Below are 133430 nucleotides of genomic sequence, written 5' to 3' on the forward strand. Positions count from 1 at the left end.
ATAAACCCCCTTTTATAAAAGACAATCCATTTCTAGTGTTTTGCATTCCAACAGCAGTAGCAAACTGGAACACCCCCCCTACATTTTATCTGAACCTCTGTAAGAGCACGCTGCTTTCTATCTTTTATCGTTAACTAATTGCATAAAGCAGTATCTCCCGGCTGGAGAACTTGCAGCTCCAGCTCCATGCAGGGTACACTCATTCCCCACCTAAACCCCAGTCAATATTAGTTGAATAAATGAATAAGTGAATGTATTTATTTTGAAGCATTTTCTCTTACTTCTGAGAAAACAACATGAACAACTAAAAATGTTTTTGTCATTCAACAACACACTATGTTTTTATATGACTTTTCCTTCATCGCAAATTCTGTGTTCTAATTAATTTTTCAGGCAGGCAGGTGAAGAGATTAAAGGATAGAGAGTTGGCTACAAGAACTTTTAGTTTCTAGAATATTCCTGGGGTCTGGCCTTCTTCAAACACAAATACAGTTCACTTTTGAGCCAGTCCTTCAAACTTTAAACCATTCTGCCTTCCCCTGGAAAGTTTTGCTCCTTCTGGAACATTCCATGTGGGCTTTCAGAAGAGGACTGGACTTCAGCACTGTGTGAATCTTCTATTTTTAGGCATTTAAAGAGCTTATGTGATCTCTATGGCTGAAAGATTCCAGCAACATGAGGCAGACTTCTAGACGGAAGTTTAAAGTAAGAGTACATGAATATTTATTCACACTTAAATATCTGGAGCATTGTATTTTTTATATTGCCATTACACATTTTAAATAAATTTTATTTTTAAAAAAGCATGTGAAAATGTATTTACAATAACGTATGTACTCATAGTACAGGAAGTGATGTAACTGACATATCAATAGCTTAGTACATTTAATTTTCAACTTATATAACCAAAAATTCCCAGTGGGCACTCAGGACACTGGGTCTTCTCTTTCAAAAACACAGCTGTTGTTTTCAGAAAATAGTAGATTAACAGAATTTTCAGGAAGACTGTTGACACAAATTAATTTTCAGTTGGCCTCCCATAAAATGCACTGGGCACATGCACCTATTTCCACTTTATTTTGCAACATGCAGCTTGTAAAGGATGGTGCTGGAGGTTTCCCTCCCAATCCCAAATACCTATAATATCAACATAGACACTTTGAAGATGGAACATTTGCTTTTATTCCTGGGTTTGAGGTGAAATCAGAATAGCAGTGACCTCAAAGGAGAAGTCAACATGGAAGATTTATATCTGTGAGTCATCTCTGTGGAGGTGCCTTTGAAGCCACAAAGCGGATGGAACCTCCAAGGGAGGCAGTGCAGGGAAGCAAGTATAAAGGACCAAAGATGAATCTTACAGTAAGCCCACAGGTTTGCAGAAGGAAAAAAATTAGCCAAGGATACTAGGAAAGATTTTAAACTCACATGAAATAGGCAAAGGAATGTCCACCTTTCAAGACAGAGGAAGAGGCCAACAGGGTCATGTGTACAGGTTGGGGACTCTCATAGCTGGATTTGGACATTGGGAATGGGAACGTGATGTCTGAAAAGGTGTTTCCGTTAATGTGGCAAAGACAAAAGCTGAATCTGATGAGTTAAGCACCTGACTAGGAAGTGAAAAAAAAAAAAGAGATTTCCCAAACACCAACTGGCACCAAAATAAAAGAAATATAGAAGCTGCAAGAGAACATCATCAAAGGATAATAGTTTCAGAACAGAGAAGACTTTTGGAATATTTTAAATCAAGCAGGAAGAGCCTGGTAAGGATCTGAAGATTCTAGGGAAAAGGGGGAAACATTAAGACAACTACCCAGAGGAGGTGAGAAGGGATAGGGTCAGGGAAGGAGGTGAGAGGGGATGGGGACATGGTTGGAGGTGAGAAGGATGTGGTCAGGGATGGAGATGAGAAGGGATGGGGTCAGGGATGGAGGTGAGAATGGATAGATGGGGTCAGGGATGCAGCTGAGAAGGAATGGGGTCAGGGATGGAGGTGAGAAGGGATGGGCTCAGGGATGGAGATGAGAAGGAATGGCATCAGGGATGGAGGTGAGAATGGATAGATAGAGTCAGGGATGGGGGCAGGCAAAGTTATACTTAGAAGGATGGGGGAGACCAATGTATGTGATGATGTAGTTGCTTTGACGTGAGAAAGAGTAAAGGAAGGTGTTCCTTCTTCAATTTTCTCAGCAAAACAGGAGGCATTGTTATGTGAAGCACTGTGGCCTAACAAAGCACTGTGGCCTAAAAGCTGAAGGCTTGGAACAGCCATTGAAGGAAACATACTTGGGTCAAAACAGATGCATTAAGTTAAATGCTCAATAGTAGATAGAGCCCTGTTGATGGACCAACCCATTGGAGAGGGCTGTGACTTGCCCCAGGCATTCTCTCTAACTTTGGGAGCAGAAGGGAAGGAAATGGGTGATGCATGGCCAGAGACCAGTCTGGCACAGGCCAAGGGCAAGACGGAACCTAGCATATCACCAAGCGTTACCCATTGTAGTGCCGTGCTTGAAGCTGAATGGAATAAGAAGATGGCTTCAACGTGGAAGATGTTCCCACTTGCCTAATGTTATAGAAAACATATTTTACGTGGCTGCCTCCATATCTGCTCGTCTTCTTTGAAATAGTTTCTTGACCTCCTTCCTACCTTCTTGGCTGTCCTTCTGATGTGCTCAAATGACAGCCCCCTACAAAATTCTCTTATCATGATATTTGTCACATCTATTTCAATCTTTGTAATTTTTTTTCCTGTCTTCTATTCCAAACTGTGAACTCAGTGGAGGCATGAACTGTATTTGTTTTCCTCTGAATCCCTGGGCCTGGCACACTGAACTCAAAATATACTGGAGTCACTGAATGAATAATTTGTCATTTATTCATTTGGCAATTCAGAAAGTGTCTTCATCTGAATGAAGTGAAGGTCATAGGACCTTAGAAATTATCTAGTCCAATTTCTTCATTTGACAGAGAAACCATAGGTCCTCGATATCAGTGTTTTTTGCTTGTTTTCTTTTTAATCCAGACTACCAGTAATAAATCACTCTTGTTCTGTGTCTCTTTTTGTTCTAATTAGGTGTTGTTTCATTCAGAATTCAGTACAGATCAACATGAATCTAAAGATCCAGCAGGAACTCAGGACTGGAAGTGGGAATTCCTGAATGCTAGAAATGCTACTTGAAAAGGGAAAAGGTCCCTGAGCCAAAATGAAAAAAAAACAAACAAGATAATGATCAAAGTATGTGCACAAGGTTTGATGGTTTATTTGGTTTGCTTGGATTATTTTGAATGACCCAGATAAGAAGACAATATAGCTATGGGATATCAGAATTCCCAGACAAAAATGGACAAAGGGTATGAGACATTCCCACATACTGACAGTTTTTTTGGAGCTCAAGATTGAATAGTATAAATTTGCTGTTCTATACAGTAGTTTGTGTTATTTTAATATTATTTTCCCAGGTCGCTACTCCATTTACATATCATGTTATGTCATTCAAAAATTCCGACAAATAAGCAATGCGGTTAAAATCATGTTTTCTTTTCTACAGCCACAATTCCATTTCCCCTCATAAACTAAACACACCGATATGTTGTTTGTTTTCAGATGTCATTCTCTTCCTAATTTTTAAGAAAAATGTCTCATGAATGCAAACTCTTTTGTCCCCTACTTGCTATTTAAAACTGACTAAAATAAATATTTGAAGCTACATTTCTAAGTATTTGCCTAGCTGTGTCACTTTATTTTCTGCTGCCTTAGCTGGATCATGGTCTTTTCATGTGAAGAATCTTTCCATCTTTTTATAGCAAGGTTGTTTGTATATATTCTGGGTAGCTTAGAAGAAAGGAAAAATTAACCCATATTTTCATTGATTCCGTTTAGCCAAGAAGTAAATTTAAAGGCATGAATCTTGTCTCCAATACACCTGTGAGGATACATGATTCAATTAAATATCTGATGTTCCATCTGAGCTGCTCATCCCAATTCCCAGTGGCCCTGTGTCTCAGCACAGCTGCCCGGCTCTGAGGGGATGCTTGGATAGGTTTTTCTGCCCAAACACCCCCTTCCCCAGCCTCAAGTAGTGAATCACTGAAAAGTCAAGTAGAGGAAGATACAGCACTTACGCAGGTGGGTAGAGAACTTTCAGCCCACGACCCTTCATTTTTATTTTGGGAATGTAAAACTTCTATTTGAAGAACCTCAAAGATGACCCATTCAGATGCCTTCCTTTTTCAGATGAGGGAGGGGATCGGAACCTAGAGCTGGTGACCTTGCTCAAAGCCCCAGTAAGCCAAAGATTATGACTCATTACCATGAGCTCTTCTGATGGCATTGAGATTTATCGCCTCTACTTGCAACATACTTCTCAATCTTGTTCAATTACTCATTTAGTAACTCCCCTGATTTATAAATGCCCATGGAAAAGAAAGCATTGTCCAGGCAACAAGATAGAGTCAGAGCGAACAATATGACTTCTGGAGGTGTGGCCTGGCCCTTCTCTAAAGTCTTTCACATAACCTTGGGAAAAATCACTCAGTTGCACTCTGCCTCAGTTTCCCCATCTGAGAAGCGAATTTCTCCGTTCCTCTACATTTACTCTAAAAAGCCTGCTAATTACAGCACACACGGTCAACAGAAAATACTATGAATTTCAACTGCATCCAAAGCCCTTAAATCTAACACTGGTGTGGGATTCCAGCCTTACAGATATCAGTCTTTGGTTAACACAGGAAAATCAGATGGTGAATCCCTTTTACAGTAAAAAGAGATGAATGTAACTAGCCTTCACTTTCAGCTTCAACTAAGTTGCTGCGGGACACCAGAGGAGAGAGAAAAGTGGTGTTTATCTGAAGCAAAAACATCAAAATAGATGCTCAACATGGATACTCTTAATTTATGTGTTTATGTTTCCAACTAGGAGAGTAAGTGATGGGTACTGCGTTGGAGCATTTTCCTTTGCTCTTAAATAAGGGAGAAGCAACAGCGGCTCACAGTGCTTAGCAATCCTCCTGCCTCTGCATTGTGGGAGCTCACAACTGGGACAAGACTTCAGTGCTCCAAGTGCTCCCCTGCGGGCTGATCCTCCCAACTCCAGGGCTGTCTGCCCAGCTGGGACACAGAGACTAGTCAGGCCCCCATGGAGCCTGCCCAGGCCCTGGCTAGCCCTGGCTCATGCTCCTTCTCTTTCTCTAGTTCTAAAATATAAAAGCATCCTTCAGCAGTTTGGGCTGGTAGTCTTCACACATCTGCACAAAAACAGCCAGCTGCATTTGGGAAGTGGACAGCTCAATATAAGCCTGGGTGTCTGCTGCCAGCTACAGCTGATGAGACCAAGAGAAAGATAGAGACTCCGAAGGAGGACTTTGAAGTCACCCAGTGTTAACTTCCTCTCCAGAAGCTGTCTGGGTCCGACAGGCACATGTGGATGTCATTTTGTTGCTCAGATGTCTCCCATGGGAGGATCAACAAGATAAACAATTTTCTTAACTCTGATTTCTCCCCAAGTGCTAAATACGCGTTCACATTCCATACAAGAGCCCTCTGGCTGCCTTCCCGACAGTCCCAAGCCTCTCTTACATGCCGTAGCCAACACAAAGCCTTTAGATCTGTCCCACGTCAAAATAGTGTGTTTCTCTGACCAAAATCTTTACTTCTGTCCTGTTTGGCTCCAGTGCCTCCCCTGCATCAATCTGCTTCCTGTGATTGGGCTTTAGGCACCTCGGGGGTCCCGAGGAGACCAGCAAAGCAAAAAGCTAAAAAGGAGGCATTGGGCCATCATTAGCAAGCTCATCGCCCTTTGATAACATGAACAGGCTTTCCAGAGGATGTTCATAATGAGAAGGGTGACATTTCTTGACTTTTCAAGCCCCCCCTGACTTAAAACTTTTTCTTACAGGGCTAGATTTTTTTCAACTTCTGAACCTAAAGCCCCTCATACATGCTGAGATGTGAGAAGTCGTTTTGGACTTTGTAAGCCGAGAATGTGCAAGTTGATCCTCTAGTTAGGCTGATAGACCCAGGGTCTGCAGGTTCTACCTCCCCCACACACACCCTACCACCCCACCATGCCAGCACTGCTCCAGCGTGATTTACCACCTCCTGAAGGACCAGAAAAAGTCCAGGAATCATTGACAAAGGCGGAAGAGGTCCAAGTAAAAGATTCATCATCCAACTGGTCAATTCTCCAGCACCAAGTCGGGCCAGGGGAAAAAATATCCACGTGGGGTTGTCCGGCTTGTTGAAAGCACGTGGCTTATTGGAATTAAGAGGAGAATGTCACTGGCAAAGTCAAGATATCGGTGTCTGGGACACAGATTTTCTATTTTCAATAAATTTTTAAATATGCAAATGATTATCACAGTGTAGGAAATCTTCTCCAAAGAAAAGGACTTAATTGTTTACAGTAATCAAATCTATGTGCTATTTGCCAGACCTGTGTTCTGGGCTCAGAGATTCCCTTGAGGCAGAGCTCGGCCACCCAGCTGGAAAATGAGGCCATACTAAAAGGAGAGATTCTTATGCATTAGTATAAGGCAAAAAGCAGAATGCTCACACTTGGCCATTTCCACAGAATAACAAATTTTATGACAACCTCCCTTCTGGAAAAGGTCACCTTATGGAAGGCTGCGAGATGGGCAAGACAGTTGGTGCAAGAATCGACTTTCTTGATTGTAGCTATGACTCTTCTCCCCCTGATGTTACCATCTGTCTCTACTATAGATAAGGAGGAGGGAAGGCAGGAAGAGGAAGGAGAAGGAAATAACACTTTCACCCCAGCTTCCTTCCCCTACCCTTTGTTCAAGCAGACATAAGACCTACACTCCACCGGGGGTAGGTTATGGAGGGCAGCTAATTGCCAAGAGATGAGGCACATCCAAGCAACAAGATGAGCTGCACTACAGTATCCCCAAAGACCATTTCCCTGTTGTGCACACTTATCATTAAGGTCATTCGTTTCAGAGTCCCTTGGGTCCTCCCAGGCCAAACGTCATCTCTGTGTCAAAAGGATGAGGTGCCAGGTAATCTTTATACTCGCCGTCAATCAGTTTGGCGGCGTTGTTCCTAGCAAACCAGCAGTCTACCTGCTCTTCCCCATTGTAGATCTTCCTTTGCTTCCAGACCACTGGGACTCGGTGCCCCTTCACCCTTAGGATGGTCTCAGGCCGCTTCCCTGCCTGAGGGGATGGAGGATCTGGAAGGTTCCTGCTGGGACCCACGGGCTCCTCTGTGAGTTTAGCGTCCTGGTTCAGGAACTGACCTGGGAGGACAGGAAAAGCGTCAGCTATACGTCAAACGCAGACAACATCGTTTTGAAATCTGACTTCTGTCTGGGTGGATGGTGACTGGGGAATGTATGTGTCCCTTCCAGAGGAAGGAAGGAAGGAATTGTATCAGTGGCGGGAGGGTTTTTAATTGACCACAATCTAAGGTTGGACTCTCCCAGCAGGCATTCACACATTTTCCAGGATCAATGCTACAGCACATGTTTTTTTTTTTTTTTGGGGGGGGGGGACTGTAGAAGGGAGAGCTAAGGTTTTATTCCTAGTGACCTGCCACTTCCAGAAGTTGCTAGATGCTAAAACTGGCAAGCTGCCAAACTCACAAATAGAGATAAGCTCAGTCTCCCTCTGAGTTGAGAAGACAAAACGGGGGCAGGAAACCAGGGGAAAAGGGTCGGGTCTTCTCCTTTCCTCCTTAGTTTAGGTTGCCCTTCTCTCCATCCATTTAGTGGACATGCACTGGGGTGGGACATGGAAGCAGTCAGTGCAGTTCACCCCCATTACTCAGACTCAGGATCCTGCAGGTCAAGTGAGGGCAACGCTAAGACCAAAGGAACACAGATCTGCATCTGTGCAAGGGAGCTCGCGTTTGGCAGTCCTACTCTGCATAAAGGCTCCCAGCTCAAGTGCCAGGAAATCCTGCCTTCTAAACTGAGCCCTGGCAACAGCTCGCTCTTTACTTTTGGGCACGGGGCCCGCCTGAAGTTGCACACTGAAGACAGAAAGCCAGCCAGGGTGGACAGCCTGCCGCTCACAGCACGTGGCTGGCTTCTGAGGAAGGAACACAATTCTCAGGCTTGGTGCTGGCTCTGCACTGCCCTTTATTTGTGTCTTCTTGCTGAGAGGTAAGGGGCCAGGCACTAAGACACCAGGATGATTACTCTCCCATAATGCTTTGATTGCTTTCCCAGAATGCTAGTGAGAACCTGGCTTATAAAGCCCCATTTCTATTCTCAAAAGTCATCAGAAGGCAAGAAATCGACCGACTTTCATAACATACCAAAAAAAAAAAAAAGAAATGACCACATTCTTACTGAATTTTCCAACCGAGCTAACGATTGGCACCATCAGCTTCCCTTTGGATGGTTTCACACTGGCCTCTAAGCCCAGTGTGGATAAGGCGGGGGGCAGCTGCTTACCCAACAGCCCGTGGCAGTTGCTGGAAAGTCCTTTGCTGTTGGAGATGTAGAAGCCCAAGTGGTTTCGCTGGTAGGGCGCAGGCTTTCTGTAGAGATGAATGAGGATGACAAAGGCGATGGAGCCCTGGATGGTGACAGTGATGTTGGCGTTGGCAGACACTGATACCTCCAGCCCCCGGCTTCCCACAACCACACTCTGATTGCAAGGGAGAACCAGCCTGTCCCTGCCGTCCAAGATGACTCTGTGGGGGGTGATCTCGAGATAGGATCTCTCTGGTTGATTGACGAGGATGGTGATAGTGCGGAAGTAGGTGCGCTGTTTCTTGTGACCATTTGGGGGAGCCGGGGCCCCAATTAACTCTCCATTCACGGTCACACCTCAAAGGCAGAGGGGAAGAGAGCATCGTTAGAAAAGCTACCTCCTGCTCCCCTTCCACGTTAAAGGCATCTAATCAGAATTTCCTTCCTCTCCTGGGTTTATCTTTGCATCTTTATCACCTGGAAAACAGCCTGACTCACACATAGAGGCCATTCTGTGCTTAGAGAATGAGCAAATGAATGAAGTCGTTAGTCCATCTGTCTCCTTGTTTGACCACTACCTTGAAAGGAGAAGGGTGATGATGTGCATGGAAGGCAGGGCATCATAAAAGGGGATTTTGTCTGTTTACTTTCATTCCAGTGTCTGACTATCACGATATAAAGGCTTGTATGTCCCCGACATGTACTTTATCTCTACCAGTTGCCACTGATCCTACTTGGAGATCTTGTGACGCCATTCAGCAGTGTGATAAAATGCAATGATCTGGATTTTTTGAGTCCCCAGATTCAAGCTCTCCCACTTATACTAGATGTGCATCTCTGGGACAAGTCACTTTTAAAAACTGAGCCTCAATGTCCTCATCTGTAAAATGGGGGACTACAATTCCTACCTAACAAAATTACAGTGAGGATCACAGGAGGTGATGTATGTATGTGAAAGCTGTAATTGCCCAACAAATGTAATGCCTTTCTTTTTTCATTCACCGTCATCAGTGCAGCTGTAGCTTTTCTAGACTTGAGCAAGGCCTGTGAACCAAGCCCCTAGAAGTCCATGCAGTCCTGCTGAGCAGCAAACAGATGGCAGACAGCTCCACATGGGATTTGGGACTGAATTGGGTGATGCGTGTTAAATGTGCTTTGTTCTCAGAGGCAATCTGCAATAGTAAAATACTACTCTATAATTAACTCTTGTTTTCTCTACTTTGGGGATAATCTTCCCAATAAATCATGAATAGCAAATTCTTAGACATCCCAGGGGAAAACTGTCATCACTGGGGCAAAGGGTCAGGGGAAAAGGAGAAATCAGAGCAAGGAAAAGGCTCTGCGCATCTTTGGAATAAAGATACCACCGTGAGAACAGCCCCTAGAAGGCGGGCACTTTCGGAGGAATACAATTTACTTTTGAGAAGCAAGCAAATGTTCATCTCTGAGGCTAATAGCCCTGGTAAGAGAAAAAGGTGGGAAAGGAAGCCCGAGATCAAACATTAAATGATTACATCCCACTTGTTGACCAGCTGCGGGGTGCTCTGTAACCAAACTTTCCAAGATGTCCATTTTCTCAGAGCTGAGAAATACAGTTCATTATTCATGGTAAGAGCTGAGAAATACAGTTCATTATTCATGGTAGTAGTATTCTATAAATCACCTCAAATACTGAATCAGTGAATACTGAACCACTGCTTTTAGGGGAGATACAGGGTTAGGTTCCTGTGAACTTCTGGTACAAACGATTTTGTCAACCAGTCAGGATAGAACCTTGTTTTATGTGTTTCTGCTTCAAAACATCTTAATGAATATATACTGCCACTTCAATGACACTGAACTCACAGCCAACAGAACTAAACCTCATGCTTGAATGAAGCTCATCGAACACCTGTTTTCTCCGTAATCACATCGCAGCCTTCTCAGGTTTAGGAACGCTAGATGGCACTTCAGCACTACGCTCAGGGACCATTTTAAACTGTGAAATCGCCCACAAAAACATAAAAATATGAGAAACGTGGCACTAAATATTTTGTGAAAAGGGCACACTTACAACATGAGAGGTGAAATAAGACCTCAGCTGAGAAGGTGCACATCGGGTGACTCAAATTTTTCTCCACGAAAGCACAGCAAAGCATTGATTTGGGGGCTACCAAGACATTTTAGCAAGTAGGTGAATTCACAATATGGAATTCACAAATAATGAGGCTCGACTGTACAGAATGCCCACTCTAATGCTGTCCTCCCAAAGCCGGGCTTGCGTGGCTGTCCACATGGCTGTCACTGAGGCACTGTCATGTGCACTTTAGCAAGAAATGCTTTTTATATACTAATCCCTTTTACCCAGTCCCTCCATGGACTCAAGGGATCAGAGCCCGTTTCACATAGGTGTGTACTGCACACAGAGCTGTGTAATTAACATCTGGGGGTTATGTCTAAATCATCGACAAACAGATAACTGTTTAGAGCCCTAGCATTTCCCTACCATTACAGCTTTTGAAAATGGAAAGACATAATAATAAATAGTAGATTTCTATAGCACTTGGGAGTTTACAAAACAAACTTCATATCCAATTTGTGCCAGTTTGGATGTATTATGTCCCCCAAAATGCCATGTTCTTTAATGCAATCTTGAGGGGGCAGATGTATTAGTGTTGATTATGTTGGAACCTATTGATTGAGTGTTTCCATGGAGATATGACTCAATCAGCTGTGGGAGAGACCTTTGATTAGATAATTTCCCTGGAGGTGTTACCCCACCATTCAGGGTGGGTCTTAATAAATCACTGGAGTCCTATTAAAGAGTTCACAGACAGAAGGCACTCAGAGCAGCTGAGAAAGACATTTTAGAGATGGCTGTTGAAAGCAGACTTTTGCTGATGCTTTGGAGACACTAATCCAGAGTTTGCTCTGAGAAGCTAAGCCTAGAGACATTTTGGAGAACACCATTTTGAAATGCAACCCAGGAACAACAGATGCCAGCCACATGCCTTCCCAGCTAACAGAGGTTTTCCAGATGCCAGAAGCCTTCTCCAGTGAAGGTATACTCATGATATACCTTGGTTTGGACACTTTTATGGCTGTAGGACTGTAAAATTGTAACTTAATAAATCCCCTTTATAAAAGCCGATCCATTTCTGGTATTTTGCATAATGGCAGCATTAGCAAACTGGAACAGTCTTCTGAGGTAGGCAGAGAAAGGATCATTATCTCCTTTTTGCAAGGGAAGCAAAAGAAGCCCTCAAATTGTGTGCCCAAGGCCGCACAACTAGCTAAGTCACAGAGCAGGGATTCAAACATGTGTCTTTTTGACTCCAAGCCCAGAAAATGGTCCACTTCCTTTAACTAATCATCAGCCATACTCATTGAACATTTGTGACATATCCCCTTATACAACTGGACATTCACCTTCAGGACAGAGGGCATATATGCACGGCCTTGCCCGGTGCCCGCCTGCCACTACGGAGGGTAGAAGAACTTACCAGAATGCATGTGGTCAGAGATCAGCCTGAGGATGTCCCCGGGTTGCCCATCAATGTTAAAGCAGATAGTGAGTTTGCTCAAGGGAAAATCCACAACAAAATGGGGATCTCCATCAGCTGCCAGAGCAGGGAAAAAAAAAAAAAAAAAAGAGGGAAAAAAGAAAGACATTGATGGGGAGCCTTTCATGTGTAATAACTCTTTTATATTCTCTAATGAATTATATTCAATCCTGGCAGCGATACCATATGGAGAGTATCCTCAATTTATAAATGAGGAAGATGACGGGAAGGTGACGTCACTCATCGAAGTTAACCGGATAGTATGTGGTAAAGTACTCTAAATTCAAATATAATGCTCCTTTCACCACAACTCAGCTAAATATAGACAACTAAGCCTTGATAGGTAAAAGGGGCATGAAAAGGAAAGAAGTACTGCCATATGCTCTCAGTTTTTCCTGAGGCCACATCCTTCCCTTTCAATCTGCACGTCCCCCATATCATTTACTTTCTCCTCAACTGCCCAAGAAAAGTGATTTGAATGAGGACCCTTCCTTTTCTTCGACATGAGTGCCAGGGTACCTCTCTTTGGTACCAGCTGTATGCAGTCCTTGCAGGAGATCCTAATAGCCAAACCCCATTCAGGGCTGCTGACAACTGAAGCAAAAATGTCAACAGGGGATCAACTAAAGATGACATGGAAATCTTTCCTTGGGGTCCCCCGATGTTACTGCTCTCCAATTTTTGTCCATAGATGAGACCAAGAAGTTTGCTGGGCCCCTTGTTCCTTGTCCATTTTCCTCCTTTTCACCTCTGTTAAAGATGAACAGCCTTGCCTCTTATTGTGCAGACAAAATATTTCCAGAGAGTCTATATTAATTCTCCTTACTTATTAGATTGGAGATTTGGTTTCCCTCTAGTGTATATACCATATACACATTTCTCCAAACAGCTCTCCAATTTATGTGTGCATGTATGTGTAGTGGATGTGTTGGTGGGAGGTGTGGGGTCAGGAGGAGCTCAGTCCTTCCAAATTGCAAGAAACTCAGTATCTTCGGTGCGAATGCTGAGAACCCCTTTGAAAGAACCTGGCCAATCTCACTGTGAAGTGCTTTGATCATCCTGTGAAAAGCAACATATAGAAAAATACAAGGTGTTGGTCTTTTGCAGATGGGAAAAAATGATACTCATATTTCTGGCACTCTTGGTATGAATCTAGGATATCCTACAGTTCTCCGAGAGTATGCATCACTTCTATGCAAATATTCCAAATCCCTTTCTAAAGAAAGATGGTGCTTCATCCAAAAGGGGGTGGGGGTGGGTTTGAAAGTCGGTACATCCGTGCAGCAGCAAGAGGGTTTTTTAACATTCCATGAAGCACGTGTGTGTTCCAAGGAACTACATTCTGTCCATCGGAGGTGTGTGTTTTCTACCCCCATAGCTCCTAGCTTTAACAAGTTCATAAAGCCAGAGTACATCAGCAGAGAGACAATAAAAAGCATTTACAAAGAAAAGATGGGTACATTTTAGGAACAAAACTTAGCCCTTGTGTGGTTCCATCTGGATTTTTATTATAATCCCAGGAAGTTGGCAAGAGGAAATTTTATGACATTTTTATCTGTTCTCCCTTCTAAAGCCAAGGATTAAAAAAGAAAGAAAACCAAAAATCCCTGCATATCACAGACATTTGTAATACTAGAGGCTGCAAGCTCGCAGGCCTCAGAGCTCTACATTGAATGGCCTTTAAGCTCTATAGTTATCAGAATGCACCTCTGCCATCCGTCTACTCCTTTATTAAGGCCCTGCCAGGGTTCCTTGGGGCTGTGTAATTTCCTCAGTGTTTACATAATGGCTTAATGGTGGTCCTGGTGTTAAGTGTTTGCCTCAAGCTGTTGACTTAGGCGAAATAAATATGAGTCCCAAGGCCACGTTCTATGAATGGGTATGTTGACTGCTTCCAGGAATTCCTGGTCACCCACTTTCTAAACATCCCTTACTCTGAATCCCACTATAGCAAACTAGAACAGATGGCATTCTTCGTCTTTACCTGATGTTTTAGAGATTTTAATTCTTGGGTTGTATGGTTTCTTGAGAGCAGGTTCTGGAAAGGAGAAGGAAGACAACAATCATTATTTATTAAAGGGGATGAAGTGAGTGGTACAGAGAGCAGAGGGTTAAGACAAGTAAAATGCAATTTTCAAATATTTGGTAGCAATTTAAAGAATCCCTCAAAAGGAAAGTCTTAAAATCACTGTAGGTCTTAAAAGAGGGAACTTGGCCTCACCAGACACGAGGAAAGGCATAAAATGTAGAAGTGTAATTATTTCCTTCTTTTATAAATTAGGTAATATTCTATTTTTCTGTGATTTCTATGCACGTAATAGGCGGAAATACTCTATTGTACTTAAGATATATGTACCACCCAGTGTCTACAGCTAGGAGTGGAAGCATAATTCATAAATACCAGGCAAAAATAAATATTCAATGAAAGAACAGCTGAAAAGTAAAGTAATTTCTGTAAAGACAATTCATAAACTTGCTTCAAATTGCTTGCACTAACAAAAACATGCACCTTTTCACTGATTTTTGTTCCACACAGAAATGAAAAATCAAAAGTATCCAAATGTTTGTTTGTTTGTTTGTTTGTTTAGGTATCTAAATGTCCTGCCCTCCACCCTCTTCTCAACACTGGTGCCTGGTCAGTACGATGTCGGTGGATTGCAGAAGGATTGCAAAAGAGAAGGGATTTCTCTGTTTAGATGGTTGTTTGGAGCAGCCTGGGTGAGTAAAAAGTAAAAATAAAAAATCTTCAGAGCTTTAAAAGGTTCATCCTGAGAACCAACTGACACAGCAGGAAAACCTTATCTCAAAAAGACTCCTTTGAGAAATCTGTTAATTATTTCCTCATTTGTTTTCCTGACCCTCTAGGTCTTGTATCACTTGAGTTTGATCTCTCCAGAAGCTACTGAGATTTGAGTTGTGGGCACATAATAAATGTGTCATTCAAAAAGCTATTGTTCCTGGAGGTGGCAAAGATCTTGTTACAGTGAAGTAATAGCATCATGCAAGTAACTTGCGGTTAATCAGAACTAAAATTGCACTACTTTTGCCAAGATAAACTCCAGTCTTTCTAAAGCGGCCACACATTGCTTTAAAACATTATCAGGCTCTGAACTTTTCAAAAAATTTTTAGTACTCTCTCATCATGACCCAAGCACTTTATTTTAATCCTTGCAACAGCTCTCCAGGGACGTTAGTATTATCTCTATTTTACCAACTAGGGAAAGGAAGCTCAGAGAGGTTTATAAACCTGCTCCAGGCCTCACAGTGAATCAGAGGAGCATCTGTGAACTGAACCTCAGCTCTGTCTGGATCCAAACTTCACACTCTCTCCACCACATCCAGGTGCTTCTCAGACTGTAGAGTGAAAGGAATAAGTGAGACAGCATTTGCTAGGTGCCTGTTAGGGACTGGATTAACCTCAGCTCTCTCTCCTTCAGAGACGTAAACTTAACAGGAACCTAGTAAAAACATTACACATAAAAAACATGCTATGCTCCACAGGCAGATATTATTGGAATGTGATCCTCTACTTTGGTTTAACTGCTTTTCCACTCTCTTGTTCTTGTCTTTATGCACTTCTCACATTGAAATGGTAGCAAGACTTCTGGTCAACCAAGATGGTAGCATAAGATGCTCCAGGGTACCATCCCCAACAGAATCTTTGAACAACTAGTAAAAAGTGGCAGTGCCATGTTCCTCAAAACTCCAGAAAACAGTTAAGGGGTTGCAGCAACTGAGCAAGTGCCAAATCAAGAAAACACAGCTTTGAAAAAGTAAAAGCTACCAAAAGTTGGTTCTTCAAAAAGATCAACAAATCTTTAGCTAGAATGACAAAGAAAAAACCTCCCAACAATGAAAAGTCCAGGACCAGATAGCTTCACAGGGGAATTTTACCAAACATTCTAAGAATTAACACCAATTCTTCCCAAACACTTCCTGAAAATTAAAAAGAAGGGAAAATTTTCTACCTCACTCTCATGAGGCCAGCATCACCCTCATATCAAAGCCAGATAAAGATGCCAAAAGAAATGAAAATTACAGACCAATATCCCTTATGAATATAGATGCAAAAATCCTCAAGAAAATTCTAGCAACCTGAATCCAACAGCACATTAAAAGATTATATATCATGAACAAGACGGATTTATCCCAGGTATGCAAGGTTGGTTCAACATAAGAAAACCAGTTAACGTAATGCACCACATTAATAAAATGGAGAAAAACCACGAATGTCTAAATTGATACAAAAAAAGGCATTTAACAAAATGTAGTTCCCCTTCTTGATATAAACACTTAGAAAACTAGGAATAGAAGGAAACTTCCACAACATGATAAAGGGCACATATGAAAAACCACAACTAACATCATACTCAATGGTTAAAGACTAAAATCTTTCTCTCTAAGATCAGGAATAAGACAAGGATGCCCACTGTCACAGCTGTTATTCAACATTGTAATGGAAGTTCTAGCCAGAGCAATTAAGCAAGAAAAAGAAATAAAAGGCATCCAAACAGGAAGAAATAAAGCTTTCCATATTTACAGATAACATGATCCTATATATAGAAAACCTTGAAAATCCACAACAAAGCTAAGAAACAAATTCAGCAAAATAGTGGTGTACAAGATCAAAACGCAAAAATCAGTAGTGTTTCCATATATGAGTAATGAACAATCTAACAAAGAAATCAAGAAAAAAATTCCATTTATAATAGAAAATAAAGGAATCAAATATCTAAAAATCAAATAAATTTGAGCAAGATATAAAGGACTTGTGCAAAGAAAACCACAAAGTATTGCTAAAAGAAATCACAGATGACCTAAATAAGTGGAAGGACATTCCATGTTCATGGATTGGAAGACTAAATGTTGTTAAAATGTCAATTCTACCCAAAGTGATTCACAAATACAATACAATCACAATCAAAATTCTAACAGCCTTCTTCGCAAAAATGGAAAAGCCAATCATCAAATTTACATGGAAGTATAAGTGGCTTCTAGTACCAAAACCATCTTGAAAAAGAAGAACAAAGTTGGAGGACTCACACTTCCCAATTTCAAAACTTATTACAAAACTACGGTAATCAAAACAGTATGGTACTGGCACAAGGGCAGACATATACACCAATGGATTCAATTAGAGTTTAGAAATAAACCCTCACCTGTGTGGTCAGTTGATTTTTGACAAGGATGCCAAGTCTACTCAATGTGGAAAGACTAGTGTCTTCAACAAATGGCACTGGGAAAACTGGATATCCATATGCAAACAAAATAAGGTGGATCCCTACCTCATACCATACAAAAAAAATAACTCAAAATGGATCAAAGACTTAAATATAAAGAACCAAAACCATAAAACACCTGAAAGAAAACAAAGGGAGGCATCTTCAGGACCTGTGTTAAGCAATGGTTTCTTAAACTTTACAAACCAAAAGCACGAGCAGCAAAATAAAAAACAGATAAACAGACTTCATTAAAATTAAAAAATTTTTGTTCATCCAAGGACTTCATCACGAAAGTAAAAAGAAAATGGGAGAAAATACTGGAAATCACATATCCAATAAGGGTTTAATATCAAGAATCTATAAAGAAATCCTACAACTCAACAACAAAAAGAAAAACAACCCGATTTTTAAAATGGCCAAAAGACTTGAAAAGACATTTCTCCAAAGAAGATATACAAATGTCCAATAAGCACACAAAAAGATGCGTAACCTAATTAGTCATTAGGGAAATGCAAATCAAAACGACATGAGATACCATTTCGCAACTACTAAAATGGCTACTATCTAAAAAATAAATGAATAAAATAAACAGAAAATAAAAAGTATTGGAGAGGATGTGGAGAAACAGACACAATCAATCATTTTTGGTGGGAATGCAAAATGATGCAGCCACTGTGGAAAATACTTGAGTGGCTCCTCAGAAGGTTAAGTATAGAATTGCCATATGACCCAGCAAGCAATCCCATTTGTAGGTATATATCCAAAAGAATTGAAAGCAGGGACTTGAACAGGTATTTGCACACCAATGTTCATAGAGGCATTATTCACAATTGCCAAAAGATGGAAGCAACCCAAGTGTCCATCAACAAATAAATGGATAAACAAAATGTGGTCTATATACAACGGACTATTATTCAGTCCTAAAACAGGAATGAAGTTTTGACACATGTGACGACATGGATGAACCTTGAAGATCACGTTGGGTGAAAGAAGCCAGAGAGAAAAGGACAAATATTGCATGATCTCACTGACATGAAATAATTAGAATAAGCAAATCTATAGAGTCAGAAACTAGAATACAGGTTACCAGTAGTGGGGGTTGCGGTAGAGAATGGAGATATATATAGAGTTTCTATTTGGGGTGATGGAAGTGGATGGCTGTTGTAATGGATGTTGGTGATGGTAGCACACATAGCGAATGTAACTAACAGCACTGAATTATATATTTGAATATGGTTAAAGGGGGGAAATATAGGTTGTATATATGTTACCCGCATAAAAATTAACAATTAAAAACAAAAACAAAAAACAAAGGCTTGTGCAACACAGTGACCTACTGTAAATGATGGACTATAGTTAATAGCACAATTATAAAAAATGTTCTTTCATTAATTGTATCTATTGTATCACGCTAATGCAAGGTGGTAATAATGGAATGGTATATGGGAATTCTGTATTTCATGCATGATTTTTCTGTAAGACTACAACTTCTCTAATAAAATTTTTAAAAAAAAATTTTTAAAAGAACATAGGATTGGACAATACTTAGCAGTGAATCCTAATGTACACTACGAACTATAGTTAGTAATATAATTGTATTGTTTCATCAATTATAAAAGGGTACTATCATAATACAAAGTGTTAACATCAGGGAAAACTATGTGAGGGCGGGGGGCTTGGTATATGGGAACTCTATATTCTGCATGATTTTTCTGTAAACCTAACTTTTCTAATTAATTAATTAAGTAATTAAAAATGGCACCAAGACTGATAATGACACAGCTTAGACTGAGCGATAGGTACAACATAAAGGAAAAGTGTTCTCAAGAATCCAGGTCTTGGTTCTCAGGACAATAAAATCAAACATATATATAAAATAAGCATAACTCATAACTCTTAAAAATAAAAATATGGAAGTTCACACAAAAATGAGCGTTTGTTTGTTGGTTTTTTCCCGCCCATGCCTCCTAAAGTCCTTGGTGTATGTTAGGCTCAGAATTCACTGACAATTTATTGATGCACTGACTTCACTGTGTAACATACCTGAGCCAAATGTCACTTCTTATGATTTCCCTACAGAGTCTCCAGTTTGTAACAATACAAATACAACACTCTAATCCACCCTCTGAAGACCACGAGCTGCATTAGGGTTATGGTTTATAAAAATTGCAATGACAAACAATGAAAGAGACCACCGATGAAGAAACCTTGGCATTAGAAGGAATCACAGCTGACATTTGAGGTCCGACGCCCCTCCCTTTGCCACCCCTGGAGCCTCATTACCTGACTGCACGCTGGCCCCTTGCAGGTTCTGTATCACTGTTTCGGGACCTGTGGCGGCAGACATGCCATAGCTGTCTTCTAGTCCCTCTGTCGGAACAGCTGGTTTCTTCAACTTCATGGAGGTGAATGGGGTGAGGAAGTGGTAGTTCACTGCCAGACTCTGGGCCTTCTGCCTCAGTTGCTCCTTCTCCCTCTCATCACCACTCTGCAGCCAGGAGCTCAGCAGCTCCTTCACGGTGAGATAGCTCCAGAGACGCTCAATGTGGTTTGGGTCATCCTCACCAACCCCCTTGGACCTCGTGCTTCCGGCAACATCATTCCCCACCTTCTGGGGCTCCACGGGCACATCTGTCTTCAGCACGACAAATTTCTTACTATTGCTGGCTGTGACTTCGACGTGCAGTTGATCCATGGTCCTGTCCACCAGCTTCCCAGCAATGATGATCTCCGAGCCATTGAAGTAGTTGGGGAACAGCGTTTTGGTGGCGTGCTCCACCAAGTCGCGTGGATAATTGATGCGGATATCTGAAAGGAGAGGGGTCCTGATCTCGTCGTAGAATCTGGAGTGGGAGACCAGAAAGAGACAGAGAGAATCAGTGCCACACTCTGGCTGCAGGAAATTAGGGACTCTTGGAGTGGTAGATGGAATTCTAGAACTGATCAAGCCCAATATTTGACCCAGCACAGCCTTCCTGGTTGGAGGTCACTCAGCAGTAGCATGAACACCCCTGATGAGAGCTCATTATCCCACAGGGCTTTCTAGTCTCTCTTCCAACTACTCCAATGATGAACAACCACCTCCTTAGAGTGCATAAAAATCTTCCTCCCAGAAATTTCCACCCCTTGAGCTCAGTTTTGCCTCTGGAGCAACAGAGAATTGGTCTAACTCATCTTCAACAAGACGACCATTTAAATGCTTAAAAATACCCCCATGTGTTCCTTAAAGACTTTCATGCAGACTAATTGAGCCCCAGATTCATGAACTCTTCTTCATGCAATACAATTTCAAGATTCCCTAAACACCCTTGGTAACTTTCCTTTGTACACACCTAAGTTTTTCAAAGAGCCTCCTAAAACATTTTTCTTAGAACCAAACACATATTCTAAATATGCTCTAATCAGCATATTACACGAGAACTCTGACCTTGACTTTGACACTAGGTGTTTGTATAATGCTCAGCATTTGCTTGCATTCGATTTTCTCACAGTTATGTTACCTGGTTTCATCTTACCGAGTAAGGAGACAATTAGAACTCCCTTTCCAAAGGTCTAGAGAGCCTAGGCTGTGGAGGGACACTTCCATCTCAGCCACTGCATACTGCATGCTGTATGTCTTGTGGCATATGACAACCTCTCTGAACTGCAGTTTCTTTACCTATGAAATGGGGATGTTTACAGTATCTTTTTTGGCTTACTACTAGTTGTTCCCCCACTGTGGCCAAATGTGGCCACATGGCTATGTTCTCACCAGTGGAATATGCATAGAAGTGATATGCAACACTTGCCTAAAAGAAAATGGCTTGCCCTGTCTTTCTTTTCTTTCCCTATCCCTTGGGCTGGAAGATAGCAGCAATAGTGACCTAATTTCAATCTTGAAGTTAAGGACAACACCTTAGGGGGTGCAGGGCAGTAAAATGAAAGGAACCTGAATCTCTGAGTGACTTCCTGGGGCAGAATCTACCCTGTCCAAACTCTTAAAGGAAAGAGAATTATCTATCTTATTTCAGCCTTTGTATTTTGTCATCTTTGTTAGAGAAGCTTAGTCTCTACCCTAATACACACTCTTCCCGGGATTTTTGTGAGGATCACATAATATATGCATGTAGAAATGCCTGGTATAATGTGAGTTCTTAATAAATGCTGGCATTTACAGTATTTTAGTAGCATGACAGCAAAGCTGATTTGTTTCAGTGTAATTGCTCACTGAATGCCTTATAGAATCTCAACTCTGTTATACAATGCATTAGATTCTACCTTTTTAAATATAGTTTTGAAAACGGAGGAAGCAGATTTGTGATTTCATTTAGATCTCTGATTAAAATGCTAGGAGAACATTCTATACTCCTTCAGCATCAAATCTCCCTGGCAACGCGAGACATGACTCCCGGGGATGAGCCTGGACCCAGCATCATGGGACTGAGAAAACCTTCTTGACCAAAAAGGGGAAGAGAAATGAAACAGAATAAGTTTTCAGTGGCTGAGAGATTTGAAATGGAGTCAAAAGGTCACTCTGGAGGGCATTCTTATGCACTATATGGACAAACTTTTTTAGTTTTTAGTGCATTGGAATAACTTCAAGGAAATACCTGAAACTCTCAAATTGCAACCCAGTAGCCTTGATTCTTGAAGACGATTGCATAACTATGTAGCTTACATGGGGTGATAGTGTGATCGTCAAAACCTTGTGGCTCACATTCCCTTTACCAGTGTATGGACAGATGAATATAAACATGGAGACAAAAACTAAAAGAAAAATAGGGTGGGACAGGGGGATGGGATGTTTTGGGTGTTCTTTTTTACTTTTATTTTTATTCTTTTTTTTTTTTTTGGAGTAAGGAAAATGTTCAAAAATTGATTGTGGTGATGAATGCACAACTATATGATGGTACTATGAACAACTGATTTTACACTGTGGATGATTGTAGGGTATGTGAATATATCTCAGTAAAACTGAATTTAAAAAAAAATGCAGGAAAAAATGGCAACTAGCCCCATACAGACAGCCTATCTTTATTGCCCATCACTAGAGATGTCCAATTAGATTTATCATAAATGAATGTTCTTTGATTATGGCTATTAAACATCTGTAAATCTACCTACACCTCACTTTTCCTTTTAGGGTAAATACCACACAGCAGACTGAAGCACAGGATGTGGAACTCAGAGTCAACTCTTCCTTGAATCAACAGCAAAGTCAGCCAACATGGCAGGCAGCGTGCTGTCTGAGGGAAGGCACTACACCGGGGCAGAACACCTGAGTTCTAGTTGTGTCTCCACTTCTAGATAAAATTATGATCGTTGATAAGTCATTTAACCAATTTTCAACATGGAAGAAAGACTGCCTGTGGCAGGGGCCAGTCTGAGCGCAGCCTGCCATCTTCCCCAGGGACCCACAAACAAACCCTGTGCTTGGGACTGTGGGACCTGGCTCCCAGGACAGGATGAAGCTTGGGAGCTGACTCCATTCTTGGGAATTACTTGAGGTAAAACACTCCACTCCCCTACAGAGAGTGGCCTTCCACCACATTCCTTCCCCTTGTCCCCTTTTGCCCAAAGGATGTATGGACATTTGCTGGAGACAGTCTGGCTTAAGGTATATACATCTTATGGCTCCCAGATCACACCTTCCTCCTCCCTGGCTAGTAGACCTGTTTGTGGCGAAGAGGGAACAGAGTCCCTCCACTACCACACGAGCACAAGGCCTGCAAAGACCTTCTACCTGTGTGGACTGCAGGTTGAGACCCACTGGCCATGGAGAACCAACGCCCAACATAAAGCTGACCTCCTTGCTTTGTCTCTTCCCCATGTGAGGAAATGTTCCTTACAATGCTCGTGTGAGATGTGCTCTGGTTGGCGACCCCATCACCTGTAAACCGTGGAGTGGGCTGGCCCCTAGGTCTGCTGCTTCTGGTGGCAGGCGTAGCCAGCCTCCTGGCTTCCCTCCAAGCAGTGAGACCCCACCCTGGGAGGGGGTACTGGTGTCTCTCCTGATTGATAGTTTGGTGCAGCCAAGCAGAGTGCCGACATCACCTCTCCACCCCCCCTCCCAGGGTGCAATAAGAGTAAATTTACCATAACGTACTTTGAAATGTCAAGAAGACAATTACAGGGATAAGGGCTAACTAATATGCGGTAGACACCCTGCCAACATTTTACATAATGTTTTCTCATGAAATTCCAACAGCTGACTATAATCCTCATTTTATAGATGAGGAAACTGAGGCACAGGTAGTTTTAAAAACCTGTGCCTGAAGTCACAAACCCAGACCAAAATTTGAACCCAGGTCTCCTTGGTTTCAAAACACATTATGAGGTCTCCCCATGTAATGAGTTATGATAACTTTGAACAGACTCAAAGTTAAGGTGCAGAAAACCACATCATTTCTAAGTTTCTCATCGAATCCAGCCTTCAAACCCCTCCAGAGAGCCTTTCATTGTCCTGAGAAGACGGACAGACAGACCCAATGAGCTGGGAGCCCGCATCCTCCTCCTCGAGAACACGCCGGGTGAGGCCACAGTTCTCCAGGGACAATTTCTCCAGCAACTTGAAGTCCACGTCATTGCCAATGCCAATGGTGAAGATGCAGAGGCGACCTCGGGCGGCCTCCCTGGTGTTGTTGAGGATCTTGACAGTGTGGGTTTCCCCCACGGTGGGCTTCCCATCCGTCAGGAAGACAATGAGGGACACACTCCGGTCTTCAACGTCGTTGCGGGCCACGTACTCATTGAGCAGCCTGATGGCCCTCTGGAGGGCTCCATTGATGTCTGTGCCTGTAGGACACGAACAGAGGACAGCTCAAGACCGCTCTCAGCTTCCCAACTTGAATCCACATTCATATCTGCAGTTAACTCTCAATCACTCAAGCATGAACAGGAGGGAGGCAGGTGGGGAAAGAAGTCATCTGCCCAAAGGGGGTGATTTCAGGTCATATGGCCTGTGCAGAAGCTCGGTAAGCATTGCTAAATGAATATACAGTCGATCCTCGTTATTGGCTGTAGTTATGTTCTATAAAGTCACCGCGAACACTGAATTAGCAAATGCTCACCCATCCCTCCCAGGGAGATAACAGATTAAGTACCTGTGATGCCCTGGTCACAACATTCACCAACCATTCAATACACAACCTTGTTTTATGTGTGTTTCTGTTTAAAGACACCTTATTTGATATATGCTCTTCATTCACTAGCATTGAACTCACGACAATCAGCACTAAAACTGAGGTCTTTCTCCGTAAGGCACATCACAGCCTTCTTGCACTTAGGAATACTAGACAGCACTTCAGCACTACACTTGGGGCTATTTTCATCGGCAAAATCATCCATAAAAAGTATAAAAATGCGAAAAATGTGGCAATGGATATGCTGCAAAGAGGACACTTGTTTACAGTAGGAGAGCCAAAATGATAAAGCACAGTACCACCTCTATTTGACCTCAACTGGAAATGTACCTGTTGGGCAATTCAAAATTTTTGCCGCTCTGTGCATGTCCACAAATGACCTTGAAAGCACAGTAAATACTGATTTGGGGGATCACAAATACATTTTAGCAAGTAAGCAAACTCACAAACACAGAAACAGCAAATAATGAGAAACTGACTGTAAAGGATAGCAATTGCCCCACAATAAAAAGCCTTCTCCTGGAGATGTGCAATGGTTCCTTAGCTCACATGTCTTCAGTACTGATACTTTAGCATTAGTGATTTCTACATCCTGTTCTGGGAATAAGTTTTGAAAAGAGCAGGAGGCTCCTGGGGATAGAAATTTGGAGGGAGAACATGAGGGAAGGAAGGAGGTTTCCGGATAAGCTAAGAATCTCATCCAACCACTGATGCTGTCCCCCATCACCAAGTAAAATGGAGAGTCACTGCAGTCTTGAATGCCTATTTCCTTTTTCTGTCTGCAGTGATTTTTTTAATAGCTCTATTCAGATAAAATTTACCTACCAAAAAATTCACCCACTGTAAGCAGACAAACCCATAATATTCAGTTGTGCAACCATCACCACCATCCACTTTTAAAACATTTCTCTTACTCTGACTGGAGTGATTTTCATCCACCTTCAAAATTTGTCATGTTTGAGTGAATGAAATAATTCTCCCATTGCTTCAAGTCCTCCAGAATTTCTAGCTAAAAAATATAAACCTGTCTGCGGCAAACTTATTCATAATTCTTTCTAAGATGCACAAAGAATCCAAACCTAGGGAAAGTTATGGTTGAAACAGAATTTAACATTTCTTTGGGGCTCATTGATTTCCCTTGCTGAATGCCCAGTCTAATTTCATTTTGCCTCTGGATGTGTGGGCATGACTGATGGGCAAGTGTTTATTTTCTTTCTAATCCAGCCCCTAACTATAGTACCAACTCTCTAACTCCACTTTAAAGCCAAGGAGAGCCAGGCAAAGGAGTGGGTTTATCTTTTCTAATATCATACAGTCACCACAAGCACAGCAGGGCTTGGAATCAGATCCATGTAAAGCCACAGAATCTCTCATCCACTTAGCAACAGTGAGGAGCTCTCTCCACAGCGAGGATCCTACAGAGGTGCCTCGACCATCCCACAAAGAACTCATGCAGTATCGTCAAAGGACCCAAGTGCAACCACAAAAGGGTCTACTCAGGTGGGTAAAAATAATGAGCGCATCAGACACTTAAAGGGGAATTGCCATGTACCAGGCACCATTCTAAGCGCTTTAAATCTATCAGCTCATTTAATCTTCACAACTCCATTATTATCCCCATTTTACAGATGAGGACACTGAGGCACCCAGGAGTTAAGTGATTAGGAAACAGTGGGGGTGGATTCAAACCTAGACAGCCTGTCTTCGGCATCTCTGACCCTGACCACAATGTCACATTGCTTAGAGAGAAACCAATAAGGTTTCTAAGGTTTGGATTTCAAAAGGAACATAATACTTACCTGCTCTTTTCTAAAGCTGTTTATCCTCTACACACACATAAACACACATCATTCTAACAGAAAGTAGTAATTAAAATGACTTCAATTTGGCAAATGCTAATTGTCAGGAATTACAACGATGCTAGGAACTAGAAGGCATAAAAAGACAAAGAGGAATCTCTTCCCCCAAGGGCTAGACTTGACAATGTGCTGTCACAGCTCATCACCGTAATATTGAATCTAATCTATTTCTCCCTTCAACCAATAACACAGTTGCTAGAACACATTGTATCGGAGACTGATAGAAATCCCATTGTAAATCAAAGTTCAGTCCAAGCACAATCAAGGTCCAAATGAAGTTTCTTTGGGAATTCAAGGGCTTTGTCTTGGATAGGAAATAATGAATATTTGAAAGACGAAAAATTCCAGATGGAAAAAGATTAAACTGAGTGTTCTATGTGCTTCCAGATAACCAAAACACAAACTGTCTGAGACAACAACTGCAGAAGATGGTTGTTCTGTAAAGGGTCTTGAGAAAGAAGATGAGGTGTGGGGGCAAGTTCAGTTCTGTTAAACATTCCTGTATCAGCACCACTCATGCCCACAGCGCTGGTGATGGAGATGACAGCAAGATTAAGATCCAGTTCCTGAGCTGAAGGAACTTGCATCCAGGGCAGCTGGGTAACGTCCTGTCCTGATTCTCTAATCTTAGAATTCTTTACAACCTATCCCCCCATCTCTTAGCATTCTGCACACTTACCTGGGTACCATACCCAGTATCCTTTCCATCACATTTTATACCCACAGCACTCCCAGTCCACCCGGGATTCAGGCTTTGCCAGCAATGCTGTATTCCCAACACGAGGACTAACTGTTCAGCAAGCCCATTCCATCTGCAGCTTCTTAAGGTGATAATATCCGCGCACACAAAACAGTAAAGCATCCACTTGGCATTAATTCTCCACCCAAAAACCATTTACGAAAACTGCTTCATTGTTCAGGATCCGTGAGATAAAGCCAGGAACATCTCCAAGAACATATCGGGTATTTCCCCCCATAACTTACCTGACCATCTTTGGGAACTGGAACAGGAGAATAGACAGATTTGGTGTTCAGAGAAACACAAGCTTCTGGGAAAGCCCTCACTTGTTATCTCCTTTCCTGTAGCCAGCGTCAGCTTTCAAATCTTCATCTCTTGGTGGGAAATGAGCCACTAGCCTATTATCCCGTCAAACAGAGAAGAGAAGGCATCGTTTCTTACCTCCGGTGGGCGACATATGGTGAATGTAGACTTTGCCGTCCCTGACGCTGTCGGGAGTGGCTGACACCAAGTGGTCCTTCCATACCTTGATCCGGTTGGAAAATCCAATGATGCTGAAATGATCCTGGGGTTGGAGGTCATGGAGAATGGTGAAGAGGGCATCCTTGGTCTAGGCAAACAGAAAACCGAAACCAGACACATCAATCACAGTGCTCCACCTGGCTTGGAAACTGAACACCAGGGAAAATCTCAGGATTAAAATTCAGTGCCGACTATGTAATGGGCACTGGGATAAATGTCAAGGAACCTGTCACCTGGATGGAAAAGCAGCATAAGCATGTTACAATTGTATACAGGACATACATTTAATAACCGAAATGACACATCCTCCTACATCCCTCTACGTGAGCAGGCCTCCATGTCTCCATGTGTCGTTATCTTGACCTAGGATATCTTCCCCAATGTCCCATCCCCGATTTTCACCTGACAACCCTCTAGTCATTCAAGACCCAGCTACAAGTGATGTACTGTCTATTTGAAACTTTTTTCTTACTTCTCCAAAGAGGGCTGATCGTTCCCTCCATTAGGATAGCTCTGTCCCCAATACACTCATCAAGTGCATATCACATAGCAGTGGTGATCTGTTTAGTCTCTTTTCCTTACTAGACTGTGAGCTCTCTGTGGGAAGACCTCATTCATCGTCCTATCACCCGGGGCACAGCAGAACTCCCGATGTGCAGGAGGTGCTAGACACGAGTCGGGTGAACGAATGAATGAATGGTTAATGAATCAAAGAATTAAAGGTACAAACAATAAACAACAGAGGAATTTAAAAGAAAACAAGATGACTTTGGGCTGCGGTGGCCTGAGAAGGCTTCATAGAAAAAGCAGCATTTGACTAGGAGCCTTAAAGGATTTGGATCACTGGAAAGAATGGGAAGGGCTTTTTGGAAAGAAGCAGAGAAGTGAGCCGGATTGAGCAAAGCCAAGAGGTGATCCAGGTGAGTTCAGGGGATGCTGCCTGGATATGAAGTGTGCATTTAAGGAAGACATGCCCTGTGGAAAGAAGAAAGAAACCACCCAAAACCAAGACAAAAAAAAAAAAACAACTGTTGAAGCGTGGACAAGAGTTTTTATAACCACCACCAGATATCGTAAGAAAGCACCACCCTCTCTAAACATCAGTGTTGTTAGACATTTGGAAAGGGATTTGGGCTATAGGTCCCGGGGCTCTCTCGATATTCCTATAACCATTACACCTGGTCCCTTCCTTCCAGGGGTGAAGAACTCAGGCTTCGGAGCCGCCTGTCTGGGTTTGAACCTGGTTTCATCACTTTCTACATGTGTGGTTCTGGGCAAGCAGCTTACCTCCCTGTGCCTCGGTTACCAAGTCTGTAAAACCAAGACCGTGCTAGTACCTTCCCCACCAAGTTGCGTGAGGCTTAAATGAGTTCCTATATGAAAAGTGCTCAGAACAGCTCCAGGCATTCAGCAAATGTGAAATACCTGCTTGCGATTATTTGCCAGCCGAGGGAGGCAGCAGAGCTGAGGATAAATGGCTCAGTGTGGAGAAGTGATGTCCAGAGTGAGGTCTGCTCAGAAACTACACGATTACTCTGAAACTATTCTGTGGGTTTATTTTCCAGATCTTATGACTAATTGCCTTTGCCTTAAACCACAGATTCAGAGATTATCAGACTTTTACTCTCTACCTCCCAGCTCTCGACTCGTGTGACATAGCCACTGCCTTCTGATTTTGGTCCCGTTAGAATTTTCCTACTTCCTCCTGCTTTAGTCTCACCTTTCAATCCTGGAAACAGTTGCTTACGCTCCCATCCCATCAAGCAATCCTTGAATTTCACAGGCAACTCCAAATCCACTTTAGAAAACTATTCTGGGCGTGCCTACGTGTAAATCCATATGTTCAATCTTTTACTGCACAGTTTAGTAAACCTGAACAAACGTTAGCCTAACATGATCCTTACTGAACCAACCGAATCAACAGCAGCTGTGCCTCAACTTCCCCCTGATCCTGGGTTGAGAAAGCAGTGGAGTTTAATGATGTCATTAAAACATAATGATAATGAAGATAATGTCGGTGCTAGTATTTCCTCAGAGACTTCTCCCCAGGTTTTATGCTAAAGGCTGGTGCTTTTTATAGAGAGGGAACTGACAACGTAAATATTAATACTAGTATTTCTATTTTACAGTTGAGGCACCTGAAGCAAAGAGGGGTTAAGCCTCATGCATGCCCACAGGAGGCTGAATTACAACCCAGGACATCTGATTCCACCGCCAACACACCAACAAAACTGAAATCCACAGCCCCAGGGGGCTGGGGCTGAGAGTGCTCTGTGCTATACAACCCTTATTTGAAGCTCATTTTGGGATTCCGTCCAGGTCCCTGCATGTGGATGGGCTCTGTTTGTGTCTTTCACTTCATTTCTGGCAGCAATTAATGGATTCATCTCCTATAACATCCTCGCAGAAAGCGCTGCATGAATTCTGCATCCACCCAGGGATGAAAATGAGAAGCATACTTCATTAAATTCATCTGCTCACCCTACAAAGGATTGTACCCCTTGTCCCTGTCTTCCCCATCACCCCCACCCAGTTCTCCTGGGAGAAAAGCTTGACAATGGAAGTGCTCATTTCCCTCCATCCGTCTAGAAAACCCTCCTCCGTTCTCTCTCCTCTCTTCCTGGCTCCAGGCATTCCTCCTCCCCTCCCATCACACTCGGGTTTTGCAGACTACAGACTCGCTGGCAGCAGAAATCTTCTGTCCTCTCCCAACCCCAACTCCCGCCTCCTAGGAAATGTGTCTAAGTTCTTCCAAAAACAAACAGAATCTACACCCGAAATTTGTCAGAATGATCCAGAAGACATTTTAAAGTACATTTCACCAAGTCAGCCATTCTCCCCGTCTGTTTACATGCATACAACATAAAACTCTCCATGCGGGCCACTTTCAAGCAGACAGTTCCATGGTGTTAATTGCATTGACTTTATGCTATCATCACCAGCATCCACCACCAAAACTTTTCCATCACCTCACAAAGAAGCTCTGCACCCACTAAGCAATAACTCCCCATCCCTAATCCCAGCCCCTGATAATTTCAGATCTACTTTCTGACTACGATTTTGCTTGTTCTAGTTATTTCGTACAAGTAAAATCAAACAATTATCTGTTCTTTTTTGTTTGGCTTATTTCACTCAACATGATGTCTGCAAGCTACAGCATATATCAGAACACCATTCCTTTTTATGTTTGCATAGTATTCCATTGTGTATATATATATATATATATATATATATATATATATATATATAACATAACCCATTTTGTTTATCCATTCATCTACTGAGGGACACTTGAATGATATCTACCTTTGGCCTTTGAGAATAATTTTCCTATGAACATTGGTGTACAAGTATTTGTTTGAGTCCTTGCTTTCCATACTTTTGGGTAGATATCCAGAAGTGAGACCACCAGGTCATATGGTAATTCTGCTTAATTTTTTGAGGACCTCTTTCCACAGCATCATTACATCGCCACCAACAAGGTATGAGGGTTATTTCCCCCATCCCTTCTACAGTGGTTTGGAGCTATATGTGCCCCAGAAAAACATGTTCTTAAACTTAATCCATTCTGGTGTGTATGAACCCATGGTAAACAGGACCTTTCGATGAGGTTACTACAGTTAAGGTGCAGCCCAACTCAATCAGGATGTGTCTTTAAGCAGAATGAAATTCAGACAGACAGAGGGAAAACCACAGGAAGTAAAAGCTGAAAGTCAACAGAACTTGGAAGAGAAGGCAGAGGACAGCAGAGGCCGCCATATGCATTTCCATGTGACAGAGGAGCCCAGGACCAAGGATTGCCAGCAGCCAGCCGCAGAACACCAGTCTTTGGGAAGAAAGCATTGCTTTGATGATGCCTTGATTTGGACTTTTCCCTAGCCTCAAAACCATGAGCCAATAAATTCCCATTGTTTAAACCAACTCATTGCATGGTATTTGCTTGAGCAGCTAAGAAAACTAAAATAACCTCCTTCTTGAAACTCTTCTTGCCTCTGGCTTCCTTGGCACTAGCCTGGGTCTCCTCCTCCCTGACTTTGCTGATGCCGCCTTTCCGGCCGGCCCTTAGATGTGAGAGTCACGTGGCAGTTTCCTCAGTCTTCATATTATGCCTCCCACACGCCACACCTTCCTAGGTGAGTTTATCCATTCCCATAGCTCCAGCTACTGATTCATGTGCTGCAAGCTTCCAGACTTATCTCTGGAGCTGACTTCTCTCATTACATCCAGACCAACCTGCCAAAGATTTCTCCCTGCATGTGCCCCAGGTATCTCAGACTCAGCATGTTAAAAATGTGAACCTTATCCTTTTACCCAAACTTGTTTCTCCTCTGCCTCTCTCTAACCCAGAGAATGGTACCATCAGCCACCCAATGAATGGTCCAGTCAGAAACTGGATCAAGTTGAATCTTTTCTCCCACACCTCCCTCACCCACTTACGTCAGTTACCAAATCCTGGCAGTTCTGTCTCCTTTCGCAAATCCCCCCACCTTTCTCAACATCTCTGTGATCATAACTGGGGCTAGAGCCCTCTGCTCCAGATTGGCAATAGGTTTTTTTCCTTCTTTTTTTTTTTTAATACAAAAATAATATCATTCATAAAAAAAAAAAAAAATCAGGGAAAAAAACCACATAGGAATCACATAACCTCACCCACATAGAGACAAGCACTGTTAAATTGTGTCCCTTCAGAAATTTCTCGATGCATGGTGAATAATTTTAAATCAAATAGATCATATAATATGTATGTATATATTTACAGTGCTATTAAAAGTTTTTATTTACTATATTATGTACAGTTTTCATGTCAACAGATAAGTGTATGCCACATAATTTTACTGGCAGCCCCATATTCTACTGTATGCATACACTTAATATTTTGAATATTTAAATATCACTGCTATGAAGCTCATCATTCACAGATCTCCACACCCACTATTATTTTCTTAGGATAAGTTTCCAGATATGGAATTAGCATGACAAAGGGCTCCTAATCTACCTTTCTTGCTTATTTCCCACTATTCTCACCTTCAGTATAAACTCTATTTTAGTTTCCTCATTGCTGAAGTAAATACCATGCAATGGATTGGCTTAAACAATGGGAATTTATTGGCTGGTGGTTTTGAGGCTAGAAGTCCAAATCGAGACATCTGCAAGATGATGCTTTCTCCCTGAAGACAGTGGTGTTCTGGGGCTGGCTGCTGGTGATCCTTGGTCCTGGGCTCCTCTGTCACATGGCAATGGACATGGCGGCCTCTCCTGGCCTCTCCCTTCTCTTTGACGTTCTGTTGACTTTCAGCTTCTGGTGGCTCTTTCTGTGGCTTTATTCTCTCTCTGTGACCTTCCCTATGAGGACTTCAGTAATAAGGTTAAGACCCATCTTGGGCCACACCTTATCTGACGTAACCTCAACTAAAGGATTAAGTATACGGACATGTTTTTCTTGGGCACATGGCTGCAAACCACCACAAACTCTAAGATCCAATTTCCCCATACACCCAGCTTTCCTAAACATACCCTGCTTTATCATGACTTTGTACCTCAGTGCAAACTGGCCCCCACCTCCCCTCTTCTTTTCTATCATTAAACTACAGTTCATGTTTCGAGACCCACCTCACACATCCACTCCTTGGTGACACCATTCCTGCAGCACTTACTATGCATGGCTACTTTGGCATTGACATTGCATAAGGTAAATGTCTCAGCATTGTATTAGCACTGTCCGTTCAAGCCCTTTCCCACCTCAGGACCTTTGCACATGCTGTTTGATTTGCACGCAATGCTCTTCCTCATCGTTTTCACTACTGCTGGTTCCTTCTCATCTTTAGTCTTGGGCTTAAACACTATCTCCTCTGCCCTCCCTTACCCACTCACCCCCATACCACTGTTCTCTCACACATGACCCCGTTCTTTTCCTTCATGATGCTCATAAAGAGCATACAATCATGTATTTGTACACTGACCTATCTGCCCAACTCTTATGCTTCTGAGCACAGGAACTTCTTCTATTTTGTTTACTGCTCTATATTAATACCCAGCAGTGCCTGGTCCATAGTAGATGCTGGATAAATGTTTTCTGAATAAATGAATGGTGAAGGAAATGTCTATCTGTCACCCTGGATAGGCTGTTCCTTGAAGCAGCTAATCCCTTGTTTTTTCACACAGTGCAGGCTTTGAGAAAATATCTGTCAAATTAGGAGAGAAAGAAAAAGAGTCAGAAAGAGATGGATGCAAAGAATTCTACTGCATGAATGCAAAGGAAGTGAGAACCTTCCTTGAGAACCTAAGACATAATACTGAGAAGGATGATGTGCAGGTAGGCAACAAAGAGCCAGCTGGCAGATAAAGTAGTAATAAATACATCTGATAATAACAATAAGCAGATGTGGGCAGGGTCCTGAAGTGTTGATGTTTATGACATTAGCAGGAAGCTGGCAACAGCCTGGCTCTTCACCCTTCCCTCCATGCAGGGCCCACAGGTCCCCAGTGTGTGCCTTGGAAAGGCTTGGAGAGGGGGTTCTTATCAAAGACGGCTGTTTGTTTTGCAGCTGGCATCCTTAGGGATCCTTAAATAGCATGCAAAACATCTCAAGATGGGCCAGCCCACCTCCTTTGCTGAAAAATCCCCCCCTCCCCATCATGATGGATATTCTGCTGGAGGAATAGCTGTTTGAGCCTCTCCACCCGCCCACCCCTTTGCTCAGCAACTACAGTCTTCTATGACCTTGTAAGGCCACAGCTGCAAGGTCTCCTCACATGCCGTGGGCCGCTGGGCTCACAGGCACTATGTTTCCAGTTGCATTTGGACCTTCTGGCTGGTTTCCCACCCCTCATTCCAGAAGGCCTGAGCAGAAGCTGCCACCTGCAGACCCCGCTGACCAGTAACCCTTGACTTGCTATTACCTTCTCCTTGGAGAGGCTGACGAGCCTGATAACCCTGCATTCTGAGAAGGGCTAAAGAGGGAAGGGGGAAGGTAGTGTCCAGAAGAAGGCTGAAGGTGAGTGGGCTTAGTGGATATTTCTGTACCTTGGGCTTACATGCTAAAGATGAACAGAAAACTAGTCCGACTTTTTCCAGAGAACAGGGAAAATACATTCCAGAAAGACCAGAGGAAGCCCGGAAAGGCACAGGAGGTAATCCAAGCTTGTCTAAAGACCTAACTACTCTGAAGACAAAGGGACATCACAGGAGTGGGTGGGGCAGATCCCTGGAAGGTTCTCCGCAAACCTGAGGTTGTATGTCTCTAAATAACAACAGCTGCTGCCACTGCCAGGGCACCCGCCACCTCCCCCCACAGGGCCTTCCCAAATAATTGGACCCAAATGTTAAGACACTGGGCATCCCAGGCCACCACAGCCTTAGCGCGTCTTCCCATTTGTCCCAAGCTCCACCCACTGTGGAATGGTGTCTAGAGACAAGTAACCCCGAAACACAGTAGTTGGAATAATGGTGCAGTGAACTTAACTTGCTAAGAAGGGACCACAGGAAACTGTCAAAATGTCATCCTTGGAGGTCTTTTAAAAACAGACATTTAAAATTCTCCATATTGCATACAGCTGCCATGGAGATGGATAGAATTGGGGGTCAGGGTTTGACGGGTGAGGATGGCTGACTGGCTGACATTGCAAAGTTACATTAGCCGTTTGGGACTACGAGAATAGCTTCCAGCAAGTCATCCCCTTCATTCATCCGGAAGGTCAGGGACAAGGACAAGGGCTTATTTGGGGTGAAAACAAAGAATGCAGATGCTCAGGCCACCGTGTCCAACTCGTAGCAGTAAGTCAGTTGGAGAGGAGTTAGTACGTCTTGGGAAGGGTGGGCAATGGTGAAGGGGCCAGAAAACCAAGCCCCTGGGCTGAGGGAAAGAAAATTACGGAGCACATGAGGGGCCTGGCTAAGGAGGAAAAGGGGATTCTTAAAGAGGTCGGCTACCAAGAGGCCTGTGAGTTTCCCCTGGGGGACATGTGCCAGTTCCTGAAACCACCAGTGCCTGGAGGACGGGCCGTCATGTTCTCCACGGTGATGCCAGAGGGCAATCTGCAAACACTGGACTGCATCCACAATCAGGGGAGATCTGAAACAAACCCAAGACTGGGTCTGGACTGAAGGAAGATTAGAAGGCACACCAAGAGCATTTAGAAATGAAAAGGATCTATTTCTTACTACTCCAGAACTGAAGATGTACTCTGGTCTGCAGAGAGAACTTCGCTAAGATTCCTTCTCATTCTACCTGTTTAGAATCACAAAGGATGATGATTATTCTTTGCTTAAAACTATTTTATGGTGATGAATTCTTCTTCTATGTATGTTCCTTGGGTTTAAAAAAAATAAAAAAAAAAAGAGGTGTTTCCTTTAAAAACAATGTCTTAGACTCCTGGGGAGGAATCTGGACCTGGCATCGTGGGATGGAGAATGTCTTCTTGACCAAAACGGGGATGTAAAAGGAAATGAAATAAGTTTCAGTGGCAGAGAGATTCTAAAAGGAGCTGAGAGGTCACTCTGGTGGGCACTCTTACGCACAATATAGACAACTCTTTTTAGGTTCTAATGAATTGGAATAGCTAGCAGTAAATACCTGAAACTTTTAAACTACAACCCAGAACCCTCGACTTGTGAAGACGAAGACGATTGTAAAACAATGTAGCTTATGAGGGGTGACAATGTGATTGGGAAAGCCATATGGACCACACTCCCCTTTGTCCAGTGTACAGATGGATGAGTAGAAAAATGCGGGCAAAGAAAAAAAAAAGGGCACCCAGTGTTCTTTTTTACTTTAACTGTTCTTTTTTACTTTAATTTTTATTCTTATTATTTTTGTGTGTGTAGTAATGAAAATGTTCAAAAATTAATGTTGGTGATGAATGCACAACTACATAATGGTACTGTGAACAATTGGTTGTATGCTTTGTATAACTGCATGGTATGTGAATATCTCAAAATAAAATTGAAATTAAAAAAATAAATAAATAAAAACAATGTTTTAGAAACGAATTCCAGCTCTACCTTGGGCTTTTTATTAAGTCAATCATTTAAGCTCTGTCGATTTAAATTCTTTCAGGAACAAGGTGGGATATAAATAAATAAAAATGAACTCTCCCTTTCAGATTCTCCACCTGTCCAGTATGGTTGGCAATGGCCCCTCTTGCTCTGATGAATCTTCAGGAAAGAAAAACATATTGTCTCCTCTTACGGGGTCTGTAGAAAAGAACAGAGTGGGCCCCTGGAGAGCTAGGCTCCCCATTTCCCTTCTCCACTCACTCTGCCCTTCCCTTAGGGTCATCACCAGGGAAAGGGGTCTCCAAGGGGCAGCTCTGCCCTGTGCTCTTTGTCCCCTGCTGTAAGCTGCACTGGGCACGAGGGAAGGACCGTTCCTTTTCTTTATTCCCCTCTTCCCTATAAAACAAAGCCCATAAAGCAGCAGGCTTTTGGCCTAACCCCTAAAGGGGTAAGTGCTCCACTGTGGTAACTGCCAGGGGTGGATGGCTACCAAACATCTCATGAGTAAAGGGGTGCTATAGAATAAGGGCCTCAGGACAAGACCTCAGCAGAGCCCAAGAAAATCCCAGCTTCCTGCCCACTACTTCCTGGGGCACCCATTGATGCAGATTTTCTCAAATATTTCTGTGTCTGCATCAACCAGTCTCGATGGGAACAAACTCTGACACAAAAGGCTTTTGTACCACAAACCCTGGGTTGTTGGGTTGTTGTCAAGGGGAGCCATGACATCATAGATGAAACCTAAGTTCAGAGGTATTCGTATTCGCCATTTCCGTGTTGTCAGCACAGAGACAGTCCTGTTCTCCCAAGCAATCTTATGACGAGCCTCATTCTAAAATGTTTACCAAGGAGTTTTACATTTTCTCTTCATTGTGCCACACGGTGCTTTTCAAATGAGCCCAAGAGAGAAATCTTGTAGACTGAACAGCTTAAAATAATCCAGAAAAAAACAAACAAACAAACAAAAAAACTAAGACCTTCTAAAAGTTTGATTTGAGGCATGGGAGAGAATCATGATCAGCAAATATATGCCATGAAACAATCCTAAGTTTCCCAGAGAAAAATATTAGAAAATGGATTATGCCCAATAGAAAACTTGGCCACAAGTCAGCCTTCAACCTTTTGGAGATGGGCAAGATAACAGACACCACGTGGGAGCACATCTACATTGACCTCTTGTCAGGCCCTGATGCCACCAGGTGGGAAGTCCCCAAAGCCCAGGACACCCTGCCCTGGGTGGGAGTATGGCACTGTGGTCATTTGACTTGAAGGGAAAGGCAAAAATGGTCTGTGACTTCATCAAAGTTTGCGGCTACAGAGCCCCACTACCACCTTAAACTCCCTATAGCAGTCTGCAGTGAGGAGAACGGAGACGACCGCCATCGCAGCATCTGTCTGTCACCCCTCACTACATGCCAACTGACACCCATACAATGCACAGCCCAAGTCCCCTTTGGGTCAAGTTCACAGCTAAACTGGTAGAGCCAGGCTTTGCCAGCAGATGTCGCTAGTCCCTGGATATCAACCATGCTTCAGTGTGGTATTGAAAAACCACCAAAACTTATTCTATAAGAGGAAGCATAAACTTATATTGACATTCTGCAGGTCTTTCAATGATTTCAAGGAAAGTTTTCTGAAATCTTCCCTTGACTGTCGCACCAAATAGTCATACCTTTTGTAATCCCAACTCTAAGAGCAAGCAAAGAAATTGAATGAGAAAGATCATTTCTCTATAATATAGTCATGTCTATGTTGTTGTTACATTTAAAAAAAATCTTGATTTTTGACTTCAAAGAAGAAACCAAAGCATTTGAAAATATGTTATTCTACTGACTATAGTATAAACATATTTCAAGAAGTGGTGGAAACTCATAAAGGAAATTAATGATAGAGCAATGTGTCCGTCCCTCTTGTCACCCCTCTGCCATCAATGTCCTCTGAAAGGAATCAGATTATACAATGTAAGTCAAAACTATAATATAAGAAACATAAAGTATCCCAAAACAGTATCTCCATCAAACCTGAGGAATCTTGTTGAAAGGAGCTAAAACTATTTTTCCACTAGCCAGCATGTTCTTTTTGGAAAAACACCAGAAACAAATAAGCTTTCTTTATATAAATAGAAAATTTGAAATAGAAGTCATCACTTCCAATATTTTAAAACTGTTTAGTGACTGCTAAATAGCAACTTGAAATTTCACCTAGAAGTAAATGTAGAAAACACTGTTTCTTTGGTCTCTACATTTAAGTGTTCATATTATGAAAAACATATTATATTGAAAAAAATCATAGTGTTACCCTATTTAAGAATAATACTATTTTGAGCTATTGTAATTTCATTTAATGCTTGAATTCTTATTTCAAATGCTTTTTCAAGGCCTTACTTGTGCTAGGCAATGCTGCAACTCTGATTCTAGTATCTATTTACATATATGTTTAAGCAATCAAATATGTAAAACTGTTATTTCTTCATAGCAAGATAAAAACACCCTTTTGGTGAAGGTTCAGATCTAAATATAAGTATTATGTCAGGGCTGGTACTAAAACAGAATGATTATGTTAAAGACTAAATTTTGGCTAAATTCAGCCTTAACTAAAAAAGAGAAAGTCTGAATAGGTTTACAACATTTTTTGCAATGCAAACATAAATTTCACAAGTCCTTGTGTTTGATAACATTATTGTAACTTAAGAAGCAAGCTATCTTTCATCTTAATCCTCTGGCTAATGTCAAGCTTAGTCATATAATGTTTTGACTTTGCCGTGACAAATGTTTCAAACATTTACCTAAGAGTATCTTTATACAACATTTTTCTAAAAAGCTCACAATACTTTGCCCATAATATTTCTTTAATTCTTTGACATTAGGCATATCCATTTTTTCATACTTGATGTGTAAGTCACTCAAGGCTTAAAATAAATTTTTTTTTGGTTTTTTTTTTTTTTTACTTCTCTTCATGTGGAAGGCTAGTAACTTACCAGGATTTACCTTCACTGTCAATCCCAAAAGTTTAACTGAATATCGCCTTATCACCTCTTTGTGTTGGCTCCATGAGGTCACCTCAGGTACGGCTTCCCGTTTTAACAGGAAGTAAATAAGAAGAGTCAAGCAAGAGCAGTTCACCTCAGTTTGTGGCTTTCCTCTGTAATTGGTGTTCTTTGTCTATTGTTCTGATGCTGCTACTGACTAAAATGATTGAATTTTGGTCCCCAATGCCTGGTCTAAATTCTGAAGCTTATATCAGCCCTCTGCATGTTTGGATTCTGGAGTCCTGCCAGTTTCACTCTAAGGATTATTTTACTGTCTGACTCTCTGACTGCCCTTTGGCCCCTTTAACTTGCCTTTAAGTATGAGTTCTCATGATTCCTGCTTCCCTGGCTTCAATCCATCTTATCCCACTCTCTGAAAACTCTCAGGGATGTGCTTTGACAAATGTCAAGGACACAAAACACAGAAAGATATGGGGAGGCTGTGAAAAACCCATGCTGAAATGCAAAATAGCAGAAAACTGTATAAGAAATAAGCAGAATCACAAATGTAGATTATGTATGTGAAGAAATATTTAGATGAAGTAGAGTCACCCTCCACTATAAGGCAAGGAGAGTGACGATATCCCTAAGTCTCCTTCCATTTGCCTATACTCTTAAAGTCACCATGAGATTAGAAAAGGAGACTTTTGTTGCAAGAGGGAAGACATGGACTTAATTGTTGGGGCTTGGGGAGGGAGCCTTTGGTTAATACATTTTTCCTGAGTTCCTTATTTGCACTCTATCTCTTTGGGTTCTGGAGCTCTAGCCAGGCCAGAGGAGTTGTTTAGACATATGCAAAAGGAGGGCTCATTGAAACCTTACCTCTCTTCCTACATTGACCAGCTCAGCTACCTGAGGAGGGAAAGCAAAAAGACAGCAGAGCAAAACTGTGCCCTCTAATAAAGGTTATACATTGGCTGAGGTTCCAGAAGTGCTGAATGTCTCTGCAATCTGGGTGGAGGGATATGAACGGTTCTACTATCTCTGACCACCTCCTGGTTCTTTTTCCTTCTAGGTATTTTCTTTAAGTCCAAACTATCCTGACTCTCTTCTGATTATCTCTCAGTACTCAGGCTGCAGCAAACCAGAAACAAGACCAATCTTTCCTCTTGGATTGCACCTTGTTCACCTTTGGCCTTTATCAGGAACATATCATCAGGAGTTTGATCACAGAGGTCTATAGTTTTTCTGCAGTTTCCAAGTTCCTGAGCTTTGTCCTCTTTCCTCTAAAACAATGGCTCTCAAACTTTGCATTCATCAGACTGACCTGCAGGGCCCCATCCCCCGAGTTCTGATTCTGTAGGTCTGGGTGGGTCTTGAGAATCTGTGTTTCATCCCAGATGATGGGGTGCTGCCTGCTGGGGACCATGCTTTGGAAGCCACTTCTCTTAGAAGACTGTAGTCTATTTTTCCTTTGCTTCATGCCCAGAGCTGGCCAACTCCTTCAGCTCCCCTTACAATATTGCTTTTTTTGTTTTACAGAGAAGCCTGCGCAAAATGATTTCTGTCCAAATTCAAGTAGGAAATAATGGATGATTCCAGATAACCTTATCTGGGCCAAGAAAGTAAAATTTTGATTGAGCTATCCTTAATGCTTGAGTGCTTTCTTCAACGATAACCATATTAGCCAACATTCCACTCTTAGAATTCATCTTTTCACACTTGGAATCCAGCCAGCCACAGTGGAAACTGCCACTTAAGTGAAATGGTAATTGTGAAAGAGTCATGAAGTAACATAAATAATATAAATCTTTTCAAAGATCACATTGAACTAAAGCAGATGTGCAACACTATTATAAAGATTTAATAACAGAAGGGTATAAGGGAAAAAATGTTCCTATTGCAAACTATGGACCAGAGTTAATGGTAATATTTTAATACTCTTTCATCAACAGTAATAAATGTACCACACCAATATTACAGGTCAATAATGGGGGGGTGGGGGATAAGGGGTATGGGAAAATTGGGATTTTCTTATTTTATTTCTTTTCTGGAGTAATGAAAAGTTTCTAAATTTGATCATGGGACTATATGCATGCACAACCATGTGATGACACTGTGAGCTAGTGATTGCATGCTTTGGATGGTTTCTATGCTGTGTGAATATATCTCAATAAAATTGCATTAAAAATAATAACAAAAAGATCATATCGGCCAATAATTGATCACAATAGCTGTCATCATCCCAATGCCACCTTGTTTAACACGTGTATGGACCACACACCTATGTGTGCTAGAAAAGATTTCTATTCAGTTAAAGCAAAAGGTCATTCACAACACAATCACCTTTCCAACAGACTGTGACGCCACTAAATCTACCGTTTTTTGCTGCTAGTGCGGGAAGTTTTTAACTGTTGTTTTTTTTATTATTAATATTTTGAACTTATCCTCATCCCCACAAATCTTACTAACCCATTTTTCTAGCCACTCTTGCAGGATTAGCAATTGATGTCATTTGTCAAATTGCTGCAACTTGCACAGTGACCACAAACATCAAGCAAAAGTTGGAAGTTTCAGAGAACTGAAAAAAGATACTGTCTAAAAGAGTGACAGTGAGAGCTTCCACTCCTTTCACCCCAAGAGACAGGGGCCTGCCCGAGGAGGTTCTTGGAGACCCAGAATGCCAAACTCCAAGTGTCTGTCAAGGGGGGGCACAGTTTCATTCTCACGGACATTCATTTGCCAGCACCAGACAAAAGAAGAGTTTGCCAAACAAAATCCTAATCACAGCTGTGCTGAGAACCTGTCTGGGAGTTTGCCTCTGTCATCCCTGCCTCTCTCTTGAAGATACAGACTTACTCCTTAAAAACCCTACTTAAAAACCCAGCATCAGCCTCTGCCTTATTATTCTTCCCACTTTACCCCAGCACTGGGCCTTGTGCTCCAGCCTCTGGGAAAGACACAGGAATTGCCTCTGGAGGCCTGGCAAGTGACCACCCAAATTTTCACGAACACCTCCACTGACAGGGAATACCATCGCCCAAGGCAGACTGTCCACTGCTGGGCAGCACTTGCATTTCTAGAAGGGGCTTTTTTTGTTGAATTGAATCCCTGTCAATGAAATTTCTCTCCATTGATTCTAGAATCATTTATTACATGCACACCACTCCGCCCCATCTCCTCCTGAATTTGCAGTGCCCACAGCTCCATCCTTGGCCCTCTGCTCTTTCTCTCTCTAGACCCCTTCCTGGAATGAATATCATGCATTCTTCAGCTATTGCTTCTGTTTAGCTGTTTCTCTAGTTCACATCTACAGACGTGACTTCCCCTCCCAAGCTTTCTACGTGCATCACTCTCCAAATGATATACACTACCTTCTGGACATCCTTATCTTCTCACTGTCATTTCGAACTTAATTTACTGAAAACCCAAAATATAGTATTTTTTTCTCTCAGATCAGCTTTTCATCTAGAATTCCGTACTTCTATCCACAGTTCCAAAATCTTAAGAGTCTTTCTGTCTACTCTCTTGCTCCTCTATATCCAGTTAATTGCCAAGTCATTGGTTTTTCCTTAACAGCCCCTTAATTCTCCCTTCTCCCTTATCCCCAGTCAACACACCGGCTCACTCCCTTTTGTGGAGCATATATCTGTCAATATTCCAGCCAGGCTCTCTGTCTCTCATTGTTTCTGGTTCCTATTTGTCCTACCCACAAAATTCCTGAAGCACCATTTTAATCACATACCTCCTTCTGCTTAACCCCCATCAGCCACCAAATATATTCTGTACTCCTTAGGCTGGTGTAAACAGCTACAGCCCACCTCTCAGTTTAGCTGCAGCTGTAGTGGGCAATTCTGTGAAGCTTAGACCCACCTCATGCTGGCAGAGTCTCATTCAATTATCTCCTTCTCTGAAAATTCAGCATTCATTATGTCCCACTCCACCCTTAAAGAAAACAACACCTCCTTTGTGCAAAGACTGAACTGTATATATAGCTTACATATAGCTCCACTCTATGTAGCACTTTGCCTATAATTTTTACATGACTTCCTCTTCTCATCTGGGCTTCTTGAGAGGAAAGGCTCTATCTTATTTATCTTAATATCCCCTACACCCAGCACCTCTCCCACAGCATAAAATCAATGTTTGTTTCATTCTTGGAGAATATGAAGTCCCGTGCCAAGGCCAAGAGGGAAACCTGAGGGGGAGTTGGGTATCACAAACAAGAAAGGGGAAACAACCGGCATGGGTAGCTCCTGGGAATCTTGCTCAGTTACAATTTCAATCGGCTGACCAAAGGTAGGTTATCCCAGGAATAACAAAGTTCTCTGACACTCCGATAAACACATCCACATTTGCTATCTTATTTAAGTTTCTTTAACTTATAGTGTTTATCTCATTGCTACTTACAGCAATAGTTTCCTTTAAGCCCCATCCAACCCTTTACAGAAAAAATTTGCTAACCCTTACTCAAGACTAAAGTGCAAAAGTAGGAAACCAGAAAGGGGGCAGTGAGGCTTTTCTGTTATTTAATGGGTCCTGCTTTCAGATGCTCTCCACAAGGCCTGCGACCACAATGGGTAACGCAGGAGTGCTAAAAGCTCGGTATTGTTAATTTTTTCTTCATAAGATAGCCACACATTCAAAGATCCTCCAAATTTTTTAGACATGCGCTCCTTTGCATAAATCTTAAATGCCTGAACAAAAAAAAATTTTTAATCAGTGTCTCCAATTTATTCCAAAAATGTGTATATTTTCACTGTTGGGGAGTGATTTTTTTCCTTCTTGAAACTAAATATCTGAGTTTTCACTGGCAGCCTAGGGGAAAAATATTTTGCTTTCTGTCTGCCATTTACTACCTCATATTCTGAGTCGGAGTCCAAGAAACACCAGTTTTCCCCACTGTCTTCTGTTAACAGTCTCAAGTCCCAAATCTCTATTTTGCCCCATAGTTCCGAAACATGGATCTGCTGGTGGTGATATTTTGCCAAGAGCAGTTTAGAAGATGAGCATAAATACTCTCAGCTGAAATGACCCCTAGACACAGGCCAATTAGTCATTGCTCTAGACCAGGGGTCAGCCAATGAGGGCCCAGGGCCAAACCCAGCCTGCTGCTCGTTTGTATAAATAAAGTTTTATTGGAACACAGCCACATCCGTTTCTTTACGTATTGTCAATAGCTGCTTTTGTGCTACAACAGCAGAATTGAGTTGATTTGTTACAACAGAGACCATCCAGTCTGCAAAGCTGAAGATATTTATTATTTGTCTCTTTACAGAAAAAAAAATTTGCTGACCCCTGTTCTAGACTGAAGAATACAAAACTGGGAAAACAGAAAGGGAGCAGCCGAGCTCTTCTTTAATTTGCTGGGGTCATGCTTTCAGATGCTTACAAGACCTGTGACCTGGATAGGAGTATATAGTCAATTTTTTTTAAAGACAGCCACTTACTGTCTACATAATTCAGAGACCCTCCCAATACTTTGGGCGTGATCTCATCTGGTCCTTCCAGCCTTCTGCCCTGCCTGGCATTTTTCCAGGCAGCCCAGTGAGCCTCCAACTGTCTCCTTTGATCCTCATCACTTAAGAGCTACTTTGTCCATTTCCTAGTGTCTTTCCAGAATCTTCCCTTTCAAAATGTGGGAGGTCCAGGTGTTCTTGAAGAGGATGGCTAGAATGTCATGCACCACTAGACATCACTGGACCTCCAAGCCCGCCTCCTTCTCTCTCTGCACCTCTGCCAACCCCACGCTTATATTCAGCCTGTCCAATCCAAATCATAAAAGAGAAAGAAGCCTGCATCCCTTTACATGCCAGGCACATCCTTAAATAATAACATACTACTAGTTTATTCTTATGGACCAGCGCACAATGGCTCTGCTGATTTTTCCCAACATCGAGCTGCTGGTTGAAGCCTCCTATGGCAGGGGACACCTGTGTAGACTCACTGGAAGCGGGCAGCCCCCCACATCACACCACCTGGCACGGGAACAGGAGGAGCCTGAACGCCTGAGAGGGGCTCTAACGTTATGGTGACGAGTGGAGGCTTTAGAGTGAGGTAGACCTGGGTTTGCACCTTAACTCTTCTACTTATATCTTCATGTGTTTCACCACTCTCACATCACACATCACCTTCCAGCCCACTGCTTTCTCATTTATAAAATGGGGGTGTCATGTCTACTTCATTGGATTCCTGAAAGAGTAAATGAAAATTGTATGTATAACACTTGGCGTGTTCTTGGCGTGTACTGATCACAAATGGTAGCCACTGTGCCTTAAAAAATGCTGGCTGCATTTAATGTTGATGTTCTGGTATGTCTTTCAACAAAAGATTGTTACTTATTGGGTTGGGTACTGTGCCAGAAGCTGGGAATATATATGAAAATGATCAAAACCAAAACAGTCCCCAAGCCCATGGAGCTTACAGACAATCAGCCTCTCAGGTTACATATAAAATATCCAAATGACTCTTGGGAGCCCAATTTTGGATAGTGGCACAGACAATGATGTCCTGGAGGATAAAGTAAAGCAGTGAGTGAAGCCCTCTGACCCAGCAGTTCCCACTACCCCTCATTTTAATTTCAGAATTTCAGACCAGAAATATTATGCTGGTTCTTTACCATCGTTGACTACCGTAAATGGAGGAAGGAAGCCAACCTTCCAAAACTATATGGGAAATCAACTTGGCATGGGTATAGAATGACACAGATAATGGGAATGAGGATGAAAAACATCTGCTCAATGACACATCAGTCACTGCTTGCTTGCCAAGGAGGGTCCCTTAGCCAAACTCCTTAATATGACAAAAGCAGTAGATCTAACTTCACAGTTAGGGAAAGGAAAAGAAGAAAGTGTGGGCATTGGTCAAGGAAAAAAGTATTTAATAGACTGCACATTATCTTCAGTCTTTCCCAGGGCATACGTATTTGCTAGTGCCAATGCTTTAATTATAAAACTAACAACTAAGGAAAAAAGAAAAGCTCTATCCAAATTGCAATTTTATTTTTCCCTTTTGTTGCTCTTCTCAGTGAGACATTTTAGTAGCTTAGACTGAGAGGCAGAAATCTTGCCTGACCCAGCACCAAAGCGATCCCTCAAGACATGAACTTGCAGATGCATGTGGGAGAGAAAACTGAGCCACGCCAGGTTGCCAGCAACTGCAGGAGATTCTGTAGCTGTTCCCGAGCTGGCTAAGTCCTGGCAGCGAAACTCACATTCCTGCTGTGTTTAGGACAAGGACCAGAAAATGCCAGATGTGTACAGCTTCAAGCAACCCTGGATCCAGGAGCCTTCCCTCCCTTGCTGGGATATATCTCAGGGTTGAGTGATCTTTACGATTCCTAAGCAATCATTTGTTCAAGCAATTATAAAACACCAACTATACGCCCTCCATTGTGTTAAGTGCAGTGAAGTATTCCAGGCCCTTTAAAGATGACAAGAGCCAAGATTATCCAGAACTGAAGTAAATGATTCCTAATAGAGACAAGCAGACCTATGACAAATGTCTGAGGGTGCCAACTCTGTGGATCCAATATGAAAGTTCTATGCTTGGGCGTAACTGTCTTCTTCACCTGTGGACGTGACATTTTATAGGAGACTCCGGAAGGGGCCAGCTAAGCTTCTCCCCCAGGGTTGTGGCCTGAGAGGAGCTGAAAGCTGCTGAAACAGTCGGCAGTTTTCAAAACCACTCAAGGCAGCGCTGGGCAGTGGAAATTGCTCAGAGGCATCTGACAATGTTTGGCTGATCTAGGGTAGTTCTCCTGGAAGGAGGCCATGCTGGAGCTTATAAGCCAGCAACACGCAGGCCAAGCTTTCAGTGACTAGCAAGGAATGGGATTTTACCATCCAGGAATGAAGGAAGAGGAGAAATTAACAAATGGCGTGACATCTGTCATTACGTGCTCTTGCACATCTCAAGGAAATCCCTGTCTTCTGAAATGCAGCCTTCTCCACTGGGTCTTGAAGTATAAAACTGCACTGGCCTTGTATCCATCTGCCCTCCCATCATTTGTACACGACGGTACGGCCACACCACACCATTACCCGCACGGAGGCACCACAACACTCTATTTGATTGACGGGCTTCAGGATCAGACCTGGGTTCGAAGCCTGGCCCTGCCATTTGCTAACTGAGTTACCAACCTTTGCAAAACCTCAGCTTCTCCATCAGTAAAGGGGGGTAAGGACCAAATTTTTCTAAGGATTAAATATCCTCCTATTAAATAATGCATGAATTTCCTCTAGCATCAAGCCTACCATATTGAAAATGCCCCATGCTAATAAAAGGTGAATCCAGAATTTTATATTTTTAAGAAGTCCCCGAATGATTTTATGATGGAAGTTAAGTTTAGGAGACCCTGATTTAGTTGATGCGTTCTCTCTGCACAATTTGGAGCAGGATTTATTTTTCTGGGAGTTATTAGAGTAAGAAGATACTTGATAGTTCTCCTGTCAAAAGTGAAAGAAGATCCTTGTGCCTTGGGATGGACTGGGTTTGAGGTTAAACCCTGAAGAGACTCAAGCAGCTGAAGACAAAGGTCCTTCAAGCTGCTGTAGCTTTTGGGTGACTAACGGCCTTTGAATGCAGATGCAATAGAACCGATAGTACATTTTACCACTTCGGTGCTTCTTCATACTTATTACGAAGTAATTTAAATATATAATTTTGTTTGAGTTCTACAAATGCATACCATAGAAATTCATTGTCATAAACAATTTACATGATTCTAAGGTTTAAAATATGAAGATAAAAGTGGCATTTCTTTTAATTTGCATTTTTAAAATTACTAGTATGTTTGATAATCTTATTAAACCTTTTTGTTTTTATTTTCTTTGTAAATTGTTTCACATCCTTTGTCCATCTTCTGTTACAGGATTACATTTTATTGATTTGGAACAGCCCTTCATGTATTAAAGATAAACTCCACCTTTTTGTTTTGCACAGAGTTTTCCATTTTTGTTTATTTTTGTGTTTTTATTTACAACGAAAGTTTAAAAACTTTTATGTAGCTAAAGTTATTGATCTTTTCCTTTGCAATTACTTTCATTGTTTATACTCATAGAAAGTCTTTACTCACGTCACAACTAGTTAAATATGCATTCATATGTTCTTACATATTTTGGGATGTGGTTCATTGATTACTTTTAATGGCTTAACCCACTTGAAATTCTTACCTTAGTAACAGTTTTAAATGTTATAATTTGGTACAGTCTTTCTTGAAAATGTTTTTGGAATGTGTATTCAAAACCAAAGATTAGTTGGTATTCTTTGATCCAATAATTCTACTTCTAAGAATTTATCTTAGGAAAATGTTTGGCCTTGTGGTCAATGATTTCTACATGAAGAAAGGCATCCCAATGTTTTTTGTAATAAAGAAAAATGGAAATAACTTAAGTTTCTCATGAGTGGGGAGTAAGTACTTTATGGCTGCCAAGTCCTATATGATAACTAGTAGTTACAAGTGGCTATTTAAGTTTAAATTAATTAAAATTAAATAAAATTAAAAATTCAGTTCCTCAGTTGCATTAGCCACATTTCAACTGCTCAATAACCAAATGCGACTAGTGGCTGCTGCATTGGATGGTGCAGAGAAGAGCATTTCCATTCTCATAGAAAGTTCTATTGGATAGTGCTGCTCTGGAGCCATTAAAATCAAGTTTTTAAAGAGTGTTTAATAACATAAGATTTTTTTCAATCACAATGTCTACCATACAACCAAAGATAATTATTCATACAAGGAGAAAAGACAAGAAATGAGAAAGCCAGTCCCATAGGATCTCTATGCTTGGAATTTCCAAAGACAGACTTTAAAACAACTGTGTTTACAGTGCTTGAGAAAATTAAAAATATATTATTATAAACTTTGTAAAATAACAGGAAGTTCTAAAAAATGACATAGAAAAAGTGACATTGACAAGGAACCAAACAGAAATTCCAGAACTAAAAAAAATACAATATCTGAAATAACTCAATGTATGAGTCTAAGCAGATTAGATATACCTGAAAAGAGAATTTCTGAACTGGAAGATCGGTGTGGAATGAATCATGGAAAGGCAAAAGTTGGAATATATGGAAATGAGAATAGGAGACATAGAGGAAATGAAGAAAAGATCTAACACGGGAATCCCAGAAGGAAAAGTTAGCAGAAGCAATTTCAGTGATAACAGCTAAGGAATTTTCCATTAATCCATAAATTCATGAAGCCCTAGTAGGACCTCAAGCAGAACAAATAAAAAGAAATCCAAACCTAGAACCATCATATTAAAACTACAGAAAACTAAAGACAGGAAAATCTTAAAAGCAATAAAAAATTACCTTCAGAGGAACAGCAGTTAAAATTCTATTGACTTTTCCACTGCAACAAATGGAGCCAGAAGACTGTGAAATGTATGCTTAATATACTGCGGGGGTGAGGGGGTGGATAACGGCCAACCAGTAAAACTATTCTTAAAGAATGAAAGTGAAATAAATCATTTTCAGACAAACAAAAACTTTGAAAATTCTTCACTAGAAGACTCATTTTTTTTTTTTTTTTAAAAAAAGGATGCTAACAGTGCTCGAGGCAAAAGAAAAGTAATCCCAGATGGAAGGTCAGAGATGCAGGAAAGAAGGAAAAGCAATAAAAATGGAGAAATTGCCAGACTGACCTCTGTACAAAGATGTGCTGGTAGAGAACTAAAGAAGCTGGTTTACGGGGTGAGGTTCTCTTCCCCCTGTGTTAGAAATCATATATAGCTAGACTCTGAAAGAAAATCGTTCACCCTTATCCTCACATCACATCTTGGCATATATTTTTGCTATTTTAGGGTGGAGAAAACCCAAATGCCATGAAGAAAAGCTAGACAGATTGTACTACATGATATTTAAAATAGAAACAGCCAAAGAAACCATTTTCAAAAAGTAGACTGAGTGAGAACATTTGCTATCATTTATCAGTTAGGATCAGGTTTGAATGCATGTGGGATAGGAACTGGTTATGGAAATTGGTGGGACTATTGGGCCCTTATAAGTTTTTAGATACTGTTTGACTCATTAAACCACACACACACACACACACACACACACACATTATTAACTGATATAAGTAGATATCGGATTAAAAAAGAAAAGCTGAGAAATAGGGTGGGAAAGGAGAATGATTTGGGTGTTCTTTTTTCACTATTTTTTTTTTCATTCTTATTATCACTTTTTCTGGTACAAGGAAGCTGTTAAAAAAATGGATCAGGGTGATCAATGAACAACTATGTGATGGTAGTGTGATCAGTTGATTGTATATTTTGGATGACTGTATGGTGTGTGAATAAATCTTAAAAAAAACTTAACCAATTAAAAAACATTTTTGGCAAAAAAAAAAAAAAAAGAAAGAAAAGCTGAGAGATCTAAGTTTTTGATGTAAGTAGAGATAATAGTCGGTCTGGCAACTAGTACCTCTTCTGTTTTCCATTAAGTGAACTGGCAATATATTATAAATGCAAATTTGTGATATTTACCGTACCAGGGTAAGATCAGGAATAGCGTTTCCTGGTGAGTCATAAGAAAAATGCAAATAAATGTATTTTCAAGATAATTTCATTTCTCAGCATAGATCGGATATCCCGTTAATGTCCCACACAGCTCTTAGTCCTAAGGCTAGATCAAGAGGCCGCAAGGATTCTATTTCACTGGTCTTGGAGGGCATCATCACTGAACAAAAACGCTGCACCACCAAGGGTGATTTTGTATGCCCCTCTCAGTGCATTCCTGTCTTGCCCACGTCATCCACTCTGCCAGTCCCCTTTGCTTAAAGATGTTTCCATAGTGTGTCCTTCTGCCCTCTTCAACCACCATGCTGAAAGGATAGTTTAAGTCAATGGCTTATAGGAATCAGTTCTGGAATGTTCTCAGTATGCAGGAACAGCTGGATGGTAAAGCTGAATAATATTTGGCATCAATTCCATTTTGCTCACAAAGATCACTGCCCCAGGCTGCAGCGAGAGAGGAAAACATGGGCAATTGGCACCCACTCACCTGCCGGAGTTTGGCTCCTACCATGGAGGCACTGCTGTCAAGCACAAATACCACATTCTTGGGTAAAGGAGGAAGGTCTTTAGGGGCAAAGTAGTGCACAAAATAGCCATTCAGAACCTGGTGGAGGGAAAGGAAAATAAGAATGGTAGTACCCAGAATAGGGAAGAAAAGGAAATAAAATGGACTGTCTATGGAACATCTAAAAGTCAAAGACAGCATGGAACAGAGTCAGATTCCATAACCCAGAGCAAAATTATCTATGATCTTGATCCTCCCAAGAAAACTCATTGCTAATTTAGCCTTTCCTTAAAGTTTGAAAATGTCTGCTAATTCCATTTTAATTATTTTTCAACCCCTTTTGGCCCTTGCTACTTAAGAATCCTGCCTCCCACATTATCTATTTTTTACCAGTCTTCTTATGGGTTGAGACAACAAGGTCGTCAACATTCTGAACACACATTACCACATTTCAATATTCCCACCCTGTCTTTGGAGCAATAAAACCTAAAGGGAAATGAGCCACAGAGCAGTCTCTTTTAACTAAAAGTGAAAAGCAACTAAAATTCTAACTTCACCTAAAACACTGCAGGGGAAATTGTATCATTGATTTCATTTGCTCTCCAGGTTATTGAAGCAGGAAATAGATACCCTCTGCCTCCAGCAAGGGAAAACCATCAGTCTCTTTGGAGACATGTTTTAGGTTTCAACAAATTGAAGAACCAGAAAGCTCTCTCCCTCAGTTAAGCATTAGGATCCCTAGTTCTGAATTTGACTAACCAAGCAATCAACATGAAGCTGTAAGAGTGAAAACCCATTACCTGGATGTCTCCAATGCTCTGTTCCCTATTGACGTCATATCTAATGATGAAATCTCCCAAAATGCCATTCTGGGCAATCTTGGCTTGTTGTACCACGCTAGGCTTAAAAACAACTTTGGCAAAAGTTTCATTTTGGTTGATAACAGTAGAGGGAGGAGGGCCAGAATCATCTGCAAACAAGATATAAACACAATTAATAACTGAATATAGAATTATTTTTCTGAAAGGAAATAAGGATTGTTTTGCACGGACAGGTTTAGACTCTATTTGACTTCAGGTTCATATTCCACGTGAATGCCTTAGACTAGTACTGATAATGCATCACAAACGAAAGAGATACATTATGGAAGTTTCATCTTCATGCCTCCTTTTTAACCCTTCCTTATGAACATTCTTAAAACACAACAAAGCAGAGCAAAGAGCAAAACAAACTCCCATGTACCCATCACCTAACTTCAACAATTATCAACACTTTGCTAATCTTTTTATTTGGTTTCATCTATCCTCTGACCATTTTTTGCTGGAGCATTTTAACACAAATCCCAGATATCATATTTCACCTATAAATACTTCATATTTATCTCTAACTATGAGAACATTTTTATAACACATATAACCACAAAACCATTATCACAAATAACAAAATCAACACTCAATGCCTTCATATCATCTAGTACACAATCTGTATTTAAATTCCCCCGATTCTCTAAAACCTGTCTTGTTATAGGTGGTTTGTTCAAATCAGGTTCAAAACAAGGTCTGCCATTATATTTGGGTGATACGTCTCTTCAGTCCCTCTGAATCTCCAACAGTGCCTCTCCTTATTTCAAATGCTACATATTTGTTATAAAAACCTGGTCATTTGTCCTGTGGAACTTCTCACATTCTGGATTTCAAGACTGTTTCCCCCTGGTGTCCTTTAAATTGTTTCTCTGTTCCAGTGGCTCCAAACTCGGCTCACATTGCAACATCTGGGGAAGCTATAAAAAGACTGATGAGCAGGCCAAAATATTCTCAATTCACTGGTCTGGGTCACAGCCTGAGCACTGGGGTGTTAAAAACTCCCCACATGATTCTAAAGTGCAGTCAAGGCTGAGAAACACTGCTCAACCCCATGTTTCCTTGTGTTCTGGTATTTAGAGCAAGAGGTGCAATTCGATTAGGGTTTGATGTTTTTGGTAAGGATTCTTCTTAGGTGGTTCTGGATAATATCTAAACCATCCCATAATATCTACTTGTCTACTTGTAGAGCAGGTAAGATTGAAAGTGGGAGCCCGTGTTGTCAGCCCAATCACCCATTATAGTTTTCCATCAACCTGTTGCAATAACCTAGATCCACCATTTCATCAGGGTTGCAAAACAGTTATTTCTAAGTCTATTTTCTGTCCATATAGAATTATCATATAAAAAAAACCTTTCCCACATATGTATGGTTGCCCTTACATATTGTTTGTCCAGAAAGTTTGTATCTCCCTTTAAAAAACATTTCCCAAAGCATTCTCCCAGCCACGGGCCTTAGGATATAAATTAGAATTACTGAAAGATAAACAGATTACATATGATTTATGAAAAATTCATGAATGACAGTTTAAACGGAGCATCTTAGTTTTAACCCCTGACCTTCGTTTCCTATTACATCATCCAGAGAATTATCCAACTGACTACCCATTTTTATAAATCCAAACATCATAATGGCTATATACTTAGCAATAGAAATTCCCATTTTTGAGTTCTGCATGTATCATAGAGAATATGAAAATAAAAATAAGTATTCTTAATTATCAGTATATGTGGAAGCTTTTATTCAGATAGTGAATCAAAGTCAGTCTTAATACTCCTGCAAAGCATCTGATTATCATTTTAAACCTTTTTACTCAGAGGCTGACAAGCAATTTACCATCTCCAGTTAGCAGAATAAAAAAAGGAAATGAGGCATAAATGGCCACAGTAATTTGTACTTAATAAACTTCCTTCTGCTAAGGGCTTATTAGACACTAAAGTCAAAGGAAGTTCAAATGTTTCCTTCAACAGAACAAACAATTATTTTTCAGAGACAATTCAGATGTAACCCTAACAAGAACCACAGGGTAGAAAGATTCTTCTATTCTTTGCACTTGTCAAGGGCAGGAATTTGAGGATTGATCAGAGAGCTAGCAAACGGGGAAGTTTAATTCTTGCAGAAAGACAGCTGTGTTAAAGATAAGTGCTTCCACCAGATCCGGTCATCTGAAAGAGGAGTTGGGAATATCAAGAAGGCACATTGACCAGTTCATCAGCATGGTTGAAGATGCTTTAGAAACACAAGCTGGAAGGAAGAAGAAAAGGCTAAAAACGGAAAGGTCCTTGAAATAAAAGAAAACTGCACATTCTCTGGAATCAGTCTCTCATCGATGATTACTGGTAAAGCATCAAGAAAGAGGCAAGATGATATGTAAGCTAAGAATTCAGGATTGGGAGTCAGAAGCACCTGCATTCAAATACTGGCTCTCCCTCTTACCGGTAGTGAAACCTTGGGCAAGTTAAGAAGCCTCAGTTATATCATCTGTAAAATGGATTAGTTATAGGAATGACAGACAATGATAGATAGTGGCTCACCCTACTGAAAATATTAAGGGATGTAATGGACTTAGCACTATTTTTGGTCTGTGACGAGCAGTCATATTAGCTAATATGTACAAAATAGAAGAAGGGCAAGGGAAGCCAATGAAAAACTATAGAATACGTCAACCTTGACATACTACATGGCAATAAAAGAGAGAACTACTGCTACATAAAACAACATGGTAGAATCTCATGGTTATGTTTAGTGGAAAGCATCAGATACAAAAGAGCATCTTCTCTCTGCTTCCAATTACATTAAATTCAAAAGCAAGCATGACTTAACCACGGTAATTGGAGCAGAATAGCAGCCACCTTTGGGGATTGAGGTGCTGATTGGGAAAAAGCAGGAAGAAAACTTTTGGGGTTGTGAAATATTCTATGCCTTGATCTGGCAAGTAGTTGTAAGGGGATGTACATACGTCAAAATGCGTCAAGCTGTACCCCCAAGATGTGTGTGCTTTATTCTATGTAGACCCTGATTTTTAATTTTTAATATCAAACTTTTTGAATGTTGGATAGAAGATTAGACAAGTATTCCCTGGCATGGAATGTAATATTTTCCAAAATCACTCTTGTCTGTTACTCCTTAGGATAAATTTCTGTTTGTGTGGACATTTATACAAGGAGTAGGTATATTCAGAGTGATTTCAGCTGCTCTGAGGTACTTTTTGGTGCAGAATCAATAAGCTCTAAGAAACATGTTCAGTCGATACAGCAGCCATCATAACTCACCTCACTAGAAGTGTTCAAGCACAGCCTGGAGGGGTGTTTTATAGATCTATTCTCAGAGGGTGGTCCCAGACAAGCAGCAGTGGTACCACCTGGGAATGTGCTGGAAATGCAAATTCTCAGGCCCCACCCCAGAAATTCTAACTCAGAAACCCTGGGGGCAGGTGAGTCCCAGTAATCTGTATTTTAATAAATCCTCCAGCTGATTCTGTTTCACACGTGTGGAAAACAGCCATGTGCCTTAGCTTACAGAGTTATTGTGCCCTACATATAGAAAACCGTTCATACCATGTGTTGTATATAATTAGGCAGCTCTAGATTATCTCTAACGTTATGATTCTGTAATAATTACACTTGACTCCTTTTATACTGCCAGTATGTACCTCACTTCTCTTGCTTCAAATCTTTCGCCTGAAAACACTCTTTACAACTATCCTGAATTCATATTCATGGTTGAATGAAAGCATTGGGGATTAGAAAATATAATTCCTCTCTTCATAATTCATTTGACCAGGCTCTTTGATATAGCGCATGAGAAAGCATAGTGTATTATTACTTTGGTTTCTTCTAGGGGTCGCAAGTTCATGATGAAAATTCATGAGATTCATCTCAATGGGCTTATTTTATAGGCCCAAAGAGTAGGTTGATTCCCAGTTTGGATACTCACCAAGAAGCCTGGCTCCTGAGGCAGATTTCAACCTATTAAGTACAAGAGAGTCAATTTGATCCAATGACTCTTCTACCACCTATCAAAAAAAGTTTACCAGGGAAAATTCCAAAATAACATGCCTAGAAAATAAAGTCCCTTTTTTCTTAGATGAGGAAAAAATAACTGATAATTATTAAGGCTAGTATAGGCTGCCCCACAGTTATGACCAAAATCCCAAAGCAAAATCTAATTATTTAACTTTTCCTTACTGGGAATTGAGACTCATACTGCTGACCGCCACAAAAGATTTCCTAAGCACAATGAGCTTTATTAGACAGGCCCTCAGCAGGCCTGGAGACGAGTCCATAGATAACGACCAGCGTAAAGGAAAGAGGCTGGGAGCAGACCAAATCAGAGTAGGGAAACTGACCTATTTTCCTAATAAGAAGACACGTACCATCTCCTCCTCTTTGTTTTGTTTCATTCTTGCCCACTTGGGGAGGGGTAGGAGTGGAGTGAACTGTGGTGACAGATCTGAAGTGGGCAAGGCCAAGTTTTCTAATGTCATCTTCTTGTTATAATTCAGGCACTAGTGACCAGTTATTCCAATCGGTGACCACCAATTGGATGATCCTGCATTGGATGTGCAAAACTGCCCTCAGGAGCTTCCAACTTCTTCCCAGCCCTTGGTGAAATGTACTGACTTCTCTTTCTCCACCTGCTGACCCACCTGGCTTCTCAAATCATCCAGGCTCCCATGATCCTCTCTTCACGTCTGAAGCCCTGTATCTCTGACCAACAAGATATGTGCTATCTTTGGAAGCCACAAAACACAGAAGAAAGAGAGTGGGCTCCAGAGGTCAACAGACCCCCCTCTAATGCAATGACTGACAGTATCTCTGGGCCTCACTTCCACAACTGACAAATTAGAATAATAATTCCACAGCCATAGAATTATTGTAAGGATTAAATGAGACCACACATGTAAGATACCAAGCATGGCTCATAGTAGCTGCTCAATACGTACTAATACCCAACCACTTCCCCTTCAGAAGGAGCTTCTTGTTCTCTTTATTACAACAGCAACTTACGAGGAACAAATGCTCTCTGATAACATTCAGCTTATGTTTTTGCCATAACAGATTTCTCTAGACCACCAAGAGCCCTGTAAAAACAAATAATCATTATTTGGAGGGGGCAGACATCATAATGAATTCATACCAGGGAATTGAAGCATATTTACATAAAGAACATTGTTTATGATGGATGATGGCATCAGTAAGCTATCCAAGGACCTTCTAAAATTAGAAGCATAATTTTACATGAATGCAAATGTGCACATACATATATTTGGAAAAAGGATCTGTAGCTTTTACAAGATTCTCACAGGGGTCTAAATAAGGTTAAGATCCACACACCTAAGTGCTATTAAATATTCCTCTCTGTGGTTTTACCATTTTGCAAAGCACTTCCCATATAGCATGAGGGGTGAAGAGAACAAAACATATCTCCTTAGTTTTGTCCTGGATCATGGATGCCATTCGTAGATAAACATTCTCCTCCCACACTCGCCACATGGGGAACAGGAAGCCAATTACTATGTAAAATGACTAACAGTGAAAAGATTTAAGAGCAAAGAACCACACTCAAGGACATCAGCTGGAAGCCACACCCCTGTGGGTCAAATGACAGAGGGATTTCCTGGTCTCTGTTTCCTCTGGGCCTGAGGTTTGGCTCCTGTCAGGGGAAAGCAGCCAACACCTGGTGACTTTACAAAAGGTTTTCCAAACAAGCACTGCCTGCTCATTTCCCCTTGGAAAAGGAGGCTAAATTGTTTATGTTTATTTATGTAACTTGCTCACCTTGTCTCCAGTGAGACAAGTTCTTAAAGACAGGGCAGTCACAAGTATCGTGAATAACTAGACAACTACACTTTGACGATGGAATGAAGACAAAATTCAAGCAAATCAGAAGGGCATTAAAAGAAAAAGTGGTAGAGCTGAGATCATGGAGATGATGAGGAAATTTGGTTAAAAACCTTCATAAATCCCTTATTATATGTCATTTTCTTATTGATAACTTTTCTTATCAATGTTTGGCATTTTCAATCCTTCTGGAAAAGAATATCATAGAATACTAATGCAGATTCATAGCTGAAGGGGTTCGAATTCAATTCTACCAATCAATAGCAAATGGTATTTACCCAGACTTCTTAACAAATTAGCTTTCTTCACTACTTATTCAAATAAAATAAAATTCAAATAAAATAAAATGAAGGCAATTTGCCCCTAAAAAAGCAGCCCTTCCTAATATCACTTAGTGTCCTCTGAGGACCTCAAGTACTAACTGCTCTAAGTATTTGAAACTGAACTGAAAGGAAGCCCGAGAAAAGCAGTGCCAGGGAAGCAAGGAATATAAGACAGAGAGATTTCTGTTAAATTCCTTTTACACTGTCCTCTTGCACCTGGGCAGAACAAGGCTTATTCACTGGGAAAGCCTGTGTGGTATTTTAGGGACTCCACCTTACAGAGCATTTTCTTCTTTTATTATTCAAAATTGCCAACTCTCATTAGCCACCAGGGAAATGCAGATCAAAAGCACAGTGAGATGCCATGTCACACCCACTAGGAGGGCTATTATTTTAAAAATGGAAAATAAAAGTGTTGGAGAGGACCTGGAGAAATAGGAACCTTCATATATTGTTGGTGGGAATGTAAAATGGGGCAGTCACTGTGGAAAACAGTTCCTCAAAAACTTAAACATAGAATTACCATATGACCAGGCAATTCCAATCCTTGGTATAGATCCAAAAGAATTGAAAGCAGAAACTCAAACAGCTGCTTGCCCACCAATGTTCAGAGCGGCATTAGTCAGAATAGCCAAGAGGAGAAATAACCCAATTGTCCATCAACAGATGAATGGATAAACAAAATGTGGTACATCCATACAATGGAATATTATTAAGCCATAAAAACAAATGATCTGTTCTGGTCTGGGAAAACCTGATTTGGATAACCAAGGAAACCATGCCTAGACAACAGAAAATTACAACCTACACTAAGAAAAACAAAGTTATGGCCCAGTCAAAGGAACAAACGTACACTTCAACTGAGATACAGGAATTTAAACAACTAATGCTAAATCAATTCAAAAAGTTTAGAGAAGATATTGCAAAAGAGATAGAGGCTGTAAAGGAAGCACTGGACATGTATACGGCAAAAATCAAAAGTTCAAAAAACCTACTAGCAGAATCTATGGAAATGAAAGGCACAACACAAGAGATGAAAGACACAATGGAAACATACAACAGCAGATCTCAAGAGGCAGAAGAAAACACTCAGGAACTGGAGAACAAAACACCTGAAAGCCTACACGCAAAGGAGCAGATGGAGAAAAGAATGAAAAAATATGAGCAACGTCTCCGGGAACTCAAGGATGAAACAAAGTACAATAATGTACGTATCACTGGTGTCCCAGAAGGAGAAGAGAAGGGAAAGGGGGCAGAAGCAATAATAGAGGAAATAATTAATGAAAATTTCCCATCTCTTACGAAAGACATAAAATTACAGATCCAAGAAGTGCAGCGTACTCCAAACAGAAGAGATATGAATAGGCCTACGCCAAGACACTTAATAATCAGATTATCAAATGTCAAAGACAAAGAGAGAATCCTGAAAGCAGCAAGAGAAAAGCGATCCATTACATACAAAGGAAGCTTAATAAGACTATGTGCAGATCTCTCAGCAGAAACCACGGAGGCAAGAAGGAAGTGGTGTGATATATTTAAGATACTGAAAGAGAAAAACCACCAACCAAGAATCCTATATCCAGCAAAGCTGTCCTTCAAATATGAGGGAGAGCTCAAAATATTTTCTGACAAACATCCAATGAGAGACTCTGTGAACAAGACACCTGCCCTACGGGAAATACTAAAGGGAGCACTACAGGGTGATAGAAGACAGGAGTGCGTGGTTTGGAACACAATTTTGGGAGATGGTAGCACAACAATGTAAGTACACTGAACAAAGGTAACTATGAATACGGTTGAGAGAGAAAGATGGGGAGAATGTGAGACACCACAAGAAAGGAGGAAAGATAACGACTGGGACTGTGTAACTTGGTGAAATCTAGAGTATTTAACAATTGTGATAAAATGTACAAATATGTTCTTTTACGAGGGAGAACAAGCAAACGTCAACCTTGAAAGGTGTTAAAAATGGGGAGGCATTGGGGGAGGGATGCAATCAGCATAAACTAGAGACTGTAACTAATAGAATCATTGTATTATGCTTCCTTTAATGTAACAAAGGTGATATACCAAGGTGAATGCAGATAAGAGGGGGGGATAGGGGAGGCATGTTAGACACTTGACATTGGTGGTATTGTCTGATTCTTTATTCTATTTTGATTTAAGGTTATTTTTCCTTTTGCTACTTCCTGGCTGTCATTTTTTTTTCCTCTTTCTTTTGCCTCTCTACCTTCTTTGACTCTCCCTTCTGCCTTGTGGAAGAAATGTAGATGCCCTTGTATAGATAGTGGTGAAGGTGGTGAACACATAAATATATGACCATACAGAGAACCATCGATTATTTACTTAGGATGGAATGTATGGTGAGTGAACAAAACCATATTAAAAAAAAAAAATGGGTTGATGACAAAACCTTGAGGGCAATATACTGAGTGAAATAAGCCAGACACATAAGGACAATTATTGCAGGGTCTCACTGATAGGAACTAATTATAATATGTAAACTCATAGACATGAAATATAAGGTACCAAGATATAGGACGAGGTTTAAGAATGGGGAGTGGTTGCTTAGTATAAGCAGAATGTTCAATTAGGATGAACTTAAATGTTTGGAAATGAACAGGGGTGTTGGCAGCAAGATGTGAGAATAACTAACGGTGCCGAATGGTGTGTGAATGAGGTGGAAAGGGGAAGCTCAGAGTCATGTATGTCACCAGAAGGAAAGTTGGAGGTCAAAAGACGGGAATGTATAAAACTGAATCCTATGGTGGGCAATGTCCATGATCAACTGTACAAATACTAGAAATCGCTTCCATGAACCAGAACAAACGTATGACAATACAATTAGAAGTTAACAATAGAGGGGCATATAGGGAAGAAATATATACCTATTGCAAACTATATACTACAGTTAGTAGTATTTCAAAATTTTTTCATAAACAATAACAAATGTACTATACCAATACTACGAGTCAACAATTGAGGGGAGTTGGTTAGGGATAGGGGAGGATTAGAGTTTCCTTTTCTTTTTTTCTTTTTTCATCTTTCACTTTATTTTTTGTCTGGAGTAATGAAAAGTTTCTAAAAATTGAATAAAAATTAAGCATGGTGATGGATGCACAGCTGTATGAGGGTACCCAGGGGCAAGTGATTATGCACTTTGGATCTTTGGATAATTGTATGGTATCTGAACAATCTCAATTAAAAAAAAAAAAAAATGATGTTCTGACACACGATACAATACGGATGAACCTTGAAGACATCATGTTGAGTGAAGTAAGCCAAACACAAAAGAACAAATGTTAAATGATTCCACTTACATGAATTACCTAGAATAAGCAAATTCAAAGAGTAAGAAAGCAGACTCAAGGTGACCAGGGCCTGGGGTGAGATGTAGTGGGGAGTTATTACTTCATGGATACAGAGTTTCTGTTTGGGGTGACAAAAAAGTTTTGGTAATGGATGGTAGTGAGGGTAGCACAACACCGTGAATGTAATTAATGCCACTGAATTGTACATTTAGAAATGGTGAAAATGGCAAATTTTACATTATATATATGTTACCACAATTTTTAAAAATCGCCAACTCTAAGTTCTTCAAGGGCAGTGACCATGCCTTAAACATCCTGAGATTCCAGCCATCTAGCACAGTGCCAGGAATATCATGAGAACTCAATACCTGCTGGGTGAACAATGGACGTGGAAGGGACGTGCTTGCATAGATGGATGGAGGAGCCCTTAGAGAGAACTCAAGTGTCTCTGGCTGACTGTTTGGTGGGTGTAGCAGACAGAAGCTCTTGATGACGTGTGTCACATCCCCTGAACCCACCTCTGGTTTCAGCCCCAGCTGTGGTGGACAGTGTTACATGCATCAAACCAAGGCAGCAGGAGAGAGGAGGAAGAAGAGAGTGAGGTCTCATAGAGAAGAGGAGGTTGCTCACGAATATCAAGTGAGAGAGAGAATGCCAAAATCTCTTGGCCCTCTCCCCGGGAGACTCTCTCTGAGTCACTAGCTCATAACTGGCCCTGACGGAGCTACAGCTGACGTCAGGACAAACAAGATAACACGGGGTCTTGCAATAGCAATCCCCAAATCCCACAGCTATGGGGCCAAATGATTCATACCCAAATAACTTCTGAGCTGAACAATGTTGGGAACTGTTGAACTACCACCAGATCGTTTCCTGGCATGTGGACAGATGGGGCAAGCCTTTCCAGCTACAGAAGGGAGGACACCACACAGAAGGGAGCAGAACTGGGTGATGAGCCATCCGCCATGACAGCAATCCTTGACTAGGGTGGGCAAAGGGCAGGGCTGCCAGAGTTAGCAAATACAAATATAGTGCTCAGTTAAGTTTCCATTTCAGATAGACAACGAACAACTTCTTAGGATAAATACGTCCTAAATATAAACATTGTTTATCTGAAATTCAAATTTAATTGGACATCCTCTATTTCATCTGGCATCCCCAGCAAGGGGTCCTTATACAGTTTTTGTAACCAAAGTCTTCTGGGACCAAAGACAGATTATTAATTCTGGCTCCTAATCCCACCTTCACAACAGCCAAAATGAGAGCTATACCTGAAGTCTGACAAAATTAACCAACTTAAGGCAGGAAAGTGCTGCACATCTTGGAGCATACTCACTGCCAAGAGTCATTCCCTCCCTACTAAGTGGGGCATGACTCCCAGGGGTGTAAATCTCCCTGGAAACGTGGGACACGACTCCCAGAGATGAACCTGGACCTGGCATTGTGGGATTGAGAAAGCCTTCTGGACCACAAGGCGGAAGAGAAATGACACAAAATAAAGTTTCAGTGGCTGAGAGATTTCAAATGGAGTTGATAGTTCATTCTGGAGGTTATTCTTATGCAATATATAGATGTCCCTTTCTAGTTTTTAGTGTATTGGAATAGCTAGAAGGAAATACCTGAAACTGTTGAACTGCAACCCAGTAGCCTTGATTCTTGAAGGCAAGTGTATAATTATATAGCTTACACGGTGTGACTATATGACTGTGAAAACCTTGCGGCTCCCACTCCTTTTGTCCAGTGTATGGAAAGAGTAGAAGAAAAATGGGAACAAAAATTAAATGAATAATAGGGGTGATGGGGGGATGGGATTTTTAGGGGTTCTTCTTTATTTGTATTTGTATTCTTATTTTTTGGAGTAATGAAAATGTTCAAAAATTGACTTTTGTGATGAATGCACAACTGTATGATGGTACTATGAACAACTGACTGTACACTGTGGATGACTGTAGGGTATGTGAATATATCTCAATAAAACTGAATTGGAAAAAAAAATACTATATGGGGAAAACAAAGAGTCATTCATTCATTGCATTGTTCAACAAATACTAACTGACCCCCAAGGAGAGCCATGACGTTCACAGACCAAACAGTAAAAACACAAATAAAATTTTAAAACAGATTTGATTCAACCCCTGATTGGGCATCTCCTGATACAAGACACTGTGCTGGTCTCAGGTCAAAGGGGCCCTGATCTGTAAGGATGGGTGGCTGGTCATTAACCTATTTGCAAGCACAGGTGCTGATGTAAATCATTTTCCAATATAAAAGGTAATAAAACTGTATGTCAAGAGGTTCCCTTCTTTCCAGTTGAGCTTCTGCAGTACTTAGGATTATGTGAAGGTCAAAATTTTATAAGGGTAATATTACAAAAAGCAAGAAGCAAACTGAGTTCCACCTAATCCTATCTTTTGCCTACCAGGCATGTAAAGAGCTAACTACTATAAATCAAGCACAGCAAAAGTTGCCTCCTTGGCATTTGGAGGGAACGGGATTCCATCTAGAATGCATGTTTTTAAGAGCACAAGCTGACAGTGTTTCCTTATTCCTCTTCTGTGTTCTTGACAGTGGAGCACCTTGCAATGATGAACCAGATACCAGAAGAACATAAAAACAGTTATGAATGGCTCCTTGTCCCTGAAACATAAAAATGTCCTTTTAACATTAGATTAAAGTCACATGAATCCATTAGGTTTGACAGAGGGGGGAAGTTGAGATAATCCAGGTACCCTGGCTTGGAGGCTTTAGAAACAAAGAGTCAGCAATCCAGGAACAGAGTCTTAGGGAAAAAAAAGGGTAGAAACTAAAGGCAAATAACATTGAAAACAAGAAGTTAGGGTCTATGTCCCCAAACTTTGCTGCACGTTGATATCACCTGGAGATCTTTAAAAATATATATACATGTGTGTGTGTGTGTGTGTGTGTGTGTGTGTATGTATATATGAATGCCTAGTTTCCACCCCCAGATATCCTGATTTAATTGGCATGGATGAGATTTGTGCCATAGACTTACCAAAGTTCCCTGGGTGATTCCAATGTGCAGCAATTTGGGAACCACCTAGCTAGGGAAAGGAGTTGTATAAGTAGTAAGGACAAAGTCTGGCACTAAGCCAAGCTTTAAAGGCAGTAGCTGGCTGCTTTTCTCAAAGTGGGTAAGAAGTGGGGAGGAGTGGGTAAGAAACAATTCCATAGACCCAAGAGGCCATGGTGGGGATTTAAAATTAGAGACGCTCTTTTGACATCAAAGATTTACTATACGATCATGCTTGTCTTTTCTAAGAGAAGAAGATGGGATACCTAACTGAAGGAACTTCAGACTGTGTTAAAGAGGCCATGCCAGCCCCATTTGGGATTGCCTGTTGGTATTTTTCCATCTCAAGTTTCTATGTTGACAGAGTGGGAAAAGTTCGATATGGGAAGAGGTTATTTCTATCAACTGTGTGAGTAATTGCAGGTTGGCCTGTATCCAATGGTAAAAACTTGTTGGTAGAAGAGAGGAACAATATATATAGTTTAGCAAGGATCTGATGTCAAGAGTATTCTGAGGGCCCCATGAGATTAAAGGGACAATCTTTGTTTAATTTAAACGCTGCTTCTGTCAGTTGAGATCCTGACATAGTTAGTGTCCCTAAGTTCTGCTGGAAAGTCCAAAGTAAGGGTTCCCAGCCTTTACCGAGCACCATAACTCCCTAGGGGACTTTTATCCTGAAATCAAAAGAGGCAGAAAGTTGATGAGTAGCTGCCTCGGGCTGGGGTGAAACCAGGGAGTGGCTTTTGGGGGTGACAGAAATAGTCCAAAATTGATTTGTGATGATGTCCATACAACTCTGTAAATGTACTAAAAATCACTGACTTGTACACTTCTGAGTAAACTCTACGGTATATAAATTAGACCTTGACAAATCTATTTTTATAAAAAGTGAGGAATGTGAAAGATAAACTATGAAAGTCATAGAATCATACCTGTTTAATGGTAGAAAAATATTCTGCATTATTCTTAACTTAACAAATATGTAAAAAAAATGTAAAGCACTTAAAATTTTTTAGATTCTCATATAAATTCATAGAATATCACATGCAAAAATACAGCTACATAGCCCTCCCCCTGACAAATTCTAATTCAATTGTAGGACTGTGTCATCTGTATTTTTTTTAACCTCTTTAGGTTATCATAGGGTTTAGCCAAGGTTGAGAGTCACTGATGTAAAGCAAAAAAAGGAATACCAGTAAGAGACTTCTCACTTTACCTTGCTTTCTTTACTACTAGTCATCAAGGACCTTAAGATAAATGAAAATTTTTTTTAACAACAAAAAAAAATGGAATCATGGAAAGAGCAGTCATTTAGGTGACATGGGACGATAGGAAGTTTATGAGATGTTGTCATAGAGAGTGAAATAACCATCCTTGAGACAATCTCATAGATGGAATATCTATCTCGGCATATGCCTTCTGAAGATCACACATCCCAGATGCTCCAGGACAGTCCTAATTTCAAATACTGTGTTCCACTGAGCCCAAAATCATCAAAATATTTTAGTGGTGAGGAACTGGGGGCAGGGAGGGGAGACTGAAGAAAGAGGGAATCTTGTCTTTCATTGTATTCCAATTTGTGGTATTTTTTAGATTTTGAACCACGGGCATGTGTTAACTATTTTAATAATCCAGAAATGTTAATGCTTTGGCTGACAAACTCCATCTCACAGAATAGGCTTTTACATTGGAAAGGAGACCATTAATTTACAATTCAATAGGTATGACCCAATGCAGATCTGCCAGATGAGTAACCGGAGCCAAAGGCAGAATATATTGCTTAAGCTTTTCTTTTTATTTTTACACTTAACTAGAGATAGACTTGGAATTTGAACTCAAAACCCTCGGTACTTTGAAATCTTCCATTTAATAAGGGGGTAGTATATGACAGTGGTTAAGAGCATGAACTTGGAGTCAGAGAACTGTGCATAAATTCTATTTCTATCAATACTTAACCATGAGACGTTGTCCATGTCACTAAAACTTTGTAAACTTTAGCTTCTCCATAATAAAATGGGGATAAAATATATGGCCTTAGAGAGTTGTTATAATGATTGAATGAGATAATAACAAGCACAAAGCACTTAGTCCAATATCTAGCCCATAATAATCCATTATTTGGAACTGCATCCCTAGAGATGACATAGGGCTTAGTGGCCAGAGATGGCTTAGATAGACTCCAGGAGTCTGATTTCGTAACTACAGCCAGATCCGTCAGAGTAATGAAAAGGCGTGGGTCAACAGTCCACTTCACACAATTCCAGCTCGTGTTCTGCTGCAAGCCAATTTCTAGTTTGATCTCTACCCTGGATTTCTTTTGCAAACACGCGATGGTGTCCAGACAGAGTCACAACATCCTGTGCTCCATGCTGCTAAAGCTACTATTTCATAAGAACAGTAACAGCTGAGCTCTAAAAGATGGGAATGGGGAACAGGAAAAAGAGAATCCAGCCACTGCATCTGTCTATGGTGAAAGCTGTGAAATCCCGACGTTCCGGAAGGCAAAATATCTGCTGTGGTACAAAGAGCTAGGAAAACAATTTTCTTAAAAATAAACAGATCCCAAGAGATCAATGGTCTGGAAAAATTCCTCTGAGATACTGACAGGCCCTGAATATAAACACTAAGCAACTTTTCAGCTAACAGACAACCATAACACATTCCACCCCCAGCCCCCAAACACAACACACACACAAACACACACACATAAATCTCTGAAGTGTCACAGTGGCCCTGAAAACACACATACATTTCATCACCACTGCACGACTTCCCTCGGAATTTCCTCCTGAGGGCCTTTGTTCATTGACTTAAACTCTGTGTTTTCACCCGGACACACTGCACAAATACCCTCCTTCTCCACCAACTCTGAAAGAACCTTCTTCCTCCTGAAAAAAGACTTCCTTTACATAATGGTCCATAGTACAATTTCTCTATAAATTATGATTAGAAAGAAATAAAACTTTAAAACATTCTTGGTTTGGGGGTGGGTTTTGTTTTGTTTTGTTTGCTTTTCTTCTCCTAATTAGCAGACGCTCAATTAGCTGTGTCATGTTTATGAGGCATTGTGCTAAATACTGCAGGGGGAAAAAGATTAATCAGACTCAGACCTGCCCTTAAAGCATTTACTGTCTGGTAGGAAAGATAGGATTTGCACAGAAAAAAGGCAAATGTAAGTTGGGAATAATAATAATGACACTTAACAATTATCAAACTCTTACTCTGGGTCAGGTGCTTTGCATACATTAATATTTCACAGTAAGCCTCGGAGAGAGCTATTACCCCCGCTTTAGAGATGTGCAAGTTGAGTGTAAAAGGGTTAGGACATTTTTTCAAGGTCATAGTTAATAAACGAACTAAAGCTCCTTTGCCAAACACACTGCCACCAAATGACATAAAAAGAATGAATCCTATCTCATGACATTTGTGAACATCAGAGCCCTTGACAATATTTTTAATTTTTCACTCAGATTTGGATTGAGAGTGTCAAACTCAGTGTTTGGACCCAACACACAACAAAGGACCCAAGTCTACCACAGAACCAAGAGAAACTGCAGTTTTTGAGAGTAAACAACTTCTCAGGAGGAATGTCATTAGTTAAACCATTTTACCAGGTGAAGAAAGTATATTTACCATGCCATTTACTCTTCTATATGCCAGCTCCAAGTCTGGGCTATTTTTGCATTAAGTTAAATAAGAACATTTTCTTACTTATTTGCCAGGTCATTTCCCCATGCCCTGAAATCTCATTCCTAAATATACTTGTCCAAGAAGCCTTCTTGGGTCATTCCAGGCTCTCCCTGCAGTCACGGGTTGAATTCAGCATTCTGCATATTCATGTACTCATCTATGACTTAGCATTTCCCTGACCCCAATGTCACAATCACCTGAAATCCTGTCATTATAATCTTGGTGCAATTTTTTGACATATCTGCTACATTACCCAACGTATCTGTCTCACTATCCAATTTGACATTAAGCGTTACTGGAACTTTTAGAATAGGACCCAACACAAATGACTATTTAATATAAACTATTAGTGAAAATTAATACAATGATTAAAATTATATTAGATCGAATTTGTCATAATCATTTCAACAAATAGAATGCTACTTGAAAAATCAGAATTTGAAGAAAATCTAAACTCAGTGGTCCTCCTAATGAACCGAAATGCCTCTATCTTAAATCAGATCTATAGAATGCATTTTTCATTACTTAAGTTTAGAAAGAATAGAATAATAATGCTGAATGTTTAAAACACAGATATTACATAATTGCGCAAGCCTAGTATAAAACATCATGTTACATAACTTTCTAATTTTGGGTCAGTTTCATATTTAAGATGGTTGTGATTATAGTGTACCCACAACTTTGTCATTTTTTTCTCTATCACATGCATTGTTTTTTATAACCAGATTTTACTAATAATTTCCCTACAGTTGAATATTTAAATGCATGGAATGATTCTACTACTACAAATATTGTCAAACAGATTCATGCATACAACATTCCCAATATTTTAGATGTTTTACCTAGGAAAGAGTCCCAGAAGCGGGATTCCTAGATCAAATGATTTAAACATTTTTAAATCTCCTGATAAAGCTCAGCTCTTAAAAAAAAAAAGTACTGGGCACTGTCTTTGTTTTGTTGCTATCTTTCAAATCCCTGCAAAAACTCAAACCCTTGCTCAAAGGGGTGCCATCGCTTTTGGAGATTTCCCTAAGCCCAACAACCAGCTCTGAGTCATCCCAGAAGATCTGGGTGTGTCCACCAGGCACTCACCTTCCCCAGCCCCACTGCCCTTCTGCCTGCTGTTGTGTAGTGGAAGCACTTCCAGAGATGCAATTCCAGACTTCTCCAGAATGCTCATTTCCACCGTCAGCCTCCCGACCAGCTGCTGGGGCCGCACGCTGATGGAATGCTCATACTTCCCAAGGCGTCTCTGCAAAAGCTCTTCATAGCTCAAGAGGAAGGCAGCTTTGTCCTTGCTGGGAATCACTAAAGAAGCTTTGAACGTTTCAGTCCCCTTCTCCCTGGAAGGAAGAGAAAAAGGAGCCAGGGTACAACTTACACCACCCACATGTCCCAGCTAGGGAGGAGCCAGGCTCCCTCAAGAACCTGCAGGGCACTGGCCACGTGCGCTCTCTCTCTTTTTCTTTTTTTAATTATCTTTAATTCCATATAGAGCAAATCGTAGTCCAATGACTTTGCATATACTTAATTCAAATTGCAACTGGATCTCGAAATGTTCTTTTATTCTATAAAATATTTTAAATGGTAGACATTTCTATTAAATAAAAGTTCTGCCAAATTTACCTTGAATAGCCAGTAAACTGAGGTTTTGGCTACTATCTGAAGAGATTTTTGTTTATTCATTTGTTTGTTTTTAACTTATTTTCATTCTTCCTATTTGAAAGTTAAGTAAATCACAGTCACAATTACAGAATTACACAAATATGAGGAAGTGAACATACTCAAGGAAAACCACATGAAATACAGAAAACTAATCGCTAGTGCTATAATACCTAGAAAACTGTCTTGGGCTATTAATTGTTTTTTTTTTGTTTTTTTTTTTAATTCAGTTTGAGATATATTCACATATCATGCAGTCATACAAAGCGTACATTCAATTTTTCACAGTACTATTATATAGTTCTGTATTCGTCACCAAAATTAATTTTTGAACATTTTCATTACCACACATATGAAAATAATAAGAGTAAAAATTAAAGTGAAAAAGAACAATTAAAGTAAAAAAGAACACTGGGTGCCTTTTTTTTTTTTTGCCCCTGTTTTTCTACACATCCATCCATACACTGGACAAAGGGGTGTGTGGTCCATATGGCTTTCCCAATCACATTGTCATCCCTCATAAGCTACATTGTTATAAAATCATCTTCAAGATTCATGGGTTCTGGGTTTTAGTTTGATAGTTTCAGGTATTTACTGCTAGCTATTCCAATTCATCAGAACCTAAAAAGGGTTGTCTATATTGTGCATAAGAGAGCCCACCACAGTGACCTCTCAGCTCCTTTTGGAATCTCTCTGCTACTGAAGCTTATTTCATGTCCATTCACAATCCCCCTTTTGGTCAAGAAGATGTTCTCTATCCCACTGTTATCAGACCAAAGCAGTGGACTCTTCTGCCCGATCAGCTCAAATGACCAGTTCCTGAAACACCAGGATTTCAAAGAGAGTTTTATTGCTAGGCTGGAAGCAGGAGAGCAGATGGCCTATCCATCCAAAATCTGTCTCCCTGAACTGCAGTAATTCTGATAGTTTTATAGCATCAAAACATAGGCAGTTTTTAGGATAATGAGTACAATGGCCCCAGATGATGTAATCAGAAGTGTTCTAATTATTGAGCATGTGCAGATTGATTACATGCTTAGTCACAGCATGTATGTAAGAAAATGGAGACCTTAATATGATGATGGGTGTGATTTTTAGTATTATAATGAGATATAGGTGACTTGTAGGCTAAAGTCTAAGCTACCACATGTGTCAGGCGGGCCCATTTTGATTAGATCCAGCTGCGGTTATCAAGATAACTTTGGACTTGGGGTGGGTCCCAAGACCTCTCATTAATAAATGTTAGGGTCTGTCTTTAGTGATCATAGGACTTTGAAGTGGAAAAACTGGATAAATGGGTACAAATGAAGGCTAGTCACAAGGTTTTTACAGTCACAAGGATATAAGATAAAGGCTGTACAATCATTATCAGAGATCAAGGCAGCTAATTACAATTCAGGTTTCAGGTATTTCCCTCTGTCTACTGTAATACACCAGAAAGTAAAAAGGATTATCTATATAATGATTCAGTAATCATAATCAGTCCTTAAATCCTAACTTCTCAGTTACATAACCAGCCCAGCAGTGGGGCCAGTGGGCATGGCGATGTGATTCCTTACAAAGAGGAAGGTAAATGGCAGTTTTGGGAGGAGAGGGAAAGGAAGCTTTGGAAGAATATTCACTGGGAGAGACGTCAAAGACTATTGAACTCTCCTATCCCTCCCTGAGGACAGGCTCCAGGGGGCAATGGGAAACGGGACATTTAACAGGTGGAATGCTAGGTCAGAGGGCTTTGGAATCAAGATGTGAATTACATTCTCCTCTTTACAGAGATGGCCAAATGAATTTTGAAGTTTTACGCATCCTTAAAATAGCTTATACATTACATTTCACACCTTGGTAAAGTTTGGTGGATGCGTTTTGGGGGAAAGGTGAGGAGTAAAGGATTGTGAAGCTTGCAAAGATAGAAACCATTCCGGAAGCTTGCAAAGATAGAAACCATTCCAAAAGCCTTTAGGATGTGGGGAGAGGGCACTCTGATTCAAGATGGCGGACTGAACAGCTTAGTCACAGCATGTATGTAAGAAAAAGGTGGCCTTAATATGATGATGGGTGTGATTTTTAGTATTATAATGAGGTATAGGTGACTTGTAGGGTTTTACAATCATAAGGACACGAGATAAAGGCTATACAATCATTGTCAGAGATCAAGGCAGCTAATTACAATTCAGGGAAGTAAAGGATTGAGTGAAAGGAATAAGAGTAGCAGGGGCAAACAGCAGGGGATAAGACACTTCCAAAAGTTTCTGAAAGACTTGGGGGATTCAGTAGACCAAAAATTCTATAGCTCAGAATATGTAGGAAGGGACTCCAGCAGACTGAGCCAAACAGTCTGGCAGAATGTAAGAGAAAAAGCAAGTTGTGATTCACCAGGACATGTCAAGATGGGAGTGAGAAGGGAGAACAAAGACACAGAGGATAATTCCAAGTGTGTATGTGAATAAGTAAGATTGTAGGCTCCCTACACATACAACATAAATTTACCTCCAGGCAAAATCCAGAGAATTTTCCTGAAGTGAACTGCCTACAGAGAACCAATAGGTGGATACTGGGGCACTGGAAACACCATAATTACATGGAACTTTGAATAGGGAGTGAAATCTGGTAGGTTTGTACACATTAGTGTGAAGCCCCAATACATCCCAGAGTAATCTGGACAGATAATAGAAACGTATTTGCAAAGCCCCCTTGAGGGACTGGGGAACTACTGACATTCTCACAAGCATTGGGGACTACCGATTTGGAAGGCCAAGTCCTCAACCTTGGGGCTTACCCTTACGAAGCTTGTTACTACAAAGGAGAAGCTAAGCCTACTTATAATTATGCCTAAGAGTCTCCCCCAGAGAACCTTTCATTGCTCAGATGTGGCCCCTCTCTCTAAGCCACCTCAGCAGGTAAACTCACTACCCTCCCCTCTACGTGGATCATGACTTGCAGGGATGTAAATCTCCCCCACCCATGGGACATGACTCCTGGGGATGAACCTGGACCCAGCATCGAGGGATTGAGAAAGCCTTCTTGACCAAAAGGGGGAAGAGAAATGAAACAAAATAAAGTTTCATTGGCTGAGAGATTTCAGAATTGAGAAAACATTCTGGAGGTTATTTTTATGCATTACATGGATATCCCTTTTTAGTTTTTAGTGTGTTCGAATAGCTAGAAGGAAATTCCTGAAACTGTTGAACTGCAACCCAGTAGCCTTAATTCTTGAAGATGATTGTATAACTATGTAGCTTACACTGTGTGACTGTGTGATTGTGAAAACCTCATGGCTCCCACTCCCTTTATCCAACATATGGACAGATGAGTACAAAAATGTGGACAAAACATAAATGAATAATGGAGAGGGATGGGGGGATGAGATGATTTGGGTGTTCTTTTTTACTTTAATTTTTATTCTTTTTTTTTGCAGTAATGAAAATGTTCAAAAATTAATTGTGGTGATGAATGCACAACTATATAATGGTACTATGAATAACTGATTGCACACTTTGGATAATTGTGCGCTATGTGAGTATATCTCAATAAAATAGAATTAAAAAAAAAAGAGAACTGCCTACAGAGAATCAATAGGTGGGTGCTGGAGCATTGGAAAGGGGTAGCCTGAAATCCACCCACCCTAGAATGATAAGCTTTCCTATTTATGATAAATTCTATTTTTAAAAAAATTGGCTTAGTAATAGGAAAGTAGAGGAAACCTCTAGCAGCCACATAAAAATATCGATCTAATCACTAAGCAGCACAAACAACAACAACAAAAACAACAAAAACAACTAATCCTTCAAAAAATAATTCAGGAAACAGAAAAAAATTTAAACAATCAAATAAAAATCCAATTATAATTAGCATCCTCATAAAGGATATTATAAAAAATAAGCAATCAGAAAAAAATCTTAATAATCAAACATACAATTGTCCTGTAGAAAATGGGGGTTACAACACTGATTTCCGGGGCTGGGTCACAGAAGGAGCTGTGGCTTTCCCTTGGTTTATGGATTGCTCCCTCTGGGGGAAGCCAGCCTCATGTCACAGGGAGACTCGTGTAGCCCCACAGTAAGGGCGAGGAGCCAACTTTCCAGCACCAGCCTGCTACCATGGAGTCAGCCCCCTTGAGCCACGGCCGAGCCTGCAAACACCTAACAACCTGCATGCCCCAAGCCAGGGCTCCCTGACTAAGCCACTCCTGAGTGCTGATCCTCAGAACCATGAAAGACAATAACCGGATGCTGCTGTTTTAAAACACTAAGTTTTGGTGTGATTCGTTATGCAGCAATGGGTGACAAATAAGACAGGTGTAAGAAATGGAAAAGGAGAGGGAGAGTGACATGTAGGAGAGGGCATGTCACCATTTAAGATAGCACAGGACTCTAAACACTGCTTAAATTGATGGCAAAAGAAGAAATCGAATAATAATATAAAAATCTGGAATGCAGAGGGAAAGTGGAAGTATTGTAAATAGGCTAAATCCTCTTTCTTGCAGCAGAGTCAACAGATAATGTCTTTTTTTTTAATCAAGAAATAAAGAAAAAGCAAGACTATCAGAATATTTAGAGTTAGGGAGGTAACTACAAAGAAAATGAAATACATTAAAATTAGAAGTGGATGCTCCTTGGAAGTGAGAACTGGGAGCTGGAAAAAAGTAAAATGTTCCTCTTCATTCAAACCTTTATTGACTTTATTGCTAACCAGGTATGTTTATTACTTCAACCAAAAATATAAAGGAGATAAATAACTGGCATCAGGGAAGGAACGAGATGGGTAGACTAAAGAATAGAAAATTTGACACTTTCCTAAAGTGGATTTTTAATTCCATAAAGAAATGGTACTTACCCACTATCTTCTCTGGTTTTATTCCTTTCCTCTTTCACTCTATCACCATTTTTCTTTTCTTTCTCTGTAATTTCACCCTGATACACCTTGTCTCCAATAAGACTGAAACACAGGAGATAGCTGTATTACCAGCTCGCATTTCCAAGTCGAATTCAAACACAGATCTCATAACCATGGCAACCCTAGAAAATATTTTTACTTGCCTTTTTTTTCCCCCAGGAAGAAAGCATTCCAGACCGGGGCATTACAACTGATTCATTTGTCTCATTCTAGGGCAATTTCCAACAGGTCCAAATGATAAGACCCTAAAGTACCCTTTGATTCTCCAGGAATAAACAATAAGATCTGTTCAAACTTCCATGACGATTCACAAACTTGAATCTCACCCAAAGTGAAAATTAAATCCAAACACCCACCCTATTTTTGCATATCTTTACCTCTTAGTTCAGAACAAAAGAAGAAATATATTCAACTTAGTATATCCACAGTTTCATGCTCATCATTCACATCTGAATTTAACCATCACCTCCTCTGAGCTACCTGCCTGACTTCTCTACCCAAAGAGGATCCTCAACCTATTTGCTGGTTTGCTGTCTTTACAGCATTTGCTGCTGTCGGAAGTCATCTCATTTACTTATTTGTTACTTGTTCATCGACTTCTCCTCCCTACTGGAATTCCTGGAGCTGAGATACAGTATCACCCATCGTCTTGAAGAGTGAGGAAGGAGGAAAGGAGAGGGGAATGGAAGAGAAGAAGAAAGGAAGGATAGACAAGAGGAAGGAAGGAAGTGAGGAAAGAAGGGAGGGAGGGAGGGAGGAGCGACTCAACCTTCTGTTCCATATACCATCCACTCTGGGAAATAAATTCTCACAAAAGACAGGACCTCATGTGCCCCAGGACCACCCCACCTAGAAATCTTCATCCCAGGCTCTGACCCGCGTGTCACCTACGTAGTGAAGTTGGTGATGAAAGCCGCAACTGGAATCTGCATCTGAAACTCAACTTCCTGGTCCTCAGAAGCTCTATTCATCATTCTGCAGGAAACCGTAGTGAAGGCATAACGAGAAATAATGGTAGACTTCACCGAAAAATCTGACATCAAGGGTTTGGTTTTCTGTTGGAATTAAAGCACACAGCAGCCTCAGTGATGCATTTAGGCATGATTCATATATTTGGGGGTGGGCGTGGGTCTTTTTTTTTCCATAATGGCATATTCTTCAGTCCGACAGGCCATTGCATGTGATTCCTTTCTTCTTTTTTGTCTTCTCCTGATTTTCCCACATTTCACTCCCTCCATTTTACAAAGCAACCTTGGTTGGAGAACCAATTCACAACAAAGCAGCAAATCTCATCACCTCATTTTAACAAATGCACACAGTGAAGTTTTCCAAATTAACCGAGAATACACATTGCTCAGTTTAATAAATTATTGAAATTTTAGGAATAAGGCATGTGAAGTTTGTAATACTTTTCTGTTCTAAACTTTTAGATCACCTTTACAGGATCATGGAATTGATCAAAATACCAGAACATATCTAAAGAAATTCTCATATTTTCAACTTTGCCTCCACGTCCATTCAGAGAAACTATCAGCCAATAAACCAGTGCTATCTCACCTGGACTACCAACATATTATTCTACAGTAGAAATCAATATGGAGCTCAAGAAAGTGTGCACGGAATTAAAATGCAGAAAGGGAAAGCTGAAGTCTGTGCTGAGTCTCTTGCCAAGAGTCCCTGATAAGCACAGTAGCTAGGTGGGGCAAGTTTAAAGCCTGTTAAGAACAAGCCAGGGTTTTTTCTAGCCTTCACAACAGGGTTACATCAATCTATTGACAGCTAGTAGCCAAAGCTGAAGGAGCAAGGAAACACCAGTGAAGAAAAGCCACCACTAACTGAGTTATCATCTCATCCCAGGAACAGGCTAAGCAATTTACCACCATCATCTCATGATAGTCTTGGGACAGATATTTGAAGTAGGTGGTTTTATTCACATTTTACAGATTAAGAAAGTTATGCTTAGGGAGGTTACATAATGGTCCAAGCCAGCTAGGAGTTGAGATGGGACTTGAACCCGATCTGATACGCTCCCATGTCCACACGGTGCTAGGCCGCCTGTCAGCTTGCTATGGACACGTCTTACTCAGCTTTGTGTGCTCAAACCCAAGCATGGTCTTCAGCACATGGCCAGCTCTCCATAAATGTTTGTTGGATGGATCTGGATCACTCTGATCAAATTCTACTCTCCTCTGTTGGGTCTGTGATCTCTGTAGTCAATGTTGATTTCAACCCTCACCTACTTTAGCATTTTATTGACAGCCCTGAGATAGTTTTCAAAATAGACATAAGGCTATGGCTTGCTGCTGTCAGGGTATCTTGCTCCTGTGATATACAAAGGTCATGATTAACCCTGTTCCAAAAGAATAACCACAGAAGGTTAGTCTACTTGAATATTTACTCAAAACATTTGAGTCAAATCATGCTCTGCACAGCCAACCATATAAAGTTTGAGATATTTTATATGACATCTTAGAGACCTGGAGCTGAGATTCTTCAACACAAAACAGATCTGAGAACACATGAGAACATCCACATAAGGGTGAGCTGCAAGGATCAGACCCAAATGTGTGAGCCAGACCAGATATGGGCAGGGGCTAGAGGTGGAAGTCTCAGGACTATGAGTCTTTGTAACAATTTGTGGCTCAACTTTCATTCTTCGTGACTTGGAAAGATAAAGACAAGTGGAATAGACTTTGGGAACATGTGAGACGAATGTGTGCCCTTAGAAAGTTGGAAAGAGATAAACACATGGAGTCCAGTTAAGTAACAACGTAGAAAAAAGATCTGCAAGTATTTGAAAGATTTTCACCTAAAGGAGCAAAAGAAGCTCTCCAATTTGGTCTGAGAAGAGATTAAGCTAGGTGGCCTTTATCATGTATTTCTTCATCTGGAAATTGAGAGACCTTGAATAAATCACTAAGATTTATTTATGTTCACTTCTTAGAACCACAAATATAAGGCAAAGCCAAAAGTGAGGAATAAAACTTTGGAAAGCATCTTAATTTGGGTTTTAGGAAACTGTTCCTGAATTCAGAAATAATTGGATGGTAGAATATTCTTTCATGAAAAGCTCGTCTACTGGGGCAAAATCTGTCTCTCTCCCTAGAAGTGCTCTGGATTAAAAAGAGATTCCAGATGTGGTTTAACCAAATGTTTCTGTTAAAGGATCTCATTAAAAGCATTTAACGTGTTTCAGTAAAGACAATAGGCATGCGGCTGAGCATGGCATGATAATGAACTTAAAAGCACAACAACCTGTTGGGTTTTTTCCATTAAAATTTAGGTCTCACATATTGATCTAAGATGGCAACTGTGGAACTGGAAACCACCCCAACTCCTAATCCCACACCTACTGAAAACGAGAAAACAGAATCTAATCAGGAGGTTGCTAACCCAGAGCCCTATATTAAACATCCACTACAGAACAGATGGGCGCTTTGGTTTTTTAAAAATGATAAAAGCAAAACTTGGCAAGTAAATCTTCGACTGATCTCTAAGTTTGATACTGTTGAAGACTTTGGGGCTCTGTACAACCATATCCAGTTGTCCAGTAATTTAATGCCTGGCTGTGACTACTCACTTTTTAAGGATGGTATTGAGCCCATGTGGGAAGATGAAAAAAACAAACGAAGAGGACGATGGCTAATTACATTGAACAAACAGCGGAGATGACCTTGATCACTTTTGGCTAGAGAGACCGCTGTGCCTTAATGGAGAATCTTCTGATGACTACAGTGATGATGTATGTGGAGCCGTTGTTAACATTAAAGCTAAAGGTGATAAGATAGTAATACGGACTACTGAATGTGAAAACAGAGAAGCTGTTACACATATAGGGAGGGTATACAAGGGAAGGTTAGGACTTCCTCCAAAGATAGTGATTGGTTCTCAGTCCCATGTAAATACAGCTACTAAGAATGGCTCCACAACTAGAAATAGGTTTTTTGTTTAAAAAGACACCTTCTGAGTATTCTCATAGGAGACTGTGTCAAACAATCGAGATTTGGAAGCTGAACCAAAGCCTCTTCAAAAGCACAGTATTTAAATTTGATTTCCATCTAAATGTTGCTAAGATATAAGAGAAATCTCATTTGCCTTTGTCTTGTACTTCTGTGTTCATATATTATTATTATTTTTTTTAATTTTGGCTAACATATCCACTACCTCAATCAAAGAATTACAGTACACATCATACCCAGAATCCATAAATGTGTTCCTGGCCCACTCTGTAATGGCTTAGTAGAATCACATTACAAACACATTTAGCCATCCACAATATTCAAAAAAGAGCTTGCATTTCTATACCTTAAAGGAAAAAAAATTCTATGTTCCATTGTATGCAGGAGCATATTTTGCTGGTTTGGAAGAATACGATGCATACAGTTTTCTAGCAATTTTCTTTCTTTTTACAGCATTGTCTTTGCTGTACTCTTGCTGACGGCTGCTAGATTTTAATTTATTTGTTTCCCTACTTGATAACATTAGTGATTCTGATTTCAGTTATTCATTTTGTTTAGCTTTTGTTTTTTTCTTCATGTAACATTGGTGATGGAGTGCTTACTCTTATTTATATTGTTCCTGGAGACACGTTTTCATCCTAAATTATCTATGTCTAAACACACCCGTTTATCTCCAAAGCTGAGCTGATGTACATCAGATAGTCCATAGCTGTGTGCTTGTGAAGAATCTAAAACCCCACCGCACACAGCTCAAATATCTTTAGATGTGTTGGAAAATAAACAAGAATCAATGCTAAATAGGTAAATAAATAAATCCTGTGGAACTCAGAAAAGTCTAGCTCTATCATGTTCTGCTTGATTTAAAATTTAATACAGTTTTTCTTAGCTACCAAGTAATATATGCACATGTTAAAAACCTTAAGTTATACAGAATATAAAATGAAAAAAGTCTCCTGCAGTAGATTAAGTTATGTGCCCCCCCCCCCAAAAAAAAACATTTTCTTAATCTCAATCCATTCCTGTGGGTGTGCACCTTTTGAAGATGTTATTTTAGTTAAAATGTGGCCATCTGAATCAAGATGGATCTTAATCCTATTGCTTGAGGCCTTATAGAGAAGGGAGGAGTAGAAGCTGGAAGTCAACAGAACTCAGAAAGGAGAGGACATCACCATACGGAGGACAAGCCAAGGAGCTCCAAGGAGCCCTGGCAGTCAGCCCGAGTGCCAAGTCTTCTAGGACAAAGCATCACCTTGCTGATCCTCAATTTTGGACTTCTAGCCTCAAAACTGTGAGCCAATAAATTCCCATTCAAACCAACCCATGGTATGGTATTATTTTAGCAGCCCAGAAACTAATAAAGACACACAGTTCCATTTCCCAGAGGCAACACTTAACAATGTTTGGTATATCCTTCCCTAAAAATATGCCATACTGATTTGCCTTCATTCCACTTAAAGATATATTTGTTCATCTTTCTTTATCTGCACATGTTCCAGTTATCTAATGCTGCATAACGAATCACTCTAAATACTCAAACAACAACAACCATTGTATTTTTGCTCATGTTTTCTGAGGCTCAGGAATTCTGGAAGGGCTTGGCTGGGAGAGCCAGCTCCTTTGCCATCAGATGGGGGCTGGAGCTGGAATAGTGGGTTGCTGAAGCAGCTCAGGACTGGTTGGGTATCTCATCGTCTCCTCGGGTTCTCAGCACCTCTCCATGCCATCTTTGCTCACAAACAAGTTTGAATTACCTCCCAGCATGTGCTACCTCACACATTAGGCCATCAGACTCCGTGAGAGCTAAAGGTTTCAAGAGTGAAGGTTTCCTGACAGCAAGGTGGAAGCTGTATCACTTTTATGACCTAATCTTGAAAGTCACATAGCTTCACTTCTGCTGTAGTAGATTGGTGCAAACAGTTACAGAAGCATACTCAATTTCAAGGGCAGAGAGCATAGACCCTGTCTCAAATGGAAGAGTGGGATATCAAAGAATGCCACCATCTTTGGAAAAGACAATCTGCCACTGTCCAAAATGACCTGCACAAAGGGGAAACCTCATTCTTTTTAAGTAGCTGCACAATGTTACATTTAATGGACTTATTATATTGACTTCAGTCCCCTAATGTCTATCAACTCTTTCATAATTATTTTATTTTAATTATAAAGCAATGGTTTATTAAATTAATAATTTAAGTAACAGTTTGGTGATTTATTCTACATAGTATCGATTAATGAATTAATAATTACATTAATTACTAATAATGTTATTATTTTTCATTATTATTGAAAATGCCCTTCAGATGCCTGTACTCTCTAATTCAACTACTCCAGGGGTTGGTAAATTACGGCAGGCAGGCCACGTGGTTTTTGTAAATAAAGTTATATTGGAACTCGGCCTCAACCATTTGTTTACAATTTGCTTATAGCCGCTGTTGCGCTATAAAGACATAGCTTTAACAGATACCATATGGTTTGCAAAGCCTAAAATATTTACTCAGTCCTTTAAGAAAAAGTTTGCCGACCTCTGAGCTACACTATTAAAAGAGTAAAAACAAATCTTTATTCATCTACATATCATTACTGATTGGCATGTTTTAGGAAGCGATCTCAAATTACATAGCTTATAGACATTTTCGTTTGACTTGCACAGTTTTAAACTTTTTCAAGTTAAGGTAACAACATTTAAATATTGGGAAATTTCACAGGAAAACCCCGAATTCCCATTTCTCTTCCCACAGCTCTGGTCACACGAACAGTGGCTGTCACTTTAGGTCAGATCCAGACACACAGATTCCCATTTCACCCCAGGCCCTCCCAATCCCAGTCGTCTCACTGGCACTCAGGCTGAATCAGTAGCTATTTTCACTGTGTGTTTCCAGTGGAATTTTTCTTATTCCCAGCCTATTTCACTCACGTACATCCTCTGCTCTAGTAGATTAAAAATGGCCACACATTATTTGTGTCTCCCCCCATTGGGAGGTGGACTTTAATTCACTTCCCCTTGAATCTGGGCCTCAGTGATTTGCTTCTCCTATAGAATGCACTGCAAGTAATTTTCCGGGACTTTGAGGCTAAATAACAAGAAACTTGACAGCTTCTATCCAGGTTTCTTGGAGCACACTCTCTGTAAGCCCTGAAGTCCAACCACCAGGAACCACCACGTAAGAACTCCGTCTCAGCCAAGCTGGAGGGGCCAGGTGCAGGTAGAATGAATCCAGCTCCACCCATCCCTGAGGAGGAGCCCAGCAGGTGAGTGACGCTGTCGTGAGCCCTCCAGACCAGCCCACCTGCCTGCTGAAAACCACCGAGCAATCTCCATCGACATCCTGTGGCAGCCCAAATCCCTGCCCCACAAAATATCACAATACTGTTGTTACTTTAAGCCACTAAGTCTGGGGGAAGATTTTTACATAGACAACCTTGTCCTGCTGCTGTAGACAATTGAACTGGCAACCTTACTTCAGTGTGACTTGCACTTGAGTGAGATCTGGGTATTTTATTGGTTATTTCCAACTTGATGCTATTTCTGGTCTCTACACATTTTGTTGTTTTGTTTCGTAAACTAGATTTCTGCATGTTAGAAAGTATATGCAGACCAAATTATAAAGATCAAATATAAAAAAAGGAAGCGTTCAAAGTCCAACCCCCTCACTTTACCAGTGGAGGCCGAGTACTTCCCCAGAGCAAACAGCAGGAAGGAATAAATCCAGGATGGGAGCCTCTGGTCTCTGACTTCCAATCCTGCCTCTTTCAGAAAAGGATTCCAGGGGCAGCCTGGCTGTCCAAGGCCTTCTGTAGTGATAATCGTTAGATAAGCAATAAAATACGCAACTCCAAAAGCATGCTAAACATAATTCACTCTTTGTTTCTGATTCAAGTTACTTGTGAACCTCAGTTACCATCCATTAAATCATAAACATTCAACACAGAACATTAAGCTGAATCCATTCTGCAATGTCATCATTTTGCAGCAATTCTTCCTATCACTGTATTGTGTAATGCTTTTACATAAAAGTCGAGTACCAGTGGAATCAACTTATTAAGTTTAGACCTTAGATAAATGGAAGCGACAGCTCTAGCTGCGTAACATTCCAAATAAAATGTTAGCTCCTTCAATAGACAGTCCTTGCTACAAAAATGGACAGCATTTAAAAAAAAAAAAAAAACCTCTTCATTTGGGACACTTGAGACTACTTTTTAATGTCATGCTGATTGGTTCTTATTTCTGAATTATCTCATTGAATTTACCGTGTGAAAACTGAAAGACACCCGACAAAACACTAAGGTTAACTATTACAGTACCCTTTTTCTCCCTTAAATTAAGATTATAGATGCAGTAGAGTTTTTCCACAATATTACATCAAGAATATGATGGGCCCAAGAGACAGGCTGAGAAAAGTTTCAAGAAACTATTTTAGTTTTACAGCTTCATCCCCATTACTATTTCCCCACAGGAGCCCCTGCTGTTACTTACACGCCTAGCCTTTGCTTCCCTGTTATAGCATTCTATATTAGAATCGATTATGCACAAATCTCTCCCCCTCCCCGCTACCCATGCCTCACCCCTTCTCCTACTAGTTGTAAGCACGTGGAAGACTGGCGCCATGACTTATGACATAGTCTTTTCTTTTATTTTTCCACTCAGAGGTCTCAGCATAGCGTTGAAGACCAAAAAAAACAAAAAACAAAACAGAACAAAAAAAGTATTTATGGAATTGAATCAAATTTTCTAAATCTTCAACAATTAAGGAAAAATCTATTTGCCCAGAAAAGGACATGGTTATCAATAAGTATTTGTTAAACACTGACATAGACTAAACTCTAAGTAGGATGGCAGCATATATTATAAATAGTTCCTTCTCTTTCGGCACTATTCCGGTTTGCTAATGCTGCCCTTTTGCAAAATACCAGAGATGGATTGGCTTTTATAAAGGGGGTTTACTGAGTTCCAAGTTACAGTCTTAAGTCCATAAAGTGTCCAAGCTAAGGCATCAGCAAAGGTACCTTCACTGGAGGAAGTGTTGCTCTTGGGGCGTTTTGTCCTCTTAGCTGCAGCTGCTCTTCAAAATGTCACTCACAGCTGCTCTGAGATCCTTCTGTCTGTGTGCTCCTTTATACAACTCCAGTGATCCAATTAACACCCACCCTGAATGGGCGGGATAACACCTCCATGGAAATTATCCAATCAAATGTTTCACTCACAGTTGATTGAGTCACATCTCCATGGAAACACTCAAAGGATTCCAATCTAATCAACATTAATACATCTGCCCCTACAAGACTGCATCAAAGAATATGGCTTTTGGCAGGACATAATATATCCAAACTAGCACAAGCACATATAATCAGTTTGGGAAGAAAATACAAAATATAGGAAGCAGTGAAGGAAAACAATAGGGTACCATGTATACTTATTTACTTATTGACTATAAGAGCCTTCAGACTGCAGAAGAAAGAGAATTTAGCGAGGTCTGCAAAAGTAAGGAACAATTCTGAAACAGATGTAGAATGTGTATGTTGTAAAAAAGAACAATAAGAACATTCTAATAGCATAAAAGACAAAATAGGAACAAGCAGAGCACATTCTTGGAACAATGAATAGGCCAAGTTAACTAGAGAGAAGGGTACATTTTGAGAAGGATATTGGACAAGTAGGTAAAATAGGAAATGGACAATACTAAGAGCTGAGCACCGAACTCTGATGGGAGAGGCTCTTGAAAATTTGCCGTGGAAAGGATATAAAATGGTTGCCTCAATCTTTCCCAGTGCACAGTTCTTGAGACTCTGACATGCTTTCCATATTCGTATTTAATTAATTATTTCATTTTGGAACCTCAACTGGAAAACGGGTCAAAACACCAAATTTTCCCGTGAAAATGTTATGTGACACAACCTAATTTCTTCATGATTTTTCCTACAAAGGCTAAACAGATGGAAAAGCAGTTTGAGGCAGGGAGTGTCTTAATTAGGCGCTCCAGGGACTAGGGCTGATGCGTGACTCATGTGAATCACATCACATCAGGCCACCGTGAGGACGTCCTGAAATATCCGAGACGCCGTCCAGAAAAGTCGCTGAGGAATGTTTGGGGCTGCATTTGCCAGAGCATGGGGCTCAGTGCCTCTTCCCAGAAGATTAACCTTTTGTGGTGTTATTCTGGTTGGACAATACTTTCATGGCCATTAGAAGAAACAATCTGGAGGTGGCAGACAACCTCAGAAATCATCCAACTAGCCTCCTTCACTTTTACAGAAATGGCTAGAGCTTGGCAGTGGGTGTCTCTGGGTCAAAGCTTTTTATGAAACCTAAATGCCTCTCATTTTGAGGGAAAACAACACAGCCCATTTTGTTACTACACAAAGCAGAAGACTTCAGGACATGTCCTATTTACCACCTCAGGGAAATCATTTTACCTGTCTGTAGAGGGAGGATGGCATTAGCTTCAGATCTCCTAGTTGAGGTAACACATTCTACTTTGTGGTATTTCATTACGCTTAGAGGAGAAGAAACATAAAATACAGCCATCACCTTTATATATATTTTTTTTTAATTCAGTTTTATTGAAATATATTCACATACCATACAGTCATCCATGGTATACAATCAACTGTTCACAGTATGATCATATAGTTATGCGTTCATCACCACAACCTATTTCTGAACATTCTCCTTACATCAGAAAGAATCAGAATACCACCCTATTTGTCATTTTGTTTTTATCCCCATTTTTCTACTCATCCATCCACACACTAGATAAGGAGAGTGTGATCCACAAGGTTTTCACAATCACACTGTCACCCCTTATAATCTATATTATTATATAATCGTCTTCAGGAGTCCAGACTACTGAGTTGGAGTTTGATAGTTTCAGGTATTTATTTCTAGCTATTCTAATACATTAAAACCTAAGAGGTGTTATCTATATAGTCCATAAGAATGTCCACCAGAGTGACCTCTCGACTCCATTTGTACATATATATTTTTAAAACCCTACTCTCTATACCTCCGAAAAACGAGATGAACCAAGATGGTTAGAGTGGGGAGTAGAGAGAGTCACCTCTCCTTGGTGAAGGAAACTCCAAGATTCCCACAGCCCTCAGAAGGTTGAGCAAAGACAGTGAATTGTTTTAGGAAAACCAGGCCAGTATCTGTTAAGCACCAGGGAAACTCAGACCCAAAGATATTCCTGCTTTTCAATATGTAAACATTTTTCTTGTTGTGATGCCAGCGAGCCACATAAAAAGAGTATCTAAATTCAGAATAATTTCAAGCAAATCCCTGCAGCCCACAAGCTGGTAGAGTAGGAGAAAACCAAGGGCTACCATCCAACTTCTACCCAGAGTACAGAACATTAAGAGAACTTCAATTAGTGTGACACAGCCAATGCATAAAAGGAAGAAAAGATTTTCCACAAAACCTTTTGGTAGCATTGTTTGTAGGGGCAAAAAAATTGGAAACAAATTGAATGCTCATCAATAGCAGTAAAATACTTAAAAAATTATGTGCCAACAATATGGAGTATTATTCATCCATTTAAAAATGCATGGAGTTATGCCAAGGGAATTACTGTTAAGGGAGAATATAATAAAGACCAGAACAATTCATACAATTGGGAAGCAGTTAGTGTATTAGTTAAGAGCATGGACTCAGAAACCAGATTTTGGGGGGCTCAAATCCTAGTTCTACCATCTCTTGCCAACTGGGTAGTCTTGGGCAAGATGCTTAGTCTCTCTGAACCTCAATTTCCTCATCTGTAAGATGCCTAAAAGAACTGCTATTAAGGGAACTGAGTTAGCACACATAAAGCGCTCAGCACAATACGTGGCAAATAGTAAGGAGTCAGTAAACACTAGCTGTCATAATATGATCCACTGTTTTGAAACAATGATAAAAAATCTCAAATATGCAAACATATATGAGGTGTCTGCATCTTCCTCCATGATGTTAACTTTTCTCAATGACACCATCTTCTTGATTACTAATATACTTGTAATTTACTTATTTACTTTTTATTTTTGTCTACCTCTGGCCCCCTTTAGAATTAAAGCTCTATGAAAGACAGGGGTTTTCATCTGTTTTGTTTATGGTTGTATCCCCAATGCCTAGAACAGTGCTGGGTAGACAGTATAGGTGCTCAAAAAATACTTGTTGAATGAATGAATAAACAGATGAATGAATGAATGAATGAATGAATGTATATATGTAAAGTTGGGAGACTATTTTCCATGAGTTTCTCACACTTTTGCACATCTGGGGAGTAAAGGCACTGACTGTCCCTGGTCTGGACAATCTTTTCAAGGATGTTTATAGTGAACATCCTTGGGAGCAGAGCTGGTGTCTCCATCCAGGTTTGTTTAATGCAGGTTTGTTTAATGTCCAAGTGAAATAAAGATATTGCCTCCCTCTAGGAACAAAGGCCAGGCAGACTTAATGCTCACCCTGAAAGATTAAGCTTGGGGGTCCTCTCCTATAATTGCAACCAACTGCAAATGTGGGCAGCACCTGTCCCTCTTTTCATCACACATGGAAATTGGGACTCAAAGAGTGGCACAAACACACATACTCTGTGTGCTGGTTTAGATGTATTATGTCCCCCAAAACGCCCTGTTCATTGATGCAATCTTGTGGGGGCAGACGTTACTAGTGTTGATTAGGCTGGAATCCCTTGACTGAGTGTTTCCATGGAGATGTGACTCAATCAACCGAATGAAACGTCTGATTGGATAATTTCCATGGAGATACAGACCCCACCCACTGAGGGTGGGTCTTTATTTACTTACTGGAATACTTTAAAAAGAGCCACACAGGCCCAGAAGCTAGTTACAGCTTAGAGAGAGACATTTTGAAGACTGCCGTTGGAAGCTGACACTGACATTTTGGAGAACGCCATTTTGAAATGCAACCTAGGAGCAAGCAGACGCCAGCCACGTGCCTTCCCAGTTAACAAAGGTTTTCTAGGTGCCATTGGTGTTCTTCAGTGAAGGCACCTACTGTTGATGCCTTTGTTTGGACATCTGCATGGCTATAAGGCTGTAACTTTGTAACCAAAAAACCTCCTTTATAAAAACCAATCCATTTCTGGTATTTTGCATAATGGCAGCATTAACAAGCCAGAACACTCTGCTACTGCTATTTCCTCGAGGAATAAATCATCTTTTGTCTCTGGACCCAAGCGTCTCCCATTTTCTGCCAGCATCCAGGAAACGGTCATAGAATAGCTTATTACCTGGGACATCGGGTAAAATCTCAGATCCTTCACAATCACTGATATGTTTACGTACATATATATTTGTCTATGACTATATGCACATGGAGAAAAACATGAAAGAATGAATACTGGGCTAACAAATTTGGAGGATGGATAGAAGGATTGGGAGGATCTAGAGAAGAGAGAACCAAGCAAAAAATGAAAAAAAAAATTAACAGCCCCAGTCCGAACCAAGATGGTAATGATTGTGACATCAGTACTGAAAAGAAATCTGGAATTAATTCAAACACCAGCCAGATGCAGGGAGAGCTTGGATGAAAGCCTCGCCCCTCGGAAATGGCTGGGTAATCCACACCCTGGAGACAGAAGGCATGTCTTCACATTTTGATATTTCACTGGGTACTCAGGAGGAAAGAGGAACTGAGATAGCTTCAAATAAGCTCTTAACATTTCTGAACATTGGCCCAAGTTGCCGTCTGCTAGCGTCCAACAAGTATCGAGAGCCTTGCCCAACTTTCATCTCATGAAGCTTTAATCTACAACTGAATTCACAGGTTGCTTTAGTTATTTACTTCACAACAGAGCCTTTATTTCTTGGTAGGGACGCCATAAAAAAAGCAAAGGTTATATTTAGTTGTTGCTTTTTTTAAAAAAAAAAAAAGAAAGCCTTTGAAACTTTATTTAGCAGAGCCTTTTTAAACATGTTGTACTTATAGCCCTACTGAAATAATCAGTTCTCTTTCCATAAAGAAAAATCCACTTGCAGAAAGCCTCATAAAAGAATTAGCTACACTGTTTCATGTCTGAATTCCTTCATAAGCAATTTTATAAGCTTTGGAGGAGGTGGCAGCATGGTTCAAAAGAAACAGGAAAGTGAAGTAATCAGCTTTTGAGGTGTTCCATGAATATACATACCAGTCTTTGCAACAGCCTGAGTTGCCTTGGGACCCTGTGTCCAACCTATAAAAAGAGAGGAGTCATTAAATTTGATTGTGTGGTCATCAGTAAATGAGTTTAGGAAGGGGTTAAAGTATTCAAATTTGCAAAAAGGACCAGCCATCCTGAAAAGTAGTGTTGACCTTTTATCAGGAAGTCTCCAGGCTGGAGAATTCAATTTCCTGAACTGAATTAAAATTCATCCAGTTCAGACCCGGTGGACTGCTTAGCCCAGGATGTCACACTACCTTGTCACTTAAGCTGTCATAGATCAGTTAGCAGAGTAAGTGTAGATGACAAGAACAAAGAAATAATTAAAATATTTGTATTCTGTTTCACTTTATTTTGGGCCTGAAATTCACCTCTTTCCTATTGTGTCTACTACAATGAGTTCAACCTCAGGCTGACCAGCTCAATCATTCAAGTCAAAATTCCAAGAAACTCATGGAGCAAAATTGAACTTACCTTGAATTTTCTTATTGTGTCTTTTTCTGGATGACTTGTTATTATGCTTTCCCACAATCGAAGAAGGGCATGGGGAGGTGATAAAGTCTTTTTGAAAATTACATTAATAATTAACCAGCCCCTCTGGACTAATTTAAAAGCCTTAGCTGGTTGTTGAATATTACTCAGGGCAAATCACTGTTTAAATAATAGGAATGTAAATTGCTATTCTGTAATAAACCATCTTTTCTAGAAGGCAATTTGACAATAAATATAAAACACTTGAAAAACATGCCTAGACTTTCTGTATATCTTTTTTTAATCATCTTTACAGGGTATGTTTTACATACCATAAAAGTCACCAATTTAAAGGATGCAATTCAATGGTTTTTAGTATATTTCCAGACTTGTGCAACCATCACTGCAATCAAATTTAGACATTTTCATCTTCCCAAAAAGAAAGTCTACACCCCTCAGCCATCACCCCCATACCTCCCATATCCCTTAGCCCCAAGCAGGTACAAATTTACTTTTTATCTCTATAGATTTGCCTTTTCTGGACATTTCCTATAAATGGAATCATATGCTGTTTGGCCTTTTGTGACTGGCTTAATGTCTTAGCATAATGTGTTCAAGGTTCATCCATGGCAGGGCATGTATCAGTACTTCATTCCTTCTAATGGCTAAATAATATTCCATTGTATGGCTATACTACATTTTGTTTATCCATTCACCAGTTGAAAGACAAATGGGTTGTTTCCACTTTCTGGTTATTTTGAATAATGCTCCTTTGAATATTCATGTACAAATTTTTGTGTGGACAAATGCTTTCATTCTCTGAGTATATACCTAGGAATGTAATTCCTGGGTCATATGGTAAATTTAAGTTTAACTTTTTAAGAAACTGCCAAACTGTTTTCCAAAGTGGCTATACCATTATACATTCCCACCAGTAACCATATCTTTTAATTTAGAAGTTTTACCTACAGAAAAGTATTGTAAAGAGGAAAGAAAGTCAGAACAAAAAAATGAATGTACAAGAAAATTCCTTACAACTTTCAAAACAATTGTCAATAATTGTAAATAGCCTAAAATATTCTTTCAAAGAAATTTTTTTAGATATATTATGATGCATCAATCAATTAGAATACAGCTATTGAACATACTGACCCAGATCTATATTTACTAGCATTGATAAATTGTTCATTTTACTGGACTATAACGCTGTTCCACAAATATTTTTCCAGCTCTCTGCCAGAAAGATTGAACTTTCCACCCTTCTGTGGGGAGGTGTACCCATGTGACTAGTTCTGGCCAAGGAGATATGAGTGTAAGTAACATCTGTCACTTCTGGGACATGAATTTAATGACAGATGTGAGGTCCTCCGGAGCCCCCTTTTTTCTCTGGCACAGTGGTCAGCAATGTTTGAGAAGGTGGCTCCTCCACCAGCCCAAGTTCCCGAGTGACCACGATGCCCACAGTTGTCTCCATGTCCACGCATGACGGACATGTTGTAAAGGGAAGAAATAAAACCTAGACGTGTTATTGAAGACATGGAGAGAGAGCGGGACGTTTGGCTTGTGAGCAGGGAGATTTGTGTCATGCACGACGAAAGAGTGAATTCAAAATGGGTGATGCTGAGAAGGGCAAGAAGATTGTTGTTCAGAAGTGTGCCCAGTGCCACACCGTGGAAACGCGAGGCAAGCACAAGACTGGGCCAAATCTGCATGGGCTGTTTGGGTGGAAGACAGGTCAGGCCCCTGAATTCTCTTATACAGATGCCAGCAAGAACAAAGGTATCACTTGGGACAATGAGACACTGATGGAGTATTTTGAGAATCTCAAGAAGTACATCCCTGGAACAAAAATGATCTTTGCTGGCATTAAGAAGAAGACAGAAAGGGAAGACTTGGTATCTTATCTCAAAAAAGCTACTAACGAGTAATAGTTGGCCACTGTGTTATTTATTACAAAACAAATGTCTTGTGACTTTTTTACCTGTACCATATTTAAATTGATTGCACACACCAAAATTCAGATCATGAATGGAATCATTTTTGTTGGACAGTCCTTAGTTAAATACGATTAGCTATAGTTAAATGAATATGATCAAGCTTTTTAAATTTTGATAGTAATTCTGGTTTGGCAAATGCTATCACTGTCCCCCCTTCTAAAGGTTTAATTGGACTTGAGGCTAGGTTAAATTAGTAATGTTCAACTTTTCACAAAGACAGTGAATGTCAACTCACAACCTATAGATGACTGATTTTATGTTTAGATTTATATAACTGATTTTATGAATATATTTAAATACTAAGGAAATTCCTTCACTGTTTCACAGAACAGAGCTAGACTCACTTGGTTTCAGTTGGTATTCATCAGCGTGTTTAAAGGCAGGTGTTGAAAATAAGCCAGCTATGTCCACTTTATCTTTCTGGTCTTAACTGTGTAAATCTAATTAAAATTCCCTGTATCTGAAATGTTGCCTTTTAATTAACAAAAAGCATTTTGATGTGGTTTATGTATAATACCAAATAAAGAATCCTGAACACTTCTCATATTTTATAGATAATCTATAAAGTTGGATGTTTTTAAAAAGTCAGTGTGACAAGATACAGTAGCAGGTTAAATTCTGCTTTTAAATTCTTTACTATTTAAGTCAGACTATGTTGTAATTCAGGGTTGTCTTTAAACTGCTATTCAAAACCACATAAAATTGTAGAACCACTGGAAAAAAAAAGACATGGAGATTTGTAGATTGCTTGTTACTGCAGCATAAGCTAGCCTATCCTGACTGATAAAATCATGGCATATTTTTTAAATGATTAAAGCAAGTAACAAAACAGTCTATGATCCTGGAATGATGCTGTTTTTTGCAAGTATAAGTGTTTGTGTATATACAACGTGCACCAACACTTCCTAGACATCCCCAATGATCGTGAAAGTGATTAAACTAGAGGAAGGGGGAGCAACAGATAAGATGGAATTTAACAAAGGATTATGAACACTGAATCTTTATGTAATTTTCTTTTCCATAGTTGGTAGGGTATTAGAATAGTTAGAAGGAAAAAATTGAAATGGTGGAACTGTAACCCATAACATCCTTTGGAATTTGTTATAAAGTTACTTGTTAAATTGTAATTTGAAAGCCATACCTTTTTGTAAATATGTTAGATTTCACAATAAGGAAATGACTGAAACTATGGTACTACAACCCATAATAACTTTGGAAATTTCTTATGTATCTACTAGTTAAATCATGTTTTGGAAGATTTTGTATATATGTTACATTTCATAATAAGGAAATAACTGAAACTATGGAATTGTAACCTATAATGTTCCTTGAAATTTGCTCTCTAACTACTTGTTAAATTGCACTTGGAAAAAGAGAGAAGACCCATATAAACAAAATAATGAATGAAAAAGGTGACATAACTGCAGATCCTGAAGAAATTAAAAAAATTATAAGAGGATATTATGAACAACTGTATGGCAACAAACTGGATAATGTAGAAGAAATGGACAATTTCCTGGAAACATATGAACAACCTAGACTGACCAGAGAAGAAATAGAAGACCTCAACCAACCCATCACAAGCAAACAGACACAATCAGTCATCAAAAATCTTCCCACAAATAAATGCCCAGGGCCAGATGGCTTCACAGGGGAATTCTACCAAACTTTCCAGAAAGAACTGACACCAATCTTACTCAAACTCTTTCAAAACATTGAAGAAAATGGAACACTACCTAACTCATTTTATGAAGCTAACATCAATCTAATACCAAAACCAGGCAAAGATTCTACAAAAAAGGAAAACTACCGGCCAATCTCCCTAATGAATATAGATGCAAAAATCCTCAACAAAATACTTGCAAATCGAATCCAAAGACACATTAAAAAAATCATACACCATGACCAAGTGGGGTTCATTCCAGGCATGCAAGGATGGTTCAACATAAGAAAATCAATCAATGTATTACAACACATTAACAAGTCAAAAGGGAAAAATCAGTTGATCATCTCAATAGATGCTGAAAAAGCATTTGACAAAATCCAACATCCCTTTTTGATAAAAACACTTCAAAAGGTAGGAATTGAAGGAAACTTCCTCAACATGATAAAGAGCATATATGAAAAACCCACAGCCAGCATAGTACTCAATGGTGAGAGACTGAAAGCCTTCCCTCTAAGATCAGGAACAAGACAAGGATGCCTGCTGTCACCACTGTTATTCAACATTGTGCTGGAAGTGCTAGCCAGGGCAATCCGGCAAGACAAAGAAATAAAAGGCATCCAAATTGGAAAAGAAGAAGTAAAACTGTCATTGTTTGCAGATGATATGATCTTATATCTACAAAACCCTGAGAAATTGACGATACAGCTACTAGAGCTAATAAGCAAATTTAGCAAAGTAGCGGGATACAAGATTAATGCACATAAGTCAGTAATGTTTCTATATGCTAGAAATGAACAAACTGAAGAGACACTCAAGAAAAAGATACCATTTTCAATAGCAACTAAAAAAATCAAGTACCTAGGAATAAACTTAACCAAAGATGTAAAAGACCTATACAAAGAAAACTACATAACTCTACTAAAAGAAATAGAAGGGGACCTTAAAAGATGCAAAAATATTCCATGTTCATGGATAGGAAGACTAAATGTCATTAAGATGTCAATCCTACCCAAACTCATCTACAGATTCAATGCAATCCCAATCAAAATTCCAACAACCTACTTTGCAGACTTGGAAAAGCTAGTTATCAAATTTATTTGGAAAGGGAAGATGCCTCCAATTGCTAAAGACACCCTAAAAAAGAAAAACGAAGTGGGAGGACTTACACTCCCTGACTTTGAAGCTTATTATAAAGCCACAGTTGCCAAAACAGCATGGTACTGGCACAAAGATAGACATATAGATCAATGGAATCGAATTGAGAATTCAGAGATAGACCCTCAGATCTATGGCCGACTGATCTTTGATAAGGCCCCCAAAGTCACTGAACTGAGTCATAATGGTCTTTTCAACAAATGGGGCTGGGAGAGTTGGATATCCATATCCAAAAGAATGAAAGAGGACCCCTACCTCACCCCCTACACAAAAATTAACTCAAAATGGACCAAAGATCTCAATATAAAAGAAAGTACCATAAAACTCCTAGAAGATAATGTAGGAAAACATCTTCAAGACCTTGTATTAGGCGGCCACTTCCTAGACTTTACAACCAAAGCACAAGCAACAAAAGAAAAAATAGATAAATGGGAACTCCTCAAGCTTAGAAGTTTCTGCACCTCAAAGGAATTTCTCAAAAAGGTAAAGAGGCAGCCAACTCAATGGGAAAAAATTTTTGGAAACCATGTATCTGACAAAAGACTGATATCTTGCATATATAAAGAAATCCTACAAGTCAATGACAATAGTACAGACAGCCCAATTATAAAATGGGCAAAAGATATGAAAAGACAGTTCTCTGAAGAGGAAATACAAATGGCCAAGAAACACATGAAAAAATGTTCAGCTTCACTAGCTATTAGAGAGATGCAAATTAAGACCACAATGAGATACCATCTAACACCGATTAGAATGGCTGCCATTAAACAAACAGGAAACTACAAATGCTGGAGGGGATGTGGAGAAATTGGAACTCTTATTCATTGTTGGTGGGACTGTATAATGGTTCAGCCACTCTGGAAGTCAGTCTGGCAGTTCCTTAGAAAACTAGATATAGAGTTACCATTCGATCCAGTGATTGCACTTCTCGGTATATACCGGAAGATCGGAAAGCAGTGACACGAACAGATATCTGCACGCCAATGTTCATAGCAGCATTATTCACAATTGCCAAGAGATGGAAACAACCCAAATGTCCTTCAACAGATGAGTGGATAAATAAAATGTGGTATATACACACGATGGAATACTACGCGGCAGTAAGAAGGAACGATCTCGTGAAACATATGACAACATGGATGAACCTTGAAGACATAATGCTGAGCGAAATAAGCCAGGCACAAAAAGAGAAATATTATATGCTACCACTAATGTGAACTTTGAAAAATGTAAAACAAATGGTTTATAATGTAGAATGTAGGGGAACTAGCAATAGAGAGCAATTAAGGAAGGGGGAACAATAATCCAAGAAGAACAGATAAGCTATTTAACGTTCTGGGGATGCCCAGGAATGACTATGGTCTGTTAATTTCTGATGGATATAGCAGGAACAAGTTCACAGAAATGTTGCTATATTAGGTAACTTTCTTGGGGTAAAGTAGGAACATGTTGGAAGTTAAGCAGTTATCTTAGGTTAGTTGTCTTTTTCTTACTCCCTTGTTATGGTCTCTTTGAAATGTTCTTTTATTGTATGTTTGTTTTCTTTTTTACTTTTTTTTCATATAGTTGATTTAAAAAAGAAGGGAAAGTTAAAAAAAAAAAAAAAGAAAAACAAGGAAAAAAATATGTAGTGCCCCCTTGAGGAGCCTGTGGAGAATGCAGGGGTATTGGCCTACCCCACCTCGATGGTTGCTAACATGACCACAGACATAGGGGACTGGTGGTTTGATGGGTTGAGCCCTCTACCATAGGTTTTACCCTTGGAAAGACGGTTGCTGCAAAGGAGAGGCTAGGCCTCCCTATGGTTGTGCCTAAGAGCCTCCTCCCGAATGCCTCTTTGTTGCTCAGATGTGGCCCTGTCTCTCTAGCTAAGCCAACTTGAAAGGTGAAATCACTGCCCTCCCCCCTACGTGGGATCAGACACCCAGGGGAGTGAATCTCCCTGGCAGCGTGGAATATGACTCCCGGGGAGGAATGTAGACCTGGCATCATGGGACGGAGAACATCTTCTTGACCAAAAGGGGGATGTGAAAGGAAATGAAATAAGCTTCAGTGGCAGAGAGATTCCAAAAGGAGCCGAGAGGTCACTCTGGTGGGCACTCTTACGCACACTTTAGACAACCCTTTTTAGGTTCTAAAGAATTGGGTAGCTGGTGGTGGATACCTGAAACTATCAAACTACAACCCAAAACCCATGAATCTCGAAGACAGTTGTATAAAAATGTAGCTTATGAGGGGTGACAATGGGATTGGGAGAGCCATAAGGACCACACTCCACTTTGTCTAGTTTATGGATGGATGAGTAGAAAAATAGGGGAAGGAAACAAACAGACAAAGGTACCCAGTGTTCTTTTTTACTTCAATTGCTCTTTTTCACTCTAATTATTATTCTTGTTATTTTTGTGTGTGAGCTAATGAAGGTGTCAGGGATTGATTTAGGTGATGAATGTACAACTATGTAATGGTACTGTGAACAATCGAAAGTACGATTTGTTTTGTATGACTGCGTGGTATGTGAATATATCTCAATAAAATGAAGATTAAAAAAAATAATAATAAAATAAAATAAAGGCAACATCATCATAATCATCTTCAAAAAAAAATAAATTGCACTTGGAAAGTTATCACTTTTATGTGTATATGTGATATTCTACAATAAAAATATGATTTAAAAAAAAAAGAATGTGCGCCAAAATGCTAATGATTGTTGGAATTCTTCTTTAAACCTTTCTGTATTACCTCAGTTCTTAACAAATTAGCATGTGTTACTCCCATAACAGAGAAAACAATAAAGATATTTCCATTTTTAAAAATTAAAAATATAATAGAAACTGTTTTAACCCTCATGTTCTACCCGATCCCACTCCAGAGAGATATATACTAAAGTAAATCACCATTTTAAGCCATTATAGAGCCTCCTATTCTATAGAACATGGAATAGAAATAAACAGTATAGGGTTTAGGTTGTCATCCACCTGATTCCAATGAGAACCAAAAAATTACTAGGTTTCTAATTCATAAAATATGGTGTGATGTGTGAGGAACTGTCAAAAGGAAACCTGTCATAAGCATCTTGTAAAGGTCTTTACCAATTCTGCAACTTTATCTCAAGCCCTTCCCTGCCTAGAATTGTGGAAAATCTGGGGACCGCATAAAATAATTATGATCAGAAGGAAAGCCCAGCCCCTCTCAGGTATTATGTTCTCTGACTGATTTAAAGTATTTTCTTTGAAGTTTTCTCCTTCATAAAAAAAAAAAAAAAAAAAGATTTTCCAAGAAAATAAACAAGTAAGGAGAACAAGAGAGGTCGGTTTTTCTTTTTTTGAGATGTTTATCTGATGTCTCAGGGGATCGCTATGGCTGCTCTTCAGTCCACAGCTAAACTCAGATTGAACCAGCATCAAAACTTCCTGGTGCCAGCTAAGATTGGAAGTGGAAATGACACCAATGCCATCATCATTGTTTTTAGTCATGAATTCCTCATCCTTTTAATGATGTGTTTTCCCATTGCCTTGTAAGAAACCGAAGATGTGCGTTTGGGAAAAGATAAATAACTGCCTTCCAGCCTAATGGTAAGGGCTCCCTACCATAAAGAGTCATCTTAGAGTGTCCACTCACTTCCTTGGGGCACCAAATCATAGACTTAAGAGAGGTCTCCATAGGCTTCTTTAGCACTACTGGACGGAGCTTATATCTCCAACATCAGATATTTATTGACAAATATGAGCCACAATCTCTGTCAATTCCTTATCATCTAACTTAAAGAAACATGCTCATGAAAACATAGCAGACAAGGCAATGTTTATCAACTACAAAGGAAATGGGAAAAAGTTCACTAAGTTCCCAAGTGACCATTAAAAAAAGCTTTTGGTGGAGGTATGGCTAGAAATAGTTGTGTACGATGTTTCTGGGCCTAGGGTGAAAGGGAAGGACAAATTTAGAGGGAACCAGGTTTGATACGGAAACTACGCTGATGAAATAATCAGCTTCACAGATCTACCCCTGCCTTTTTAACTCATATGGACCAAGCATCCCTCAGGACTAGAGGCAGAAGGGTGGGTAACTGTTTCCTCTGCACAAAGAATGTAGCAATAATACTATCAGGGCTGTGGAGCTGAGACTCTCCCATCTACCCAATTGTCAATTAGTCCAATTAAAGGTTAAAAAATAAAAACAGCAAGTGCTGCTTAAGTGTTTGTAATTCGAGTATTAGGGATTCTGGTTTGTTTGTTTTTTTCCCCAGGATCTATTACAATGTTAGATCACCACTGAGAGACAAAAGAAATATCCTTAATGCATTCCAAAAGTCCACCAGAGGAAAGAGTGTGGGAAGGGAGGACAGAGCAAAACCTAACAGTACTCACGGTGAAAGAGACTTGGAATATACAGATATATCACTCCCTTTTGGTATGGAGGCTTTAATGACCCAGGATGACCCAAAGAGAGATGTAAAGCCAGGATCCAAAACCTCTGCTCTGCCTTTTAAGCTCATCACTGGGTATGTGACTCTGGATCCCACAACAGATCCAAGAGACACCACCCAGACTCGCCTCAGCCAAACTCCTTCATCTGACTGGAACTGTGAGCTCCTGGAAGGGTATGCACCAGGAATTTAGCTACTACTACTTGGCCCCCAGGAATCTCAGGGAGGTCTGAAATCTGAAACCAAGATCCTGAAAATTGGGAGTCAGTTATCTCATGGATCCGCTCTAGGTCCTGAAACAATCAAAGGCTAGAGGTTAGAAAGCACTGGAGATACTGTTTATCATTTATCATTTGGGCGAAGGACCGTTAATCTGGGAAAATTCCAATTCAGAACATCAGCTGCACATTTTTCTTCCTTTGGGTAACGTGGCTGCAGGTTATTCAGCTATTAACTATTAGCAATTTTGGGTGCCCAAAACTTCAGTAATAGAAGAAAAGAGTACAAATTTGGGTTAAAATTTCAAACAACTTCCAGGGAGATTAAAAAAAAAAAGAAAAGCAACCGGCCTTGGGCAAGTCAACATGTCTCTTTTTTTCACCTGTGAAAACTGAGGAAGACAGACTTTGCTTGTGGGAAAATAACGAGGTGGTTTGGGATCCAGAGGAAAGCTCAGATCTCCATCTCATTGTCCCACCTTCCTAAATATGCCCTGCTGTTCCTTGAATACAGAAACCTTGCTGGGATTCCCATCAGGAACGCTGACCGCACATTAAGCAAGATTTATTTAAGTTCGAGCATCCCAGGCTCTGGGGGAAGAGCTAGTTAGAAACATGAAATCACGTTGCACTCATCATCCCCTTCTAGGGATCCCCTCCCCCCCACCCCTCCTTTTCCCCAAGAAAAAAGAGGTAGCTGGTTTGGGAGTGAGCAAATCTCTGGAATCTCTCCCAAAATGTACTCCTCCCCCATTCGGCATCACAAGTCCATTTCAACAATCACATCCACGAACATAAGGCAGACATCCTTGAGTGGCCTGGAGCTCACACAATTAAAAGATTGTTTCTTAAAGAGTTAAAAACAGTTGTCTTGATCTTTGTGTCTGGTGGTGTTTTCAAATGCAAAGACTAGGTTCTGGGTGAGAGATTATAAGAAACTAAAAATTCAGCAATTCTCAATTCAGAGAATCAATTCGTAATTCAGGGAATTAGAAATGCATCACCACAAGAGATGTCTGAATTACAACAAACACGTATTGAGCACTTCTTGGTGCCAGGAGCTGTACTGTAAATAAAAACCACACTTGGACAAATTAAATTGAATGGTAAATATGAAAGTGACTTGCTAAGAGTCGTTTAACCACAGCTTTGGCCATCGGCACACCTGGGTTCAAATCTGGCATCTACACATCAAGCTGGAGCATGCCTTTGACCTGGGGGGGCCTGCCACCGTTCTCGCGGGTAAAATGAAGTCAGTACACCAATACTAACCTTGCAGTGGTAGTCAGAGCTTTAAACAGGCTGTACACAAATAATAAAAATAGTTAACCTTACCTTAGTGTTTACTACGTACAAGTGCTTTGCCTGAATGAACTCACTGACTCCTCCCAACCATAAGATCAGTCACAGCCTGACCTTGAAGCTAATACTGACCTTGAAGCTAGTAAGACATAAGCTTCAGGATTCTTCTCTTATACAGGTCCCTGATGATGTGTGATATTTGTGGAGTTGGTCAGCTTGTTAACATTTGTAATCTGTTGTGATTTAGTTATCATTCCAAATAAATATCCACTTTAGCACCTAATTTTGTATTCATAATTTTACATTCTTTTTCTTAAAGAGAGCCCTCCAAATTGTATAAGCATCTCTCTCCTCCAAAAACCTAGGTCCAACCCTGCTTACAAGGTAGGGACCATTAACAATTTTGTTTTGCAGATGGTGAATCTGAGACCCAGAGAGGTTAAGTTACTGGCCCGAGTACACCCAGCTAGGAAATGGCAGGGCTCACATTTGAACCCAGGCAGGCTGGCTCCACTTGAAGTGCTCTTAAACATCTTGCCTCTTCCTATCTTTAAGTAAAACTCCTATATTATAGATGCTCAATAATTGTGGCTATTATTTTGTAAATTAAAAACTTCTTTTGTAACAACAAGAATATAACACTATCATTGTTTAAGAAAATCATATGATTTGAAACCTGTAAAAAAAAAAAAAATCTGTAGCAGATTAATTTCCCAAGAGTCTCTTTAAAGTAGTCTTATTCACAGTGTGGTCCACAGATTGCCTGCATCAGAATCCTCTACACACCCTCCCCCATCCAAAAAAAAAAAAAACAAAAAAAAAAAAACCTAATGGATCTAAATCACTGGGAGCAGGATTCTGCAATCCGAATGTCCAATAAGCTCCCCATGTGACTTTTAGCACAGCAAAGTTTGAAAACCACTCCTTTCAGTCATCCCTCTACTATGGGTAAAATTTGTTTATAAATGGGGTGGAGGGTGGGGGAGGGGGAAGAAAGGAACTTGAATCTAAGATGTTAAAAGTACTTCCAATTAAGAGTGAGTAATGAGATATCTCTGGAATGGCAATGCAAGTTAATAGTCATACATAAAAGCAAAGTTTACATATTATTTTGAAGATCACAATGATTGAGAATAGAGCACTAGCTGCATTGCCAGACTTTGTTCCAAACTTGAAGTATATTAATACTTTCAATCTTCATTATCCTTTTGATTAAGTAATCTCATCTTCCCCATTCTAGAGATGGGGAAATGAGGCTCACAGTTACTTGCCAGTCAGAGCAAAGCCAGAATTTGAGCCCGGGGAGTCTGGTTCAAGCTCATACTCTTAAATACTACCTCACCCAAAACCTGAAGGAGGAGAAAGAGGTGGAACGGGAGGGATGAGGGACGGAGGGAGGGAAAGAAGACAGAGAGGGCTATAAAGTGAAATTGCAAATTTTCAAAGAACTTCAGTCTTGGAGGGTTTTTTTTTTTTTCTGATTTAGTCATTTTCAAAATGAATAAATATTGCCATGGGTTGAAATCAGCATGAAATCCCCAAAATGGGCCAAACCCGTGTAATTCTATGCGGGAAAACTTAAATGGACTGGACTTGCCGATGTTACAGCTTTAATCTGTCTCCTTGGTTTATAAACAGAATCTTTGTTTCAGTTCTTCCCACACTCTCCTCTCTCTCTGCAACCCTGCCCTCCCCCACCAAGTTTCAAGATCTTTCCCCTAAATTCCTTCCCTCAGCACTTTAGCTGCAGGAGGCTATAGTAATGGCTAACATTAAGTGCCCACACTGTGCTAAGCACTTTAGGTGTGTTAACTCATTCAATCCTCACAATCCTGTTATGTTCCGTATTTTACAGAGGAGGAAATTCAGGCACTGAGTAAATTGCCGAGAATCATGAGGCTGGTAAGTGACAGAATCAGGAATCAAATCGAGGCAGCCTGGCACCAAGTCCATGCCTTTAACCGCTTACTAAAACACCTACCATTTATTTAGTGCCCACTGTATACCAGGTCTTTTACACATACTAGATGGACTTACAGTTATGCTAAAAAGGAGATGCACTGCAAGCCGTTACCAACAAGAAAAGGAGGGCTCAAAGAGACTAAAGTGATGCCTGAAGACCCAGCCTTTCTCTCCGGATCCAGAGCCTGCACTTTTTCACTCCACCATCCCAAAGCCTTCTGGAATTTTTATTGCCTATTCCTCCCGAAAGCCCTGCAAGAGAATGATCGTTACTTCTATTTTACAGAAAAGCACACTCATAAGGCAGAATCAGTACAAGATGATTTGGTAGATTCTGCCTTCCAAATCTACTCTTGAAAACAAGGTGCCAGAAAAGGAGAGAAAATGTATGCCTACTCCCATCTTCCTCCCATCCTGTGAAAGCCTGTTTTAAGCTAAACAATTTAAATATAATTTAAATGTAAGGACATAGCCCCAGGAGTTGTGGATATCCACGATCTAACTGTGGCTGCATAAAATGTTACATGTATATTTGCAGAAACCTGCTGTATAATTTTCAAAAACCTTTCTTATTCATGAGAGGTTTTGTATTGACATTTCATATTTGCAGGCTTTATTCACCTCGAAGGTTGAGCCATTTAAAACACAAACCCCGGCAAATGTGCTGAATACTAACAAGAAGGACTGGGGCCATTTGGTTCCGCGTCCTGGTCGGACCGTCGGTTCAGAATTACCAACCTCATGGAAAAGCTGTGTTCTCCCGGTTTGCAGATGGAAAAAGCGGGGGTTTACAGGAGTTTGGAACTTTTCCCAGCCCGTCCACTTTCTCTGGATCAACTGGGAACAGCTACCCCACATGTGCGGTGTAAAGATAAAATCTTAAATTAACTTGGGGCCCGATGTGAGAAATTGATACCCCCCCAAAACAAACAAACAAACAAACAAACAAAACTGGCAGAGATCATTGCCGATAACGGGAGCCAAGAAGAAAGCTCGGTTCTGCCGGACTTTTAAGCCCCGCACACAGTTCTGCAGGGAACACGCAGAGGGCAAGCACTGAGGTCAGCCCGGACTCCCCAACAACCCAGACCAATCGATGGAGAACTCCAGCGAGCAGAAGCGTGGGGGAGAAAACGGAGAAAGACGAGGGGATGTAAGAGGAGATGGGGTGATTGCTCCCTTACTCGCGTCCAGGACCGGTCAACAGCCAGGCGGCCCCCGGAGGCGGTGGGCAGGCACCTGCAGCCGGTGCCCGGAGACCCCTCCCCGGCTCCCTGCAGTTCTTCACTTACTTGCTCCAACGAGTCATCCCCGCTCCGCGCCTCTTGCAGCTCGGGGGCCGGCGCCAGGCGCTCCTGCCACCCTGTGCAGAGGGGCAGCCCCAGGCACAGCCCCAGCAGCAGGAGCAGGAGCATGGCGAGGGCGGGCGCCGCCGGCGCTGGACACGGCGACACGCGCAGAGCGCAGCGCCGCGGCCCCGGGACTTAGGACGCGCAGGGCGCCGCCTCCCCGCGGCCCCGCCCCAAGGTTCCCCATTAACCCGCCCCATGCTCCCCCATTAACCCGCCCCTCCCCGCCCCGCCCCCCGCCTCGCGCCCCCCCCCCCCGCCCCGCCCATTGTCGGACCCGAGCCCCCTCGGAGCCCTGCCCGCTGCGCGCCCCTCGCTCCCCGCCGTGGGCTTCCCATCCCAGGGGCAGAGGGCTCCTAACGTGTCCGCGCGGACCCCATCGCTCGCCTTCCCCGCTGCCTTCTCGATCTTGCTCCCTGTGGGGGTTTGTTAGGGACCGGGACCTGACTCTACTGTCGCAGCCTTCCACTTGGTACCCACCTGCCAAACCCCCATCTTCCCCCCGCTCTTTTTCTTCTCCAGCCAGCAGCTAAATGCTTCTCCAACAATTCCTAATTCCTGTCGCCGGAGGACACAGCAGAGGACAGGGCAGCCCGTTCCTCAGCATACAGTCTCCCTCCCTCCAGTCACCTGCTAGCCCTAAAGCCAACCGAAAGCCAGGGAGGGGGGACCCCTCTTTCCACAGGACAGCGGATTCCCCTCCCATGCTTAAAGCCGATATTTAGGGGTGTTTACTAGTAGTCTTATGAAGCGAAGTTCCAGCAATGTCGTCCCCTGTTGCGCCATCTAGGCACATGGGGAGGAAAAAAACGAGGGCTTCCGGTTTTTTGGTTATTAATCCCGAAAATGAATGGCATTGTGTTTACTTTGGTTACAAACTGTTGGGAATATTTCTGTCCTGTGGTATGAAGAATTGTTATCTACCATCATCCACACGTGGATACATAATATAGCAGAAGCCCCTTCTTCATTTAATGTTCCAAAAGATAATCATCTCAAAGACATTTTTTGTATCTCTGTAGTAACAGTTCCATTCAAATTGATATGCTGCAAATAGTGAGAGGCTGGCAGCAACCTCCAGAGCAAGGCAATGACTGAATCCAGTCATGGGACATCCATCCCTTGGAATAATGTGCAGCCATTAAATAAAAACCACCAAGTCTATAGACTCATGAAAAATGTTTATAATATAATCTAAAGGGAAAAAAAATCAGAATTGCAAACTGTACCAGCAGTATGATTGTATCCAGGTAAAATACATACAAATGAGCATAAGAATTAGAAGAAAAACACAGAAAATGAAAGCAATGGATAGTAGTGGATACTGCTGGTATCTCAAAATAATTTATTTACTCTTGTTGAAGTACTGTTTGTCCAACAAAAAGGAATCAGGGGAGGAAAAAACAAACCAAATGTGTTGCTTCTGTGAAATAAATGAAAAGAAAATTATTATCATTAACATATAATCATTTAATAGACTAACCACTGACTAATTATAAAGCATGCAACCAACAAGAATTAACAGTAGCTGATCCAGCAAGGCTTCTAGAACACAAACGCTGTAAAAGACAGCTTTGCAGGAATTGAGTGGATTTTTCTTTTTAGTCCCTTCATGTAATCCAACCATAATTTACACATTTTGTCCCATGCCCCAGGCAGACTCAGAAACCTTGCAGCATGCAAATTATGTGCACACCCCATCATCATTTTTAACTGAGGATACTACCAACGCTTCTGGAATCAGCGTTTGCCTATATTTCCTCCTGAGAGAAAAATAACTACTTCTGGACTAAAAGTTGAATTGGACAAAGCCAGATTATTTGAAGAAGGCAGCAAAAGCAACTACTATTTCAATCCTCCAACAGAACGGGGACTGTATCTTGATCCCTTTTTATTGTCCGCCTCTTTCCCAGCGCTGGGATGGCCCATCTTCCTCTCTATTTCTGGCCTTCTATCTGTTCTTTTTCCAAATTTGCACTTACTGGTTTGTGCACAAGTCCAACATTAAGAAAAGCAAGTTTTGTTTTCTGGGCAGCAGTGATAGTGCATTGCCACATTTGTTTAAAGCAAATGTTTCCAATTGAATCAGAAGTTCCCTGGGGGCAGGCATCTTCCACATGTGCTAGCACTGTGCTAAATTTATAGGTGGCACTTAATGAACATTTGATGAATTGAATTAGGAGACAGGAGGCATGTGGGTATGGAGCATGGGATGGCTGTGTTCAGATCCAAACTTGGTCACTAGCCAGCTACATGGCCTGGGTGAGATTTTTAACTCCCCAGTGTTTTCAAACTGGAATAGTCTATGATTCTACATGACATCTGAGCATTTATGTGGGTAACAGGGATAGTCTTTAAAAACTAGGTAAGTGTACTAAAAATAAGACCCAGCAAAAGTTTCCCCAAAGTGTTTACAAGCATAGGCAATGATTTTTATTGGCCTTATAAATAAGGATGAAAAAAATTAGCTGCCCCTCCCAAAAAAAAAAGTGGGCATGTTTAAATAAAGGGTAAGGCATCCCATACATTTGACCTTTGATCCCAAATTTCTTATTTTACCTGCAGCAGGAGCTGATTTTCCAGTTTAAGACTAATGAACTCATAGAATCTCAAAACTAGAAAAGCACTAAAGGACATCTAATCCAATACTTATTTTTCCAAATGGCTTATGTAGGACCATGCACCAGTTAGTGACAAACCTCAGGCAAGGAACCAGGCCTCAGCAGCCAGAGTATTTGGGTTCCAGGATGACCACAAGCTACTCTGTCCCAGCAGCTTCTAAGAAATGGCTCCCCTTAGCAACTGAGTGATGGGCCAACAAGGGCTTCCAAAATTTTAGGATCAGACCCTTTAGTTATCAGCTTTATCCTGGTCTTCCACTTGAGACTGCCAATTGATGGGCTCAATGCCATGGCCAAACCAGCCAAGTCTGATGATTAAAGAGTAAGAAAGCAGGTTGTATATTTTTCTTTTCCTCTCCCTTGAATCCACGCCCTGACATGCCCCTAGTTCCTATATCCTGCCTCTCTGAGCTTTAAGCCATAGCCCAATTCCTTTGGGCTCACCTCGTCAGCCCCCCATCCCAAGCCTATTTTGGAGTATCTGTAAAGCCATTCATTGCTCTCCTTTGGGCAGAGAATCCTCTCCCTTCTTGGTCTGCACCTCTTTCATCTACTCATGTGATAAAACTCACTGTGTTTTTCTTGGGCTCCTAACAACTTTGCATCATCACTACAGTTTCTTAAAACCTTGGCTTTATTTTTTCTTTCTTTTGATTGAAGGGACTGAGGAAGAAATGGGTTCCTTTTGGCTATGGCTCCACCATTTCTCAGTAGCCCATCATATCTCAGGAGCCAAGTTATAACTGCTTTTCCTCTATTTTACCAACTACTGAGTTTCCCTCAGAGAGATTTGCAAAAAAAAAAAAAAAAAAAAGAGATAAAGAATGCTGTTTTCTAAGTTCTTATGATTGATGATTTGCTGAATTAATCAACTAATCACAAAGGGTGACCCTTATCCTATTTCATTTTAATTAACTGCTTACAGATTCATGACCCAAATTCAACTCTGATTTCTTCATGGGCTGGGATTGTATCTTGCTCATTTTTGTATCTTTAGTTTCTGGTACATGGCATGGACTCCAGTAGGCATGAAGTATGTTTGCTGGATGAATGAAAGAATGCCTGTCTGCCATTACACCCATCCTGTGCTAGTTGGGTGCCATATAACAGAAATTTGAGACATGATCCATGACCTGGGAGAATTTACCATTTAGATCTGAAAGTGAAACTAACAAAATGAAAATCATTTGTGCTCAAGCGTGAGATGCTGAATGGAAAGAACGGTAAGATTGTGATTGTGATGAGAATAATTGGAGAAGGCTTCTTGAAGGAGGTGGAAATTAATCTTTGCTTGAATGCAATTTTGAAAGCCAGATGGAGACGAGAGAGCATGTTTCAGTTTGTAGAGCTACTGTTATGCAAGATACCAGAAATGGATTGGCTTTTATAAAGGGGATTGATTTGGGTACAAATTTAAAGTTCTAAGGCCATAAAAGTGTCCAAACTAAGGCATCAACAAGAGGATACCTTTACTGAAGAAAGGCCGATGGCGTCCGGAACATCTGTCAGCTGGGAAGGCACGTGGCTGGCATCTGCTTGTCCTTCGTTCCCGGTTTCTGGTTTCAAGATGGCTTTCTCCAGAATGTCTCTGGGTCTCTCTTAGATTCTCCAGGGCAAATTCTTGGCTAGCATCTCCAAAGCATTAGCAAGCATCTCTTCAAAAGTCTCTCTCAACTGCTTTGTGTGTGAGTTCCCTTTAAAGGACTGCAGTAAACTAATCAAGACCTACCCTGAATGGGTGGGGTCAAATCTCCATGGAAACATTCCATGAAGAGGTCACATCCTAATCAGAAAGATTAATAACTCTGCCCCCACAAGATCAGATTAACACATGGCTTTGAGGGGGGACAAAATATATCCAAACCAGCACAGAGCATAAAATGGATAAGGGAAAGAGAGGAAACAAGGTTGGAAAAGACTCTGGGATTGGAGGAAATAGAAGACAAGGTATTGACGAAAAGGTTCAAGTTTGGGGAGTTATCTGTAGAACGTTCCTTAACTAGAAGGTGGAAAGTATAGCACAGATATGCAAATGCAATTCTGCCAATCAGTGCAACTCATGACACTATTTTTTCTGGCTCCCTGCAAAAGGAGGAAAACAAAAGCATGATGTTTTTTTACTTTAAAGAACTGCCTTTGAGTCTGAGGTTTTTGTCACTCTCATCAATGTGTCTAAATTTCCACACTCTCCCTTGAGGTTGGGGAGTGAAGAGTATGTCCCCAGAGGAGGTCCCCAGGGGGAGCAGGAAGGGGAGGTTGGTAAACCAGAATCATAGGGAGAGATGAAGAGAAACATATGTGGTTTGAAAAACCTCCCAGCTGGTTCTGAAATCCTGCCCACACACCCCACAAACATTGCACCACACACAAAGTTTTTAATATTATTTCAGCTACCCATGTAGGCTCCCATCATCAAGACTACAAAGTGAGTTAGTAAACAAAAGTCCTTTATTCACTCTCCATCCAGTATCTATCTAGGCTAAGCAACTGTGAGACCAGACTAGAGTTATATGTAGAAAGTTCCATAGATTTGCATGATCTGCCTAATAATTAAAAGCCAACTGAAGTCAAGTCTCCGGCAGCAATGTCTGTCAAATCTGCATGTGCATCTACTCTTTGACTGTCAAACTCACTTTGTGGAATTTATCACACAAATAAACCTGCTCATGTACAAAAAGGATGTAGGTACAAGGTTATTCATTATGATATTGTCTGTAATGCCCAAATATTAGAAACAACCCAAAAGTTTATTAATAGAAGTCTGGTGAAGTAGCCTGTGATATTATGAAGCTGTGGGGAAGAAGGAGAAAGCTTTCTATATATTGATATAGAAAGATATCCAACATATCATGTAATTAAGAGCAAAATGTAGTTCATATTGCATGCTGCCTTTAGTGTAAGGAAGGGAGAAAGTAAGAATATATAAGAGTACATTTCATTTGCATAAAGAAACTCCAGGAAAGATAAACAACTAAGCAAAGTGGTTAACTATGGGTGAGGGGATACAGTGGGGAGAGGATGGGAACAGGGCAGATTAGAGCAGAAGAAGGGAGGGATTTCTTTTTTATTTGTATACATTTAATATTTGTGTTTTAGTTTTACAAACTACTAAATCAAATACCGTGCAATGGGGTTGCTTAAATAATGGGAATTTATTGGCTCACAGTTTTGAGGCTGGTTGAAGAACAAAATCAAGGCATCAGCCAGGCAATGCTTTCTCCCAGAAGACTGCGACGTTCTGGAGCTGGCTGCTAGTGATCCTTGGTTCTTGGGTTTTCTGTCACATGACAATGCACATAGAGGCTCTCCTGCCTTCTCTCTTCTCTTCCAGGTCCTATTGACTCTCAGCTTCTTCTCAGGGCTTTCTCCTCTACGTGTCTAAATTTCATTCTGCTTATAATGGACTCCAGTCACAGGATCAAGAGCCATCTTGATTAAGAGACATTCTCGGCCACTTCTTATATGAAATAAACTCATCAAAAGATCCTATCTAACAACGGTTCTCACCTACAGGAATGGATTAAGTTTGAGAACAAGTTTTTCTGGGGGACATAGCTCCAAACCATCACAATTAGACTCTTGAGCCCTGTGAATGTATTTTCTACTCAGTATTGATAAGTTAATTTAAAACTGCAGCCACAATAGCAAAAACAATAATAATAATGGAAAAGCTGCCTCCTCTCATCTGACTCATCTCAGCTGGTCTTGTTCAGTAAGTCCTAACCTCAATAGCATGCAACAGGAAGGAAAAGCTTTCTGCGTCACCTGCTGACGATCCCCTGCCACACAAACACATAGAGTCCAGCACGTTCAACTAATTCTGGTCTCCTGAACACTCTTGTTCTTTCTTGCCCTTCTTTGCATGGACTTGTCTCTTTTCTGGAATGCCTCCTTCTGACTCCATGCCCAACCCTGCCCATGTGGCTTCCTCCAGATGTCTCTTGAACTCATCAGGCTGGGAAGTGCTCTTCATGCCTCTGATAGAGCACACATTATTTGTTAACATGTCTGTCTTTCCTACTAAACCAAGACCCAGTGGAGGGCAGGCTCTGTGTTCTATTCACCTTTGGGTGTTTTGCCCACATCTGGCATGTACTCCAAGCTGGAGAACAATGTGGAGTGTTCTAGACCTCAAATGTTGATCATTGAGGACTAGAACAAGATTTGAGAAGGACTAAAATGGTCTGGTTTTCATGTTGTGCATTTCATTTGACCTTTTTATAAAACCAATATGCAGGTGGATTTTATGGTGTGATAATAAAATTCCCTTAAAAATTCACTGAAAAAAAAAAAAAAGAAAAGACAAATGGCTACAAAAAAGCATTCCTATCACACTAAATCACTAAGATGATTGATGGGATGACACTGTTTCTTGTGTGAGACCTAGAAAACAAGATCTTCCAGAGCCGGTCAGTCAGAGAGGGGACAGTTACAGCATTCATGCTAGTAACCCCCAAACTACAACATTCAAGTTAACTGAAAAATTACTCCAATTCTAATTGATCTCATTCAATCAAACCTCAAATTATTAAATCCTCAAACTAATAAAAGGATCGTTAAAAACAACTACTATTAAAATTTAAATTGAATGATTAGATTTGGAGTCAAGAAACTATTTTCCAGCTGAAATAGATGCAGCCTTAAGAATGTCCAACAGAAATCTTATATTATTATCTTCATTTGTTCAAGGCGATGAGGACTCTACAATTTTTATTTCAGTATATGTGTCTCATCAACATTGACATTTGTGTATGCAAACTAGAAATCCTAGAATTCCATCAAAAGAAGGGAAACTCATTAACATCTTTTCTGTGCCGGGCACCACGTTAATCGCCCTTATATGTTTTCTTGTTTAAACCTTGCAATAACTCTGTAAGGTAGGCAGTATTAGCTCTGTTTTGCAGATGAGAGTAATTATGTAACTTGCCTAAGTTCAGTCAGCTAGTAAATGCCAAAGCAGGGGTTAGTACTCAGTTCTGTCTGATTTTGAACCCATGCTGCCTCCTTCAACATAATCTTAAATTATACAAACTCTTCCTCCAAATACTTCTGTACTAGATAGTTCTGCTTCAAGCATCTTCATTAATTGTAGCTACACCTATTTTTTTATATACTTTACAAAGTTAGAACCAATAGAGCCATAAGAATCTAATAACTAATTGTGTGCTAAAGAAGAAATATGAGATTAAACTACATATGTAATATCTTCTAGGCAGCCTCTTGATTCTAAGTCATTAATTATTCTAATATGTTGTTTGAGATTTTCTTTTGCATGTTTATACTACCTGTCAAGTAGCAGAATCACAAAATAAATAATGTGGTATGAAAATAAAAACCAATATGTACAACCACTGTCTGGAAGTAAAATCTTAGACACTTTCCAAGAACAGTATAGTATGAGCTCTTAAATTGCCAGAAGTAGTCCGGTACATAATTATCCCTCGTTATTTATTCATTTTTGTGAGAGTAATATATTTATAAAAACTGGTGGAAAACAACTGAATTTTAGACCCTCCATATAATACTGTATCTGTTGCTGAATCTTCTCTTACAATTTTTGATTCTGATACCTGAATTTTAGATGGTGTTTTAGTTTGCTAATGCTGAACCAGAATGCAAAACACCAGAAATGGGTTGGCTTTTATAAAAGGGGATTTATTTGGTTTCACAGTTACAGTCTTAAGGCCATAGAGTGTCCAAGATAATGCATAAACAACTGGGTACCTTCACTGGAGGATGGCCAATGGCATCTGGAAAACCTCTGCTAGCTGGGAAGGCACGTGGCCGATGTCTGCTCCCAGTTCTGGTTTCAAAATGGCTTTCTCCCAGTTCGTTCCTCTCTAGGCTTCAGCTTCTCTCCAAAATGTCACTCTCAGTTGCTCTTGGGGTGTTTGTCCTCTCTTAACTTCTCCGGAACAAAAGTCTGCTTTCAAAGGCCACCTCCAAAATGTCTCTGTAAGCTGAAGCTCCTCTCTTAGTTCCAGTATGTTCTTCAAAGTGTCCCTCTTGACTGTAGCTCCTCTTCAAAATGCCACTCTCAGCTGCACTGAGTTCCTTCTGTTTGTCAACTCATTTATATGGCTCCACTGATCAAGGCCCACCCTGAATGGGTGGGGCCATGCCTCCATGGAAATATCTCATCAGAGTTATCACCTACAGTTGGGTGGGGCACATTTCCATGCAAACAACCTAATCCAAATGTTCCAACTTAATCCCCACTAACATGTCTGCCCCACAAGATTGCATCAAAGAATATGACTTCTTCTGGGGGACATAATACATTCAAACCACCACAGATGGTGAGAGAAGCAATTTCTAATCCATCAGTTTCCCCATCCCCACCTCTATTTTCCTATCCCAAACTCTTGTCCCCTCAGGAATCTCTCCTCAAAAGTCCACTGTCAAAAACCACCACACCCCTACACACCAATCTTAATCCTTTTCTCCAAACACACACACCGAAAGCATTTGTCTCCCTTGAAAAGATTTAAGGTTTACAATATGTAGTAATACATTGTTTATATTCATGGGGTCATCAGAAAATACAATTAATGTTAATTCCATCTTGTTTCCTAAAGGTGCACCAAAAAAAACCAAAGCCAAAGAGTGCCTCGCTCTTCAGCGTTAGCAGAAAATGGCAGTCTTTTACTCTTACAAATAACTGTTTGTCAGGTGAGCAGTGGTTTGTCCCTACACTCATTAAACACTGAAAAATTCCAATCCAAACTTAAGAATTATTTTTATTTTCTTTTGGAAAGATGCCTAGAGAAACTAGGGTGTCCTACTTTTCTGGGCCTCTAATTAGGGAGCACAGAGGATTTGGAATATCACAGGTGATTTGTAAATATGGTGGAGAATCAGTTCAACCCGTCCTCGGTGCCACCCCCACACTTCTACTTTCTTTGACTCCAAGGCACAAGGATAAGAAGCCAGCAAAAGCTGAAGTTGAGTCACAGGGTGTGTTTTCTCCCTGAAGAACTTGCCAGAACTTTCCAGATATTGGAAGATCACCAGAGCACTTTAGCTGAAAGCCACAGGTGTGTCCTGGGAAGGGTTTTGGCTAAAGCAAGGCAGGGTTGGTTTTGTGGTTGATGCAGATAGATTGGTCATACTCCGTGAAAGCAAGACCTGACAACAAACTGTCATCAGATCCTGTAGCCAGTGCTGATGAGCTTGTTGCCTGCCTGGCAAGGGAGGAAAGTCTCTTCTATGCAATATGTGTTGCAGGATTGAGTCTTATAGGTACAGGCTTGCCGAAAAAAAGTATGTACTACTTTTTTTTTTTCCTACCTCCTAAATTTATCTCCATACTGAGCTTCTGATCTCCCCTGTAGAATGAACTTTGCTCTTGGTGATTCAGGGAAAACAGTCGATATGGGTGTTTTTAAATCAAATTACTGTTTTCTTAGTCAATTTATGATTCTCCATCTTCCCACCTGTGGTAGATTGAATCATGTACACCAACCAAAGATATATTCTTAATCTTAATCTGCATTCCCATGGGTGTGAACCCATTTGGACCTTTTGATAATGTTATTTTTAGTTAAGGTATGGTTAGGTTGAATCAGGATGGGTCTTAATCCATAAAACTTGAGGTCTTACAAAGAGAGGAAATTCACATGCAATGAATAGAAACCAGAAATTGGAGGAAGCCTGACAATGTACAAGCTAGAACTTGGAGAAAGCCACAGGAGGAAGCCAAGGATGTCACCATGTGATATAGGCAGAGTTGCAAGTCAAGGAACCTCAAGGATTGTGGCGAACCAGCCCCAGAACACTACAGACTCCAGGGAGAAAGCATGGCTATACCAATGCCTTCATTTGAGACTTTTGGCCTCCAAAAAAGTGAGGCGATAAATTCTTGTTGTTTAATCCAAACAGTGTGTGGTATTTGTCATAGCAGCCCTGGAAAACTAAGACACCACCTATGACTTGGATTGGACCTAAGTTCCACCAAGTCATAGGGTCCAGGGTGGGGTATGATGGAACCACCCCTGGTCCTCAGCCATCTGTCCACGCTGACAGGTGGGCCATCCCATCTGATGTAGGACCCTATGCCTGCCTCCACTCAGGGGCTCGAGTGCTCATCTGACCTCCAGTTACAAGTTCATCCCAGTCCACCCCTGTGTCCTCTCATCCCACCTGCAAGTCCCTTCCAGGTTGGTTGACTTTTGGTATACATAGCATCCTCAGTCACCTCAGCAAACCTTTGGCTCTTCCCCGTCTTCATCGGGACCTAAGGTTTGTCTCAGTTTGCCAGTCTGCTAGGACAAATACCACACACTGGTTGCCTTAAACAACAAGCATTTGTTGCCTTGCAGTTTTGAAGACTAGAAGTCTGACACCATGGTCTCAACAGGCCATGCTTTCTCCCTGGGGTCTGTAGTGCTCTGGTCCTGGCTTGCCACAATCTTTGGGTTTCCTTGGCTTGCTTCTCTGCCTACATCACATGGTGATCTGTCTCTCTTTAGGTCTGCTCTTCTTATTTCCACTGACTTCTGGCTTCGACTTCTGACTTCTACCAGTTTTTTTGGCTTCTGCTGACTGATTGCATATGAATTTCCTCTCTTTATAAGGCCTCCAGTCATGCAGATTAAAACCCACACTGATGCAATTTGGCCACACCTTAACTAATAATAACATCTTCAAAAGGTCCTATTTACAAATGAGTTCACACCCATGGGTACATGGATTAAGAACATGTCTGTGTTGGGTTACATGATTCAATCTACCACAGGCTTGTTGAAGAGCTCTTAAACATGACACCAGAAGCATAATCCATAAAAGAAGAAATCAATAAATTGGACTTTATTAAAATTTAAAACTTTCATTCTATGAAAGACCTTGTGAAGAGGATGAAAAGATAAGCTTCAGACCGAGGGAAAATATTGGCAAATCATATATCTGGCAAAGGGCTCATATCTAGAATATATAAAGAACTCTGCAAACTCAACTGTAAACAAACAATATGATCAGAAAATGGGCAAAAGACTTGAACAGACATTTCATGGAAGAGGATCTACAGAGGGCAAATAAACATACGAAAAGATTTCAATATCATTAGCCATTAGGGAAATGCAAAGTGCAACCACAGCAGAATATCACTACACACCTATTAGAACTGCTAAAAGTAAAAAACAATGATAATCCCAAATGCTGACAAGGATGCAAAGAAACTGATCTTCAGATGTTGCTGGTGGAAATATAAAATGTGCAGCCACTGTGGAAAATAGTTTGACAATTTCTTAAAAAAAAAACACACAAAAAACTAAATATGCAATTACCATATGATTTAGCAATCTCACTTCTAGGCATTTATCCCAGAGAAATCAAAACTTATGTCTACACAAAAATCTGCCCATGAATACCCATTGCTTTGTTTGTAATAGTAAAAATTGCAAGCAACCTAAATGTCCTTCAATGAGAAAATGATTAAACAAACTATGGTGTTTCCGACCCATGGTTTGACACACACGACACTGTTAGTACACGGAGCTTGGATGGATCATAAAGGCTTTATGCTGAGTGAAAAAAGCCAATCCAAAATGGCGACCTACTGCATGATCCCAATTGTATAACATTCTAAAAATAACAAAATGATACAAATGGAGAAGAGATCAGTGTTCATCCGGGTTTAGGGATGGGGCAGGGACAAGGGAGTGGATGTGGCTGTAATGGGGTAATACGGGGGAGACATTTGTGGTGATGGAACAGTTCTGTATTCTGTCTGTGGTGGTGGTTAGGTGAATATGCACGTGATAAAGTTAAATATAGCTACACACACACACACAAATGAGTGCGTATAAAACTGGTGAAATCTAGATAAGGTCTGTGGTTTGTGCCAATGTCCATTTCCTGGGTTTGATATTGTACTGCAGGTATGTAAACTGTTATCAGTGGAAAAATGGGTGTGGAGGGTACATGAGACCTCTACATACTATTTTTGCAACTTCCTGTGAATCTGTAATCATTTAAACATAAAATTAAAAACCAAAGTTTATTATATACCATGTGTCCTTATGGAAAATAGGACACTAGGTATCGGTGGGAGCCTGGACGGGAGGGAAAGGTCCTTTCCTGCTATAGTTGATATTTTCCAGCAACTGTGTACAAGTGTGAGTGTGTGAGTGTGTGTGTGTGAGTGTGTGGGCCATTTTTCCCTTCTCTCTACCATAATTAGCTCCTTTATGTTTGATCTGCCTTATCAAAAAAAGAGAAACAAAGAAAGTCATTATATCTGGTTTACTCTATCAATCAGGCATGACATACATAATACCCAATATTGAAGACTTTGGCCAAAGAAATCCTACTATATGGGGCCATTTCTCAGCCCTGCCATTGATATGCAATCTAGCCTTGTAATGGAGTAACTTTTCTTTCACTGCCTTGGTTTTACCACCTTTAAATGGACCTACCAATATATGTTCCACTTCCATTAAGACTCTTGCTAAAGAAAACTTCATACCCTTGTAACCACCTTATAATCACAAAAGTAAAATATCATTTTCTATTATATATATATTATACATAAATGATATATTTATCAGTGGCAGATGCCTAAGAGACCACCTGTATTAACCTCCTATGGCTGCTGTAACAAATTACCACAAACTTAAAACAACACAAATTTATTAGCTTTTTTTTTTTTTTCAGTATAGATGGTTTTTATTGGCAGGTGTTAAAGGTGCAAAATAATCATAGATCCAGAGGGATGGGAAAGGAGATGGGGTATGGTGTCCTTCCCCTCAAGTGAGGGCCCTGTAACCAGGCCAGTGGGGAGAAAGCACTAGGACTGGACTGTGGCCACTTTGGGCCCAGCCCTCTCTGAAGCACAAGCTCCCAGGCTAGAGGGCTCCTTGCCACTCAGGGGAAGGAGCAACATGCTGGAAGGGACACAGGCCATGCCCTGCCCCAGACTGCCTGGCTCCTGTCCCCCATACATGGAGACCCTTCCAAAGGAAAGCTTCACAGCTCGGAGTAATGGTGTTATAGGACTGGGCTAATCCTACCCTCCTCAAACCCAGTTATCTGCCTCATGCCTCAGTTTCCCTTCTCCCAGTGATTAGCCAGGTTGGACCACCAGGCCATGTGACTGGCCCAGCCAACCCAAAGTGACTAGAGTCCCCACAAACTTTTGGCCACATGTGTGGGCTGCTGGGGTCTCTGTGGGCTGACACTGGCCAAAAAGGCCTTTGTTAGGCCATAGAAATCAACCCAAGATGCAGGGCATTGCAGTTTCCACCCCAAACTGAAGGGCTGAAGTCTGAAAGGGATTGGCTGGGCTGAGTTCCTCCTGGGTGCTCTTGGTGAGAATTGCTTCCTTGCCTTTTCCAGCTCCTGGGTGCTGCCTTCATCCCTTGGCTCATGGCCCCACATCACTCAACCTCTGTTTCATCGTCACATCCCCTCTCTGATCCTGAAGCTCCTGTCCCCCTTTCCTAGAGGGACTCTTTTGGTAACAGGACAATTTCCTCATCTCGGGACCCTTAAACTAATCGCACCTGCAAAATCCCTTTTGACAGGTAAGAACGTCTTCCCAGGTTCCCAGGAAGGACATTGTTAGGGGATGTTATTCAGTCCATGACACCATTGGGTGTCCTGCCCAAGAGCCTGCACTGTCCACTCTGAAAAGAGAGGAAACAGAAGTATCTTCTACAGAGACTCTTTCTGCTGATACCCAAAGTTGAAGGGCAAGACAATGCATACCATGTTCCAAAATGAGGTGCCACACTCTCTCCCCAGGCACGTCCTGGAAAGATGTGTTCCAGGACAGTTTCATGTCCCTTCACCCATCACCAGTCTCAAGGGAATTGCAGGGTTAATGCTGGAAAGACTGAGGTAAGGGATCCCCCTGGAGAAGGTTGTTGGTGTGCCCTGGTGTATCCCTTCTCCAGGAGGCTGGCTGATGCTGTCCATCCATCCTTCCATCCGTCTATCCATCCATCTGTCCAGGTGGGGAGAAAGCCATCTGGGGATCGAGTTGCACAGAGTCCAGGATGCGCAACTATATTCTGGGGAGTCAAAGAGAGTCTTGTGGAGGGTGCTGGCAGGGGGTCCCCCTGTTTTCACCCAAGATGATGCATGCAGGACCTCAAAAGGACCCCAATAGGGGGGGCAGAAGGCAGGAAGCCAGGGGCAAGGGAAGGCGCTCCAAGCCGCTGGAGTAGAGACATCGCTGACGTCAGGGGAATTGTAGTTGGATCCTCACCCCCCGGAGAAAGCATCCTTAAATCCTGTTCAGGAAAGGAAACAGCAGCCCCACATGCAAGGCTCCTGGGCTGGGTCACATCTGTCTGTCCTGGCCCTCACTGTGTGTACCCTGAGGACATCCCTGGGGGAAGGGAGGACTCAGAGTAGAATGGGAAAAGAGAGAAGAAACCCACCCAGATCCTCTACCCCACTGGGGACTTCCCAGCCTAGTACAAGCATATAACCCAGGGACCGTGGGAACGCCCAACACTAACTTCTGAATTCTGCATCAAACTTCCCCATACTCCTGAAGCTGGAATACAGTGAGCTGATGCTTAAGGTAATTTGCAATTAGGATAAGCAAATTCATAGAGTCAGAAACTAGAATCCAGTTTACCAGGGGCCAGGTGGGAGTAGGGAATGGGGAGTTAATGCTTGAATTTCAGAGTTTCTACCTGGGGTGATGGAAGTGTTTTGGATGATGATCACGGTAGCACAACATCATGGGCTTAACAGCACTGAATTGTATATTTGACTGTGGTAAAAGGGGAAATTTTAGATTTTATATATGTTACTAGACTAAAATTTAAAAAAAAATGAATGTAAGACTGTACATCAGTTGGCCCTGTCTCTCTGGCTAAGCCAACTTGAAAGGTGAAATCACTGCCCTCCCCCCTACGTGGGATCAGACACCCAGGGGAGGGAATCTCCCTGGCAACGTGGAATATGACTCCCGGGGAGGAATGTAGACCCGGCATCATGGGACGGAGAACATCTTCTTGACCAAAAGGGGGATGTGAAAGGAAATGAAATAAGCTTCAGTGGCAGAGAGATTCCAAAACGAGCCGAGAGGTCACTCTGGTGGGCACTCTTACGCACACTTTAGACAACCCTTTTTAGGTTCTAAAGAATTGGGGTAGCTGGTGGTGGATACCTGAAACTATCAAACTACAATCCAGAACCCATGAATCTCGAAGACAGTTGTATAAAAATGTAGCTTATGAGGGGTGACAGTGGGATTGGGAAAGCCATAAGGACCAAACTCCACTTTGTCTAGTTTATGGATGGATGAGTAGAAAAATAGGGGAAGGAAACAAACAGACAAACAGACAAAGGTACCCAGTGTTCTTTTTTTACTTCAATTGCTCTTTTTCACTGTAATTATTATTCTTGTTATTTTTGTGTGTGTGCTAATGAAGGTGTCAGGGATTGATTTAGGTGATGAATGTACAACTATGTAATGATACTGTGAACAATCGAATGTACGATTTGTTATGTATGTGAATATATCTTAATAAAATGAAGATTAAAAAAAAAAAAAAGACTGTACATCACAAACAGGGAACCCTAATGTAAACCACGGGCTATAGTTAATAGTGCAATTATAATAATATTCTTTCATCAATTGTAACAAATGTATCACACTCATGCAAAGTCTAAATAATGGGGGTGGGCAGAGAGGTATATGGGAACTCTATTTTCTGCATGATTTTTTTGTAAACCCACAACTTCTCTAATTAAAAAAAAAAGTGTGCCACAAGTATGCTGGAGTGAAGATTTAAAGAAAATAAATACTGGAAGTGTTTATTTTCTGAGAAATTTTCATGGTTGATTCCCACATTTATAACCCATATATTAGGAGATCGCGGTGGCCAGTAGAATGAAATCCTCAAATATATAGGTTCAAGGTATTTTCATTGATTTGAGACATTTGCAAAAAACAAAACAAAACAAAAACTTCAGGTGCAAATATAACATCTCTTAATTGCCTTGTTGATCAAGTTAATTCCTAAGCTTTAGAGAAACCATAAGAAAGGCGTCTGTAGCTTCATCTAGAACTTTAATCGAAGTTAAATGTGTGCACCGGTTAAATGTACAAAGCAAAATCAAGGCAGCGTGAGTTTACACACTAATAGTAGCAATCCCATATGTTGTGCTGACATGTGCCAAATGCTTTACCTATATTAACTCATTTAATCCACACAGCAATTCAACCAGGTAATGCTGTGATGATCCTGCTTCACCGAGAAGCAGAGGCAAAGAGAGGTTAAGCAACTTGCCCAAACTTGCGTGGCTAACAGGCAGTAGCCTAAGGTAGACAATCCATTTTCTTTCTTCCCAAAGACTACTTGAGCCCTAGAAATTTAAAACACACACACACACACACACACACATATACACACACGTGTGTGGTGTCAGCTTACAATATTTGTGAACTTTTTCAATGTACCTGTATCCTTAACAATGTGTGTGCCTGTCAATTATGTATAAATCAAGTCAGATGCTTAAAATCCTACTGAAACCTATTAAATTTTCCTGCCATCACCCCATTCCATTTTATGATTACTATCTTCTGGAATGGGATCAGGCCCCCGGACTGTAAACCTCCGGCCAACTTTCAAAGCTTCCCTCTTAAGACTCCCCTCAACCTCTGCCCCATCCAACCATGACCTGTGGCTTTCTTTCCCACCCATCTCCTGTTCCTTCCTCTGCCAAAGTAGAAATTCAAGCTTTCAGCATCAACTTTTGCTATAAACTCCTACCTAGTCTTTCTTCTGATTTTCTCCTCTTCAATCGACTTTTAACAATATCACCAGAATTCTCTTCTTACTCTTAAAAACAAAACAAAACAAAAACATTTTGAATGAGGTGTTAGGTAATCTTAAGGAGGAAATGTTAATTATATAAGGTGTGAGAGTAGTGTTGTGGTTACATAAAAACTGTCCTTCCCAGTTGGAGATGCACCCTGAGGTATTTATAGGTGACTTCACCTGTTATCTGGGATTTGCTTTGAAATACTCAAGAAAATACTCCCAAAAATAGTTCAGAAAAAAAAAAAAAAAACAAGGGAGATAGATGAAAGACTTGAAAAATGTTGATGACCATTGAAGGCATCCATGGGGACTCATTATACTTATCTTTTGCCTTTTATTTGTTTTGAAATTTCCTATAATAATTTTCTGAAAAGAAAATTTTTATTCTACCCAATAGGATGCATTCAGCTTCATTTAACAGAATACTCAATGAACAGTGGATGACTTTGTGATAGTATGTATTTTTCACTTAGCAACTGTGCTGGTTTGAAGCTGTTAGGTACCCCAGAAAATGCCACGTTTTTATACTCCATCCCTATGGGTGCAGACCTATTGTGGGTGGGACCTTTTGATTAGGTTCCTTCAATTGAGATGTGACCCATCACATTCAAGGTGGGTCTTAATCCTTTACCGGAGTCTCTTACAAGAGGACAAAGGACATGGAAAAAGCCCAGAGAACTCAGAAACACCCAGAGAAGTTTGGAGAGAGCTGAGAGAGAAAAGCCCCAGAGAAGCTAAGAGAGGAGTTCACTGGAACCAAAAACTGAAAGCAACGAAACCCAGGAGTGAAGGATCAGCAGACGCCAGCCGTGTGCATTGCTATCTGACAGGGGAACTCCGGATGCCAGCGGCCTTTCGTCAGAGAAGTTAACATCCTTTTGATGCCTTAATTTGGACATTTTCATGGGCTTAGAATTGCAACTTTTAAGCTTAATAAATCCCCATTATTAAAAGCCAGTCCATTTCTGGGATATTGCATTTCAGCAGCTTTAGCAAACCGAAACAGCAACTTAAGTGAAGGTTGCCACCACTGATTCTACTCTCACTTCTAGTACCCACATTCTGTTGTCTTCTTGCTTTGTGTTGGCCTCTTCCTTGTCATGTGATGATCTCAAGAAGATTGCCATAGCTTCAGACACTACACCCAGACAGGAAAAGAGAAAAGAGAGAATCTCCAGCTTGTCTGTCCTTTCTATCAGGAAAGCAAGAACCTTCTCAGAAGCCACCCAACAGACTTCCCCTTGTGCCTGATTGGCCAAAACTGGTTCTCAAGGCCACTCCCAGGCGCAGAGAAGGATGGGAAGTTCAATATATGGCAAAGGGGAATCAAATCATCATGACAGGTGCTATGGGTTGAATTATGTTCGCCCAAAAAAGATATGTTGAAGTACTGACCCCAAGTACCTCAGAATATGAGCTTCTTTGGTAATAAGGTCTTTGCAAATGGCTTCAGTTAAATTAAGATGAGGTCATACTGGAATAGGGCAGCCTTCTAATCCAATGGCTGGTGTCCTTCCAGGAAGAGGGAAAGTTGGTCACAGGGTCAGACAGAAGACGGGAGGATGCCCTGTGACAATGGAAGAAGATGCAAGCCAAGGGAGGCCCAGGATGGCCAGCCACCAGGAGAAGTTAGCAAGTGGCAAGGAAGGATTCTCCCCTATAGGTTTCACAGGAAGCGTGGTCCTGCCGACACCTCAATTTCAGACGCCTAGCCTCCAGACTGTGGGACAACAAATTTCTGTTGTTTTCTGCCTCCCAGTTTGTGATACATTGTTATGGCAGCCCTAGGAAACGAAGACAATAGGTATTGAGCACTCATGAGTCATCTCCTGGAACTGGGTACATGGCCTCCTTGAACAAAACTGGAGGCAATGAAAGGGAAATGGCTGTTACGTAAGGAATTAACTGCATCTGCCAGACTCCTCATTGCCTCCTGAATAAACCAACAGGGTATCCAAGGACCTGCATAATTCATTTTGGTCCTCACTCTCTTCCCAGACACATTACCACTGCACACCTCCATGCTCCATTCAGTCCAACCTTCTCCAGATCCCACAAACATGGCCACTGCTTCTGGGTCTTTGTTCATGCTGTTCCTTCCACCGATGATGCTTTTCCCACTCTCCCATCCATTGACCCCCTTCCCATTTTTTGAAGATGTGCTCAAATGTTTTCTCATCCTTTCCAAATTATCACAGTCATCAGCATCACCAGACTCACACTTCGTTTCTTTGTGTTTTAGTTAATTGCATCATCTTACCTCTCCCAAGAAGTTCCTAGATTCTGTATGGCAGAAACCACGCCATACCCAAACTCATCGTCCTTTGATTTGCCCAGAGTGACCAGCACAGATTCTAGACCATTCACATAATAGTACTTCATACATTCTCATTCCATTAAACCCTACAGTGAGTTTCTTTGTAAAGTGAGGAAGTAGGTTATAATAATGATGTTGATGACTAACACTTGCATGGCACTTAGTATCTTCCAGGCAATATATGAAGTGCTTTACAAACATTAACTCCTTACCCTAACCCTGTGAGTTAGACATTATTATCCCCACATGACAGATGAGGAAACCGAGGCACAGAGAGTTTAAGAAACTCACCCAAGATCATAGCTAATAAGGTTGGAAACTCAAGAGTACAAATTCAGGTTGCCTGGCCCCAGAGATCATGCTCTGAATCCTTGTGCTATACTTCATCATGTGCTGTGTGAAGTCCAGTGATGCACCTTGCTCATAGAAAATATTTCATAAGCATTGATTGATGAATGGACTTTTTGATTTACTGTAAATGATTATCTACATCTTCTGTTTTGTAAGGGCAGTTTCTGAATAATACTTTTTAAAGAGAATCACCCTCATATATCCATTACATATGTGTATTTTGTGTCAGAATCAATAAATAGTAGTAGTTTTAATACATGACTACTTAAACATGTTGTCGGAGAGAAAAGTGCTCCAGTGGCATTAGGTGTAATAAAGCTCATTATTATATTATTATTCTAGGATGGAATAGTCTTTCATATGCACCAGCTGCATGGTCCTACAATCAATCCCCAGTGAGAGGCCATATTTTAACTTTCAAGGTCTTGATCCCAAAATGGGTGAGCACCTTACGCCATCTAGTGGGAACACATTTTGAAAACCATTTCATGTTGCATATTTTTGCCATCCAAATGCCACAGATAGACTTAGGAGTAAAAATAAAAACAGAAACTCTGAATAAAATTGGAATCTTCCCCGCCAATAAGTAGCTGCTCTGACATTATTCTTCCAGCTCGTTACATCCCTGTGTCTGATTCGCCACAGCAACGTCCTATTGAAAATACCCTCATCAAGTATCTAGAAGGGACCCTTCTCCTGATTAACTGACCCAAAGATTTATTTTCTTTACAACATGACCAAGGTGCTCAGGGAGAGCCAGAGTTGCTGGGCACCTGAGGGAGAGACAGTGTAGGTTACGATGGAAATTGTGAATTTGTGATTTGTAGTGAACCCTCATCAGCTAAAGCCTGATCATGTTAGCTGTCTATGTAAATATTATTTGAATGGGCTAACCCATGCATGGCAGGAAGTCAGGACACTCCCCAAGAGTTCTGCAAGTTCTGGGGCTCATTCTCATGGTCCCAACTACTTTCCTTCCTGTTGACTCTCTGTCTCAGTTAGAGCTTTACTCTGGTGGTGGATATTACTACTCTACACCAAAATCCAGTTTCCTTCAAATTTCAGGTGTAGGGAAATATTGCACTTCTCTGCTCCCTTGATGTTAAGCACGGCCATGTGCCTCGCTCCAGCACATGGATAGAAATGGCAAGCACACTTCCCAGGTAGAAACATCAAACCAATGTGCTTCCAGGTTTTTATTCCCTCTACTATGGGCCTCTGAGTGATGGCAACAAAGCTCCACCTCCAGTGGAGAAGCAGTGTGTCCAAGAAACAATCTTTTGTTGTTTTAAGTTACTGAGATTTGGGGATTGTTTGTTACCCGGACATAGCCTCACTATACTGACTAGCACACCAAAGTGATTCCCTCTCTCTCTCTCTCTACTTTTTTGCCTCTACTGATCTAGATAGGGAATATGGCTCCATCTATTTCTAATTCTCCAAAACACCACTCAATATAATAATTTAATTTTTAAAAAACTAAATATTACACAGTCTTGTTATTAAATGTTCTTTGGCCACCATTCCCATGGCCACCATCCCACTAGAATAACGCTTTCACACTCCTTTTGCCTCAATTCCTGCTCCCCAGAATATTTTAGCCATTCCACTTCCTTGTTGCCTCCTTCTAAACCAATTTTTCTTAACTCTGTCTGATGTAGCATCCTGCTTTTTATAATACATATTTTGGCATCCCCTTTACTATGCTGAGATGAAATTAATAGACAATATAGCTTACCTACACGTGTGATTTTAAAAATTCAATATAAATCCCCAACTGGAATATAAAGGAGAAACAAAAAGAAAACAATCTATAATAAAATATGATTTTCAATAGGCACATTTCCAAGCATAACCACACTGGAAAACATCCAAAGGAGTTGGATGTTAACACTCAAGTACAGGCCACTGTGACTGTGGCACTACAAATACAGAAGATATGGGTAAGCTGTATTTGTGGCTCAGATTCCATAAGTAGCATTCCCATCAGTGGCAGCATTTTCTAAAATGGTGAAACCTTCCCTATGTAGGTACAATTATATCTCAATTTGCACAGTAGTTGCAGACCTGCAAAATTTAATGCATATTTAAATATTTCAAAAGACTATTTTGTGAAGCAGAATTAGATTATAGGCTCAAATGATTTTAAACACACTTTTCACTGACACGAATGTCTGGCAGGACATTCGAATGACTTGCGGTACTCAAGACAGTTCTTTAATTTCAGGCACTGTCCTGCCCAAAAAAGGACACATTTCGTATTGCTGACCCTAACCACCAAATGCTAGTAACACCTTCAATCATAAAGATAACACAAAAATGCCCCCATGAATTTTCCAAATGACCCCTAGTGGAGGTGCACTTCATTAATTCACAGTTCCCAACAATTCCTAAAGGGATCTCATCAAAGCAAGATATTTTATCTATAGAGACAATATATATTTATATTCATGGACACACACACACACACACACAAAGGAAGTTCTCACTTTCACAGTAGGGCAAGACCATAAAATTGTGCAAGCTGATGCTATGCAAAGCGATGGGAAAAATTACAATTGTTTTGTGATCTCTAAATTTTTTTGCCAAACATCAAAAACTCTTACAGTCAGTTATAAATGAATAAAGAAATAAAAATCATAAAATTGATATTTAGTACACTGTAAGTTAAACAATATTGAGAATTAAGGTGCTTTCTTTCTTTGTCAAAAACTTATCAAGAGTAGCTGAACAATGCTTTCCTTCTTGTGGTATAACTTTGATAATAAGTAGGCATCGTTTCTATGCCTTGGCAAACTGTCATGCTCTTTTTTAAGTTTGGATGGCTTCCAAATTTTTTCATTTGTGCTTTCAATCTTGTGAAATACTTCCAAGAATTCCTTTAATGCGAAATTTTTGCTAGTGTCACTTATTCTGCGTATCTTCATCCTTTTTTATTACAACTACTTTTCCTCATTTCTGTGGTAAGTTCAGGTTCACAAATTTCCTCTAGCTAAATGTCTAGAATCAACAATCCTGTCATCAACTCTTTCTTTCAAAACACCATTAAAGTATAATTCAAATCTTGCTATCACTTTCCGTTTCTTTGCTGCACTTTCATCTTTGTTGGCCTCTTTCAATTACCAATTTTTGTAGAATGTTACACAGGTTTACCAGTCGGAGACAAGGGGACAACACGACTTCCTCCCGGCTTTGCAGTTTGTGTATGAACTGAGTGACATGCGCAGTGACCAATCAGAGGCAGACTTGAAAGAAGGGCCGTGATTGGTATTTGGTCATAATGAGTGTCTGTTGTTTACATAGTGACTTGTGGAGTAAACAGCTAGCAGGAAAGCACATGCTTTATCCAGTTGCTCATGTTAATACACCATGATAACTGAAGTTTGAACCACGTTCCCCGGGGGACTGGTATTATTTAACCAAACCATAGTAACTGAAATTCATGCATATCAGAACTGTGCAAAGCAAGGACTGCCTGTTATATAAATTGGTATATATACATAATTACATTTTCTGGAGAGAACGCCTACCACTTCTTTAGAGAGAGAAGCGGCTTCAATCAGTTGTGATTTTAAATTTCATTTCTTTTCCTCTGCTTATATATGTGCATAGGAATAGTCAAGGAGTAAGAGCTGGCTGAATTAGAAGAATGAATTGACAACCCAGTCCCTATTTAGAAGAAATAAAACAGTAGTAAACTTGTTATGTAGGTTAGGTCCTATAAAAAAGTAAGACCATAGCATAAATTCATGTTTTAAAAGGCTATATGTATATATATACACTTTTATTTTAACAATATTATAGAACCACATTGACCCAAAATCCTTTTCTTTTTGGTCAGTATTTTTTTTTATGTGGGTTCTTTCGGTAACTGGACTCAAATTAGCTCTCCTCTAGATAAGAGAGAAAAAAAGCTGCACTGTTGAAGGTGAGATTTCTTTACTTCCCCAGAAGGGAGAAGGGTGGGTGCTCTGAGACAAGTGAGAATTGGGAGAAAGACTTTTTCTAGATTTCTGTTTAATTATGGAATCTTCATAGTCCTTTAAGGTTCATCTTTCAACAATTTACCCTCCCCAATGCGGGAAACCCTTCTATTCTCTTCCTAACGTGTCTTGCTGCCTTTGTTGAGAGTTTAGACACTTAATTATAGACATAGTATTAATAATATTATTATTATTAATAGGAGCTACAATTTAATGAGACTTGACTATGTGCCAGTTATTATAAAGATCTCAGCATGCATCATTTCAATTAATCCTCATTATACCCTCCATTAGGCAGTCATTTCCATTTTTGAGTCAGACGCTGGAGCTCTGAAACTCCATTCCCTTATACCATTTCCCATTCCCCATTATTCCTTGTAATGGATTAAACATGGTCTGAAATTCTTTGCCACTCCTCCAATCAGAGGAGGAATGTATTTCCCCTCCCCTTAAGTCTGGGTTGGCCCTGTGACTTGATTTCACCAATAGAACGGGTGTTATGACTGTCAACATTTTTTGTGTGCTGCCTTGGCTTCCATCTCACTTTGGCTGAGCCACTGGCCTCATTGCTGACCTTTGGCCTCAGTAATAAGCAGCTGTCCAGCCCTGGGGTGTAAACTCCCCCAGAGCGCAAACTGCATCCGCGGCCACCACCCACGCCACACACACTCGCCACCCAAAACCCACAGTTGGTCCCAAATGATAAGCTCACCCTCCCCCCCACTGTCAGACCCCTGGTCCCTTTCCTTTTTCATGCACATTTGCCTTAAACTTACCAATCCTTGGCTCCCATGGGAAATCTACTGGACCCCTTAGTCCACATAAGTGCACAAGCCCACAGGTCCGTCTTGCTCTGCTTGTGTGCTCCCCACCTGCTGGCTGAACCCCGAAGCTGATCAAGCTTCCCTTCAACCCCTCATCGTGTGCCTCTCACTCAAGGACCCATGAGTAACAAACTATCTTTTCTCATGCATTATGGCCTTTGTTTCCCATTGGGTGGCATCTGATCTCCACCCAGACCCAAATTTGAAATCCAGCTTAACTAATGTGAGACAATGGGACAGAAGTGTCACTGTGTTACTTCCAAGGATGGGCCTTATGAGATCTGCAGCTCCCATTTTCACACACTTGGAAAGCTCCTTTTTGGACCCCAGCTGCCATATGGTGAGAAACATAAGTCATGTGTGGAGGCCACATAGAGGAGGACCCAGGTACCCCGGTCAACAGCCTTGGCTGAACCCCCAGACAACAGTCAGCACCAACTGTAGGCCAGGTAAGTGCGCCATTTTGGAATGCAAAACCCAGTTGTGTCTCTGGCTGGCTGCAGCCCCAGCCAACACCACATGGAGCAGAAGAACTACCCATCTGAGCCCAGTCAACCCACAGACTCAGGAGAGACACTAAGTTTTGGGGCGGTTTGTTACACAGTATTAGATAACTGCAACATTCCAGGCACTGCCCTTCTAGAAATATGGTGATTAAGCCCATCCCTACAGGACAGTTTGACATAATTTACCACAATGAGAACCCTGTCTTGGCTCTGTAAATCCTCAAAGAAATGTGCCAGCAGGCTCTCAGTGTTCATGGGGTTAGTTGCAAAAAGTCTCAGTTTCATCCAGTTGAGCCTCCATTTGTTCTTAGCCTTCCTGTTACAGTATTGACATTCTTCCCCCACATAGACTGGCTACCTGCCTAGCTTCTTCAAGCTTTTGATTTCTTTTCCTGAATTCTGACTTTGTTCCTCCACTTTAGCATGAAGTCTCTTTGGAATAATAACCCCATAATGACCCCCCTCTTTGGCAGACTGAGGCCTCATACTTGGATAGTTGACATATTCATTCCATCTTCTCATTTTTGAACAGCTTCATTCTTGAACTCTGTATTAATGCTCTGTCCTCATATGACACAGCTTTCAAATCTCTAACTCTCCTGACACCTTCTAATGGTTTACCTCTAATTTATTAAAGTCCTTCATAAAGTTTAATTAAAAATGGAGTGCCAATTCCAGATTTAGTCTACATTGAAGAATGCAGAGACCTTACTGTACTGCTTCTAGATTTTACTTTTGCTTATCAGGATCTCTTTTAATTCCCAATCTCTCCTTCAAAATATTAGCCATCTGTCTCAATTACCTGTCATCTGAAATTTTGATAAACTTACTTTCCTTTTCATCATTCAAGTTTGTTTCAAGCACAGTTTATTTGAACAGGTTTAGTGAATTCTAGGACCCTGTTTCTGACCACTGAATTCATTCCTTCAACTTAACATCAATCTATTAACCAAAGCTTTTCTGTTTACATTCATTCAAACAACTGATTCTATAATTAACCACATGGAAATTCACTCCACTTTCATTTTTCACTTCATCTATGATAAGCACATTAAAATCTATTTACGCTTATGACAAATCTGGGTCTTCCCAATTTAGAAATATCCTGGTAGGGAGAAATAATATCAGCTCAACATCATGTTCAATCAAGCACTGTACAATCCCCGATTTTTAGACAGTAAATGGCCCTTTGCCATTGACAAGCTCAAAAGTCAAGTGGAAGAATTTAGAAATGGCATATGGGCAGTGTTTACGGGTTGCATGTTAGCAGCGCCTGGGTCTGCTGACAAAGTAGTTTGCCTCTCAGTGCCTGACTGGGATTGGGACCCCGTCCAAGCCCCACATGAACAGCCACCTGGACGTGGCCTTGAGTTCTCCTGCTCCCGGACTCAGAAGAATAGCTTTACAGTTCTCTCAGCTCCACATGGCTTTCTGACTCCTCTTTGGGTTTTTTTTTGCAAACACTCCTGGGTCTTCAGCCCCCATGCTGTCTTCCTCTTCCCTCCTTGGTTTGTCTGATCTGCAATGTCACCTTGATTCGTCAGGACCCACTGAGTCTCCCACTTCATTCTGATCCCTCCTCAAGAGCATGATGAACCCTGAGGCGAAACTCGGCAGGTGAGCACACTGCCCTCCCCCCTAGGTGGGACCTGACTCCCAGGGGTGTAAATCTCCCTGGCAACGCAGGATATGACTCCCAGGGATGAATCTGGACCCGACATCGTGGGATTGAGAACATCTTTTTGACCAAAAGGGGGATGCAAAATGAGACAAAATGGAGCTTCAATGGCTGAGAGATTTCAAATGGAGTCAAGAGGTCACTCTGGTGGACATTCTTATGTACTATATAGATAACACCTCTTAGGTTTTAATGTATTGGAATAGCTAGAAGTAAATACCTGAAACTACCAAACTCCAATCCAGTAGCCTTAACTCTTGAAGATGATTGTATAACAATGTAGATTACAAGGGGTGACAGTGTGATTGTGAAAACCTTGTGGATCACACTCCCTTTATCCAGTGTATGGATGGATGAGTAGAAGAATGGGGACAAAAACTGAATGAAAAATGGGGTGGGATGGGGGGATGATTTGGGTGTTCTTTTTTAATTTTATTTTTTATTCTGATTCTGATTTCTTTCTGATGTAAGGAAAATGTTCAAAAAATAGATCAGGGTGACAAATGCACAAATATATGATGGTACTGTGAACAACTAATTGTACACCATGGATGATTGTATGGTATATGAATATATCTCAATAAAACTGAATTTAAAAAAAAAATAAAAATAAACCCTGAGGCGAGGTTCTTGGTTAGCCCAGGGTAGCATCTAGTAAACCTCAGTGTCAATCCCATACAACCCTGTAGAATTGCTTCCTTTTCAAAAGGGTTCTCAAGGCATTTTTTAATAGTCTCATATATATATGAATGTGTGTGTATATATATGTATATATACACACACATATGCATATGTGTGTATATACACACATATATGTCACAAAATAAAATTAGTTGACTTCAAGCTCCCCAACTATTAATGTATAGATATAAATTTCCTTCTTTTTGCAAACTGAGGTAAACAAATGGTAGTAATTTACAAACCCTTTCAATCCAGAAGTTCTTTCAAGACCCTGGGGAGTGATAAGTCTGGTCCAGAAAGCATTTGTTTAAATTACCTTGGTACAGTCTTATTATCTCCATATTTCTCTTGGGCTTTATTTTCCTCTTATCTGTTGTTTATGCTGCTCTTTCCAGTTGAATGCTCACACACCAAGGAAAACCACACAAAATAAGCTACCAATTAACATTGCCCCATCTTTCCCTGGCCTATTTTTTTTCTTAACTTTTTCTCCCATGTTCCAAATATAGTTTTCAAAATATATTTTGTGGAACTCGGGGAGATATTTGTTTACTCATGTTCATAGCAAAAAGTTGGAAGCAACCTAAATGCCCATCAGGAGATGAACAGATAAACAAAATGTGGTATATCAGTACAATGAAATATCACTCAGTCTTAAAAAGGAATGACATTCTGATACACGCCACTACACGGATGAACCTTGAAGACATCATGTTGAGTGAAACAGTGAAATAACTCTGACACAAGGGGGCAGTTATCATACGATTCCACTTACATGAAAAAGCTTTAACATGCAAATTCATAGATTCAGAAAGTAAAGTACAAGTTACCAGGGGAGGGGAGGAGGAAAGGGGGGTCAATGTATAATGGGTGCACAGTAATGGGAAAGTTCTGGTAATGGGTCATGGTGAAGGTGGCACAACATTTAAAACGTTATGCTTGAGAGCGGTTGAGATGGTAAAGTTTAGTTGTTACATATATGTGTATGTGTGTGTGTGTACAGTATTTCCACTATTTGAAAAAAAGAAAGAGAAACTAAAGAGATAATGACAATTAAATGCAATATAGGATCCTGGACTGGATTGAATCACGGAGGAGAGAAAGTTCAAAAAGACCTTACTGAGTCATATGAAAAATTAGAATATTGATGGTAAGCTTTACATAAATGTTAAATTTCTTGAAATTGATAACTTTAAATAAGATGGTTACATAAGTGAATATCCTTCTTAGGAAATGTACATGGAAGTATTATGTGTTCAAGGAGCATGATGTATACAACCAATACTCAAATTTTCAGAAAATGGATGGATGGGTGGATGGATGGATGAATGAATGATTAGATAGATAGATGATAGATAAATAGATAGATGATAGAATGATATAACAAATATGGCAAAAATTGTTGGATTTGAGGGAGGTATGTTAGAGTTCTCTGTATGGGTTTTGTATTGTTTTTGTAACTGTTCTGTAAATTTGAAATTACTTCAAAATAAAAAGTTTAAAGAAAAAAAGTGCATTTCATGTTAGTTCCTCTCACAAGCCTTGAGTGTTCTGCTCCTCGTGGTTACAATTTCCTCATCCCGCCGCTCAATGCTCATCTCAGGAGAAAGGAGGGACCCGAGTCTGTTACATGCCCTGGCACTGAAACATAAGGGGTTAATTGGGGGTGGCAGTGAGTGATGGTAAATCTAGGCTGCCCCTGATAAAAAGGTCATGAAGATAGCCTTTCTGCTTGGCTTTGTTCATTCTATTTGAAATGCTCTTAAGACATGCTGAGGAGACAAGAGAATTAACACAAAGTGCAAGAAGTACACAGTACCTACCTGGTGGTCAGAATTCCTTAGATTGCATTTGCTTTTGTGCTGCCATTAATAAATATCTATCACTTGCTGCATGTGTCACATGTTCTAGGCACTGTTCTATGCCCTTTATATGTGCTCATGAAGTGAGTGCTGTTTAGTGGCCCCATTTTTTAGATAAGGATATTGAGGTGTTCAGAGATTTGCTCAA

General features: G+C 40.6%; 2 protein-coding genes and 1 pseudogene across 2 annotated transcripts; 2 read left to right on the forward strand and 1 right to left on the reverse strand.

The window, feature by feature from the left end:
- Window positions 1-774: 774 nt before the first annotated feature.
- ITIH5 (inter-alpha-trypsin inhibitor heavy chain 5) lies at window positions 775-103771 on the reverse strand. Its single transcript, XM_037846490.1, has 14 exons — window positions 103620-103771; window positions 89122-89166; window positions 75933-76096; window positions 74982-75083; window positions 69582-69832; window positions 52231-52400; window positions 51413-51529; window positions 27363-27531; window positions 23667-23976; window positions 19486-20045; window positions 13965-14018; window positions 11921-12037; window positions 8418-8795; window positions 775-7256 (listed from the first exon to the last, which is right to left on the reverse strand). Exons 1-14 carry the CDS (start codon window positions 103740-103742, stop codon window positions 6955-6957), a joined length of 2862 nt encoding a protein of 953 aa, XP_037702418.1. The 5' UTR covers window positions 103743-103771; the 3' UTR covers window positions 775-6954.
- On the forward strand, window positions 78345-78993 carry LOC119542028 (annotated as a pseudogene).
- On the forward strand, window positions 91215-91532 carry LOC119542029 (cytochrome c-like). The gene has a single exon (XM_037846491.1). The coding sequence runs from the start codon at window positions 91215-91217 to the stop codon at window positions 91530-91532; it is 318 nt and encodes a 105-aa protein (XP_037702419.1).
- Window positions 103772-133430: the final 29659 nt, after the last annotated feature.

Source organism: Choloepus didactylus, chromosome 8 (genome assembly GCF_015220235.1).
Source record: "Choloepus didactylus isolate mChoDid1 chromosome 8, mChoDid1.pri, whole genome shotgun sequence".
Taxonomy (NCBI): Eukaryota; Metazoa; Chordata; class Mammalia; order Pilosa; family Megalonychidae; genus Choloepus; species Choloepus didactylus.

What these genes read in the sequence shown, in the direction of transcription:
- ITIH5 (XM_037846490.1), bottom strand. Translation starts at nt 103,742, where the DNA reads ATGCTCCTGCTCCTGCTGCTGGGGCTGTGCCTGGGGCTGCCCCTCTGC. An exon ending in TCAGGCTGTTGCAAAGACTG is followed by an intron (nt 76,097 to 89,121) that starts GTATGTATATTC and finishes TAATTCCAACAG; the next exon opens with AAAACCAAACCCTTGATGTC. An exon ending in CCATATGTCGCCCACCGGAG is followed by an intron (nt 23,977 to 27,362) that starts GTAAGAAACGAT and finishes CGTGTCCTACAG; the next exon opens with GCACAGACATCAATGGAGCC.
- LOC119542029 (XM_037846491.1), top strand. Translation starts at nt 91,215, where the DNA reads ATGGGTGATGCTGAGAAGGGCAAGAAGATTGTTGTTCAGAAGTGTGCC.